This window comes from Corvus hawaiiensis, chromosome 4 (assembly GCF_020740725.1).
Source record: "Corvus hawaiiensis isolate bCorHaw1 chromosome 4, bCorHaw1.pri.cur, whole genome shotgun sequence".
NCBI classification, from domain to species: domain Eukaryota; kingdom Metazoa; phylum Chordata; class Aves; order Passeriformes; family Corvidae; genus Corvus; species Corvus hawaiiensis.
Genome location: NC_063216.1, coordinates 55,080,843 through 55,202,738, shown reverse-complemented (window position 1 = coordinate 55,202,738; position 121,896 = coordinate 55,080,843). Strand labels below are relative to the sequence as shown.

Sequence of the window (121,896 nt, the reverse complement as noted above, 5' to 3'; positions counted from 1 at the left end):
AGATCGTCCTAGTTCCAGCCCCTCTGCTGTGGGTACATTGACGAATGTTGAACATTCCAGGGATGGGGCATTCACAACTTCCCTGGACAACCAGTTCCAGTGCATCACCACCCTCACAGTAACGATTTTTTTTTCCAATATCTAATTTAAACCTACTCTCCTTCAATTTAAACTCATTGCCCCTTGTTCTGTCACTACATGCCTTTGTAAACAGTCTTGTTCCATCTTTCCTGTAAGTTTCCTTCAGGCCACAATTGGGTCACCCCAAAGCCTTCTCACTACCAGGCTAAACAATCCCAATTCTCCCAGCCTTTCCCCACTGAAGAGGTACTCCAACTCTCTGATCATCATGGTTGATGTCCTTCCTGTGATGGGGCCCCAGAGCTGGATGCAGCACTCCAGGTGGGGTCTCACCAGAGTGGAGCAGTGGGACAGAATCCCCTCCCTTGACCGGCTGGCCATGCTGCTTTTGATGCAGCCCAGGATACAATTGGCTTTCTGGGCTGGGAGGGCACTTTGCCTGCTCATATCCAGCCTCTCATGCACCCCAAGTCCTTCTTGGCAGGGCCGCTCTGGATCTGTTCATCCCCCAGCCTGTATTGTTACAGGGGGTTGCCCTGACCCAGCTGCAGCACCTTGCACTTGCTCCTGTTAGAACCCATGACATTCCCACCAGGCCACTTCTTGAGCTTGTCCAGGTCCCTCTGGATGGCATCCCATCCTTCAGGTGTGTCAACTGCACCACTCAGCTTGGTGTCACCTGCAAATCTGCTGAGGGTGCACTTGAACCCTTTGTCTATGCCATTAATGAAGATATTAAATAACATTGGTCCCAGTGCAGACCCCTGAGGGACACCACTTCTCACTGATGGCCATTGGGACTCCGAGCCATTGACCACTACCCTCTGGATGTGATTGGATGTGACTGTCCAAACAATTTCTTATCCATTTAACAGTCCACCCATCAAATCCATCTCTCTCCAGTTTAGAGAGAAGGATGTTGTGGGGGACAATGTCAAAGGCTTTACAGAAGCCCAGATAAATGATAGCTGGTAGCCCTTCCGTTGTCCACTGACGTAGCCACTCCATCCTAGAAGGCCACTAGGTTGGTCAGGCAGCACTTGCCCTTGGAGAAGCTGTGCTTCTTGAGTCCTGGTGAAGGACCGCCCTGTCATTCATGTACCTTCTAGGAGGACCTGTTCCATGACTTCCCAGGCACAGAGGTGAGGCTGACAGGTTGGTAGTTCCCAGGGTTGTTCTTTGTTTTCTTCTTAAAGATAGGTACACTGTTCCCCTTTTTCCAGTCACCTGGGACTTCCTCTGACTGCCATGACTTTTTGAATATCATGGAGAGTGGCTTGGCAACTGCATCAGCCAGTTCCTTCAGGACTCTGGGATACATTTCGTCCGGTCCCATAGACTTGTGCACATTCATGTTCCCTGGGCAGTCATGAACCTGATCTTTGCTTACAGTGGGAGGGGCTTTGCTCTCCCAGTCCTCATCCTGTCATACACCCACTCAAGAGGTGTGGGAAGAGAGGTTGCCATTGAAGACTGAGGAAAAAAAGTTAAGTACCTCAGTCTTCTTCTCGTCCACCAGCATTGCTTAACAGAGGGGGAACACCTTCTTTAACCTTACTTTTCCGATTAAAGTACCTGTAGAAGCCCTTTCTGTTATTCTTTGCATCCCTTGCCAGGTTCAGTTCCAGTTTTGCCTTGGCCTTCCTCACCCACTCCCTACACAATCGTACTTTTCTATACTTATTTTACTGCACATTTCTTGATTTTGATTTCTGTTAAGACACTGACCATGAGGCTGGCTATCTTGGCTGCCTAGGTTCTTAGAAACCTTGTTGATATAGTTGAAAAATCCAAAGTTTGTCCCATGTGGGATGAAAGTACATTTTAAACTCTTGTAACTCTCATTGCTTTTCTTGGCCTTTTGTGTGAAAACCATTTCTGCACTGCTCGTTATCCTAAAGTACATGCACAGTAACAGTCCTTCCAGCATATTGATTGATATTCTACTTTCATGGCATTAATGATGAATCTTTGTTCTTGGGTCTGAGCACACATTAATGACAGTTTGTGGGAACCAGCTCTGGATGGTAGCACACCACATTTCCATTTGGTAAATTGATGCAGTTCTCCAAATACTTGGAAATTACTGTGATAGTTTATGGAATCCCGTATCCTTAAACAATATGATATCGTGTCCTTGTACTAGTGCAAGTTGGGCAACAACATAAACATGTGCAACAGTGTTCTCACAAAGACTGGGCAGTAAAAACTAGTGGACAAAATGTTTTGCTTTTTGTTCATACAACTAAGAATGGATTTTCCTCAATTTCAGACATACCCGTCATGTGTCAACATCCATGTCTGTGTTGTCTTGTGATGATAAAAGAGAAGGATAGGGAGCAATGCACTTCACATTGACATAAGTAGCATTGACATGAACATAGTGTTCCCCAATAAAAGTGGAGAAGATTGTTGATATTTTTGAAACAAGTTCAGAAAATGCTGGACGCATCTCAGGTTTCGGATGCCAGCACTTCAGCATGACTTCATACCTGCCATTCAAATAAAAGAAGTGTTCAATTATGAAATCACATAAAAAGAAAAAAACCCCAACCCTCTCTTTCAGTCTCAATTACTATAGTACCAGAATCATCAGCATTTGCACAAGCCTTTGCAAACTGTTTACTTACAGTGGATCAGGGCAGTATTCAGGTTGCAGCAGCCTTCTTCCTTGTAGTAAGTAAACAGTTATATCAAAAGAATTTACATCAGGATAAGGTGGTGCCCCTCGTGTCATAAGTTCCCATAACAATACACCAAAGGACCACTAAGAAAACAAAGAAAAAACCCAAAAAGTTAAAGGGTTGGAGGCATTTACATTCCTGTTTTAGAAGATGGTTTGACAGATTTAAGCATTCAACTGCATGGATTTTCCTTTGAAAAGTTGTTTTACTGCATTCAGCTTTCTTTTAAGTGGGCTAATAAATGCTGTAGGGACTTGAGGAGTCACTTAAATAAGAGCCAGAGAATCTCAACTAAGTAAATTAAAGAAAATAAAAGCCCATAGGCCTGCTACTTTGCTGGTATAAATTGGCAGACCTCTTTTGAGGTTAATGGAGCTCTGCCAGTTTACATGAGCTGATGATCTGACTAACTCAGTGCAAATATGTGCTGAAGACAGTATACATGGTGAAAATTCTATGCATCACAGGTTAATCTGAATCTGGATTGAAAGGAGAGCTAAAATACAAAGCAATCCAGCCAACTGACTTCATCTTAACAATATTTTCTTCATAAATGGCCAGGTAATACTTGAAATTGCTGTAGGCACCCAGTAAGTATTTATAAAGCAAATAAAGTATTTTGGAGAACTATTAACTTTTACAAGTCTCCATGTTAACCTGTTCTGTCAAGCTTTCCAGAGCCCCTCCTATAGCAGGGTTCAGCTCCAACCTAGCTTCTTGGAATGTCCTTACTTTCCCTTGGAACAGGGTTAAACCCCTAATTTTTCCCTGAGCAGTAAGATATAATCAGAACAACTTCTTGCTTTGTGATTGGGACAAATGCACTTTCTGCATGTAGAAAGAGTCTTTTATTCTTATGTGAACTAAAGTTAGATTCAAATATAAGTTTTGATTTGGAGTTGTTTCATTAATTAAATATTAGAAAGATGCCTCAGGCAATATAAAAGAAATAAATAGGTGATACAAATATGGTTGTACATTACCACATCTGACTTTGTTGTGAACTTCTGAGTTTGTAAACTTTCTAAAGCCATCCATTTCACTGGCAGTTTAGCTCCTGTTTTATTGTGCACACTGTAGTATTCTTTATCATAGACATCTCTAGCAAGACCAAAATCAGCAACCTTGACAGTAAATTTTTCATCCAACCTATGGAAATGACAAAAGGTATTATTTGCAACTGAGCAGGCCAAGATTTACTGTGATGGTGGATTATAATGACTGACTTACATTTTTGAGACTGTGACTTTGGATGGCAGTACTTTATTTTGGATCTATGAACTAATGTTACACTGAAACAAAAAGTGCAGCAAAGTATATTTGACACCCATTTAACACAGTGAATGAACTCAGGAAATTACCAATACTGTATTAATAATACAATTTGAATTATAGTTATTTTAGAACAATTGCTGTGTATAAAAAGATTTTTGCTAATAGCCTATACATCCTGATTGAATGCTACATCATTTCTTCCATAGCTGCTTTTTCTTCTGTATCCTTAAAACCTGCTCATCCAAGTCAGTGCATCACCTTTCCTACTTACTCTCAGTTTTCATAAAGAGGGATCCATCATTATCTCAGTGACTGCCTTTATGCAATAATGTAGTCCTGTAATTAAGGATGAGTTTGGTGTCTGTTCTGGGGGAAAATGATGGCATAACAAAAGTTCTGTTGGGATGACATCTCAGCCATACCAGAAGACCTCCCTAGCTTTGCTTCTTAGGCCTAAGCTTGGTATTTGTCCTGGTAAGTGGCACCGTTGTCACAAACAGATAGAGTGTGGGTATTGGCATGTTCAAGCCTATCTTTCATTGTATGTGCAGACCTCGTCACAGCAAGCACTTCCTTTTGGGCTTCTTTACAGGATCACACAGTCACAGAATGGGTGTGGTTGGAAGGGACCCCTGAAGATCATTTGGTTCACCACTACCTCCCCTGCTCAAAGAAGGGTCAGCTACTGCAGGTTGCTCAGAACCATGACCAGGTGGGTTTTGAATATCTGTGAGGATAAGGACTCCATTACCTCTCTGGCAACCTGGGCCAGTGTTCAGTCATCCTTACAATAAAATTTCTCCCCATGCTTAAATGCAATATTCTCTATTTCAATTTGTGCCCACTGCCTCTTGGCCTGTCCTTGAGCACCACTTAGAAGAATCTGGCTTCATCTTCTTTAATCCACCATATCAGGTGTTTATACATATGGATAAGATCCCCCTGAACCTTCTCTGGGCTAAATGATCCTGTCTCTCTCAGTGTCTACACATGGCATTTTGCTGTCTTGAATTGATGAAGTTTCTGTCTGGACAACTCTGGTCCGTTGAAGTCCCACTGCATGGGACACAATCACCTGCTGTATTTACTGATGTTATAACTTAATCTGATGAAGGAAGTAGGAGGGAACTTTGTTGGGTCTTATGCCATAGCAGGTTTCTGCACCTCTTCCAGGATAGTGGAATAGAGTTAAGAGTCCCTGAGGACTATATTTGCATGCTGGCTTCCTTTCTGATAGACATCACCACTGTGGCAGGGCCTGTGCTTTCTGAGTGTTGCATTGCACAATGGCCACTGGGGAAAGCGGGTCTTGTGGCAGAAGCTCTCCAGGCTCTGAAGTGCTGAACCCTATAGAAGTCAAAAGCAGTCATTCAGTGGTCATGTGAGACACCCTGAGAGTTCTTTCCTCACCCAAGGAAGAGACAGTAGGCCAAGGGGAATGTCCTGTTGCCACTATTAGGACTTTGATTAGATTAACTAGGTCTTTTGTTAAGTAACCCAATGGATTTCTTCTTAGGAAATCTGAAAATCATGTTGCTTGTGGCTTTTTTCATCCCTTACAAAACCAACACCTGTAAGAAAATGTTCTTTTTCAGAGGCTCTTCAGCTGCACAGGTGTGCACCTTTGAAAAAAGAGTAAGATATCTGATGTCACAGATGATGACCTTTTTGCAGCCAGAGCTCCAGTTTACGATGTGCTAAAGATAAACTCCAATGTTTAAGGCTGTGCCTCATTAATTCACAACATTGGTGATAAATCAGCATAATCATATTGGCAACTCCTGTATCAGTTTGTCTTTGTGGGAACTGAACTGTCTGGCTTCCCAGACACTAGTAAGATTCTTTGAATGTTAATTTGTGTGCATAGTTGAGCCAAAGTAAGCTCATACTTATGTAATGAAAGACTACTGTCAAGAGGTCTCACTGGTGTTTCTTTGTGCTCCCGTTTTTCTCACAAAGTTCCCCTGTGTTCCTCTCCCTCCTGGTTAGGTGTGGCAGCAGAGACATTCTGCTTCTGAAGAGGCTGGGTGGAAGCACAGCAAGTTGAGGCAACAGCAGTTTAACTTCCCTTAGGAGATGCCTTTTAAACTCTAACCAAAGATTTTGAGAGGCTACACGTTCACCTCAGCTTTCTTATTTCTCACACTCAAAAAAAGCTTATGTGTAAGAAATGAGCCCTTAGCAAGATGAGTAGCTCATCAGTATGCAAGACAAACATCAGTATAATTGCAGAGCAATGAAAAAACTACCATCTTTTGACTAAAAAAAAGCAGAATCCTGGAAGCTTTAATTTATTTCATCTCAGTGTTTTACACAGCAGAGCGTGTGATAATGTGGCTGAAAGTAGATGTTTGTACTTACATACAGTTTCTTGCTGCCAAATCTCTATGGACAAACTTTTTACTTGCAAGGTATTTCATTCCTTTTGCGACCTGAAGGCCAAATCCAATTAAATCTTTTACTGTTGGATTCTGTAAAATACAAACATTTATGATAAAATGAATGCAGAAGCTCGAGGATCAGACTGCTTTATGCTGTGACTCTTTAGGTTTTACACACCTCTCCTGACACCAGAATGATCAAGACAGGTTGGTGCTTGTAGTGAAACTGGTTTAAGTTTAGGTCAACTTCTTACCTCCAGTGAGAAAACACACTATAAGAAAACAAAAGAGCTGACAGTTTCCAGAAGAGTAGAGTTTGCAGCATAAGTAGCATAACCTGGCCTGGGAAGTGGAACAGTATGCTGAAACCTCAGCATCACAGATGATACACAAAATTCACATATGTGAACTTCAGAGTGATAGCATGTAACTCAGTAGAAGGTACTAACTATGAACTTGGAGCTCATCAGCTGGGGATGACCAAGAAAAGAGAAAGTGCTATTTGGGACAAATAAGTGCATCGGTATGATGTAATAAAAAAGGCAAATGAGACCTTAGCAGTTACCAGAGGAAGATTTTTGGCAATGATTGTTAACCCCTTCTGCTGGTCAACATGGTGAGATGATACTGAAAATGTTAAATATCAAAATAAGTATAAACATAAGCCTGTAAATCTTTTATCCAATCATATGACTTGTAATGTAGTAGTAAGGATACCACAGATTTTTTCTTGTTGACATTGCTCTTTATAATTTTATTCTGTGGAACAGTCTGAATCAACTGTGGTCATTATTCTGTTTATTTCAGGAAGGACCATGGCACTATTTACAGACAAGTGGCCTGGTGCTTGTAGAATGAAAAAAGCTCAAATGGGAAGAGGTCTCTACCTCAGAAAGCTTAACTCCTCCAAAAATTTGTCGAAATGCATTTAGTTTTGAATGTACTGGCTATTGTTTCTTGCCATAAAAGCAAGGACAAAATCCTATCGGCTCAGGAGTCACTTTATATTGTGCTAGCACTGTGAAATAGGTGAAATACTACAGTGTAAAGTGGGCTTACACTGCCTGAGGTAAGACCTGTGATCTCATACTTGAAAGAGAGCAAGTGAGGCACATCTGAGGAATCTACAGTCTTTCAATGGAAATGGGGAAGACTGCTGCTAAGAGAGTACTCATAGTTTGTGTAACAGTTCCTGGTTTTCTTTCTTAAGATAAGAAGAAAAAATATTGATAACAAAGGGACTGCGACACTAGCTGGACATGGATGTCCCTTACCTAGCAGTTGGAAGAGCAGATGTTGACAACTGGCACAGCTGTGCTAAAGTCAACAGAGATGTGCCCCTTGACTTAGATCTCCTAAACACATTTGTTTATAAAGAGGCTTATGGATGGGAAATGAGAAATACTTATTGCTGATAATTTCTGGGAAACATTCTAGAGAGGAATTTGAGGGGGAGGGGAGGGAGTGGCAGTGCTGTGGCTGGGCTTGATGCCAGACTAAGCAAGTGCTAAAGGTTAAGGTGCAGTAACAGCAGCAAGTTGCAGACATAATGTAATTATGAGAGCTTATAACGTGTGGTGTTGGAGCAGGGTGTGGCCAGACTTGCATTGCCATTTGTACCTCACCATGTACTTACGTGAGTCTCATTCCTAATGAAGTTTCGAAGATCTCCATGTTTCATGTATGGAAGAACAACTAATGGGGATCCTTCATTGGGCAAACAGATTCCCAGGAGTGATAGAACATTGGGATGAGTGAAATCTTTCATGATTATTCCTTCTTTCAGAAACTGAGCTACTTCTTCCAGGTCTGTAATCCCTGAGAAATCCAGTAATAAAAGGAATTAATTAAAAGAAACAGAAACAAACTAGGTTTCATTTCTCTACAGCATATCATTGCACAAAAAAGTGATAATGAGAGACTACAGACATGCTCCCCACCTCCCACATTACAACCAGGTCATGTGCATTGGTTTTCCTACAATGACCAAATACAGGCTGTTGGTGATTTTAATTCTGTTTCTCCATTTCTTATTTTGAACGATTTAAAATTGAATAACAACACTTGAGTGAAGTCCTTAATAAATGTTACAGCATCTTCCTGTTTTTCCAGCAGCTTTGCCCACTCTTCAGCAATTTAACTTCCAAACCCAAATCTTCAGTACCCAGTAGAATAAAAAAATGACACTACCTTTCCCTTATTTTCCAGTTTTCTTTTCTTTGTAGAGGAAATATATGGACATTTCATTTGATGTAAAAGTATATGCCAATGTGTTGTGGTAGTCTGAAGTAACTGGAATTGCTCCAAAGATAAATCTGATTCAGCTGCAGCTAAGAATCTTTGTTTGTGAATGTATACTTCGCTGTAGTGTATTGGTTCACCCCAGTTATCTTTAGAATTAGTAGTAATGTCTCACTATTAAACATGTAACTCACTATTCAGTGACTTCACAGCACAATGAATTTTCCTGCTATCGTTATCCAGCAATGTCCCATGGTACACACAGCCAAAATGTCCTGTGTAAAAAAATGAGCAATATTAGCTTTAAGAAGTAAAATTAGCTTTCTGGTATTTTCCACTGGGTAGCAATTACAGTGTAAGAAAGTGATCACACTCCATTTCTGTCCAATTCCCAACACTTGTAATGTATATTTCCTAAGTAACACATAAAACCATTACATAAAACCACCATTGCATAAAATCACCATTACATAAAACCACCATTACATAAAATGAAAACTCTATTTGCAGCATAATTGGTATTTCTTGACCTAAATGGAGAGTATAAATAATGACAAGGCTGGCGCCACAAATATTTCATGTTCTTGTAATCACTATGCACACAAAACCCATGTCAGCCCATTCCCACCATCTTCTCCTGTGACGTAGATGTCAAAGGAGAGCACCTGGAAGGCACAGGCAGCAGTTAGGAGCCGACATGACCACTGGATTGGTGGTTCCCAGTGATCTGCAAGACCATGCTAAGTGGTACACTGGACTGTACGGACTCGATGCATCTGATGTGTCTGATGGAAAGGACAGCCACTCCGGGCTAACAGTCTCTTAAGGTCTTGCTATTCCATGGAAAATGTTGAATGTTAAAAATGATGTGTTGGCCGTGGATGGTTTGGGAGTTGCTCTACAGGTCACAGACTGATGACACCACTTGGCAGTTTTCTCTACGGCCTAGTTCCAAGTGTAAAATATCACTAAAAGATCATGAGCAAAATTTGCCTTCTTTCTCATGGTCTAAGCAGTGAAATGAACTGCCAGGGACACAGAAATCCTGTGCTTTCCTGCCGAGCAAATGATGTAGGCTACCAAAACCTACTATGAGAAGTCAGGTTAACCAGTTTGGGAAACTGTGAAGTGTGAGCTCCAGGCTCATGCATTAATTTCTCCAAATCAAATTATGTACATGTAGTTGTGGCTTTCTTTCACAGATAAACTGTTTGCCAGACACTTTTAAAATACTAATATTTGCAGTTAGAAAGTAAAATATTTTTTTTCTTAAGTGTGAGTTCTACAGAGAACAAGACTATCTGATATATTCTACTATGTTCCAGTCCTAAGCTCTGGTCAGAGCTCAGTTGGCTTTGCTTTTGGCTTGAGGTAAAATTAATCCAAAGTTTGTTTTATAAAAGCAACTAAAATCCCATCAGACCACAGATTGCTTGGAGCCTGGGCACAAATCCTAAAGCTTGGATTGGGTGTGTCTAAAATATTTTGGGGTTTGGCCCATTTCTAGTTAGAAAGGAGAAAATTTAAAACGGTTAATTATCTTGGTGTCATTCCAGATATTTTTCAACATTTAAAAAATGGGAAATTACTTGGAGTTTTCCAAAACAAAAAAGAAAAGAAAAAGGCCCACCCTTGCTTTGGGGATGATGAAGTATAATACATAGAATTGAAACACACTGACTGTTTGTTTGATTTGTGACTTTTCCTGCAGAAGAGGCATTAAGAATATAATTTATAGCAAATTTTTTATCAGTATCTTGATACTCAACAAGAGACCTCTCATGCGTGATCTGTAGAAATACTAAAAATCCAGTTTGTACTTTGGTTACTAATATGTACTCAATCATACAGAGTTTGATAAATGTCTGTAACAGAAATACTGCCTTGGACTATGAAAGGTGAAGGGAACTTGCTTACAAAGATGTAGAGGAATAGGAGCGATGAGAGAAATTTAGAAAAATAGGAGACCTGCTAAATCAGGGACAAAACTAAGGGAAAGTGAATCAGGAGCTACATATTTCTGCAACTGGCATGAGGGAGGAATGAGGAGGAATGAAGAGCATTTGCTGTGAGGAAACAAGCAGAAAATTCCTCAGAGCTGGTGGAAACTTGTGGAGGGAAAAGGGGTGTGGGCATTTCACGTGGGCCACGGGGACTTTCACTGTATACACTAATGACTGCAGGAGTCTCCTGTGTCATGTAGCAATCCCGACAGATAATGGGCTCCAAGTTTAAGGTCACTTGTGTTCCTGCCTCAGCATCCCCTGCCATTTAGGTATGTGCCTTAGGTTTCACGTAATATCCTGCGGCAGATTCACTCCCATACCACAACCTCATGGATCAGAAGCCTGGCTGAGCTTTCTGTAGCCTGGAAAAGGATGAGATTGAGGCAGCTGGTGGGGGACCATCAAGTCCATGAGTTCAAAAGAGCTTCATTAGTTGGTAGACTCCTTTCTCCTGATGGTGTCTTCTCCAACTGATCAAATGCACTGACTTCAAAGGAAAGCCCCTTCATTACCGCTTGATTCAGTGCATGAGATGCAATGCTATAAGAGGTAAAAATCTTGAAAAATCTTTGTAGACAGCTTATTCAGAATGGTTTATAATAAATGGGTGTGCAAAAAGAAGAGCAGTTTGCAAGGTAAGAGTTGCAGTACCCACCTCTTCCTATTACTTCGCTGAAGTGCACAATCAGACTGTCGGCACCAATAACCACATGCTGCACTTCTTTGACCAGGTCAGGATTTAAGGCACTGATGTCAATGTGGACATTAGTTTGGAGAAGTGGACTGGCTAAATCTGAGTCTCCGCTAGACAGAATCGGAGAGAGGTCAGAGTGAGGATACTGGGCAGGTCTGCATGATCCATTCTGAGACATGCTTGGAAACTGATCTGCAAGATGAACAGAAACTATTACAATCCTTTCAAACTTCTCCTTGAAAAATGAAGAGTTTTATTGCATTGGTAAGCAAGGCTTGATTTTATCAGTTTGGAAGTGGCTTGGCTTTACGGAAGTTTTGGTCACAAAGGGAAAATGAAAATACGCATTGGTAATCTGCCAACCTCCAGGAAAACCATGTCACTAGAAACTTATGCTTGTCTCAGCTCTACTTTTAAGAAAGTAAATGGCAAAATTTCCACTTTTCTGAGGGGATAGAATGAAGCCTTGTCACTTCTTGCCAAATAGAGGTTATAGCATTTCTAGTAAATGGAAGTAACAAGAGTAAAACAGAAAAATGACAGCAATATGGGAGGAGGAGGTAGTGAACAATTAAAAACATGAAACCTTCTATTATTGTCATGTTCTGATTTGGTAGGGAACTTAACACTTCATGAAGGTTTCCAAAGTGCTGGTGACTAGCTATATTTATCCAATGGTAAATATTCAACCAGGGAAATGCCTAGAGGTGATTCATTTCCTGTAACTGCTGAAGATAATACAGTTGGTGCTACTCATGAAAATAACATGAGCCATCTGATATAGCAGAAACTAAAATATTTCAGTAAGTCCAGGAGTATCTATTTGAGATTTTTTTTTTAATCAACAGCATGTTGTTCAGGTATTTCAAATTGGTTTTGTTTAAAATCTTTTCCCTAGTATTTTGTGTGATTTCAGTCTGGAATTATTTCAGTGGCGTCAATGAGCTGAACTTAGTCCAGAGCCAAAAACAAAAAAAAGGAAAGTAAATTTACCAACAAAAATGATCATGTATTTTATTACAATAAGTAAAAGATATTGTATAGACATTCTTTATTTATTTCTGCATAAAACCTGTGGAATTTTTATAAAGTGCTTTTATCACTCTGGGTCCTGAGAAATATTCTGTTATTTTATCTAGGAGTAAAAATACCAACTCCTACACTAACAAATGAATTTATTTGTAACTAAGGGCAGATACCTATTTAATAAACACAGTAAAATAATCTAGCCATGGCTGCAAAATAATTTTTGAAGCTGCTAAATGTAAACCTGCACGTTTTCTAATGTTTCTTTTATTTTATTCTTTGATAATATTGACATAAACATTTCTATGGGAACATTAGATGAACATCCCCTTCTTGAATGCACTCTCAACTGTGCTTTGCCAGTACACAGTGACCTCAGGACCACTGTGGATTTGCCTTCCACCAAGGATCTTGGCATAGTTTTGTCTCATATACTGCTTTCGCTTCTAACCAGTGTCACAGGCTTTCCTTTCCCTTTGGAAATATTTCAATCAAGAAACTTCCTGTATGGGCTGGTGGCAGCAATTAAAGAACGATATGGGAAGCTGGGAACAGGCCTGTCTCTCAAATATCTCTGTGACTGGGGCTTGCAAAAGTGGAATAAATATTTGGAGTTATTTCTATTGCATAGTATACAGCAGCACTAGAAATAGTGCAAGACTATGTCTATACCAAGACTAACAAATATCTGTGACACCTCACACACCATAATGTGGTAACTCCTAATAGATAAAGGCTCTTTAATGGTAATCACAGAACATGGTCTCCACATGTGTTAAAGGAGGTGTTCAGCCTAGCATGGTATTATAAGTGTAGCAGACTGCTCTTCTAAAGAATTCCCACTTTAAAATCATATTATACGGCACAAAAATATATTCAGCAGAGGATTATTCTTCCTCGAGACTGGCATAATGGTGCACATGGACCTCCATTCAATTTGTCACAGTCTTCATATCCTTTTAGCTTAATTTTTTAAATTAACATTTCTGCATTATACAGTGTCCCATTTTACAGGAGGGGCATTAACAGACAAAAGAATATCAGTTTACAAAACTACATGGCCGTTGTTGGGCCAACAGAACTGCTTTATTATAACTGTAGGAAGTCACTGAGACACACTAAACCTACAGCCACTTGATGTTATCCTTAAAATCAGTCTTTTCAGAGTAGATTTGTGCATGGTGTGATGGATCTTATGACAACACAGAAACACTATATACACTAGCTCCTAATAACTTGTGGAGCATATTTATAGAGAGTATTGTATTGTATTTTATTTATTCCTTCAACGTGAATAAAAGTAAAAATCCTTTGCACCTTAATCTTGGGAAGCACTTGAGAAGCTCAGGTAAAATAGCAAGCCTGCGAACACATGAGACTCCCAAAAATGCAGACACAAACAAATCAGATGAGAAACTGAAATTAGAATACTGATCAAAATAGCTATCATCTGAAGACACATGAAAATCAAGATGTATAAAATATCCTACATACAGATTCCTAATAGAGGCGTACCTTCTAGAAAAGTTGATCTGTAGTCTACAGATTCGCTTGAAACCATTTCTGTTGTTGGACTTACACTCCTTGCACTCACCAGCCTGTCCAGGTGAGGAGTGTGCACTCTGCCATCATAACGAACTAGGTCGCTTCCCAGATCTGAAAGGGGAGGAGAAAGAAATATTAGAAAACCCTCATGTTTTCGGTATGCCAATATTGATTTATCTATCTATTTAAATTTAGATGTTCTGCTCTGCTGGGAAGAGGATCAGGTTGTTACTGTGGCAGATGTGTAGGACTTGAGCTGTTTTTACAGTGCAAGATTTTTTGCAAAAAAATCTTGTGTTGAAGACCCACTCTTAGCCATACCGGAAGATCAAAGACAGATTTGAAGACCCCAAGGCCAGCTTCATGGGCTGTGATACTGCATCAGGACAAGAGTTGGTTATACACCAGCTCCCCTTCTCCTCCCACCTTACATAGTGTGGCAGCTCCCACTGGAAGGAAACCCAGACACAGGGGCCAGAGAAGAACCAGAGTCTGAGCAAGTTCCTGATTTGGGGTGAAGAGAGACCAGGAGACTGCAGTGCTCTGTGTCTTGCACAACTCAGGCACAGCCTGGAGGAATGAAAGGCAACTGGATGAAGCTGAAGTACTTGTGATTCCATGCATGTCATTGACTCTTCCATGTCATCCCCTCTTCCAAAGCTGATTAGGGAAGAGAAGTTACTAAGTTTTCCTAATAGCTCAGAGTTCCTCCGAAATCCTTCTGCTTAAGGCATAATATGGCCCTTCACCCAGCTCAGGCTCTTGCCAAGCACTGAAATGCAAATAAACATTGGGACTGGATTGTGAAACCTCTGCTGACAGGTTACAACAGGGTAGTGCATGACAGTTAAGCAAAGCATAGAATTATACCAATTTTTAAAATCTAAGATATAATAATGGAATTATTTTATGGGATTGACTATGATGGACCTTTAATTTGTTTCTTCTTCCTTCTCCAGAAGAAAACCACCAAAAAGATAAAGATTAAGACTAATGTTGAAAGAATTCCAGCAATTAGTCCCGTGAAATTCTGATCTTGCTGGATCAGCACTTTTCCGATAACTGTTGACAAAACTTCTTGCTTCCACTGAAATAACAAAGAAAAAAAATAGTGTAATGATTTCCAAAGACAAGCAAGAACTAGATTATTAGTACTAAAGTATGAGCTGATATGTCCCGTATGTATTAAATCTTGATTTTGTGATGCTGTACTGTGATAAGACACTGGGAGTGGAGAAATTGTCATATTGGTGAACATGAAAACAAATCTACATGTTTAATATTCATTTCTCACCTTCAAGAGCTCTGGTAGTGACACAGCTCTATATTTGATACACGACACACACAGCATGTAGTCACATGCACTCTGGATAACAGGGTTCCACTGTTACCAGATGCTAATTCAAAATGTTAAATTCATACTTTTACCCATATGGTGCACAGAATGGGCCTATGGATACACAGGCTGAGATGTACATTGAAAAAAATAGCCCAGCTAGTCTTTAATGTGTGTCCTTCTGGCATATATGTGCTGTAGCATCAAACTCACTCTCTTGTTGACAGCATGCTTGCATTTTAGTTCCCAAGGTCACGTGAGCCTGTCCCTTGCCAGCTTCTAGCTTGCTGACAGTTTAAAGAAACAAAACAAAACAAAAAAAAAAAAACCGCAAAAATCAACAACCGAACAAACACCAAGCAGCTAACAGGGAAAAACTGTTTTAGGTCACACAGCACTAGCTCAGTCAGTTGGAATGCATTTGGCCATCTTTTCTCTTCCTCCTGTGGAATTTATCCCTCTGGGTACTGTAATGATGGATTTGCCCGTCAAAAGAGCAAATTTTCTTCTTCGCTGGGCAGACTACAATTTCTGAGTCTCCTTGCCAGTAAACAAGCAGAAACCTTATTTAACCCCTTTATGTTTTGTTCTTTTCTATGCATGAAACATATCACACATATCTGTTTCTTAGTGGTTAAGAAAATATCACATCGAATGCAGTGTTAGTCCTGGTTGCATATGCAAAAATACAACATATTAACTGAATGCAACCTGTGCACAAGTATTATATGAAACTAGGCACTTAGAAGTCTGGGAGACATACACCAAAAGGAGAGCTGCATCTCATTTTATAGTTTGCCTGATGTATCCAAGAAAATTCATACTTACTTAAAAAAAGAAATTAATATTAAAATAAATTACTAGTTACCATATTAATAAATTAAATTAGTTATTACTATTTATTTAGATTGCAGTAGCACATAGGAATATCATTCACAGTCCAGGGTCCTGTTGAGATGAATGCCATAAAGACAAAGAAAAATAGATGTCCCTGCTTCAAAGAGTTTACATAGACTTTGATCCTAACCACAATTACATGACTAGCAAAGTCTCCACTGTTTTCAGTGAATCAGTGTGCAGTTTCATAGTTTAAAGGTAATCTCATTCCAATTTCCTTTTTTTATATATTTAAAAAAATACAAGTGTATTAAAAGATTTATGTCTTATTCTATAAATCAGTATGTCTACAATTTAAATTTGCAGTAGCACACTGAGTGACTCTAATGAGACCACCTTTAAAGCAATGACTGAAACATTTCCTAAGTGTCTTCTTGTTACAAAAAGAATTGAAATGAAATTATAAAATGCAGACAAAAAAGAAAATCTTTCAGGAAAGATTTGATCCTCTTGACTGCAGCAGAATTTTTTGTTGAAAAAAGGGCTTGTGAGTTCCAAACAAAAACTACTCCATTATAGCTTCTCATTCTTCCCCACATTTCCTCCTGTGTTTGGATTAATAACTATAATTTTATTTCTGTGCTTAGTTCAGGTCCTACTTTGTGCCTAAGGCTCCAGAAAGTTTCTCTACAAACAGGTAATAACAACAATGATGATCACATTTATTTTAAAATAGCTGATATTATTTGAATTTCCATCCCAAACAAACAGGGATAGAGATATCCCTGTAAGCACAGGCTTAGGCTTAAATTTTATTTAGGCTTAAAGTTTATTGGTTCAATAGTTACACTGTGAATGATAATAAAAATGGCATTAATGTCTCGTGTGTGGTGTAGTTGCCTCACCTCTATATTTAGCTCACTGTTGGATTTCAGGAGATCGCTGGGAACTGTACAAAGAATTGATTCTGACTGCAGGAGAAGGTTTTCGCAGCTTTTATTTCCAACTTTTAGCACCTCGCCTTTAACAGCTTCTGAATCAATATAATTTCCCTTGGAAAAAAAAAATCGATTTCATATTACATAACCATCTCATGAAAGTTAAGTAGTTACAAGCTTGGAAAATGTTTTTAATAGAAAATAAATTTTGAAATAAAAGACTAATGAGAATTTACACTGTCCTGTCAATATGCATGTATAGGGTTATTTCATGTAAATGGGACTTTGACAGACAGGCCAGTGTAGCATGGTAAAGTTTATAGATAAAATCTGCTGTCACTACCACTCACACAGCTCATACACACTTCTAAAAATGTAAATGTCTGAGGGATTAATCCTGTTGGTCCTGTTTAGATTTTTGCATAATTTGTGCAAGAAAGGACACATTATGTAATGCTGTTGTTTACACAAAACTGGCATTATATTATCCACAAGCTAAAGGCATCTCAAACATTTGGTTTTGCAAGTGGTTATGGTAGCAGAAGTGAAGCTTTCAAAATGAAGTAATTAATTATAATCATACATAAGTCTGTTAAAATCATGTTCCACAGACCAAAAAGGAAAAATCTTGGTAAAGATGAGAGCATGAAAAGTACACTTCTTACTTAGAAAACCTGCTCTCACATCCCAGACTTGGATGAAAAATTATTCCTTCTGATATTGTGACAGTAGACTCCAAAGGCCAAGTTTAGGATCTTTTGTGCTCAGGAGTGCATCTCTATTTAAGAAGCTGCCCCAGCCCATGTACAGCCCAGCTAAAGATGAAAGAAGAGGCATATTAAGTGGGATTAGAAGGGGAGAAGGGAGTATGGGACTAATACAGGCTATTTATATGGGCTGGATCTGGGAGTTTTCCATGAGAAGGGAGGAAGGCACCACAGCTGACACCACTGTGAAGCCTTGTATATAAGAAAAAAACCAAGAATCCCATTCTGAGGGGCAAAAAATAATCTTACTTTGGCATATGTTTTAGATCTGCTGCAGAATGAGACTGAATCCTGGGAAAATTGTAATAAATATATAGGAGGGCCAGTTTAATGTCCTATTTTGATGGCAAAGCCACACCCCAGGTAAATGCTTTTTAATTGCTGGCCATAAAAATCCATTTGCACTCTATCTTCTGTCTAGTTGAAGCCATTCTGTTTTGTATTAAGTAAGAAAATATTCCTGGGCCAGGGACCATGTGAATGCTTATTGCTTATTGGTATGGAGACTTGTGGCAGATTGTGAGCCATTCATGTTCAAATCTTTCCTCTGAATTATCCACCTCAAAAGATTTGAATTTAATTCTTCCATCTTCAGGATAAATATATCATCCTAGAGAGTGTGGTTGAGTGGTCTGGTTGAGTGGTCTTTTCTTCTACACCAAAGCTGATGTTTTCTCCACCAAAACTGATGGAAAAATGGAAAAAAAAAAAATCATACTTATGTTTCCTAAGGTGGTCCTTAGGCAGTTATAAAGATGGTAGCTTTTACTTACTACTATGACTATTAGGTTACCATTAATACATTATAGTTTCAAATATATTCACTATGATAATCTAAATATATTAAGAGTTTCAAAACTCTTTCAACAGTGGTTTTGCTTTTCTCAGGATAACAGAATTTGACTACAATTTTAAGAAAAGGAGAAAACTGGCTCCTGTGAGAACTGGAAAAAAAGATTTCCTCTTTTCAAATGTGTATTACCCCCTTCTTGGTGAGCAATGCCCTTGAACGCAAGCAGGAGAAGTTAATTACTGTACTGGGTAGCTGTTGCAACCCAATCTGATAGCACAACCACCTCACAACTTTAGAGAGATGGGAATAACTTGGGTAGAAGTCTAAAAGCAGCAGAAGAACTTCAAACTAAGGTGTGGAAATTTTGAGATTGGTGTCAGAAGCATTTTTGAGGCTTCTAAGCAGAGTGAGAAGGTTGACTTGGGAAAAATGAGGAATTACTGCAGAGGTTCCTCTTCAGCTTGCTCGAAAATACCAGTTTCCATATTGGTCTCTTTTGGACCAGGTATTGAGAGTAACAATTTCCTATGTGATGTGAAAGAAGATTGACAATAGAGTGGCCTATAAATAGACAAGAAGATTTCCTTAAGATTGTCTCATAAAGAACATGTTGTGCTGGCTTAAGAATAGAGTAGACAATTCAGTAAGTCTTGTCCTACTCTGAGTTTTAAGACAGAAGTGCCAGAGCACAGCCAGGATCTCATGTGCTGTGTAGCATGTCAGTTGTTACACATTGAATCACAACTGTGCTATGTATTTCTCTGGTGGAAGATTAATATTTATAAATACACTTTAGTTACTGCTGGCCCATGCCTAGGTCTCCTCTGGAATAATGCACAGAGTCCCTGCACCAGCTCAGAAAACAGTCACAACTCCAGAACAGGCCAAGCCTCTGTGCTAACTGAAAAAAGATGCTTTTCTTATTTATTTGTTGCTTAGTTTGTTGGGTTTTTTTTTTGTTTCACAGCTAGGATGCTCTGGGCTGTCAGCGGCCCAGCTTGCAGGTCTGGATCAGTGGCTTCTGGGGGAGGCAGCAAGTGGACTCTGTCCTTTTCAGCAGACTCAGCAGTGAAACACCAGAATTTCTCCTGCCCTGATGTCTTTCCATGTTGGCAGGAGATGGGAGCACTTCTGAAGTGGTGTCTTCATGGTGTTGAAGCAGAGAGTTTTCTCAAGCCACTCTATCATGACTCCTCTGACTGGGGCATGGTGGGCACTAAGAGACTTGAAAGAGCCACGTACTTGGCAGAGGAAGACAGTGATAATGTGGGACGTTGAGAGGCTGGCACTGAAGACAAGGACGACTGGCATTTGTGGCACACAGTGCCCTGACTGTGTTTTAAATAGAAAACCTAACGTTTTCTTGTGTATAACATTTTCTTACAAAAACATCTTGTGGTCATCAGGGGAAACCAAACAGAACATTTCAGTCAGTACCCACTGTCATTTGATGAAAGCCAAATATGTCACACTAGATTAGTTAGATTGAAAAACTTGTGATAAAAGCTCCCTCCGCCCCTCTGAAACTAATTAAGAGAGAGATAAAAGAACTTTGGTTTGGTAGAACAGACTGTTCACTGAAGCATGCTGCCATTTAATTTCATGCTGAGCTTGCTTAATTACTGCACAAAATATGATCATGAGGCATGTAAACTTGTGTGTGTGTATTTTTGAATGTGGGTATGGGGCGAGGGAAAAGTGTTGCCAATATGGCTTGTAATGCTCTTTTGGCTTCTGACTATAATTTATGAAAGTTGTCTCACTGTTTTGATAGAAGCACCCCACTATAACTAATTCTATTTGGAGGAAGATGTTAAATTGGTGCCTGTTCCTGCTTCATTCTAGGAGACCAGCTTTCACTAATACTATTCTCCAGCTGGTTGTCAGGAAATAACCAGGACATTAGGCTTAGGAGACATCTGCCTTGGGTGCTATCACTATGGGTCAATACTATAAAATTGTGACTTTGGTCAGTTGTCACTATGACAGCCCTCAGCCAGCCTTTCTTATTTAAATGTTTTTTTCCCAGCAATAAACAGCACCAGAGATTTCTTCAGGGAGAATAAAAGACTTAACAAAGTAGAGAGTTAAAAAAACCAACTAATTTTTGACACTCAGTGTCTCTGAAGATTATGGAGCAAGTCCTCCATTTGAAGCATTTCCAGGCAGAGGAAGGACAAGAACACAATTGGGAACAGCCAGCACAGGTTTCCCAAGAGTGTATTTTGCCTGACCTTCTATGCAGACAGGACTGGCTCTCTGGACGAAAGGAGAGCATTGGACAAGGAGACCTTGGTTTTAGCAAGTTTTGCAACACAATCTCTCTTAGCAATGAAAAAAACTTCGGATGTTATGGACTGGATGGGTGGCCTATAACATGAGTAAAAAACTGATTGGAAAGAGATCAAATCTTCATTTGTCAATGGCTGACACTTGCACCAATACTACTTAAAATCTTTATTGACAACTTGGACAAAAGGATAGGATGCACTGTCTCTGAGCTTTCAGATGGTATCAAACTTTGGAAAATAACTGATATACAGGACCATAATGTGAAATTAGACTGCAGTATGCCACTTCAGTAATGAAGGCTCAGCACACATTTTAGCAGCAGCAGCAAAGCCAGTGGATTGAAGGTGATTGTTCTGCTCTGGTCAGGACTTGTGAAGCCATACCTTGAGAATCATGTCAAGTTTTGAACCCCATAGAAAAAGAGAGATACTGACAAACTGGAAGAAGTACAGAAGAGGGTCACGGAAGAGGGGGGGAGCTCAAGCATAAGACACAAAATGCAAGACTAGTGGAGCTGAGTGTCTTAAAGCTGTAGAATCTCCATTCTTGGAGATTTTCAAACTCATTTACACAAAGCCATAGGCATGCTGACCTAATTTTTAATTTTGCCCTGTTTTGAGCAATGGGGTTAGGCCATGAAGACCTCCAGAGGTTCCTTCCAATCTACATTATTCTGAGATTTTTCTCAAATTAGTCCTCTTTCCAACTGGTTGATATGCATGACCTGGAAAATACTGGAAAACACTGCTGTCATTGCACAGAGGCGCTGAGCCATGCAGCAGCTGTATATTCCCAGATCTCTGTTGACCCGCACACCAGAAGTCTTTCTAGCGTTTCTCCATAACTGAACAAGAGAATTGCTCTGCATTGAGGAAGGAGTGATTGTATGGTCAAGAGCTCCAAGTAGAAAAAGCAATGTAAAAAGTAAAAATCAGACCAATTATTCTTTGGTATTTGCCAAAAACACTTTGCAGAGATGGATTAATATTCAGAGCTTGACTGGAACTCAGCATGGCTGACAGGAACTCTGAAGTAATCCTGATGTCTTGCAGCCCAGAAGTTGGCCCACTGGATCATCTTGGAGTCAAAGACCTTAAAGCCCCTTAAAGCCCCTTAAGGGGCTTCAAGATTTCTCCATTGTGATGGGGGAGAAGTTTTGGCTTACAGAGCTATGCAGGAGTGACACAAAGAGATGACCCAAGCATTAAGACTGATTGTCTTCCATAAAACATTTTTATCAATTATATTTTATATAAATTATAGATATGTATGTAAATAACATATAAATACCAATAAATTTTCAGAAGCATTCATTTTAAACTAGAAATACCCATATTTATAGCTTTTCTATTTAATACTCTAACTCAAAAAAAACTAGATTTCAAGAAATTGGACTCTCACAGAAGGGATTTAACTTTCTCAGCAGCACTGTAGTAGAGAGCAACCTGTGCTTTGAGGGCCCCGAATTCCTAAGAGATGCTTCTCAGTGCTGTGTAGGCTATTCTCATTGCTCTTTGAAGAGGCATTCAGCATCAACTTTGCATTTTTCATGGATCCATAAATATTTAGGCTACAGCAGTGACTGATCCTCATGAGCGACTTTGTGCACAGGCCAGAGTTTCCCTCAGCTCAAGAGAACCAAAGAAGCCAGACCACATCTTTTGTGAGGAAGGATACAAAACCATGTGCCAGTAAGAGCCAGGGCTCACGCGCAGACCACATACTCCAGGTTCTGGGCTGCTGGCCATGTTTAATCCTGAACTGGTGGTGCAGCTTATTGCAATCAGAAGCTGATGCAGCGTGGTCGTCCCATGAGGAAAAGGAAAGCCCCTCTCCCACTTGACCTGATGACACCAACCACCCTGGTACATGTGTCTTTGTTTTCAGCTCTGCATCTGTTAAATTGTGACAACTGGGCTCGGGTGAATGCAGTACTGAACACAGTGCTCTCTCTGCCCTCGCTTCCTTGGGGCTTCCTTTATTTCATCAAAACGTCTGTTCCACGCTGTGTTGCTGATGTGCACTTAAGAATAATTGAAAAACTTATTTCAGCATTTCTTACCTTAATTTCCAGAACATTTTGGTTGCCTCTTGAGATGAGCACTGTCTTTTCAAAATGCTTAAATACAGGATTATTTACGTAATCAAAATCAAAGTACAGGGAGCTGACACCATCAAAAATAAAGAACACTTTGGTTACAAAGGGTGGTTGGAGATTGAAAGCTTTCAGTGAAGGTGTTGTACAGCAGATTATCTCTGAGCTAGAGCGATGGCTACATGCCTATAAGAAAAAAAAGAGGTAATTGCAGTATGTACATGCACAGGAAGTCACTGATTAATGCAACTTTCTTTAACAATACACATATATTGAAAAAACAAACACCAAGGGTCTTGTTCTTCTTTAACCAAAGCAAAATCCTGATCAGTGCTACACAGCATTTATGCAGAGCTGGGAGAAAAGTATGAAAACTTCATGTCAATGGTGTTTGCACTCTTGTTGAGGAAATGTTCAAGTAAACAAGCTTCCTGGCCTGATTGTTCACAGCACTTTTAAAGTAAATATTTTGCAGATAATTAATGGAAAATGATTTCCAAAGCCAAGGACCATCAAGAGGCTAGCCTGGTGTACTGAGCAGCCATAGTTCAGCTTACCTAACCTGTCACAATGACTGCAACATGGATTTCTCCTTCTTCACTACCAAAGCAATAGTGAGGGAGCAGAGGACAAGGTAAAAGCCAACAACACTAACTGGAACAGTGGAAAACAGAAGTAAAGCACTGTTTACCCACAGTGCAGCTAAGTTGCTATGTTTCCAGAAAGGTACTGTGGACTCTGAGAAAGGGCTTTAGAGCCAAAGCTTCTGTGGATTCTGGGCCGAAGAAGCTCAGCAAAGTGTAGCTTCTTTCTAAAAATGTATATGTAAGGCCTCAGATGTGTGGCACTTGCTGCCTTGGTACAGAGTCATGCAAGTTCCTGCTGAGAGTGTTGACTGTGGGACATGCCTTGCACTGTATCTTGAACCAGCGGGGGTGAGATGTTTGCCCCTCACTGCAGTGCAGGAGCTGCCTGACAACAGGCATGATGCCACACTTGCCCTTCACTCTGCCACTATTCCTCATGACAGCCTACACGGAGTGTACCCCACAATCAGAACACCTTCCAGAGGATACTTTGTGCTATGGGGACATGATCCAGTACAAAATCCAGGACTCATCTAAACTGTCTTTGCACTTGACAGAGGGACAACAGCTCATCTAGAGTGGGTTTCATCCGATCCACTTTAGACAACAGCTTTAATTAGATTAACGGTGCTCTAGAAGAGTCAACTTTGTCTGGACTGTGAAGGTTTCTACAGGACTACTTTGCTTATGTCAACAGGACATCTACAAACACCTGTGGGAGGCACAGTGAGTGTTGGGCTGCACCATGCAAACTGCAGAGGGGCTTCTTTGTGATTGTATCACATACTTCTTTCTCTGTGCCTGCCTTTTATGCTGCCTACCAAGGATGTGGTTGAAGGACTTCCGGCACAAACAGAGTTGCTTCAGCTCTACAGAAGTACTGTACAAATCTGCTGTAAGTAGTCCCCTGTGCACTGTGCCCTGAGAGCAGATTAAACTTTTTCTTTCTTTAAAAACGATAAAATAGCGTGTCTGACGTGTCCCAGTAAGAATGGGGCTAAGCTCCTCGTAATCATAAATCTTACGTTTGTTCTACAAGAGATTTCCTTGGAAGGTCAACAATGCTGTTTATTATCTTTGTGCATCCAGAGAAGGCCAAAATATATATATTTCTGTTTTGTTCTTCAAATTAAATTTGTTCTCATTATAAATGCTGCCTGAAGGAGTTGTGAAATTAGTTTAAATTAATGCAATGTAATTTTGCTGTTTCAAATCAGTGACATAACCACTCAGGCTGTATCAGCTATATACCCACATTAGCTTGAAAAGTGGGATTAAATTAGTTATCTACAAATCAGGGCTCTTTGTTATCACCACAGCAATTCATGTTTCTGTGAATAATATTGTGAAAACTTGAATCTGCCAAGGGAAATATTTTCAACATTCTGAGCATTACAGTTTTAGGGCTCTTACATGTCTGTGAGCTATGAGTTTGGCACTCAGTTAAATAACTTGGTGGAGCTCTCTGTGATGCTAATGGGACTTGCATCTGTGTGTCTAACAGCCCATTGAGATTCCTAGCAGAAATTCAGAAATATTTTTGTAACCCCCATGTCAACAAGGTAAGCTGTGGGGCACAAGACAAGGCAGATTTTTGCTCCATTTGCTTACAGTATCAGACTGTTCTTTTGAATACCTTGTTATACACCACTGACCATATCTCAGGCATTGTTCTATCACACAGAGCTAGAAATTAATTTGAATTAGTATGGAAATAATAAGATGCATCATTAGTATAATGGATGATCAAGCCATTCTTTTCCATGATATATGAATATTCATTAAGATATCTATCATATTGTGTCAATTCTTAAAAAGGATTACTAAAATATATATAATTATAAAGTCAAATATGTCCCAAGTAATCATTATATTTATTTGATTAATGTAAATTCATTAGACTCTTTATCTACTGTAGAGTAGTGATGTCGCTTAAATGAATAGCAGTGGTATTCATAACTTTGTTTGTGGCTATTTATTAGAATCAGATACTTTACTTTATCAGGCTGGTCTCTGAAGCAGAAGCTTTCAGAAAATGATAAAAATCTAATAATACTCTTTGGAGGGGATGCAATGTGACTGATTGGTAAGGTCAAGAAAAATCTTATTTGCAATGCCCTTATTGGTACATGATTTGACATGACATTTTTACCTTGAAATTGGTTTTAGCAATTGAAGAATATGATGGTTTAGTTTTCAAGAAATATTGGATTGCGGATCTCTAAGAAAACCCCCCTAATTCAATCTATTGCCTTCTCAATTAAGATACTGCCTATCACCCAGCACCTTTAACTTTTATTTAATTAGGCTTTAAAGTATATTCACCTTAAAAGCTAAGCCTACATATTTCTTGTGACTATAATCTACATCTGAAGACAATGAGGAAGAAAAAATATAAAAATTATGGAGCATTTCACAAGCATAAGTAAATGCTATACCCCAAAGGGAATAATAATCCACTGCACAATGCATATGACTCATCACTTAAGGTATGTATTCTTGTTTCAGTTGTAAAATATGACCCCTGAGGCAATTAATTCAAACCTGACCTACAGAACCTGAACTTCAGTGCACAATTCAATTTTTTTTCATCTGATAGAACAACAGGAAAAGTATGAGGGAGGATCTCTGAGTTCCAGAGGTCTCCCAGCAGCTGACCCAGATTAGAGAGGGGCAGTTGGATGTGTATTACAGGATCTGCAGCTGTCAGAAAGAAGAAAATGGCCAATTTTTTCTTTCATAAAGAGTAAACTTTTGGAGTTCCAGTGAAGAATGAAAGATGAATGAAGTTAAAGGCAGACCTGGAGACTCTCCAACCATCTTTGCCAAAGGATGATTTCTCAATAGAAAGACAAGAAAATACAGGTCCAACATGAGGAGAAGCCCATTCAGAAGACTTTTCTGTGTAAAGCAGTGACACTCAAGCAGTGTATCCTGAGGGTTTTTCAGAGAATTCATGGCTTTTGCTGCCATTTCAGGTAGTACAATGAATGATCCAGATGTATTGGTAGCATTTTTATTTTAGTTGTCTTCTTGGATGAAGGCATGGGAGATGATACTTCTAGTCTATCAAATTATTGGACCAGAAGGTAGAGTAAAACCTCTCTTGCTCTTGAGTCTGAGAGCCAGCCCTTGCACAACATAACCAATACTGACTGGGAGTCCAAATTCCTCCCTGGTCTTGGGATGGTCAATGTACCTTGTAGCACTACATCCCTGGCACCCTGGTGATTTCACACAGTAGTTTTTCCCTGACATCCCCTGCTGTACTCTTTCCTTGGCAGGAGATGTGCATGAGATACAGATTTGGCACAGAAAGAAAGACAAATAGTTCCCCTTTGTGGGGGAAACTCTTCGATGGGCTTCTGTGGCAGCTTTGTGCCATGGAATCAAGACAGATAGAGGATCCAAGCCTAGGTGTCTCCAGATAGGGAGTCGTGAATATCTTTAATAATCACATACTCGCTACCCACACTTTACAGGGAATTTGTTTTATCATTATTTAATACAGCTAAGGTAGACACTCACTGCTGAATTCTAGGCATCTTCATGAATATAAGTATTGATTGCTTACAGACTTGTAAACATTGAATGAACTTTAGAGTGTTTTAAAATTCTCCTGTAAAACAGCAGGAAATGGCACCTAGCAGGGAGAAATTACAAAATGCTGAAGATCATTCAAAAGGCTACTTACTGAAGAGATAATTAAAAGTCTGTGGAAAGAGAAGATCTTGCATAGCTACAGGGTCAGTTATTGAAGGTCATGTATTAAAAAATACTTCTCCTTAGTTTTGCAGCCTTGCATATCTTGGGACATTCATTGTTAGAAAAGATTAGGCAGTGGGAATATATATCCAAATTAGTTAATAGATAGGATATAAAAAATGCTACGACAAGGCATCCCCAAATGACCACTTGTTCATTATGGGGGAATCAGTGCAAAGTACAGGCTTTCAAAGAGAAAATGTTATTCCCAAGTGCTTCAGACGCAGCAGAATCATCTAGCATGACTTAGCATATGTTCCTGATCAAACACTATTCCAAACTGTGCATTGTGGTTTTTTTACAGGCACAATGAAAGGGGGGAACGAGCTGCTTCCCTGCTTGTGTACCTCACAGAGGAACTGGATATGTGAGCAGAAGTGAGAAGGTTTCTGTATTCTTATGCATTCTCTAGAGCTCTGAGGAATTTATGTAGCACTGCCTGAATTCCTACTTTTTTCTCCCTAATCAGAACAAATGACAAAAAGAACTCATGAAATAGAAATTAAAAGGAAACACATTGCAATTATTGAAACATATGGTTCAGTACATTTTTATCACTCATTGAAATGAATTCAAAGAAGGCAAAATGTATTGACAGTGTTAACATAGAATGTAATATAAACACAATTAGTGTGAACACAGTACTGAACAATTTTAAGGAAATTTAAATAAATATAAAGAAATACTGTAAAATGGAAACAAGACATTTTTGCGCTATAGAAGAAAAATTTTCAGAAATACTAAACTACAAACAATGAAACCTGAAAAGATCAACTTAAACGTTTCTTCTATAGGGTGCTGGCATACTGCCCCCAAAACTTTTCAGTCTCAGTGAAACTGCACTTCTTATAGGAAGCTCTTCCAGAAAACCTTTTGTATCAGCTGTACCACTCACCTCTTCCACCGGGATGGAAAGAGGCAGAGAAAAGCAAATGCCCCAGCCGGTGTCTACTGGCCCTGCTCCCTGAGACTGTGGGATGCAGAGCATCCCCAACAGCTCCTGCTGTTTACAGAAATGACCCTCCACTTACACTGTGACTCCATCAGGACTCTAGGCTACAATAAAACCTGAGGATAGAGAGCTGACAGGAAAAGATGAGACCTGTTTTAAATTGGGCACCACCAGTCTTAGGCAAATGGAAAAGGGTCTGGGAGGTAGGGGAAAGAATGAGAAGAGCTCTAGGAAACAACATTTATCAGGAGAATTTGGAGTGGTTTAGTTGTTTTAACTGGAAAAGAGAAAGGTTGAATCATAATGTAGTGCAAATATATAAAATTATCAGGAGTGACTGATAATCTCTTGCTTGTATCCACAGAGGGTTAAACAAGAAGATAGGTAATTAGCCATAGGATTTGGGTTAATTATTAGAAAGAAGTCTTTCCAAACCACTAGGTAAGCAGGTAGAGCAGCTCTCTCTAAAGCTTGTTTAAGCAAGATTGTGAAAGTTCTTTCACAAGGAGCTTTAATAACAGCCTAAACAAGTTAGGCAGTGGTCTGTGTACGTTTGCTCCTGACGCAGGGAAGTGGGCCATGCTAGGCCTTTGTGGTCCCTCCCAGCTGTACTTTCCTTTGATGCTTTGGGATGTGTTTCAGTGCTGGCTTTGGTTTTCCCAAGAGCCAGAGTTTCTGAATGCTGACAAAAGCAGCTTCTTGGAGGAGGCTAGTGAGAGAAAACCGAAAAGAAAAAGGGCTTAAATAATAATTAAAAAAAAAAAAAAGACTCGTTCAGCTATCCTTTCCCAAAGTAAGGAAGCAAAAAGACATACAACCTCAGCTATAGCACTTCTTGAGCATTTTGGGTTTGGTCTGTTCAGGATAACAAACTGTTTTCTCCTTTATAAAAGGGATAGTTGTTCTGGATCCCTGCTGGAAATAGTTCCTCATTGTTGTTTATTTTTGTAATGACTGGGTGAAATGTTGGGGTTTTTTGGTATATCCCTCATGCAGAGAGCCCAGAATTTCCAGTGCAGGATGGGTAAGACTACAACCATAGGCATACTCCACCAGGAATTTCCTCAGTTACACAGTGCAGTCTTGTTTTGCCACTTACAAATCTTCCCTTTCTATCTGAGAATTAATGTTCTTCCTTGAGAAATATGCTTAAGGTAGAGAATAGTGGCAGAACAAATGGCTGCCACAAAGGCAGGGAAGGCGACTGAGGGCCAGAAGCCTTTAATTTCAATAGAGCAAAAATATATTGCTTGGGCAGTGTCAAAGTATAAAACACTCTGGATTATAATCCATTTGAGGTTATATTCCACCTTTTGTGCAGGGAGAATGAACTTGTGTACACCTGCTCATACACTGGGGCAATTTCTTAGAGGTGAGCAGTGGCAGGAGATTTGTTTGTTGGCCAATGTCAAACGCACTGCAAGGTTTGAAAAGAAAAGCAATAAAGGAGATAATTCTGACTAAGTCCATGTCTTTTTGCAACAGCAGGTTAAAAGGCAGGATGAAAGCAACACACTGTTCAAAGGTAAGGTTGCTCCCCAATATTCGGGGGGGAGAGATTAAATTCTATGGTGTTTATTGCCTGGAGTTGCCAGTCACTTTGGCCAGTGGATTTGATTCTTTAAAAATTCAGATCTTTCAAATCTGTTCAGATTCTCAGAAGTCTCAAATATTTGACAAGGTATGCAGTATTGGGTCCTGAAGAGAAGCAGTATCTCATATTCCCACAGGGGAACAGAGAAAGCAAATGAATGATCTTTAAAAAAAAAAAAAAAGAGACTGCTCAAACCCACACAAAGCAAATCTCAAGACCTGATTTACCTGATTTCAGCAATGATCTTTTTCTTCAAAATCCTTTGTGCTTAGAAATAATTATGCTCTCATCACTCAAAATCTAATAAATTTTGAGTTTGGTAGATTTCATTGAAAGGTTTTCTTTTCTGACTGATGGGTAAAGTGACTTTTTGATAACAATTAACACTGTGTTTCATTGCAAAGGAAGTGATTTTTAGATTAAAATCTGAACCCATTAAATTACAAGCCACGACTACATGCTGTGGAAATTCAGGTCCTGACACTCATCATATTATACAAATTAGGATCATGAAGAATATGATGACCTTGAAGCTATAAAAGACTGCAAATTTGCAGACATACCATTTAAAATGCATTGAACAAACCTAGGTCTAATACTTAGAATTCAATTCAGGAAACAGTGTATGATGATCATTAGAAATAAGATGAGAATATGAACAGTAAGTAGCATGTCATAAAGAGTGTAGGTCAATTTAGCTTCAGTTAGACTAAACAAACCTTACAGGATAAGAAAATGATGGAGGTACAACACAAATGTGTAGACAAAATCTTACAGAAAGCAGTTTCAGTAACACTAGGCAACAAATGCCATCTTTGCCTTATAAGAATTAAAGCAGATCACATGGTCATATCTGTATTTAGATTTAGACACTGTGTAGTGTCAACTCAGGAACAAAAAAGTAAAGGCTTAGATCTCTGACTGACCCACTGTTTAAGCAGAGGTACCCAACTGCAGGAGCCCAAACCCATCTTAAAACTTAGTTGCTGAACTTATCAAAGTTAGGACAGATTTCCCCAACAGGGATTTTGGCAATCAGAAATTCTTAAAAATAATACTTACTTTTGATTTTACATATTTACTCTTCCTCTTTCCTTGATATATATCCACAGTCACCACTTGAATATCACAGTAGTGCTGAACTTGTCATGTAATCTGATGTATCTATATTGCATTGTTCTGTGTTTAGTCACTGAATTTGTATTGTTAAATTGAAATATAAAAATCTTATTATCAGATACTGTACTAGCCTTCTTTCTTTGGAAAAGGTTCCTTGGAAACTGTTGTTTTATCCTCAGCTTAATTTCAAATTAGTTTTGAATTTTGCTTATAGAGTCTGTGCAGAAAACCCCAAAATATCAGTGGAAGCCCCAAAGTTTCAAGGAAAAAGTCAAAGTGTTTTGACTGAAAATTTGCAACCATTCACCACATCAAGATGAAAAGATAACAGATTGTCTTCTCTAAGACTGACTCACCACAGAGAAGTTCATTCCCAGTTTAGGTACAGTAATCACCATCTGAGGAAAGCACACTGAGTTCAAGTTGATTCCCTGAGCTGTGATTGTACTTCCACCACTAGGAAAAGAAAAAGAGAAGATGAGTAGGATAAATAACTGCTGTGATAATGTAATGTTAATTACAAATTATATTTTAGAGTAAATTATAACATAAAACCAGAATTAGGTATATATTGGGTAAATGCAAATACCTAACTTTGAGCAGTGAGATCATGTTTCTGGGAAACAAATTTTACATTTACTATAACAACTAATCAAAAAAGAAAACAAAAGAAAACCTGAGGTAAGCCAGGGTATAAAACAAATGTGTACATTTTAAAAGAGGTTGCATATTTGTACTTAGCATTTGCTAACTAACTTGTTTCACCTATCACTTTCATTGGTGCGGAAATTCGTGTCTGCTTTACTGCTGACGTTTTTTTGGCAAAGGCAGGTGGCTCAGATTAGAGCTACTGAGACCATAAATATGTCACTTGAAAACACACACACACTAACATACATATATATTCATAATATTTACATAGCACTGGATTTAGACTATTTTAAAATCCATTTGCTCTGCTGACTCTGCTGACTTGTCACATTAAATACTTTTCCTCAGCAATCAGTGTAATGTCCAGACACAGTATAGGAAACACACTTAGCTGTGCAGTGGGTATCTCAGCAGGACATCACAGGTAGGCTCAGCAGCAGCTAGGAGTGAAATCACAAAGAGAAAAGAGACACCCTTCCCCCTTCTCCTTCACCTCTGAAAGGAAATGATCTGCCCTCTGCAACTGCACCATAATAGAAACAATTGGCATGGCAGATAGAGATAAAAATGCAATTTCTTTTGATAGATTGCTGAGCAGCATAGCCATTCTTTGTTCATTTGTTGCTTTTCTTACAAGAAAATTTCACTCACCTAAGAAAAGATTTGGCTGGATGAATTTTTAAAACAACAGGATCTTCTCTGTATGTGAAATGGCTGCTTGTGCCTCGAATAGCCTCATCGATTTCCATTCTCACACGATATTCCTGGGGAATTTGCTGTGCTGGAGTGTAGCACTCCACAGTGCTTGCCGATATGCTGGGAGGACTGAAAACGGATTGCTTGTCACGATCATAAAACACATACTTGGTTTAAAACACTGTCCTTTACTGAGCCCCAACATTGCCTAAGCATCTGTTTGTAAAAAAAAAAGTCATTGATTTTTCTGCTGGATAATCAAATTGCAACAAGTAAGCATGACAGGAGGTAGAAATTGCAACAGCATGGCTTAGGCTCAAGATTCATCTTAATTCATTTGACTTGCACCTTGCCTGATGGAAGGTGTTGCCCTGGTACTGGTGACAACCCCATGAGCCCCTGAGCCCCGCAAAGGCAGGTTCCAGCCTGGAAAACAAGAGCACACTCCAGGATTAAGGAGAATGACTTCACCTGCTATAACCAAAGGATAATGCCTCTTTCAAATCCATACTCTCTGTTAAAAGCCTCAAGTAAAGGTTCTGGTGTGGGATGTACCAGATGCTGAGTGGAAGGCAGACGGCAAGGAGAAAGAAGGTGAAAATTCAGGAAGAGCTGGCTAAATTCAGCACATCAGCAGAGTCTCTGGGATATTCACCTTTCCCTTGCTATCATGCTGGCTGTGGAAGTCCTCCTCCTCCTACACTGAGATCAGTGGGTGAGTGGGCAGCAGGAGGATCCTGAAGTTTGAAGCACATGAAATGTGGCCACAGGGAGCAGGGCACATCAGAGACAAGGGTGGCAACTGACTGGAGAAGCAAATGTAACTCTACCACCTGGTTTCAGTGATTTGGGCTCAAGCACATCCATGGGCCATCCAAATGAGGTCGTTCTCTTAGAGTGTAAGAGATGGTCTCCAAATTAGACAAAAGGGACATTTTCCACAAATTTTGAAGCTTTCCAGGAAGGTGGGATTCGCTGTAAGGGATAGTGATTCATTCACTTGTATCTGGAAGCTTTTTAACATCTCTTAAAGGAAAAAAAGTAAACCTTGCTCTAGCTGCCCTCAGAACTGGGGAAAGCTAAACTGCTGTTTACCTAGAGAAACACCTGCCCTGAGAAATTGGTTAAGACCTGCATAGAAGTTTCCAGGCAACTTGACTAGTGAGAAAGAGGGGTGCTGGAGATGCTTACTGGGTAAGTCTCAGCTATTGTTCAATACCTACACGTCTGCCTGATGAACATCTGTATCTGAGCTGGCTGCCATCCCACCCCCGTAGTAGATGTCTCAAACAAATCATTCCCAAAAGGTTTATGTATTTGTCCATTAGTTGACCAGCTGAGATGAAGACACCAATAAATTCAACCCTAAACTATTATGGAACAGAAGTGATGAAGATCTTTTTAGTGATCAGACTTGAATATCTAAATGCTTTCCTTGATTTATTCAGACTTGGCTGATTTGATCAAGAGCACACAATAAATCATTTAGCAGTAAAGAATAAATTCCATCTTTCCTGACTCTGAGTCTGACATTAACTAATAGGCTACTGCTTCCCCATGTTCTCCACAAGTGTGAAGTTCTACCACTATGACTTTCCATAAGATGATGCTCAAATTTCAGAGGATTTGCTGGATATCCTGTTTCTGGAACATTGGGCCAGATTCTGCCCTCGTCCACAGAGGTGACATTCTGGAATCACTCTGCTGTACCTGAGCACAGAACCAAGTAGGATTTGTGCCATGGTAGAATGGCTACCAAATTCAGAACTCTTGTCTGCCCTTAGCGGAGAATCTATGCTTGGTATTTAACATTTATATACAGACGTGGTTGAAGGCATTTCCACACAGAACCCATCAAAGATTCATGGCTGAGCTCCTACTGGATCCAGCAGAGAGCCACAAGAAATTCTGGCTTAAACCTCAAAACAATTTTCTAAATACCAGGAAAAGTCTCGAACTGATGCTGCCTCTGTTTTGCAGGCTGTTCACTGATAGCTGTGCAGAAGTAGTGCTCCTCTGCATGGGATAGACATTATCACACTGGTCAGGTTTCCACCAACAACGCAGTAGGAAATGGTGACTTGTACCCACTGGCTGCTCACTGGCAGCTGCTGCATGAACAGCAGCTCTTGCTGAGAGAGGGATGCATGTGTGGGAATCAGGGTGACAAAAATGATGGGAAATAAGCAGTTTCTTGTCCATTAGAAGTGGATTTGATACTTCTCTATGCAACCTTTTAATGAGGTTAATGAAGACATTATAGAATAAATAAGACTTCCAGGGAACTATAGTCCCTTCTAGAAATCTTTCAGCTATCCTAAACTCAGGATATAATCTAGAACTGAATGCTTATTGCAGTATAAATTCCCCAACAAGTGACACAAGGAGAGGAAAGCAAATGTTCGAATTTGGTTTTTTAACTCCAAGGCTTTTAATCTAGACATTTCAGTATTAAAGGCATTGTGCTTTAGTTAGTAGATTACCTTTTCAAAGTGCATGGTTGCTCACCAACAAAAATCCTCATGGATTTCCCACTGTTTAGGTATTTTCCAGCTACAGTCAGCAATGTTCCTCCAGATTTGGGGCCATAGGTGGGAGATATACTTGTTATTACAGGATTCTGAGGGGAGGTAAAAATAAAACCAGTGGATTATAAAATTATTTTCAAAATGTAAAGAGGAGGAATTAAAATATTTATTAACATTTCCGTGAAGTAACAATAAAGCCAACAGAAATACAGAATTTACCATGCTGTATTGGACTCATGATGAATCCCTTCCAGTTAATATTGAAGCTAATTTTGACTATAAAGGTTTAATCATAGTGCTTACCACGTATGAAAATGTACCGAACAGTGTTTTGCCACGTCCAACAGAAACACTACTGGATATATTAAAACCTGGACGTTTTGCAGCAGGAACTGTGCATTCCAGCCTTTAAAAAACAAGGGAAAAAATGGGATTACATTTTTTTCTGATTTTCTGATTTTTCTATTTAAAATAGAACCACTTCAACGTCATAATAATGGAGGATCCATACTAAACAGATCATCAATCTATGTGTATCATGGATATTTCAGAAATAACAGCTAAAAGAACTGTGTCCCTCTTCTTCAACACTAAATACAAACACTGTGGTCTTTATAATACTTGGCCACAGAATATAATTTTAGTATATCAAATACATTTCAGAAAAAAGAAGCATGATGGAAAAAACAAATATCTTCTATTCAAATGCTGATGGTTTTTTTGAATTTTCCTTTAGTATCAAATTTTGGCAGACAATAGGATTAGAAAAAAATGCATCATATACACAAATTTATTGTAAAAAATTAAATATTACCAAAAATTAAACTTGAACTTCTGCAGTAGCATGTGTCAATGTATTGTATTACATTCACATAGTCTCGTATATAATCTAGTCTCCTTAAATCATCTTGTTTCCCTTAAAACTGTTCAGAACAGCAGTTAGGAGAGTGCTCAACATTTCTGGAGCACTTGCTGGAGTATGCACTGCTATGTATGTGAATAGGAAAGCTGTGCTGTGATTTGCACATTGCTTTGGTGGTAGAGAGAGGATATTCACTAACTTATATTTCTTCAAGATAACAACCAGAGTAACCTCTGTCTTAAACTTAAGCCAGTGTCTCAAATGCTTATTTCTGAGGAGGAGGAGGAGAGGTGCAGTCGAGGGGCATAAGCCTCTGGATGATGAAATACCTGCATCTTCTCACACTTCTCTCCAGCAGCTTCACAGATCAGGAAGACAGAGGTGACATAACCTAGCCCAGCAGGATCCTGGCCAAAGGAACCTGCCCCCTTTTCAAACCTTTGAATAGATTCATTCTTGCCAGCTTCCACAGATGTTGAACAGCATTTCACAGACAAATCAGAAAAACTGCTGCAGGAGCTCTTGGCATAAACTAGATCTATCTGATCTCCATTTTGAGCATTGTTTTTCTTGGGGAGTTTATTAAACCATGGGGTTTTTTTCAATTTGAAATTTCAGAACCAGAGATGATATTTATAGGCTGAATGTTTGTATTTGCAAAAAAATCCATACCACATAAAGAACATCTGTATAAAAGGAAATTAATATTTTAGGTTTCTTACCTATTTTTGTTGCTAGACTTTACTTCCAGAGGACAAATTTGTCCTCCAATATGGACTACTGTATTTTTTAATTCAAATCTATTATTTTTGCTGAATCCGAAGTCCCATCCACACAGTGTCAATTTTGTCCCACCTTCTATGGGAGCGCTGCTTGGGAGAATCTGTTAAAAAATATTGTGTTAGTTGAATCAGGTTTTCTTGAACTTCATGTGGAGCTAAAGAATGGGTGAAGGAATAATTTTAGGAAAGCATTTCTTTTGGTAGATTATGTCCTAGCATTCATCTTAATTGTTCTTCACCTTTCATTTGTCACATTATGAGCTTTCTATGACAGTGGCAATAAATAACAAAACCTATACTAGAAAGCTTTGAAAGACAGTGTTTAGGGGCACTGAGCAAGCTGTGCATTGTAATAGTCTTTTAAATCCTGCCGTTCTTGTCTTTCACATCTTATTTCTGGAGTGTTAAACATACAATGTACTTATTTTGTTAGAAGCTGAATGCTGAACACAAAAGGACCCCCAAATGACCATTTTTTGTCAGCTTGATGAAAGTTGGATTCAGAGTGAAGTAGCTTCAAAGACACCATAATCCAATATCACATTGACTGTGATAAAGTTAACACGACTTCAGCTATTCTTTCCTTAAATGTTTTACATTTGGTCACCTCTAATTCCAAGCTAAAAATAAACTGCCCCTCAGAAACATAGAGACAATCTACAAAGGAAATACTTTTTTTTGTGTGTGTGTGTGTGTATTGTAAATTGTCCTGTAAAATATAACAATAGTGGGAAAAACATAGAACACTATAGAAGTCTTACAAAACTCCGTAAAATACTGGTCAGTACTGTCAGTAAAAAAACCCTCCAAACCCACCAAAAAACCAACCAAAAAAAAGACATTAGTCCAGGAATTATGAGGACTTTCAACAATACTGCATAATTTTGCAAACATACCAGTACCCCTAGACAAACAAAAAAGAATGAAAGGAATGACAGACTGAATTTATACTTGTGATCATAATGCCTTAAGTATCTTAAACTTAATGCTTTAGTGATAATAATTTTGCCCCTAAAATGCAATACAGCTGTGTCCTTCAAAGGACCCGGCTTAATTTTCAAGCTGAAAGGAAAGTGTTTGAGTGATACTTGGCTATTATTTCATCTGGAAATCCAGTAAGACAGCACATTTCTTTTCAACTCTCTTGTAGCCATACTTCAAGACTCTCACAAATGAACTATTGTAGATAGGCAGCTGAAGAATACTTCAAAAGAATTATACCATATACTATATATGGGGAAATTTACTGCCCTCATTAGAAACCAGACAAAGAGTCTGATCTAACATGCACTGAAGCCAGGAGGAATCTTTCCTGTTTTTAAAAGAGCTTTGAAGCGGCTCTCAATGAGCAAAGAAGAGGGAACCTATGCAGGAGCAGCACTTTTGCACAAATCCGTAAAAAAGGAGTGATACTCACACAGCCCCCAGACACACAACTGCAGCTAAGAGCATGGAGCTGTACTGTGCCCATGGAATCTGTGCTATTCCCAGTTTTAACTTTTCCTTATTTCTTTGGGGTTTTTCTTCAAAATCTGGATTTGACTTCAGATCCTAGTTTTCCACTCTGTTCAATATCTCAGCACATTACCTATTTCTGAAATAACGAAACCCTAGCAGAGACTGAAATTGCTCTGTGGGGGTACAGGGTGTCCTGATGTTTTGTACAATAATACATTGACATGTGGCATTTGAAGAGTTTGAAATGTAATCCACAAGTTAGCAAAATAAGGGCTTCACAAAGCCATACAGAATAAAAATGGAAGGTACCCAACTGGTTTTTAGCGATCTTACACGCCAAAAGAGACTTGTGATAACAAACCTGTGTGCCTTAATTGAGGGATAGTAGGTATTTACTATATTCTGTCAACAAATTTAGGAGGCAAGACCTCTAAGTAGATAGCAAAAACTAAACAAACAAAATCTTAAAGTTTTGTTTTCAAGTTCTGCAGATATTCCCCCTGAGTGTTGTTATTCAAGATTTATTTTTGTTCCATTTGTTCTGTATGATGAAATGTCTGAAAGTCAAACATGGTTTTCCAGACTTTTTGTTGGGAGAGTTGACAGGAATGGATAGTGAACCTCCTGATCTTTGAACTGAGGTATATGTAGGCCTCTTCTGTGTACTTACATTGCACTGGTAGTAACAGAAAACAATCAAAATGCAAACCAGTTATAAATGCTATGAAATGCAGGATTCAAAAAAAATATTGTGTTATCTCTACTGATAACATGGAGCAAGTCCTGCTGCAAGGCCTGTCATTCTGCTGCTCTCTGGACTTTTGTTTACAGCAGAAAGTTAAGTTTTTGTTTTTGGAAAAATTTAAAGCATTGTGTTTTCCTTTTATTTATGTTGACAGCTAATATCCACTATATACTTAATAAATTTTTTTAAAAAATACCTAATTATTAAAGTTTCTTTAGCCCATTCATTTTAATTCAGAGACAAGAACATGTACAACCACATATGAAATTTCCAGCAAAGCCTCCAACCTAAACAGGCAGCAGAAGGCCTGATGTTCTTGATACGTCTGATACAAAAGGCAGCTAAAATGACTCACTTTAAAAACAACAACAAACCATGTCAGATTTTTAACCACAACAAAGAATCAGAAGGGAGACCAATTTGTTTCTTCTTTTACACCCTTCACCTTTTAGCGTGACCTGAACGCCACGCGCAGATGCCTGCAATTTGTTCCAGCACCAAGTGATCTCCAAGGAGACTCCCTTGAGTCCCCTGGCTTCCCTCTAGAACTGCTTGTCCAGGCTGATGAAACTCCTCATTGTTGGCAGAGGCAGTGGATGGGAACAGACTGGGAGTCAGGCTGTGGAGGGGATGTGTCCCAGTGCCTGCCCTACTATACTGTCTGTGTCTGGGCAGAGCTGACTGCTCCTCTCCAACCCACAGCTCCAAGGGAAAGTGCTTAAAGCAGGGAAAAGAGACAAGGATCTGCAGGACTCCATGGGAAAACACTGGGCTTCTTCTCTGCCATCCCTCCTAAGAGGAAAATGTGTATTTTTTTTTTCTTTTCCCATTGTACACCACTCTGTGTAATAACCTGGGAAAAGAAGACTTAGTTAGCTAACAGCCACTGGACCAGACCCTCAGAGAGCAATCTGTTCCCCTCAGGTTAAAGCGATCATATGACATATCTCAAGCAATCTGTCCCTCTGAAAGCTGCAAAATATTAGGGAGAGGTTCGGACTGAATTTCAGATACAATGCAAAGCAGGTCATCCTCTGTTTGTTAGGAACAAAACTAGCTTGTTTCTTACATTTTATGCATATGAATTTAAAGACAGATCAGAAGATGATGAATAATCTGTTTTATATTTTTTTCAGTAATCATGTTAAATGTCATGGTCCAGTAGAGCATGAAATTTATCTTAACAGCTAGCAATCCAAAGAGATTTAAGTACCTAGCTGCATTTTTCTCCTTACAAACCTTCTAGAAGCAACATCTACCAACATCGGCATGCAGTAATTCGAGATTCATTTTAATATCCATCAGTGTCACAGATCCATATTCATTACAGCAGTAGACTGGGCTTGTGCTGAGCAGGCAGGGCTGAGCCACATGGGGAAAGGGAGCACCTAGCCAGCCTCACACCTGTTCCCACTGCCTCACGTCCAAGGGGGCTCCCCTCCCAGCAACTTCACAGGGACTGCAGAGGTGGCTGTGGGAGGTACGCCTCTTGGTCTAAGTGCCTGTGCATGGGCTCCAGGCTCTTGGTTCTTAAAACTGCTGAGTGCACGCATTCAAAATTAAAATAAAAGGGGGCTACATGAGCTCAGCCCCTCTGAAAATCAGAAACTAAGCAGTTCAGAGCCCGAGAAATTTTTTTTGAGCCATGGAAATACACAACCACTGTTGTAAAGTTTGCAAATTTAAAAACATTAAGGGATGCTACTTGTGCTTGAGGTCTAGAAAAAATGAAACAAACTGTGCAGGGTAGGTGAGCCCCTTGGGCCTGCAGAGGTACAGAAAAATGTATAAGAGCTAATTCTCAGTGTATACCTTTGAATTGGTGATTCAGTCTCATCCAAACTAAGGTGGAAAGGATTATTTCATTATCTAATACAACCTTTCTGAAATAAATGTACTGCTGCATAAAGGAAACTATTCACATTCTGCATAAGCAATTTTTGTGCATCTCCTTTGAAAAGTAAATGGCAGTAGAAGGTGAGGCAAATTGCCCCTTCCCCTTCCATTTTCCATCCATTTTAGCTTTGATTCCTACAACTCTTCATTTTTTTTTTACTGAATTTTGCCTGTGTTAATCCTAAATTTTGTGTCTGAAAGGTCAACATGGAAAAAACCAACCCCATAAACACGTTTCTATATTTATTTCTAGATTAATAGCAGTTTTGCCTAAAACTTTAAAACTTAAAAAAATTGTTGTACATGAGATCATATGCCTGGCTGAAAGAAATACATTATTTATTTAAAACCCCTTTTTTTTTTCTCTCAAAGAGTTTGGCATATCAAATTTTCATCTCTGTTTATAAGTTGCATTCCAATGAAGGAAAATGAATTTTTAACTACATGATGTAATTTAAATGTACTAACACAAGTGAATGGGTATAAATGCTACCAGAAAGTTTTACACTTGTCCTTCCCTTAGATCTCTAGTCCATCAACTGCCCTACAAACCTCTGCCTTCACAGTTATGTGACACTCCACATGAGAAGATTTGGTCCCAGGTACCGTACAAATCCTGCATTAACCATAGCTAAATTAAGACTGGACTGTACCAGCACAGCTCTCTGCTCATCTGTGCCTTTTTGTTCTCGCACACCCTTGATGAGCTTTGGCTGGCTGGCAGCAGCCTCTGGCTGCCCCTGTCCCAGGAGTGCAGCTACACGCTTGCTCCTCACTGGTGCCAACTGGACCCATGGGAACAAGGAGCCAGGGAGGGACATTATGTAAAAAGAACTTCTCCAGGTGCTTGATAGCAGAAAGAGGGAATTTTTCTCACAGAGAAACACCAGATTTTCCTCCAACACTGGACCCAGCACAGGGATGGATGAACAGCGGGAGCCAGAGACCTTCTGTGTTGGGTCAGGCTGTGGCAGCTGTGGGCAGGAAATGCTTTCCTCCACTTTTGCCTCTGAGAGGGGTCTGAGAGGAGGAGTGCTCCTATCTTTGACTGGCCTTTCCTGTCAGACCCCTGCCAGGCTGGCTCAGACCCATCTTGTTTCCCTACCAGAAGTGCTTTGTAGGGCCAGGGATCTCCCAAGGCTGGTCAGGATGATCAGACAAACCTGTCCACCCATGAGCATCTTAGCCCACAATACTCAGGGAGACAACGTGCATCCAGTCAGAGGATTTATGGACATCAAGGCTGAGGGGAAGTTGGGGACAGCTGAAAATTTATCATGATTACATAAACAGAAGATGTCTACAGAGTGCAGACTCTTCTTCCCTCAAGAAATAAATGTGAGAAATCCACCATTTTACCTCATAAACTGTAGGCAAGCAGGTGTCCTGGGTCCAGGTGTTGCTGGGGCACTCAGAAGACCTGAGGCACTGCTGGCTGCACCAGCCACACTGCATGAAGGCCGGTGCCAGCAGGCACTGGCTGCAGGACCTGAAGTGACGGCAGCCTGGCCCCTTCAGCGGGATCTTTGTTATCTGTCGATGGAGAGACATGATGCACACATCCTTTTAATACGTACACTAAGTGGCAAGGAGAATCTCTATTTATGCATAGTGTGCTGGTGCTACTCAGATTTCAGATGTGCAAGCCACAGTTCGACTTCTCTTTAGCTCGGTAATTATAGGATCTTATAAGTAATTTAACTGACATGATTTTAAATTCACTTGGGAGAAACCCTAAAGGCATCTTAATGTTATATACAGTTACTACCAGCATCTGGTGTTTACAGCAAGATAGCATTTTTTGCTGATGGAGAAAGAAAACAGCAGTGAGCTCCTCCCAATTCTGCACCACTTCTTGGAAGGAAAACAGTGTAGCTCAGTATGCTTTAGTTTATACGTCTGTAAAAATAGGCATGATGGCTATTTCAGCTTTGGTGAGCTGTATTAATATCTGTGGCACACTTACAGCATGTGACTACCCATGTACTTGTTAACACCTATCATCAAAAAACCTATACTGTACCTAAAGTATAAGTTAAAATTTATATTGCTTAAAATATCAGGGTAGTTATGAAATAGTCACTAAACATGTAAGAATTATTTTTGGTCAAAATACTGAAATGAATATATAATTACATTACTATATAAGTGCCTTATATTTCTTTATACTTCAGTACCTTCCTTAAATTAATTTTGGACATTTTCTGAAGATCACTCTTATAAATATCTCATACATTTCTAGTAAATGATTAATAACAGCCTTTACTAATGGCTGATGTATTTCTGCAAGTTCTTATAGAACTCAAGGAGTCAAGTTATTGCTTACGATTATGGTTTAGGATTATCTGTAATATTATCTGCTGATGTTTAAAACCTATTCTTCAATGCATATCTACTTATGACAATAGCATATTTATGATAGCTCTTCATTTTTATTAACTCTTTGTAGGCTACATGCTAAAGTAATTTCCAAGCTTTACTGCCTTCCAGTTTTAAAAACACCCATGAAACACTTGCACACACAACCCTCCTTAAAAAGTTACAGTGTTGTGACACAAACCAACAAAAGCCAGGAAACTGAGCACCATTCTTTTCTTAAGCCATTGTGTGTTTTGTCTTTGCAAGCACTCGAATTAGGGACAGGGTTTCAGCCTTAAAATTTGCATTTCCTGGCTTTTGTTGGTTTATATCACAAGCTCTTACATTATTTAAACATTTCTCAATATTAGGCTGTCAGTTTGTTTAGTAGGGGAAAAATATATCTTGGAGGAAACTTGCAGCCCCAGTGTTCCCTAGGGAATGGCAAGGCTATGAGGACGCAGTGCATAAAGCAGCAGTGTGAACAGCTGCTCTTACCGAAAGTTGCTGCTCTGAAGGCAGGTTTACACAGGGCACAGAAGGATTAGATTATGAACCACTCACCTTTTTTCCAGTCACTACCAGGGTATAGCCATCATCTGTCAATGAATTCTTGACAACAACTTGGGGAGAGATGGGGTGGGAATCTAGCTGAAAGCTGACATGTGGAGCTGTGGGTTCTGAACGGGAAACCACTATCTAAGAAAGAAAGAAATTTTTAAAATCAGCAGGCAGTATGTAACAAAAATGCATGCTGCTCAGCTGTCTCATGTTCTCTGCTTGCATTAATTACTTTGCATTACATTGCATAATATTTTGCATAATGTTCCATCATAATCTGATTAAAGTGCTATAAAATCTACTTTATTTAACACAGCCAAATCATGGCTGTTGGAGGATCCTCAAAATACACCATATTTATTAAAATATGCAGGAGTCACTGCATGTTTCCTAGTCCTTTAATTTCAGGTATTTATAAATCACCATAAAAAATGAAGATAGGTCATTTAGTCAGTCCTATACATTTAAGAATGAAGAATTTTATCTACAATGTCTATTTAAAAGAATCTTAAAACTCCAGGTCTTCAGAAGTCAAAAACATTTCCTTTTATTTTCCCTTTGGTCCTTCAGTTTGAAAAGTAAACTTCACCCTGTGTCAACAGTCTCTGGTCTTGCTGCACGTGGGGCAATTAGATTACAAAGCTATGTCAGGCACTGCAGGTTGCCACTGTGGGCAGCCCCTCAGAGCCACAAGTATGCAGACCTCAATACCCAGAGCTGCCGAGATGGCTGCTGCACTGACAAGCTCCTTGCAAGATTTGGCTGGGCACCTTGAGCTCTGGCTCCTGCTGATTTCTGTGTGAGCCGGGTGTCCGGGACTGAGTATTCAAAGCACTTCTTAAATTACAGAGAATGGTGGAGGATCCTTTAGGAGATGCTCCAAAACGGAAGCCTAATTTAGTTGTCCTGAAGCCCCTTTGCAAAAAGCCTTCCCTCTCTTCCTCTGTCTTTAGATTTTAGGAGATCTTGGGGAGATTAGTCACACCAGTATGAAATTCCCCCACTACTCATCTCTCTGCATCTTGAGTTACCTAAATACTTCTGAGAATCTGGGCCTATTCCTGCAAACACACGCCTAACTTTACTACTGTAACTTTGTTGACTTTAACGGGATGAGTCATGGCTGTTAAGCAGAGGCATAAAGCATCTGCAGATCAGGGTGGATATTTGATAGCAAGATTTTATAGGCTTGGGCCTGCAATCCAGAAGGATGTGCACCCAAATGTGATAGCATCAGGCAACAAAGGCAGAGGATTGTTTACATGAGGGAATATCATGTTCATGTTTCAAAAGCTGTATCACGTGTAGTTTACTTAAGGAATTTAGATAATCAACATTTGCTGAGAAGTTAGGATTCAATGGGGTTCATTATTTAAAAAGATTGAAGCCACTCTGGAAATAACTCATATGTCAAATGTTTCATTTTTTACTATAATGAAGCTTTTCTTCTGTCTCCGAAGGCAGAATCAGAACAGCCAGGACATTGACTTACACAATTTCACTGGCTTTTTGCACTGCCAAGGTCTTTCAACAAGATGGCTGACTCCAAAACTAGACTTAGAGATGCTGTAATTATAGCTGATGTTTTGATGTAATTCAAGACTTAAATAAAATATATGAGCAGTTAATTCATGCCGATAACTGCTTCACATCCCAGAGGTATTTATAGTTAGGGATTGCAAGAGGCTTTTTTCTTTAAAATGAAACTGGCTTTGTTATAGACTTTGCTATGGATTTATTTCACCACACAGAAAGTGCAGCTTTTAGAAATCAATAAGGTATGATCATTTTTGGTGACACAGAAGTATGGTCTCTGACTCAGTGTAATAGGGCATGAGCTCTGTTTTTCTATTCAGGACAATGAAAAATAGAATGTACTGGAAAGCTGCATGAAAAAGCTTGATTAATGTTGGCATTATGGGGAGAGGTAGCACCACAGCTACAAATACCTTTTTAGTTGATCATTAGCCGTGTCTCATCTCGAATACCCACTGCTATAAAATGCTAAGAATTCTTTTCCATCATTAATCCAGGCTTCCTCTTATTGCCAAGCATTCTTTCTGATTGAGCCACAGTTTTAACCCTTTAAACACATCTGCATTCCAACCTCACAGCAATACATGAAAATTTGGATTCCATCTCTACAATCTTGGAAAAATTACTCGGTGCTTTAAACACTGACTGACCTTTATTTTACTGAGGTTGATAGTCAAATCACCTGCTCAAAGCCCAAGTGACTAGACCTTGACCTCATGACATACACGGAGCTCAGATTACACTTACTAACTCATGGAATAAAAGTTTGGATTTCGCTTAGAACTAATCTACCAGCCTACAGTGCTGCTATAACAGATATTAGATGCAAAAATGTTCTTTTTGGTCTATACAACTGTGTGATTTTCTCACACATCAGCCCAGTCCTTGAAATTCTATCTTACCCTTATCCAACATAATCCTGAAAAAAAAAGCAATTTGAAGACAGCTTCTACAGCAGGAAGAAGAGGCTACTTAGGACTCCAGTGTCGTTCTTATAAAGCTCTGGTTTTTATGGCTTGGGACTGAGCTGGTATGTGTGCAGCATAAATTTAATCTGCCATGGACACACCAACATACAGGGACTACTACCATGAAAATGGTTCAGTACTACAGAAGGATTTCCCTCTGCAAAAACTATAAAATCCTGAGGGGGTTGGGGGATGTCTTTTTTTGGAGGGAGGGGGAAGAGTGGATGTTGGATTTTTTAATTTACATTTTAATAATTAATTTATTAACCAAGCATTTCTCCAGAGCATAAGAGAAATGAAAGCTTATTTACATGCCTGCACTCAAGCAATTAGGAGTGAGGGAAGGTCTTGCACAGATAATTAACCAAAGGAGAACAAACAGGCATTAGAAGTAAATGGTCAGTGACTGCAATAGTAAGAAGTCACCAGAGGTGTTCTACAAGGTGTGTGTGCTGGGGTCCATTCTGTTCAATATACCCATAAATGAGTTAGAGAAGTGGTTGAGCAGTCCAGTGATAAAGTTTTCTGATGATATGAAGGTATTCAAGGTGGTTAGGATGAGGAAAGACTATGAAGGAAGGCAGAAGGTCTTTACAAGACAGCATGCCAAGGCAATAAAATGGCAGGTGAAATACAACAAAGAAAATTAATTTAAAGCGGCATATGATAGTTATTAGCAGCAGCCAAAACCAACCTAATAAATACTTAGAAATTATTAGAAAATGATTAGGGAACAAATCAGAAAACACCACAATAACATATAAATTCATGGCTTGCCTGAAACTTAAAAACTCTGTGCAGTTCTAGTTGCCTCTTGGCAAAAAAATGTGTTAAAAAGGGAAAAAGCTCAGAGAAGGGAAACAAAGATGATCAAAAGTCTGTAATGAACAATGACTGAGTATGGTATATGTGGAATCTCTATGAAAAATGAATAGAGAATCATGAGTGGGTAGAGACTAACCATATACTCTCTTCTCCATCTACCTGAAAGGGGGTTGTAGCCAGCTGGAGTTGGTCTCTTCTCCCAAGTAACAAGCAATAGGACAAGAAGAAATGGCTTCAAATTGCACCAGGGGAGGTTTAGATTATGTGTTAGGGAACATTTCTTCACCAAAAAGGCTGTCAAGCATAGGAGCAAGCTGCCCAAGGAAGTGGTGGAGTCACCAACCCTTGACGTATCTAAAAGACATGTAGAAGCAGCACTTAAGGACATTGTTTAGTCGTGGACTTGGCAGTGTTAGGTTAATGGTTGGACTCAATACTAGAGGTCTTTTCAATCCTAAATGACTCTATTATTTCATGATTTTATTCTAATAAAAATTCTAAACACCACCAAAAGACAAAACAAAGACTTGGGTTCAAGGCAAACAAAAGAATATGACATCCTAGCAATATGTGATGACCTACAAGACTCCCTGCCAAAGGATGTGAATGCAAGAGAAATGCACATTCAAAGGCAAACTCCACAGGTACATGGAAAGAGCTAAACAGACAAAAATCAATAGCTCAGGAAATCCCCAGAAAGGAAAAGTTGGAGACTTGAAGCAGAGGTAGTAGCCATGTATGTCTGGGTCCCTAGGCATCCACTTTTCAATACTGCTGGAGACAGGGCACTGAACTACATGGACCCTTCATTTAAATACATGTGGCTCTTCTGATGTCTTTGAGAATCACATTCAATATCAGTAACTATGACACCAGACATCCTTCTCAAAGTAAACACAGTATTTGTTTCTCTATTTAGAGAAAAACAAACAATTTTCTTCCAGCATAGCTCAGACTACTTCCACTAAGATAACAGCCAACAGTTAATTAATTAATGAATATATTAACATATTCTATATACTGGAAGTCAGTGATCACTTAGTTCCATGAACACTAAAACTATTAATTTAAATACTCTTTCATTGCCATCAGCTAGTACTAATGTTAAAGATGAAGACTTGGGTCTAGGTTTGTCTGTGCATAATATGGCAAATTAAGACTGTAATAACTTGAGTTGAAAACCAGCATGCAACAGCTTCTTTTAAAAATCATTCTGATGCTCAGTGCTGCTAGTCAGCAGGATTGAATTACAAATGTTACTGTCTACATGTTGAAATATCTTCTGCAAAAATGAGAGGCCTTCTAAAAGGAATCCAATCTAAGTATCATATTGTTATTTTTTCCCTGGATGTCTGGCAGGTGTATGCCATTACCAAGCAGAGATAGGCTCAGGGTTAACTTTATTGTGCAATGCCTCAAATGCCCTGGGATATGCAGCATAGCCTTGCAAAGGGCACATATGTAGCCATCTAAATGCTGTATATCATTCTAATCCTTGCAGAATATAATGGATATCTTCTGAAGAGTGTAAGCTTTTCTACTCAAACTGAATATTAAAACATATGTGCTCTTGAAACAGTTTTTCAGCACCAGGTGTTAATTTTTATTTGGCTATATGGATTTTGCATTTTGCAGTGTTTGATACCTTTTCTCCCTGCAAGAATCAAGATACATTCTTTACCACAGAAAAAACTGCTGTCATAAATGTTAAAAGTTGAGCTATAGATATGGAAATGCTACTTATCAAGAGTTTGCCACAGTTTTCTGTTGGCTTAAAAATGAAAGATGGAAGGACTGCAGCTATTCACATTCCTACAAATGCTCATGTGCACAGTTTGCATTTAGCCTTAAATAGGTCAGACTGCCAGTATTGAGAAGCCAGATGAATTGCTGGGGCATTGAAACAGGACAGCAGTGGGCACTGAGGACAACATTTGCAATGACTCCATGGGCATCCCATCACTCTTTCCTCCTCCAGGCTCCGTAGGGTTTAAAGTCCATGCTCATATGTTTCTTGACCTTCTTGCACTTGCTTCAAATATGGCTTGCCACTTGCACGGGTGGGTTTTATTACAACTAAATTTGTCTAGAGGGACAGGAACTGGATCAAAAGGAGTTTGATAAATTCAAATGTGCATATGGCTTCTAGTACACTACGGTATAAACTGGATTTGACTGAGCACAGTGAAAGATGCAAAGCTCTGTATTTCTTTGCTCTGTGTCGACTCATTTTGCTGACAGGCACCATGGCTCTGAGTCTTGGTTCCTGGAGTGGTGAGGTCTTGGTGCTTTGCTGCTTGCAAGAGAGCAATGTTGAAGACTTGGCTCTCTTGCTGAATTCTGGGACAAGTTTTCCCAATCCTTGAATGCAGTTACAAATAAAAAGCAGATGTGACTTTTTTTCACTGATTTCTGTAGCATGCATTATGTTCCCTGGCATGTAGTCTATGAAAGCAGCTACAACACATGCTAAGTTCTCTCTTTTTGGGGAAATGAGATGTGTGTTAAAGTTTGGTCGTGGTGTTTGTTTTTAATCATAAGTATTCCTGGGAAATGAGTGTGATTATCAAGTGTCTGTCTACTTGGATGTGAAAGACAACAGATTCGTGCTCAGTGTGTGAGAATTTCCCAAACCATTGATTTGTGAGTGCCCCATTCCCATACCTCATCAGGCAGAATCAAAGGCAACAAAATAAATGATAAGGCAGCAGGTTAAGGAAACCCCAAAAAGCTCTTTATCATTCAAAGCAGAATGAAATTATGAAATTCAATGTCACAGCATACCACTGGGACAAAACAAAAATAAATTTAAAAAACAATACGCAAAACTGAGGATAAATAACTATTAAGGATAAGGATAAATAACTATTAAGGGCCAAATATGGGTGCAATTTCCAGCTCAGGGTATCTCTGGGTCACCAAGTACCTGAAGCTGGAGGGTACTGAGAAAGGTATGACTGTGTGCTTTTACTTGCCTCATTCCCCTCCCTTATCTATCTTAGCCCCTGCCAGAACTCTGCTCCTTGAACCTTTATTATAACTCCATACAACCTTTCTTAGCAAAATGTCTGGTTAAAAATACCAGGATATAATGGTTATTTAGAATAAGGCTTACTATTAATCTGTACTGTTTCATGTCTAACTAGTGCAGGGAGCCCCCAGGGAGGGCGAGTGGCCTGTTGTGTGATGTGCAGTACTCCAGCAAGGCCTATCTGTGCCATCATGCTTTGGTTTTTGTGCCCGAAGCCATTTTCTGTCCAGAATCTGTTCAGATATGGCAATGCATTACTATGTTTTGCTAATGCTTGGTTTTCAGCTAGCACTGGCTCATGTCCAGCCAGATGGGACAGGACTGCAGCCAGCATGTGGCTGATGGCACCTCAGAGTCTATGTATGCCCATGGGAAGACCCTTTCCTCACCTCCAGAAGCAACACGATGGATGTCCTACTGAACCATGAAGATGAGAGGGCCCATGGTGGGGTCTCTCATTCCACACTACAGCTGCCCCACTGTGCACTGAGTTTCACTGGCATAGTCAGAAGGATGAGGTGGCCCTGCTGCCAAAATTGCATCTGTAGAGAGTGGTTGCCCATTGCAGCTGTAAAATGTGTAGTGAAAATTTCTCTAGCCCCCTCTTCCTCAAGAAGGTCACCAGCAAGCAGTGCATCTGCTGGGGTGCTATGTTGCTGAGGCCAGCTTCAAGTGTAGGGGGCACATGCACTATCCTGCTTCCAAACATAATCTCAGGCTGAGATCCAGCCTCTGCTCCGTCAAGGGCATTGATCTCTTGTTCATTGTTATGGCCAGACCAAATGTGAGCTTTTAAGAATAAATCTTGTTAGACATTCCCATATCCCACACTTCCCAGGGCTACCACAAAGATTTCCTCTTCCTGAAGAACTCATTTCATCATCACTCATAAAACACTCTCTGAAGTAATAAAAACTTCAGGCAGAAAAGACCCAAAACACCTTGAAACCAAGAAAAATAAAAGATATTTTATCTCAATGTATCATGGGGTGGAATTTTTTTTGACAAACTATAATTTCCCAAAATACTGGCTGGTAATGTAAGTGTCTTTTCCAGTTGTGAGTTGTATTCTCAGCGTAGTTTGGTTTGAACAGAATAAGGCTGTTTTACACCAGCTGAAAATCTGATTCCTCAGCTATAGCAGTGTGACTGGGTGCTGTTTTCTAATCAAATAACCACTGTGAAATACCTGATTCACTATGCACCCAACAGCTGTAGTTACAGTCTGTGTTCCCAGTCACAGTCTGAAAACAAGCACAATAAGAAAGGCCGAAACAGCTGCAACTTCTCAGCAGAAAAAAAAAAAAAGAGAAGGGGAAAAAAAAAAGTTTGTAGTCAGGCTCCAGCTTAGGAAGGAAGTAAAGCCATTTTTCTTTTCTGTCTCATGCATGTCAGCTGTCTTAGAAAAATTATTACTGGTCTGTTTTGTAACAGAAACTCCACAATATTTAGTAAACTACACACTCCAATCTATTCATGGCCAAATACAGATTTGACATTTCTGAAGCAGCCAAAACATGCTCAGTATGTTAATGGGCTGCAGTACTTTTCAGGAGAGATCTGGAATTCACCTCATGGCCCTAATTATCCTCCTTAGAAGAACACATGCATCTTCTCTATTTGGACCATCCAGATTGATTTTATTTTAGTCCCAGATTTTGACTGAAAAAAAAATAAGCATTTAGTGAAGGAGCCTATATTTACTTTCCAGTATCAGTGCTTTCTAAAGCTGTTCTGGTGAATAATTCTATTTTATTGAACTAAAAGCAGAAAACAACAGGTAAGGATTCCTTGGTTGGATGAAACATACCTGCTTCTGCATTCTGAATATTACTGGTTCTTTAGAAGACTTTTTTTAAATAAGTAAAATGTGGGCTATGTTCTGAGTTGGGTCATTAACAATTTTGATGCATAATTCTATAAGCTTTGGGGGAATCACTTGTAAAGTTAGGAACTACTCATTGTGATACATCTCTAAATACATCAAACCCCCAGAATCTGGTAGCCATCACCTACAGAAAGAAAAACGTACATGTTAAATCTGTTGAAGTTTACAGCTATGCTATGCTATAGTCATGTGGTAAAGAGATAAAAATAGATGGAGACAGAAATAGAGTTGGAGACAAGGGGAATATAGGAAGGTAGAAAACGATGAGCAGAAGAAAAGCAGAAGGAGATGGAAAGATGACAGGAAAGAGGAAAGAAAAGAAAGACAACATCAAGTGGTTGGCTGCTGATCAAGTGTAAGCAAGTATAATGGGGGTATATGAGAAACATTCTCAAATAAATTTCTCTCAGGTTCAGTAGCTTGCTGCTGCACCTACTGGCTTCCACAGCACAGGCTTTGAGCTCCAATTCAATTTAGATGACAAGATCACTAAGTTTTCAAGAGATCCTCCCCTACCCCCCTTAAATGTTTCATAACAACTATAAGAAACCCTAAATCAATGCAGCAAAAATGTAATTCAAATGTTCATTACTTTCACCAAGCTGTTGCTTATCTGGACACTTCAGGGTGCTGTTTTCAAAGACAGAGGTACTGTACTATTACTTCTTTTAATCTCATGGATGGCTGCTAGTACTGAAATTTATGTCAGAAACTAAATTGTCTAAATATGGTAAGGTTTGGTATTTCAGAGAAGATACAAAATGAAAGGGTTGAGCCGATTTTCTAAATTTAGAAATCTATATATGAATATTTTTTTCTTTTGCTTTTAAATAGTTGGCATGATAACATGTTCTCAAGATACTAACACAATACAACCAGTTTTAAAACAGGTTCCCTGATAGGTAGAATTTTTTAACTAATTTTCTCTGAAAGCATACCTGTGTCTGAAGTCAGCTTTAAATACCTACAAGTTACAAGGAGATTGCACGGGAAAATTCAATATTTGCTTGTACAAAGACCTAAAAATATGAGTGCAAATGACTGTGCAAAAGTGAGATGCATAATAAGTGAAGAGCTGAGGATCCTTTGCAATATGTTCCAACAGATTTCTGAATGAAACTACATTACATTTCATCGCTAAAAATGTGTGGAAGTCTTTGGGGAAATCTTTTTGATAAATTAGGCCATTGTTAGATTATCCTGATTTTTTTAACCCATTTTACTTCAGTAATGGTCATATAATAGCTTAATTTTTAATGATCGAATTCTCATTGCAGTTAATAGCTATATTTCCATAGAAACACTACAAATCTGTTTTAGTTGGGCATTTCCTAATGAACATGTTTGAAAGCACTTCTTAGATTACTATTAGAGAAAAAAAAAAAGTAAGAGAACATTAAATTCTGCAAAAATCTGTGTCTGATCTATCCTATAGATCTGGTATCCCTTCCAAAATAATTTAAAGACAAAACAAATACTAACCTTTTATTTGAAGGTAGTATCATTAAAGGTAGTCAGTATGCTTATTCTCCTGCTAGTTGCACCCAACCCTCAAAGAAAGAGATCCTATTTAGTACAATATGAGCCCAATGCTGACTTCCCCCTGTAGCTGAAGCCAGTCTGATTCAATGATGAGAATATTTCTGCTAATGGCCATGTGCAGTTTACACAATAGCCTTTTCTTTTGATCTGTAACTGAACCTGGAATGGGAAATGTATTCTGGAAATATTTAATTGTTCCGTGAGTTGGGCAAACATCTGAATGAAGTGTGTGCTGCAGGATTTGAATGAATAATTTAAAGAACATTATAAATAAAAATAATGCTCCCTTATGCTTTCTACCAAACCTTCCTAAAAGCTTTGTGACAGCCCAGAAGAAATGCTGGGAATAAGAGAGTAGTTGTTATTAATTGTATTTTGTAGATAAGGAAATTACTTCAGAAAGGTTAAACAAATTGCTCATGTTCACTGTGTGAATCAGTATCTGCTTTCAAGAACAGAGCGCAGTTTGGGCCCATGCTCGTGTAGCTCTTAGCATTTGCCTTTCCTGCACAGAAGACAGACTGCATCTTAAAGTTATCAAGATCATCATAGGATGTTAAGGTAAAACAGGCAGCGTTGGCATTGAAAGTTTTGTTACAATTTTTTTGGGGGGGGAAAAGAGAAACATGGTTTTCCCCATGTTTTCATCTGTCCTTTGTGGCAAATCACTTTGATCTCCTTGCCTGTAGAAGCATTACAGAATTTGCATTATGCAGCTGGTTCCATGTCCAGTCTGTGCAGAAGAGTGGAAGTATGGATTCCCTTTATCCAGACAGGGTGCGTATACTGAGGACAATATATAACCCTACACACTGCTTGCGGCAAAAAAATGAGGGGAAGGGAGAGAAGAAAGGAAAGGCTTGTTTCCATTAAAGGCTACATGTGCCCACATATTTTCTAATGGAAGGTATGGGAAATGGGAAAAACTGGAATGGCACAGCAACTGATGGTCTTCTCACAAGGTTTCAGCTAACGATGGCTGTGGGACAATAATACTAACTTTGGTGACTCTCTATAGCATACAGAGCAAAAAGTCCAGAAGACTGCCAATACTTCAGGAAGCTTTCTAGGAGACAAATAGTATTGGCAAATTGAAATAACACAAGTCCTTGAGTGCAAGAAGGATCCAGGCTGAGATGCATGTCCAGGCTGGACTCTGTGGCAGCTGGAGAAGCCAAGCTCTCCAAGGAAGTTACTGCAGGATGACAGTGGTTGAAATAAGATGGGTGAATTCAAAGTATTTTGTCTTTGTTCTTCTGGTGTTTGATTTTGACTGGCAAGATTTTAAAGACTGTTGCCTCTATGCATTATATTTATTTCATTAGTCACCTACAAAGAAGACAAGTAGTATAATCTACCTGTCTAGATTAGTTATGTACTCAGTGGAGGGAGACAGACTACTCAGGAGGGTGATTTATCACTTTTTTATGGAAAACCTCTTTTAGGACAGGAAGAACTGTAATCCAAAAGAACAGAGTGAGATAGGGGTGAGCAAGAGCCTGAAAATCTAATACACATTCAGAGAAACTTGAAAGTAGGTGGAGAAGGAGCTAATCTCAGTTCTACAGCTGTGAGTCATAGGCTATGGGTACACGAGCAAGGAATGGTGCCAGAGGAGTGGATCAGTATATAGAAACAACTAATGCTGAGGCTCCTGCTTCTACATTATAAACTGTCTTGGCATTTTACATTGAATAGATTTAATCTTATCCTCTAGCATAAATGACCATACAAAGTGTACTTTTGAAGCTGTTTGAATAATCAGTCACTGTTTTAGACCTTTCTGCCCCAGAAGGGATTGGAGCCTATTTGATGTCTATGCAAGACAGTGCTTTCAGTTTAGTTTTCTTTGAAAGAGCTCTTGTTTGTATGGACCAAAACGGTTCTGTAAACAAAGCCAGCTGGAGATCATGGTAGAATTTGCTCCTCAACCACTATTCCAAACCACAAACTCCAGGTAAACACTTAAAATGCTGAATGCTCTATTAGACATTTCATTTATATTCCGGAAGCTGTATTCTACTTGGTAATTTCAATTTTCTAATCCCCTTTTAAACTGGGGTAATAATGCTTCTCCCTTTTCACCATCCTGCTAAACTCCGGTGGTTTTTTTTATTGTGAAGTTATTGTAGTAATATGGTAATATTTACCTGCATGAAGCGGCCCTCTGAAGTTCCCAGATTAGCAATGGTAAGGTTCCCTTTGGTGAAGACAGATATCGAAGTTAACAGGACACTGTTGAACTGGCCCATGAACAAGTCAACCCGCTGCAGCGGAGTCGTAACTTCTAAGCGATATTCATCATCTTGTGCTCTGCAGTATGAAGCATTTCTTGAAAAAGCCTGTTTGAAAATGAAGTACAGATGAGTAGTCTTTATGAGTAGCAATAGATCTTTGTCAGAATGAAGTCATTTAGCACAAATGCATTCGACCAAAAGTATTTTAAAATGTTTCAAACTTAATTGCTTCATCAGTTATGATGTTCCATGAGGAAGGCAACAAGTTCTTAATGTTAAGGGAATGTTTCTTTTAACTTTTTAAATCGTGTCTGCAGGAATAAGACATAGGGTCTTTATTTAATTAGATGATATGGGTATAAGCACATATATCAAGGTATCCTTTCTCATAGTGACTTCCTTAATGCTGCTTCTCCAAGAGTCTGAGAATTCTTGTACTGCAGAGCCTGCCCAGTGACACACCTACTTCTAAAACAGCTTCCCAGAAAAAGATTTTCTAACAGCAATGTGATTTTTTATATTAAAATAACAATTTCCAATATTCTTCTTCGATTTTCACCACCTTTTTCAGAGATAAAGTGGAGAAAAAGAGAAAAAAAAGGGAGATAAGTTAGGAAAAATATGTTTCTGATTGTGGAGAAAAAGAGAAAGAAAAGGGAGATACATTAGGAAAAATATGTTTCTGATTGTATGTTTAAATGAAACTATGGGGAATCCAGATTTTGATAATTACTCAGATTATTGTATTGATCATATATGGTTCATGCACTATTTCATCTGATCTCTATGTGTCTTGAATGTACTAAAATAATAGCTGCATTTGCAGGATTTTCTCTTTCATTTTGGGAATAGAGATTACATGTTTTTAATTTTCATTGGAAAAAGTCTTGAACAATACACTTTAAACTATCTCTGAAGAAGAATATAACCTCCTAACAATTAAATAGTCATCTATTAACTGATAATTTCATTATTATTGATACTACATCATCTGTTTTGGGGACATTGTATAAAGATAATAACCAGGACTCACTTAAAGGATCTTTAACCAGTTTAAATTTGGAAGTCATGTAGCATATTCCCACTTTGACATACTTTATGAATAAACATTTAGGAAGATTATAAAGAATCTTATGGTGGTTCCTTCTGTTGAAATCAATAGTGAGCTTAATTTCTCCTATTTTTTTATTGATTTGTTTTTTTGTCTCAAACAGGTTTAAAAAAATCTTTTAAGACAGTCAAGAGTCTTTTTACTAAGTCAAATAGATCTGCATCATACCCTTAAAGAGCATGTAGGAGTAAAATTTTATTGTCTTCTTTTCTAGATTTAGATGTCTTTCCTCAAAGTATGAAAAAGAAAGCAATGACTGAAGAATTTCTTGTTGGCCTAACTCTGGTGAATTCCAGACTGAAACCCAAGGCATTGAAAATACTATCAACAAAATGTTCAGCCTAGTAGCTCAGTCCTTTGCAGTTGAATTGTGATGTTTCTGAGCTGAGCCCAGCAACAGCGCTTGCAGGTGAGGTTTACTGTGGTCCCTAGGAGTTGCAGTCAGCACTGATGCCAGCTTTTCTGAAGGTGCCCTGTCAATTTACTGTGCCATTTAGGTGAAAGACTGCATCAGACCAAATAAGCAGTTGAAATCTCTGTGCAGTGCCTTAATGATAGAGAAAAATGGCTTCCAAATTAGATCTGGTACAGCAGTGACTTAATAGTTTGGTTATCCACATACTAAAGGGTTTACTGTATTAGTTTTCTTATTAACTGTTAATATACAATGCATTTTGTTTAGCAGGAACTGAACTAATACTTTGAACTAGGAACACTGAACATACTTTAAGTATTTTTTAACCCAGTGTTTGAATGGGTTAAATCATCAATGGGCAAATTTAGCTTTTCTTTGTTTTGGCCATCAAACAAGTTAAAAGCTGTATTCTTTTGCACTCATATCCTACCAAGTCTAAAAGTATTTCTGAAACATCTGTGCAGATTACTCATACAATGAGTATGAATAGTTCAAGTGCAGAAAGATGTACAGTTTTCATGCTTTTTGAAATAAGGCAGATTTCTGATTTTACCCTCCCCCAACCTGGGATCTTTGCTCTTTCCTGTAGCTGCTTTTTTCCATAAGCAAAGACTTTGGAAAGAGATGTTTCAGTGCTAAGATTAAAGTACTTCCTCCTACATAGTCATTTCAGCACAATTCAAACATCTTAACATGCTGCCTCATGAAACCCTGTTCAAGCTCTTTGGAAAAAGTGGCTAGATTTTCCTGCTTGCCCTGACACCTTTCTTAGCTTCTCCAAAGTCAGCTCAGCCACAAAGTCAGCTCAGCCTTCCTCAGAGATGCCATAATTTTGTCTGTCTGCTGAAGAACCTGGAGATTGTTACACGTACGGTTCTTAAAAAACCTGGTGCTTCATGGATTAACCATAATGTAGGGTCGGCTGTTCGAGAAATAGGAAGGCTTTGATCTTTGAGTAGAAATGCAGAGATTAAAAGGCTACTTAGAAAACTAAAGGAAGATTGATAACAGGGAAAACTTTGGCAAAGAAGCTGCTTTAAATTAACACTTTTAAGCCAGATTCACTCTCTCTCTCTCTCCTTCCCCTCCTCCCTCCCAGAATACACATAACTATCTATTTGGCTGTCAATGCGGAAAAATAACTGATGTCAGATGATGCACTCGGGATATTATGCCAAGTTCCACTGAGAAATCACACAACTATTGAAATGGATGATTAGAGCACGGGTAAGTGCTTGGGTTCAGCTACATTGCTTCTCTTGTAGGACAAGAGGTGCCAATTGTGCCTGTGATTCATAGAGAGGCCTTTGTTAATGTTAAGCTGGCACAGGTGTGCCGCTGGAATGCCGTGAGGTGTGAGCAAGCCCTGCCTTACAGATGTGTCCAGAAGGCTAGAAGATAATTAATGTTATCTTATTTGTTCATACGGGAAGTTGTGGTGTTTTGGAATTTACCCTTGATTTGGTCCACAGAAGACAAACATGCCAAAAAAGTCTCTAGACATCACTGACCTGAGCTATCAGGAGCTGTCACTGTCTGAAATATTTTTTTCGTGGTCACTGAATATGACATATAAACCATCAGTTAGCTGCAAAACAGAGTTGCACATTTGAAGCCAAAAGTGAAAAGCGGGGAGGAATTCTTACAGAAATGAATGAAAATCTCAGAAAAATACCTGATTAGGTCAGTGTCAGAAAAATGATCCAAAAGCCTAGTCTCTAGTCTAAATACTATACTCAGGGAAAAAAAATCCAAATATATTTTTGTCAACTTTTCTCTAATTTTCAGTGACTGCAAATTGGAGAAACGCTCCTCCAGGCTCTTCTAGAGCTGGTCAAAACCTGCTCTTCTTAGTTAAGTGAGGTGCTCATATAGAAAGTGATATTATGTATAATGTCTGGAATAAACTGGTAATCAATGACTTAATCACTGCAGAACATTTAATACTGTCTTATGAGCCACTTGGAAGACATCATTAAAATTAAATTTTAATTTGACAAATTGGAGAAATGGTCTGAAAGTAACTAGGTGATATTTCCTAGGGTCAATCACAAAATACTGCCGTTACAAAGTAAAGTTCAAATGAAAGTAGGAATATGCATGAGTTTTTGTGGTGGCTGGTTAGCCTGTGGCACAAGGGACACAGAAAGCTCTTGGTAAGATGGTCTCTGATGCCAGAGACTCAGTGGTCATGGTGAGGGAAAGAAGCCTCTCCTAAAATGCCATGTTCTGTTATGGTAATCTACCCCAGTTCTGTGTTCATGGTTGGATGTTGGCTCTTGCCCTTCACCACTCCCCCAGAGCTTCCCCATTGGTCCCCGTTCCCTAGTCCCGCCTCTTCCCCGCCCCCGGATAAAACCCTGAGTTCGCCATTGTTCTCGTCTTTTGTCTCTGAGCCTTCGACAGTGTAGAGGTGCTGTTCTTGATACACTTGAATTTTCTGGGTAGTTTGCATTATTACTCTTCAGGTGAGAAGTGCATTTGATCATGGCTTCTCTCCATTGAAAGCCAAGAATGTAATTCTGTCCCAAATAATTCAGTGAAGCCAGGTTGTTGTCTGAGGATGTGAGTGACTTCATCATCATCATGGTAATGATGATTCTTGTAATCCTATGGAAGGGAAAGATGAATCATATTGTAGGGCTCACTTTTACCAGTGGAAGCCAATTCATGTGCTAAACAGTTCCCATAGAAGCAGAGCCACTGTGCCTCTGGTTTCTTCTTGACCAGTGAACAACACCTTGAGGGTGTGTAGGTGCTGTGAACTCAGTCCAGTGTTCATGCAGGATGGAACATGTCTGGGACAGGGGACTGGGTTCTCTGTTTCTAAGAACTTCTGCTGAGGCAACGAAGCTTTACTCTAAAAGGTAGAAGAGTTGTTTTCCTCTTTTTGTTTTAAACAAAGAATTGTTTCCCTCTTCTTCATTCCTCCTCTTCCCAATACTCCTCATGTATTTGAAAGCAATTCAAAGATTTTTATATGAAATACAGAGAAGGCATGTCCCTTTCTTAGAATAAAATGTTTAAAATAACTCCATCAGTGTAAAATTTTACACAGTATCATTTCACTAACTCTTAATACTTGTTGCTTTGATCTACTTCACCACTAAAATGAGATGGGGGAAGGAAGTCACTGAACTGATGCTCCACTTAAAGTAATAGGTAAAAAAACATCAACATGTTAAATGTAATTAGTTAATACAAATTAAGATGATTTCATGTTCTTTTGTCAAGATCATTCAAAGAGTTATTTGCTTTTGTCATTGAACAGTACTGCATTAGTTCTCATAATCTGGTTAGTGCATTAGCACTAAGTAAATCCTATTGATTCAGCAGACAAAATGGACCTAAGTAATCTTTGCATTTTGCTGATTTCCCTTATATTAATTTAGCATTTAACTCAGTATACAGATTATCAAAGAAGAGGTGTTGACTAATTACACATTTTTAAGAAATAAAGTAATGCATTGGAGATATTGTGCTGATGAAAGCAGTTTTGCTGTACATTTGTAGTGTCTATCAGGTGCATTTTTCATAGAAGTCCTTATTAACATGGAAGCTGTGGTGAAATAGAAAAGCTGGGAATTCCACCTAGACCAGTTATCCAAAGATAACGCTGAGTGTGGGGACTCTTATTCCAACAAAACATTGCACAACAACTGCATGCCTAGCCAAAACAGTGGTGCAAGACATGTGGGACAGAAAGAAGTCCAGAAACTAGAAGAAAATCATGCAATTTGCCCTAATTTCCACAGGCTGTGTACAAAAGCGGGTGACATCCACTTCAAGAAAATTAAGCTCTCATTATCACTTCCTGCAATATCACTTCTCTAGCATTTCTTTGTTTTCTCACACCCTGTAGACAGTGCAAGTAATAATTTCTTGTGACTTACACTTGCTTTCTGAACCATTTATGCCATGGATCTTCCTCCTCAGCATTATTATTATTTTTTAATTTACTGTGGGATTTGATTCTGGTTTTACTTGTATGTTTGGAAATGAGGAGTAATTCCACTCTGATGCAAAAGCTGTGTGAGATCAGAAACCCACATGCCACCTAGAAAGTTTGAGTAACACAGCTCTCTCCTGGATAATAATTACCTACTCTTGCTTTAGTGAGCAATAATGATGGCCAGATGTGGTCCTGAGTCAGAATAAATAGAATAAGTAGAAAACTGCTGAGGTAAGGTGGGTGCTGAGTGAGCTGAAAGGCAGATGTCTGCTTTGTCAAGACTTATGTGTGTCTCCGTTTTTTGGCAGCAGAACATAAGGAAAATTCATTGCTTGCTTAGATGTGTCAACCACCTACCAAAGCCAGGTGGACTCAGATCTGCATACAGTGCACTGCATAATCAGCTTCTCTTTCTCTGGAACTTGGAATTGTGCTTAAAGAAATCCAAGCAGATCTTTCAGAAAGGGCTGATATGGTCCCATTGCAGAATAGTCATCATCAGAGTTGATGTGAACTTAATCTGGGATTAAGGAGTCTTAGAATTTGGTCTGAACCCAGGAAAAGAGGCTCAGATTTGAATATTATATATCTTTAGGGAGTGTCCTTAGCACTACATAACTACTAGCATATATTTTGGACATCTCTTTTTTTGGGACTGTAAAATTTTTCTAGTTTGCAGGGCTACGTAGGATAAGAAAATTTTTCTTTGTCCAGTTCTAGTCTTTGGATTTATTTAAGGGGCTTCAGAAACTGAGACATAAAAGCCACATGACCAGATATCCATTTTAACAAAATAAAAATTACTTTCTGCCTGAAATTATTTCTGTGCAATTACAGAGAAAAGCAGCAGAGTCACTTTTCCACACTAATAACCAATAGGGAGCCCAGCCTTCAGTGGAAGAATTTGATTAAAAAGTCTGGAAATGGAACATTATTAGTGACTCTGGCTGATAAATCTGTGTCTGTTGCAGAAAATGGTAGTTTAATGGATACCACTTTTTCACAGAGAAATCCACCTTTCATCAAGAAGATGATAAAATGCCAAGCAGCAGCACTGGGAAGAAAGCAAAGACAGGTCTCTAACAGGACATCAGAAGGAAAACTGTAGTTTTGGCAGCAGTTGGTGACTAAGAGGTTAGTCCCCAAACTCCATAGCTCCTGGAGCTCGGAAGAGTCTGCAAAGATATCTACTGCTAGGGGTGGTGTGGTACTCTCCAAAAAAACTCCCTGACCTGCCTTTTTCCTTGCCTTGTCTTTTTCTCAGGAACTCCCTCATGAGGGTGTCCATGTGGCCAGTCCCAGAGATGAAACAGCCCTTACTGCTGTAGCCAGGTATTTGCTAAATCCAGCCCAGCCTGAGATAACCTTACCCAGACCCACACCTATGCTCATACCACACCCCTACACACTCATACCTGTGTCTCTACCCATGCAGTTTAACTGGAGTGCAGACTCTCCCTGCAATCCCTTCTGCCAGGCTGTTTGCCCCAGTCAGGTTTTCCCTGGCCAGGTGGGTAGGTGGCCATGTAGCTAATGGTGGAGAGGAGCTGGCTGGTGAGCACACCCTGCCTTGCACTCCACTGGTACAGGCACAGCGGAGACCCTCGGTACTGCCAGGACTTACGGCAGACAGGCAGCGAGGGCAGGACAGGAACGTGGATGCAGCCTATCCCCTTATTACTAGGGTTTAAGCGTATCTTAAAGGATGCCAGTGCACTCTGCCCATCATTCTGCCCTCATTTATTGTCCTGAGATGTCAGAACCCCATAGAGGAGCTTGCATACGGATGGGAACAGATTTTGTGCCCAGGCAGATTACTGTATGCCATCTGATATAGCATTTCCAGAGGAATAAATGACTGAACTAATCTAACGGATTCTGGTGCCTGACTTTTAGGGAAAATATTCAGTCACGTTCTACTCACAATATAAAAACACCTTCATGCTGTGAGATGATCTAAATAATTTACAACAACCCATTTTAATCAGAGATATGTGGTGTTATTTTTAAACCTGCCAAAATTTTAAGCCAAATGGTGTGGGATATTACAGTTACAGGGCCTCAAAAGAGTTATTTATCTCTGTTTATTTTATTAAATATTCTTAGACACAACCTTAAGATGACAGATCAATAAGTGCTTTTGTGGTTTCCTGATAGAAGGCAGCAATTATTTTCTTCCATTACAATATAAGCATAACCTAATTTTACTCATCTATCATGTGTGTAATGGTAATAAAGAAGCATCACCATGTGTTTATTTTACTCTCACTTTATCTTTTGTTTTGGTGATCTTCTGTTTTCCTTTCAGGTTTTCCAATAGTTTGTGCCTTTCATTTAAGAGGAGTTGTGACCAGTTTATCTTGCTTTGTGACACTTGCTGGGAACATGGTGGCAAAAGCCTGTCTGTGGTTTCTCTTTTCCTGTAAGGCCTAAGTATTTTAAGCTTTCACCTGAATTTACTTGTAAAAAAAAGAAGACATAAGATCTTTACAGAGCTGAATTTGGATTTCATTTTTAGAGGTGCTTTATCACGTAAGTCCATAATGATTGAAGTCAGGTAATTTGGCTTACACTTTTTTAGCACATAAGAGATGCAGAAAGGCCAAACAAAGCCTGTAAGATCATGATCTATCTAACGACAACTGAAATGTATAGTTGAGATTGTCAAGGCTAAAATCAGCTCATTTTTCTCACTTGAAAAATAATATTTAATCCATGGTAAAGATGCACACTAATGGACTGTGTCTGCAAATGAAGTAAGCAGCATTTGTCTCCTCATCTAAACACACTTCTGCTTTGAGGATACCACACTGGGGCTGATAATGACTAACTGACCAAATAAACTCTGCTTAAAGGCTACATCCAGTTTTCTCTTTGTTGTGGGAGATTCCTGAACAGTGATTCAAAACCCCCTACAGCAGCTACCTCTCAGATATCTTTGTCCTGACTCGACCAATAAAACCTCCTTACTATTACTCCCATTTTTTCTTTTAATTCAAAGCCAGTTCTGTTTCCATCTTGCTGTCATTTAAGTGTCAGCCAGCTTTTCACTGAAGGGAATTATTACGCAGCACTAACTACTCACAGCTCTGCTGCAGGACATCTGACATCAGTCAGATGCTACATCGGATTCACTTCTCCTAACCCTGACTTCAGTGAGCCCAGGTTTTGGCTTAATATGTATTACACTTAAACACAACTGGAAATGTTTTATTTCAATTTGATGAAGTTTTCCATGAGCACTGGAGTAAGTGAAGCACAGTTGTGTCTGGATTTATATCTCGTGGTTGGTTGACTTTGCTCTTCAACTAAGCTCTGATGGAGACTTTTTTTCCATGGAGCAATACCTTCTTCAGTCCTTGTGAGTCCTTCTGATGTTTATAAAGGGACTCCTAAAATTTCATCAGTTTCCATAGCCTGAGCCTATGTGGGATCTGTCTCTGGATTCACACTTGAATTCACATCTTTTAAGATTTCTTACTGCTGAGGCTGTAAGGATAACTAACAGAAAGACAGACCTAAAATAGCACGACCACATAAACTTCTTTTCTTTAGAAAACAAGGCCAAAACTGAACAAATTTTGTCAATCACATCAAGATGAGTGGAAGTTTTTCTTATTTTTTCTTTAAATATGAGAAGAACAAGTTGAAGAAGTGTTTTAGATGTATCATTCAGGTTTATTTTCATCTAATTCTACCTTTAGAAGCCTCAGATTAAACAGTCCTGAGGGACAGCCACTTAAAAAGATAGACTACCGGAAGTCCAACAAAATTACGTACAATTGTCTTATGGGACTTTTTTTGATAACATGAAATGGCCTTCATCAATCAGACTCTAACTGTAAATTATCAGAGAGCACTTCCTTGCAAAGCATGCTAGAGGCTCATTTTTCTTTTTAATGTTGAAGTTAGTGGTATACCATATTCACTGCTGGACTGTTTTCACCATCCTATGACTTAATTTTGCAGTGGTCAGTGCCTTTCACTTGCATCAGTGGTCTGTGGTTTTATTCTTTCAACATCAAAGAGAAAGATCATCTTGGCTACATTACAAAAACAAGTTTTGAACTTCACGAAAATAAACTGTGACAAACTCTCAGATTTTATAAAAGCTTTCTTTTAAGTTGAAGGTGACTTACAAAAAAGGGAAAAATGTTTTATGCCCTCATGTACACTTTTACAATGTACAAAGAAGGGGCTAAGAAGAGTTTAGGGGTTTGAGACTTTTTTTCTTAATTAGCATTTAAACTCCAGCAAAATCAGAAAAGACCAAATTTGACATTTTTGGGACAAGCATAAGAAATAATGTGCTTTCGTTCTTCTGCCTGCTCCTTCCCTTCCTTCACATTCCAACCCTTCAGGTCTATTTTACACACCAGAGAAAAACAGGTGTATAAAGGATGGTTGGCAAATTCTTGCCAATCGTTTTGGCTAGTTGAAACCTGAAAAACCTCAGAGGACCCTTTTTACTGAAGCTTAATGAGTCCTCTGGAATAAAGCAAAGGAAATGGAAGGGTAAAGCTTGACAGTCTTGATATTTCAGTGTTAAGCAAACAATCAGGACAAACATTTCTGACTGCCTTTATGCCATTTAAAAGAACCACAAGAAATCACAGAAACATTTTTCCCTTTATTAATTTAATGTAGCAGAAATCAGAGCTTTGATGACATTTCTTGAAAATAGGCAACTATCATAAACATGTCCACAGTTTGAGACATTCATTCTGATATGCAAAGCAGCAGAGCCTGGAAAAGCTTTTGAAACATGAAAGTACTTCCCAGCATGTGAAAAGTGGCAAATTATTCTGTCAATATTTTAATGGTACGCTTTGCTTTGAAGAGATCACCTTATGAAATGGGTGTATAGGCAAGTGCAGAATGAGATAAGTTAAAGGCCACGAGCTTTAAAGACAGTCATTCACAAATCATATACCCCAGGAATATAGAATAAAGTACTTTCAGAGAAGGACAATATTTCTTGTTAAAAGTGAACTGAAAAATGAAAAAAAAAAAAAAAAAGAAGAGGATATTACTACCCGAAATGAAAAATTAGGACAGCAATAACACAGTAAAGAGAGATAAGCTACTGTGCTGAATGTTTGCTAACTTGTTTTTAGTCCCTGAAAATTGCCTGTCCCCCTCCTACAAAAAAGGGAATAAAATGCTATGTCTGTTGGGGCTGCTGTATCAGCATCCACTGGCAATGCCTACATCTGTGTTGAACACCTGGAGCCTGCTATAAGCAGTCATTCCCAAGATGCCAAGGCTGCTGTGGTTATGCTCAGACTGTGTCAGATGGCCTCTGAGCACGTTCCTGCTACTGGGGAGAAGCCACAGGGTCTCTGCAATGGGTTCCTCTTCCCAGACTGCCCTGTCTCACCTCTGGCAGTGGGGAGCAGCTGTTCTCTTTGACGAAATGGACTCCCACCTCTAACCAGGACGTGTGTCAACATCCTAAATTGATGCCCTGTGCTGAGCAGCTGTGCTGAAGAGGATACTGGTCATACTTGGGGTGAAGAAGGCCCGTGGCTCCCACTTTTACTTCGAGCTGTCCCAACAGTGGGAAATGACAGATACCATCCACCTCTAAATGCAGGTTGAGCTGTTGATCTGTCCTGACACAGGCCTCATACTGGCTTAGCAGAGCCCTGCCACAGAGGCTCTGGCCCTCTGGTAGAAGACAGCGTGCCACCTCTGAGCTCCAAATTTCTTGTTTTTGAGAAAAGAAAGATCCCCAGATAGGATATTTAAGTGCCTGCTTCATAAGCAGGTGATACAAAGTTCTAACGTTTCATGTTCCAAAGTAACTGTTAAAACTACTCAATTCCCAGACTCTGTATTTCTTTTACAAGACCTGAAACCAGCACAGACATTGGCCAGAAGGGAAAGGGAAAATTTCTGTGCTTCCTCTGCTCACAGAATTTCATATGGCTGGAGAGCAGCAGTCTCCCAACGTCATGGTGTACAGAAAGGCAGCCCTCCTACCCAAGACTACCTGAGCCCTCATTCAGATACAGATTTCACTGACACTTATTTCATGCAGAAAACTGATGTCAGTTGGACTGTTTCTGTACTGAGCATGAGTAACTACATTACAATCTGGCTCCTCATGACATATTCCAAACCAGCTCTTTCATTTATTTCTGAGAAGGGCAGTGATTCAGCATTAACGTACTTTTAAGTATGTGATGTTTTTCAGGGACTCTTCAGTGCACATGAATATGAATGTTTATGAATACTTTTTTTTAATAATAAAAGAAATAACCGCCTAAATGTTCAATTTATCTGCATCATAGTTTCTCAAGCAAAAACCTACATTTTTAGCCCCATAAAAACCTCAGTGATTTTCAGAATCATTTTACAGGAACTAATCCTTTTAGAGATGAATCAACAGCAATGCTAAGCAACCTGCAATGATCAGGGACTTACATTTTGTAACTGAAACTGAAGGAACAGCTATGTGGCAATAGAGTAGGCAAAGAGAGAACAAAAGTCCCAAAATGTAACAAATCAATTATCACTTACCCTATTCAAGCAGTATTTGCTCTCTTTCCCATAAAAGTGTTGGAGACATTTCATGTTCTGCTTGTCAACAATCTTGTTGAAGAACTCATTGATGGTTCGCACAGAGACGGCACAGACAGCAGATCTGTTGGTTGGTTCAGAAGAGTCTGGTTTGCTTTGTGCAAAAACACCATAAAGGATATCATCGTTGAGCCCAAGGCCCATTTCGTGTGCTAGAGATGCGCCAGGCTTGCTTACGTAGGCAGCTTGCAAAATGTTGAATACCTCCTTTCGGATGGACCTCTTTCTTCTCTTTTCAGTAAAAATGCACTCAAGAGGCATTTCCATGTAGGAACGCATCTCTGAGTCTAAAGTGCAGAAGCGGATAATTCTAGTGTGAAAAGATTGTGAGTCAAGAGTTTCTCTCTGTACAGTCAAAAAATAGACAAAGTGATCATTTTCAAAGGCATGGACATACTTAATGGGATACGAGTCACGGAACTGAGGGAGGATATCTATATAAGATTGATCTGTGAGAAACTCAAAACCATCCTGTGTTTCTTTTAATCTTCTAACCGATATTGAATGCAGCACATGGGGAGGCTGAAATGTAGATGTCACAGTATTTCCAACAAAGAAGTTGACAAACCTGTCCTTTTCAGTCACCAAAACTTTGGTTCCTAAAGTGCTAACAACACAGTCAGGACAGTTATCTGCTTCTGCATCCACCTGGGGTGAGTACATGCAGTGCACCTCGCTTTCAATGTCAGCAGGGTTGTCAGGGTGAATGATGTGACGGTGGCAGATGCCTCCGGACACACTCCCACAGCTGATGAGCTGATCATCATAATAAGTTTCTAAAAGCAGTGCCATGTTGACATTATCCTTCCATACGCTGTTAGATAAGTTGGCTTTATCTCTGCAATCTTCACATGGTGCACAGTCAGGGTTCTCCAAAACAGGCCCAGTCTTGTACACAGAAATGTTCTGAAGAGTTTCATTTAGTACATAAATCTTGTTGACTGCTCCAATATAAACATGATGCTTATATAAAACTACATTCTGAATTGGTGTTTCTGCGATGAAGTTAGGAAGATCATATTTTACACTAAGATTCATCTCTGATTTTTTAGCTGCTTCTTTGCATTGTCCATGGCTCCTCTGCAGCAAGGCAAGCAGGAATACAATAAACCCAGAAGGATATGCAGTAAAAGGCTTCATTGTCAGAGATCTAATCTGTCAAAATATATTTAATGGAAAAACTGGTTATATTTCATATAGAAAATCGTCAGTTTATCAGACAACAGAAATCTGTTTTTAGGCTGCATGTAGTAGCTGAACTATTTCAGTTTAAGAAGTGTTGCAATCTTACTTAGTGTCATAATAGTTGTGCTAGAAACGACTATAATCCCTGTTCTTTGTGGGTGCCCATTTCACTGCCTTTAGAACAATTCACAGAAGGATTTTCTTATGATGAATTTCTCAAGACCCCTCGGCATGTTGCAGAGCAGCAAAAGAGAGAGGACTACTTCCACACTGGCATTAAACCAGATGACTGATACGGTTTAGAACAGGATGGTGTACACATAGTTGAAAGCAAAACTGCCCAGGACGCTTAGGACACAACTGCACACAAAGCAGTTGGAGCACTTCAATGTGTGGATATAAGGTATTTGTCAAGTCCTCAAGGGGCTGAATGGGTTCCTAGCACAGCTGATCAAAAGTAAGAAATAGAAAAGACATGAACTAATGTGAAAATTTAGCTGGAGTGGACTTCTATTCTGTTGATATTTTTGATTAACCAAGAAAGAGCCACTTCTCCACCAGACCAAAGCAAGAAACCCTTCTCTCTCTCTCTCTCTCTCTCTCTCTCTCTCCTGCCAGCTCCCCAAATCACTGTCTTTCATAAAGGCCCAGTTTGAAAAAAAAATGTCTTTTTTCAGCCAGCCCTATTTCTTGGAATAGTCATTCTCCCTAGTGTTGACAAGGCTTTGTAATGTATTATTAGAATATTTTATGCATCATGTGGTGCCTGGCATGTGCAAGCTTTATTTTAGGCCCTGTACCACAGCAGTAAGTCACTCTGGTGAGCCTTACAAGATACAGGCATATTGCTGTATTGTAAACAAAGGGCTATCGAGTGACCTACAGCCATTAACTGATGAAATCAAACCACCTAGCACTTCTGTCTTTTTTTTACATCTCTGCACAGTTGTTTGATGTGGCTTGAAAAACCAAAGGCAGATGACTTGTGTGATATTTCACCCCCTTGAAAGATCAATGAAATGAGCTGTGGTTATGAGCGTTTCAGTGCAGTATCCACACTATGCCCTGTCACACCAGACATTTTCTGTTAACATCATGACACAGTTGTTAAGCCAAATTTAGCTTCTTCGTGGAGAAAACAATTATGCATTCTAACAGCAATATGATCACATACTTTGGGAAAATCCTTCTAGTTTGACTATAGTTAGGCAATTGTTGCTAATCAAGAAATGCTTGTGACCACTGAAAGAATTTAAAATAGATGACCTAGAAAATTACAGACTGAATAATAGGAGTCTGTACCAACTTTTTATTTCATTAGGACTTTAAGCAAAATGAAAATATGACTATAGATCAGAGCTGTTTCAGCTGTGTATAAATCCAGTGTTTTCACTAGATTGGTTAAAACAATCGATAATTCTTGTGATGCTTTATTTCAGCATCCACTGAATTCTTTCTGTGGTTTACCTCTTTAATTACACAAAATAATAGGTTTTGGAAACTAATTGTTCTTTCTCCCTATTGTCTGATAAGAATCATGATCAAGACTTGGGGATAAAAATCAGAAACACGGGCTATTTGCAAGCATTAGCTGGTAAAAACAAGTCACACTTCTAGTATTGAGACATAAAGATCTTCCTTCAAATCAGTAACATTTTTCTGATATTAATTAATGATAACAGAATCCTGGAAACAAATCTAGCCTGGATTTACATTTAAAAAAGAAAGAAAAAAGAGCAAGGATATCGATATAATTAGAAAATAGTCACAGTACACAAAGTGTTGACCTCCATATTGTATAGGGCAAGAAACTGTTTTCTCATCCTCTGTAACATCTTGCTATCGTGGAATTTTTCCTGTTCTGTGCTGGGATGGAACCAAGAGCTTTCAAAGTTTGTGTAAAACACCCAGAAGTCACACATGATCCAAGAACAATCGTGTTCACGTCCTGCCTGGCCAGTGCCAAGTGAAGGTCCCAGCACTGGGAGCAGTGGGAGCCTGGTCTGACTGTCTGCCTCTTTTCAACCAGCACTTCCACCCAAGAAACTGCTGAAACTGATACATTCCTGCAGATTCACTTCTGATGAGTCAGCATGTTCTGAGAAATACTGGATTAAACAGAAAATTCCAAAAGTGCTATATTTCTGACACAATGCAGAGGTAGGTATATCGTTTACTAGAATAAATTTAATCCCACATAACAGAGGTGGTCCTGCAGTGGAGAGAGAAAGCAATGGGTGGGACAAGAGCTGGGTGAGGATGAGGCTGATTGACCACCAACACAGGAAAAAAAGATGGAAGGAAGGTTATGTGACAGGCACCTTTATATGTTGCAGTATATTCTGTACTATGTTCTTGTTTTAATGTTCCACAATAGATTTCCCACCCATTATGTCTCTCAGTCTTCAGTTTACAATCCTCTCCATTCTTCCAGCATCTGAAAAAGAGGATCCCAGTTGTCCAACAACCAGTACCAGTGTGCACTGCAGGGGTATTTAGAGCCATAAATACTATCTGACTTATGCTTTAACTCCAGCCATATTTTGGGATGTGAGGCCAGTATCCTCAGATAGGCTGCTCTGCCTACACTCAGTAAAACACCACCGATTTCAATCTATGCTCTGGAGACCAAAAATTTCATGTTAGACTCCTTTAGCAAGTGATGTTGGAATGGAAAATTTAACAGTAAGAACAAAGGTGGGATTCAGTGTGATGTAAAGGATGCCAGGAATAATAGGTACTTTATTTTACCACTACAGGAAGGAAAATATGAGCAATAAATGAAAACCAAGTCATCTTTTCTCTTTAATTTGAGTCTCATCATGGTGCTTTCCTTTGTAATACTTTTGAGAAATTTCAAGCATCCTCCCAGACAGAAATCTGCTGATTCTCACCTATGGGAAGCTCCAGCTCAGATTTATGGGCAACTCTCTAGGGAAGATGGTTCCCCACAGTCCACGTCTCCAGCATACTGTGAATCTTCCCTCAAAGTGCCTGGTATCAGAAGGGACATGTCTATGGTGAGACATTTATAGCTTAGGGAGAACATAGGAATCATTTGAAGAGTACAGTTTACTTCACAGTCCTCACACCGTATAAACCCTGCTGCTTCTTACTCAGAGTCTCAGGACATTTGGTGACTCTTTCCATCTGTGTCTGACCCAGGTTCTTTCTCTATTCTGACTCTGCAACCTCCAGCACAGAGCTGCTCTTTTGTAACCTCCAGACCAGGTCACTGCAAATACACTTCAGCTGAATTCATCCTGAAGAAACACAGAAATTTTGGTGAATTAAAAATTCAGTCCTGCCTTTCTTCAGAGGTCCAACAGTTCTCCTTAGCATAGACTCAAATGTAATTCATTGAACTGAAAGAGTTTTGATGAATTAGAACCAAAATACTTGTGCTATAGATACAGGTCAAAGAACTAGCCACTATCAGTTGCAGAAGGAAAACAAGGAATACCTTTGTTTCTCTACTTGGTTTGAATGATTGATGCTGTTCAATCTTTTGTGACCTTCCTGCGACATGTGTGTGTCCCTCATGTGTCTACAGATGACTTGTAAGCTTTGGCTTGCAATAGCTATCAGTGAGCAATAGCTGTGCACGGATTATTCCTTTTGTAAGAGATATTTTCAAAGCCAGTGTCATGATGTGCTCATTTTTCCATCCCTCATCAGATGGTAGCCAGTAAAACTGATGAGAAAATAGATTTTGGTTAACCATTGCAAATGGTTGGTAATGATGTGTCATATTAGTGTGATTGGCAATCTCAAGTGCTATGGCTGGTGCTTTCCATCAGGCTTGGTCTCAAGTGTTTTTGTACCATTAAAAGTTTCCCAATGGCAATCTTCTTCCTACAAGCTTCGTTCCCTCTAATTATGGCCTGGGTGATAATTTGTAAATATTGAACATCATGTCTCTCCTTCTCACTGTTTGCCACTGTACTGATAAACCAGGCCTGGCCTTATCATGGAATAATGTTCAATCTGGCATGTTCAATGAAGCCAAAAAACACAGCCATGCTTGTTTTCCTTTCCCTCATTTCAGAAGCCTGGGTGCCATTTATTTCTGATCACAAGCACTCCATGGATCTCCACAAGTTCAGACAACACACGGACATGAAAGCATTTTTTAGGTTGTTTAGTGCATCTCATTTTTCCTTGCTTTATTACAGAAAAGGAAATTACAGGATCCTCTTTATCCCACAGAGAGCATGTTTGCACAAGAACATATCTAGTCCTCAGTAGGTCATTTCAGTTTAGGCAACAGCAGAGCCATGTTAATTCATGTTTCAAAAACTCTATTGTCAGCAAACAGTAGCCTTTTCCCCTCTTTAAGGAAACATTTGATAGTATGGTTTTATAATTCTTCCAGTGGGATAGTACACCTTGTTCCTTTGGTCTCTGACAGAGTTGTGGTGGCAAATTTATATAGAATAACCCTAGTGACTGGTCCTCCTGAGAGCTCAGTTTGCTTTGCTATTTTGGACTAAAATCTGTGTCAGTGCAGGACCTGATTCCCTGTGGTTCAGAGGCTGTGCCATGGAGAGAGCATCATCATTTAAGAGGACAGGGAAAATGAGAGGGGGTGATGATAACAGCTCCATCCATCCAGCTTTAATTGGTTGTTGCAAATCTGTCACAGCACTGGCATGAGCTTCAACAGATTAAGCTCATAATGGATGTGTCTTCATCAGACTTTCCAATTAATCAATTGCATCTGTACACAAGGTTGATTACATGTAAAATACTTAGTGAAGGTAACCTGTTTTCTATGTTCACAGGTAAAAAAAAAAAAGTTTTTAAATCTGAACTGAGTTAGTTACCTTAAGATAACAGAAAAAACAAAGAAATTGAGTAAGTCAGCAACAAACATAGAAATTATCCCTGAGCTGCATTCAAATGGCTAATCTGAGTTAAAATTCATGATCCCTTGTCTTCAGCACTATTTCAGCTCTGGGTTAGGTCACTCATCCTGACTAGGGTGGCAACATAATTTTCCTACAGCATGGTATCCACTCTAACACAATGCAGTGTTCCAGTGCATAGAGTCAAAGAACTTATTAGCAGTGATTTAGGTCATAAATTCATTGACAGCAGAGCTGGGAGGTTTCTATGCTATTCCAAGAGGTGTGTGTGCATGCAGATGGCTGATGGGGAAGGACTGTTGGACAGGGCACAGTCTAGGCAATTGCTGAAGGATCTACCATTAACTACATTCTCTACATACACAGTGCAGTCATGCGTGTCAGAAGAAATTGCTTTCATTAACAGGTTCACCTGATCTGTAAGCCTTTTCTTACACTATTCAAACACATAAAAAAAGAATTTAAATTATCCCCACATAAAACACACTCTTTTATATACATGGTCCATTACTGGGTCCAATATACCATCATAATTCACAGCAGCTATCAGAAGAAGCATTTTTGTTGTCTAGCGCATTTATTTTTAACAGGCTTTAAACCACAAGAACACTAATCTAGCCTTTGCAGTGGAGAAAATTCTATTCTTACACTCATTTGGTATTTTTTGGAGGTGTCCTGCAGTGCAGCAGAGTATTTCATTCGAAACTTGCTTCAGAACTTAACACCCTAAAGCCAACTCATGTCATGGGTCTCTAGCACAACTGGATTTATTTAATCATTTTTTTGTTGTGATGGTCTACAATGGCACTACTGGTTCTTTTGTAATGAACCTCAGCAAACACTCACTGATATGTTACAAATGAGTGGAACAGATCAAGAGCTATATATTGCTCAAAAAGATTAATTTAATAGGTGGAATACAGCTTTCCTTGCAATTGAGAGAAATTTCTCATGTGAGGAAGTAGTACTCATTTTAAGGGCTGAGGAATCATTTCCACAAAGAACATGGACTAGTAGTTCAAAATATACAAAGAATAAATGAAAACCAGGGAGGAAATACCCCAAATAAGGTAGAACCTTCACTATTTTTTCATGCTTATATTTCCAGATGGATTTGGATCTTTAAATACAAGAGGACAGCTTTCCACATCTGGATGATAAGGATGGAAGGATTTTTAAAAAACTATTGTATTGTTTAGCAATAACAGGAAAATAGAAAGCAAACAACACAATTGTTCCATTCTGTTCATCTGAAATGCAAGTCAGCAATTGTGGAACTTGAGTAAGAAAATACCTGCGATGTTATTGTGGCTCTTTACCACTACAGCTGAAGTAGAACAAACCCAGTTCTAGCGCAGACTTAAGCTTGGTATCTGCAGCAAATAATTCAGCCTGACAACTGATATGTGAACATCTTACTCAGTCCAAAGGTTCAGTACCAGTAGAAAAAGAGCTGTGTGTGTGTGAGTAGAGTAACACGCTGTGCTTGATATAGTCACATGTCATGACTAATAATACAGGGCAATGTTGGTCTTCTGGTTCAGGTTAGTGCATAATGGAGATATTTGGGGGTCACTTCAAATTTTTCATGTTTGAACAGACTAATTCATCTCTTATGTATTTTTACCGCATATGCAAAGCAAAGGCCTTTACCAACTTCTAGTGAGTTGGGACAAATGCAGACATGTCCTGGTGGACTGAAGAAATCACACAAGCTCAGGTAAAGATGCAAGTCTTTGTTTCTAGTGTGAAAAACACCTTATAGTAGGAGAAAGCAACTTTCTTGCATTTCTGAGTTGGTTCCGTTCAACTTTTTTGCATGAGTCTGAGCATTCTGTGGTTGTCTGTACTGAACAGGGACAGTGTAATTTCCTTGGAATGCAGTTCCTCCTTTTGTAAAGAGCCAAGTTGGCAAACCTGGCTGCAAGTGCAGTTTTAGCTCAATTCCCTCAACTACTCCCAGCACTTAGATTTTCTACTTTTTTTTATGGTTATAACATCTATCTACCTGAATTCTTGTATTGAAATGCAGAGCATATTTTGGAAGCCTTTCCTGTCTTGTAAAGCTAACAGCCTTCCATACTGTGATAATTAAAGGAATGGCATGGGTCATAAAAATGAAAAAGATTAAAAGGCAGATAGTCATGAGTAACCAAGACAGCATACAGATTTGATCTAAATGTTCTAACAGCAATTATGAATGATCTTGATGCAGGACATTTCCAGCAGTTTAATTGTCATTTGCTGCTAATGGTTCTTAGGAGTCCCTGAGATAATAACTCTTCACAGCCAAACATTAATCTCTTAAAAAACCTCTCTTAAAAAAAAAAAAGAAAGAAAAAAGAAAAAAAAAAGTTCTATATGTCAATAGCTACAGATGGTAAGGTATATGACAACTGTACCAAAATAGTGATGATAAGGTATATTTTATTAGAATGGTACCAATGGATCTACAAGCCCACCAAATTATCAAATTTCCTTTTCATGTCATAGTAAATATAATAATATCAGCAAATAAAACCCAAAAAGTCCCTGAATTCTTCCAAGGTATGGTACAAATACCTAGGATACTAAGCAAAAGAAATTGTGCTGGCTCTGTTCTTTCCTCTGAAAGAGCTGGCAGGACAGTGTCAGGCAGTGGCTTTCTGCTTGGCGGGCACACATAAAGCATGCCACTGTGTGCCATGACTTCACCCTTCTTAGTCAATGTGTCTCCAAGAGCCACAAGGCAAATTAGTGACAAAACTTAGGGTCAAGGATTTCCAAAAGGTTGCTGATGCCTTGCTTGATACGCAGCTCGTCAAGCTGAGATGTCATGGTCAAACTGTGCAGGATCCCAGCAAGATCAGCACATCTGTGTGAGTGAGCTGGGCCCACAGATTTGGAGAGCTGGCCCAAAGGCTGGAATGAGACCCTCAGCTCTCTTTCACTCAGCCTGCTGGGGGTGGCTTACCCGGGGAAAAGAAAAACCAAGAAAAAGCTCTGCTTGTGGATCACTGTCAGCACTGTACAGAGGACTTTAAGTTGCCTCCAAGTCATCTCCTTGCATCTAGGAACTTTTGTGGGGCTGCTGAACTGGTCTGGCCTGGCACAGTCCATTGGGCTGATACTGTATTGGGCTGATACTGTATTGGGCTGATACTGTGATTTGTCTTCATGTTTACTTAGTGCTGGAAAGCAGACTGCACTCCTTCCATGCCCAAGCTGGCTCCACAAGGTATAACCACGATTGTGTAATGCTGTGTTTGAGATAATCAGCCCCGCCAAACACAAACCACCTCTATGCAAAGCTTTGGTGGTCTTTGCCCCAAGTGAAAATGTGGTGCAAACACTCAGAACAGCTACAAACAAAACTGAATTGGCTGTGTCTGTAAATTTGCTAGTGAAAGCAATGGGGTCTTTATTTATGCCTCAGCTTTAATACTTTATCTGATACAAAGTTAATAACCTGATGGTCTACTTAGCTTCATAGCAGCTTTTTGATAATCAAACAGGAACGTCAAGGATAGTGCTTGTTTCCCATCTGTGTTTGGTTAGGCGGTTATGACCTTTTCTTTTTAATGCTGACCTCGCTTTTGTCACTGTAAGTTTATGTTATTGCAGTGCACTTTAACTGATGCCCTACTTTCACTCCGTTTAGAAACAGAGTTAATGACGACTCATTGGCATGACTGCTGCCTTGCTGCGAACCTGTGATTCATGATTGCCTTCCAAGGACTTTACGGTATTGGCATTCATAAATCCCGAAATGGCCTGGGACCAGCCTATCTGACATCCTGGCTCTCACCAGAGGCAACTGTGTCACAGCTGCAATCAGGAGAGTGGCTGATCTGTGGCAGCCTCAGCTGCCTTTTTTTTGGCAGATGTCCCTCAGCAAGGGTCCGTCAGGCACAGCTTTTATTTTAAAGTATTATGTTGACCTTCTGAAGATGCTGAAAAGTTCAATAGTTTGAAGAAGGAGTTCAGGGATGGCTGAGCAGTCTGAGTTTTTTCATGTTAATGGGATCTTTTTTTGTGTGTTTGTTTCTGAAAGGATTTTTCATCTGCTTCATTTACTTTCTTTCAGACTGTCCTCTCCCCTCATCTTGAGGAGACCTGGGGAGCTTAAATGTGCAACTGTAGCTCTTCAGGGGTTCTCATTTATACCAGAATGAAGTTTTGGACTTCTTCAGACCCCGGAATGCCTCCTCTGGAAATCTGGAGCCAGATTCAAGGAGTCTGTGAGATAAGCAAAGAGGCTGTTTCCAAACTTCAGAGGGTATTTACCTTTCTCATAAGGGTGAAATGAGGATAGATTAATCCACTTACAAAACATCTCCAAAACACAAAAGGCTTAGTGCTGGTGGTCAAACTGTGCAGGGTGCAGCACAGAAAAGCTGAGCTGTAAGATGGTGCCTGCCATAAAGGGACTGATTTAAAACCATGGTCCTCATCCCTGCATGAACAGCCTGGCCAAAGGTCTTCATCTGGAACTAGGGCTTGTCTCTGCTGCTTTTGGCTCCTGCCCTCTCTCTGCAGCTCCTGCCTGCATTCTCCTGCCCTTTTGCCATGAGATCCAGCAATCCACCACCCCAGGGCCATTCCTCTCTCCTCCTCCTCCTCCTCTTCCTGTCTCGGTGGGAAGATGCAGACAGTGGAATGTGAGTCCTCCTAGGCAAAGCTGTCCTGGTGCTTTGGAGCCAAGCCAGCTGGGAGGAAGAGAGGGGATGGAGCGTGGTGCTGGAGGCTGCCTGTCAGCAGCAGGACCTGTGCCTGGCTCCATCCTGTCTGGGCACTGCAAAAAAGCTTTGCTGGGAGCTGTAACCCAGCCAGGACTCAGCCTCTTGCTGCTTGGTCTTCTCTTCCAGAGCTCCAGCTCAGGTGAGATCCAGGGAATATTTAGCACAAAGTGCAGACATTGGTCAATCTAAGCACCTGAGAGCTTTGTGGCCAGTGAGTGTTAGCTTTTTAGATCTGTTTGTTGGACTTGTGCCCTAAACTCACTCTAAACACAATTTTAGATGCCAAAGCAGCCTCTCTGGATCTTTCCCATAACATTAAGCTCGGTCTGTTTATCTAAAAGGAAAATCAAATGGCAGTGGTAGAATTGGAAATTGGTCAGTTAATGTATGTTTTTAATTTAGGACTTTATAGTGAAACAATTGCTCCTGAGCATGATGTTTTACTAAACAGTTGGTATTTAATTCAATATATTGGGCACTGAACAAAGGTCACTGTCATTTAGCAGGAACATTTTCTTTTGTATCCCTGCTACTACTAAAAATATTCAAATTATATTGTATTGCTTATTAGCATCAGACAAAAAATATGGACTACTTGTGATAATAATTACTCACAAGTAATTATAACAAGATACAGATGTTTGGGGTGATGATGGACAGATCTGAACTCTTACACACCTGGCTTTCACACAAGAGCCTGGTTTCAGACCTAAGCTAGGGCAGGATAATCTACATTCCTTCACTGTGAAGCCATCATCTTTTCCAAGACTTGACTCCACAGTCTATATGCAAACACTATTCTCATTGATTGCTGTGATAGTTGAGCTGACTAAGGACTAGAGAACAGGATGCTTAAAACAGGCTGAAAGACAGAAGATCTGTGGCAATGACAGAATCTCAATACTACCTCATTTAAAATGAGCAATAGATGATACAGGGTAAATACTGAGATGTAGAAGATGTAACAGGAATGATAGGTGCAGAAGAGTAAATCTTTAAAAATCTTATATATTGTTAATGAAGATAATCATTACTCTTTAAAGAAATGCTGAATTAACCAACACTGCATTTCCAAGTAACTAGCTAATGGACACAGACATTATCTTTCCATAAGTCTTTGAAATCCCTATAAACCACGAGTAGTCAAATATTTGACTGATGGGCTTTTACCCCTATTAATAGCATGTGATGGTGGTCTCAGTAAATAACATACCTTCAGATTGCCCTTTTGCAGCTGGGGAAGGGGTACTTTCTTATTTTTAAGCCTCCTCTTATTGCTCCTTGCTCCTTCCTGAAAGGCTTTTTGTACTGTGAAAACAATTCACTGGTTGTTACCTTATTTTTGTACCCTGCAGGGACTTTGGGTGCACATACTCTGCTCAGATAAGCAGGGAGCTCTCCCAGTGCAGTCAAGGGAACTTTGAAAGCCATTCCTGCTTATCTGCAGACAGAGGCTGGCCCAGCTTGTGTTTCACATACAAGAGAATTGTGGCATCATTTGCATAAAAGAAGCTCTTTCAAAGCATGTTATATGAAAATTTCTCAATCTGAAAACAAACAAACAAAAATGCAACTCAGCCATCTTCAGGAAGCAGCAAAGTTGTCTCTGAGCTCTACCCCAGCTGATGTTATCATGGTAGCTTACATCTGAAGAACAAATGCATACTTATTTTTGTGTTTTCAGAAGGAAAGGAAACTCCACAGAACTGGAAAAGAGCCCTTCTAACTGAAAATGACCACACAAGGTGTTTTCCCTTTTTTTTAGCCCTGCATGATAACCATGGCGTTCAGTTCTGCAATCAGAAGGTCATTAATGATTTTTGTGATTTCATGTGCTCTTGTGCTGACTTTACTTACCTTCTGCCTGGCTCTCATCTCTCTCAACTTCTATTAGCATGTTCTACTTTCAGAACATCTCCTCTCATGTAGCCTCCCATAGTCAACAAGGAAAAAAAAAAAGGTATTGTTGGTTAGGTCTTTTTGAATGTCACCAGGAGAAGTAGAGAATCACCCTTTTCTCACAAATGGACATGCCTTGCAACCCATCTCTTTTGTATAGATAAGGTCAGGATAAAAAGGACAAGAATCAAATGGAATCTGATAGAAATAATAACTGAATTCTATGGGATTTAATGGAAGATAAAATGTAATGAGATTTTAACATCTTGCAGTTCTGAAGCACAAACAGATTGAATATTAAATTTCATAGGATAATTAAAAAACTTATAGTAAGGTTTCCATGCTAGCTTCAATGGGATTTTGCCATTGTGGAAATTTACAGTGGAGGGTTGACAAGATCTTGAAAATGTCACAGGAGAGCACATCCCCAGAAAAGGAGCTATTTAATCCTCTGAGAGGGGAAAAGGACACAGTGCAATGTTGCCACCATGCCATGTTCTCTGGTAATTTGCTTGTAAGGCCAGCGTTTGCAATACCAGGAAAAAGAGACATTTGGGAATTTCAGATTCTGACCGCAATAGGCTTAATAAACCCTAAATACTAGGAAATGAAGAAATCAAAGTAAAGCATAAAGACACAGTGCACATCTGAGTCCTCTGCTTTCAACTCTTGCATAGTTTCCACTGAAGGTGATAGAGTTTAACAAAAGGCACCTACATCCTGGCTGGGAGAACCCCCCCATTTACTATTTGGAAGTGCTGCAAACACACACAGTGATAAAACTCATTACCATGCAGCACTCTGTCCTTGAACATATATAGGAAGGCGACAGCAAAGTGTTCAAAGTTTTCCTTCATCAAAGTTTTCTTTCATCAGAGGAGTTAAACAACAGTTAAGACAGTTTTCAATCATCTACTGCAAGCTAAATTGCATCTTCAAACACGAACAACATTTTCCACTCATCTGAATGGGTGGTAAATACATTTTTAGGGTGAAATTTGGATTATTTTCTCTAATGCAGAAGTGCTTTATCACACGGGGAACTCCACATTGGCTCACTGCTTACTGGAGCCCATTACTGTTTGCATTCTACCTACTCTTTAAAAGATTATTAATATTGCAATTGTATTTTTTTTTACTGCAGCTTTGGGCATTTGTAAGAATGATATTGAATACTGAGTATTAACAAGAAACATTTTCCCTCAGGAAAAATATTGGCCTCTAATCCAAAGAGCAAAAGCAATAAACCTAAAGAGTTTTAGGAAAGGTTTTACAGGACAGTAATATATAACATGTAGAATTAGTACCCCTGCTCTAGAAATAGACAAGAAAACTGAATATAACTGAAGTAATTCATTTAACATTTTCAATGACATTAGGAGAGAGCAATTAATCAACTTTTGACGTTAATCCAACTACCAACACCTCTCATTGTCTTCAGCAAAGCTGCCTCACTCTGCTTTATCCTGCTTTCTCAGACCTAACAGAATCTGATACATTTGGATGGGAAGACACATGAAAAAATACATAATAATACCCATAACAGATATCAGGATATATAATAGCAACAGATAAAAGAATATAGGATTCCCATAAGAGAAATCCTCATACCATTTGGACTGTATAACGGTCTCGAAGATAGAGAGCAATCCAAGCCCGAGTTATGCCAGCATATATCTAAGACAAATTAAGCTTGTGGAATTATTTCACTTTTTTCTTTTCTAGTCATGCTTTGGGACAATCCACAGATTTGGGACTTTTCTCTGGGCCTACTTGGAATGCTGGGCTTACTTGGAAAGTTGCTACTTTTATCCTCACAGGATCATCCATGATACAGGTGTGTAGGGGTGGGAGCGGCAAACCCCAATGTCTTAATAAATTTCTCTGATGGTCCTGAAATTCTGGTGAATTATTTTGGGTCAACCAATCAAAAAAGAACTCTTATTTATGATAAAGCTAAAGACAGAACAATTATGTTTCTAGGCATTCACATGGCACAATGGACCTCTATCAAGCTTGAAATCTCACTAGCTAGAACAGTTTCAAAACAAAGTAAGAGAAAGGTGAGTTTCAGCATCCAGCTCAAACAAACTAAAAAATAAACAAAGAAACAAAAGAAACATTAAGTTAAGAAACCTTAAATAACTAAGTTTGGAATTCTAACTGTAGATGATAATTGTTTTCACGTAACTCATTAAACATGCTCAGAAAGTACTTGTTTCCACAAAATTTAGATGAAAATAAATAGTTCCTGAAGGAATTAACAATTTGTACAACTATTAATGAGAAAAATTTTATGTCAAAAAAGGTACATCAACCTTCTATTAAAGTCAAAGAAGAGAAAATCTATTTTTCAAATACCGTGCAGACACACGCAAAAGCAGAGCTAAATCCAGTGTCCATGAAGAGTCAGTGGCAAAACTTCCAAGGACAACCATGAGACCACAGTCTTGCTCAGGGTTCTCACCAGAAAAGTAGCACAACCACAAAAAGAGGTAAAAAAAGCCAGTTTTCTTAGACCGACACGTGTTGTTTTCAGCCCGAGCGTTTGTGGTGGGTGATAAAGGGACTGGAATTCACCTGAAGGCATGTTCTGCCAGATGTGGGCAGGGGTAGCAGGTGGCAAAGCTGGGGCTGGGTGTGGACATCCCACACCAGGGCCATGTGGCTCTCAGCCCTAACAAATGCTCGGTGTAATCAGTCCATTAGTCCAGGTTTCTCCCAGTCCCAGACAGTTGTTTAAAATGAGCATTATTTGAAGCAAACCAGAAACCTTAACACTGTATTTCATAAATGACTGTAACTTTACTGCCTAAATTCGTGGTAGTCCAGTCTTATTACTCTTGTAGGCAGAATGCCTTTCTGAGTCTCATGACATCACCTCTCTCCTCTGAAGGAGGTTCAGCTATGGCATGCAGGGTGCAAGGGCACGCTGCAAGGTCACAAATCTACACACCCCAGATACCAAGAGGCAAGAGTATTATATATGCTTTATTTTTTGGTCACCTGTCCATATCCAAACAGCTGAAAGCCCTTCAGGTATTACATGCCATCCTTCTGCAGTTGGGCTACCACCTGGAGGCCACCTGCTGGGCTGCTCTTTTTAAAGAGAAGCAGAAAAATTTACATGACTCTCTTCAGTCACAACCAAAGCTATGATTCTAGCCATTTTATAAAATAAATTATACATATGGCAAATTTCATATCCTTATGCTGAAAGAAAATCTGCCTGAAGCCAAAAACTTCCTGTGTGGGAAGGGAACAACTTACATTGTATAAAATTGTCAATAAAAATTAATTACTTCTTGCCTAAATCTAGCTGTCTTTTTAAGTGTGCCTCCTCAATTAACTGAGTCTGCTTGCAGGAGTGTAACTGAGAGGCCCCTGTGCTTCATCATCAACTCCAGAGCCATGCTATTTTGAAAATAAAAGACCTGTATCCTGTCCAAAAAATAAACTGTGGAGGTGACTTGCCATGTTGCCATTTTGGATTACAAAAAAATACTCAGCCAACACACAGGGGAAGGCTTAATTCCAGCAAACACATACATAAACAGGAAACCTCTCTCCAGTCAGAAGGTATTTTTCCTTCGTACAATGGGGTTCAAAGATGTGTCATCATTTAGTTTAAAACAATTACTAAGGAACCTTACCATTTCCAATAGTTTAGGAATAGAGTTGGCTTCCACAGTTGAAAGCCTGTCTGAACTTGCATGGGAAGCACACAAACACTAACAAATATATGCTAGCTTAGGCCAGCGGAGAATTTTTAATCAATAAGCATGTCAAGCTGGGGGACAGGGAGGGGAGGGAATCAATTTTCAGAAGGCAAATGGTAACAACTGTAGATTTAATCAAATTGCAGATGCAATCCCTTACTATTCTCAATATTTTTGAAAGAAAGTAGCTCCATTGAAAAGAATGAATTTCAATAAATGTCACATATTTAGGTTTATTGCTGAACTTTTAAATTTATCAAGCTAGGTCACTGATCCTTCACAGAAATGATAACCATACATGTCAAAAAAATTCTGATACTCTTTAGCTGGATAAACATCAAAATGAAGGAACTATAGTAGAGGAAAGCAACTTACATAAAAAATTGTTATTTCTGTATGACTACAGGAAAAAAAGATATGCCAGTGTGACCCTTCAGTGAGAGGCTAAAGCTGCAACGTACACAACAAAGTGGATAGCTATCAAATACCATGGTGATGGCCATGGTGTGAACACTTGAGCAAAATGAAAATCTTCTGAAAGCATTAGGCAATTTTCCTTCCACATGCATTTGAAACCAAATTTATCATGAATTCAAACAAGAACCTTTTGCTGCCTTCCATACAAAAGGACAATGGCACGTTCATTTTCTTGGGACAAGCAGAAGAAAGTATCAGAGCTGTAGGATGCACCAAAAAAAAAAAAAAAAAAAAAAAAAAAAGGAAGCATTTTGTTTAAGAATTTTGAGCTTATTAAACTCCTCAGCAGCATTGCAGAAACTCTTCTGTTATTGACAACTGCTTGAAAAATTAAATGTTCCGGAGCACTTGCTTCCCTGGAGACTGGTGTGTTGGGAGGAGAGGCAAAGGAGAGGTTTCAGGCCATTCACTGCTTCTGTTGCACCACATGCACCTTTGTGCCTGGCTTATGTACACATGTACTCTCCTTAAAATATGAGCATTATAAAATTCTTAAAATTTGAGGGTTATAAGCACCTTAAATTATTTATCTCCACTTCTATTTTCCACTCTTATATTTGGTATACTCAATTGCAACTAATTCAATGAAAGTCTGTCTGAGCCAAGAGGACTCAGTCACCATCCAGCCACATCAAGTGACTGAAAAAGATCACAGCATGACTAAAAAGTCCCAGAACAGATCAAAAACCATGGCAATCTGTTTGGGAACACTGTTTGCTTCAAAGGAGTTATATCCTGGACTAATGTGGTCTGATAACTTCACCTCTTTTCTTTTTCTAATGTTTAAAATTGGAGGAAAAAAATACTTTATCTTCTTGTACAACATCATAGTTTTCCTCAAGGCGAATAGCTTGGCAATTTGCTAGATTTGTTAATGCTAGAGGAAACAAGTTAGCACACATACCATGTGTTTGAATGCCTTTGGAAATTAGATTGAAACACTGATTTGATTTCCTAAAAGGTATCTTAAACAAGGCAAGGTTAGAGATTTGGAGAGTAATGAGAATTTGTGTGACTTCAAACAGCTCTACATAAAACAGACCTGATATTCTGGGGGGAAAAAGGTCACCTAATTATTCGTTTCCTGAAGGCCCTGTCTATACTACATTTCCCCTGGGTAAGGAAACTGATTTAAAAATGGCTTCTGCTAACATGTTTGCATCAGTTGCTATGTATGAGAGATTTTTAAAGCCACTGCTAAGAAAAACACCAGATTTTTATAAGAGAACAACAGAAACCTCCTCATCTTGGCCACAGCAAAGAGATGCCATCCTCAGAGTCCTTCATGGAGCTGTGGCCCTGCCTCCTTGGTGATGGCATGCTGCTTGGGGCCATGTGGCATGACCACCAGTGGTGCATTGTACAGGTTTAATTACCAAATACAACCTTCTATAGGAAGCAAAATCACCAGCTGTGGCCACAGCAGACAAGATGCAGAGGTTGATGCCTCATCTGAGGGTAACAGCCTAATGAAACATGAAGTTGTGCCACTGGCTCAAAGGACAGACAGCAAGGTAGCAACAGGGAGGTAGAAAGCCTGGACATAAGGGTTTCACAGGAACCCACCACAAAGTTTAGGGTTATGCCACCCAAAATGTTAGGAAGGTATATTTGAAGTTTCACACACAACATGCATTCCTTCTGCTTTGCACCAAACAGATCCTTGTAACTCCCTATTGAGTTTTGTGTTTCTGTAGTTTCAGAGAATGCTATTCAGCTACCCTATCCCTTTCTTGTTCAAGAAATGATGTGCAGTGCTGAGAGCCCAAGCAGGATTTCCCTTACACTAGATATTTCACAAACACAGATGGAGATGCAGGACCTCTCCTTGCTTTCTGCCTGAAGCAAATAAAGTCTAGACGCATGCCCAACACAAAGCAATCGTGGCACAAAGCAGATCCCCCAGTGCCCTGTGACTCCCACTGCTGTAGCTTTGGCTCTCCGGCTACCCCAGCACAGCATGCTGCCGGCATCAGGTTCCCTTTGTGGCTGCGAAGGCAAGACTGCTGCTCTTGCACTGCAGCCAGCTGTGCCAGTTAGTCTCTGGAGTTCTGGAAGCCAGATTTAGGAGGCAGCCGGCTTTGAATTTCTCATCTGAGTTGAAAAATACAGAGCAGGCACTTGCAGATCATAGAAGAATAAGAGTAGGTGGGTTGGCCCCTTCGATTGCATTGGACAAGCGGGAAGAGGTTGCAGGTCATCAGCTAAGGTACCAGAAAACCATCAATGCAGGAAAATCAGGATGGGAAAGGCAGTCCTGGGAAGACAACACTTGCTGCTTTAGTTTTGCATTCATGAGCCTTTCATTGAATGTCTGCTGAATTTTGGCTTTCTGGCTGCCTTGCCCTGACTCAGTGAGCTCCCATGCATCTATGGCTGCACTGTCATCTACACCTGAGCAAACAACATGTCTGTGAATCACTCTCCAGCCACAACATGTGCACTCTTCCTTACCAATAAAGAACTGCTATGCAGTGGTTAACCTCTGAAGAGAAGGAAAAAAAAGAAAAAACGAAAAAAAAGGAAAAAATGCAAAAAAAAAAAAGGAAAAAATGGGAAAAAAGGAAGAAAAGAAAAAAAGGAAAAAAGAAAAAAGGAAAAAAGAAAAAAAAGGAAAAAAAAGAGAAAAAAAGCCTTATAGGATAATTCATTCCCTCCCCACCAAAAAGGCACAGAAGTTGATTCTCCCTTCTGTAAACAGCGACATGAATGTTTTACAAAATATCCCAGTTTCCAAATGATTCAGTTTGTATTAGAAGACAGAAAAAGAATCATACAGTGCTGAAGAAGGATTAGGGCACAAAGAACAAGTGATACAGTCATTCTCCAAGTTACTTTGTTTTCAACATGCAGCTCCTGCCAAAGGCTAGCTTTTTGCTCTCACAGTGTATGATCTGTAAACATTTAACCAGCTCTCTAGAGAGAAACATGTGAGACACTTTATCTTGCCTGATTATGAATCCAAACCTCTCAGATCTAAAATAAAAAGACGACAAAAAAGAGACACCATCCTCTTTTTGCTGCTGGACAATGCAAAAAGCACCTGTGGGATGAAAGCAAATGAACTACCACACAGGGCATAGGTTCTTCGGGAAAAGCATGCACTGCAGCTTGAATAACCTCCTACAGGTTACAAACGCACAGTTTGTTAAACAACGCTGGTACTTGATTATTAATCCCTACTGATGTATGTGCAAAACTTCCAATTTCTAAGGAGTGCATTCCGTATTTATAAAGCCAAAGACCACCTAATTTAATGCTGACATGGAAACAGTGGTGGAATGCCATTATATGAGCCCTTTGCGTTTTGTTTACCATTCAAAGCAAATTCTGCTTTTAAAAATGGAAAAAAAAACCCAACCCAACAACAACAAAAAAGCCATACCGCAAGGAAGACTGTGAACGCCGCACAACCATAAAGTACACATCCCCAACTTGGGGAATCCCGCAGGCTCACCCTGCGCCTCACGGAAGGCGGCCGGACCGGCCGCCACAAACGCGGAGCCACCGTCTCCGAGTTGGAACTTCCAGGCTGCACTGCCGGACACTGCCCCGCGGCGCGCTCCTGCAGCGCCCGCAGAGCGGGAAGGGGCGGGAGGGGCAGCGGCTCAGGCTGCGGCCAAGGGGCCGCTGCCGACAGCATCCCGGGAAGCGCTGCCCGCCCTGCCCTACCCTGCCCGGGCAGCGGCGTCGCGGGCGCAGGCGGGTCCCAGCGCCCTGCGGAGCCCGGCCGGCCGGGGGCAGCCGGCAGCCCCTCACCGCTATCACCTGCCCCCGCGGCGCCCGGCCCGCCCCGGGAGAGCGGCGGCGGCGGCGCGGACGCTGCCGCGCTCCCGCGAAGTTCCCGGGCGGGGCACAGCGCAGCACCGTGCCGCTGCCCGTCCTCCCCCGCTCCCGGCTCATCTCGCTCCCCGCGTCCCCCCACGGGTGCCGGTCCTTACCGGAGCGGAGCGGGCTGCGCGCCGGCACCACCGCCGGAGGGGCGAGCGCTGCACCCCGGCGGGCTGGGCTGGCTCCGCGGTCCTCGCCCGGCAGCCGGCCCAGCCCGGGCGGGCGGGGCGGAGCGGGGCGCAGCCCGACGCACCTCCGCGGCCCCGCGCCGCTCTGCCGCTCCCCTCCGCCCCGCAGGCTCAGGCTCCCCCCGGCCCCATCCCGAGCTGCTGTCCCTACCTGGGGGCGGCAGGGGCTGCGCGCCCCAGCGGGCAGGGGTGTCCCTCCCTCCCTCCCGCACGGCACCTGGGCTGCGGAGCGGCTCTCCGCGCCCTTCCCTCGGGCGCCTCCGCCGCGCTGGTGGCGGCTCCCAGCGGTAAATCAGCCGGTCCCCGCGCTCCCTCCGCCCCTCCGGCGCGGTCCTGACCTGCCTGTGACTCACCACATCGCAGGAGCCCGGGTGCGCGGTGAGGGGAAGGAGGGGGGGGGCTTCTTCTCTCGCTCCCCCTCCCCTCCTTTCTTCCCCTCGTCCCTTCTGGCCAGGCGCCCCCAGCCCGGGGGCAGAAGGGACGGCTGTCACTTCCCAGATGGGGAAAGCCAGGAGGGGACCCTTGGAGGACCTTATTCTGCACCTGGGCGTTTTCAGGACAAGTGGGTACCAGTGGTGTGCAGGCACAGCCTCCCTCGGCACTCCCAACCGCTGGGCACCCAACATCAGGTGTCAGTGCCTGACTGATGCTAAAGCCTAACCCTGAGAGGTCAAGATATGGTCACCCTTAGGCTTGTCCTGAGCCCCACCCCCCCCAGGTTGTGTAGTAGTGAACAAATTTAGCCCATATTGCACTATCATGGTCAGTGCTGACTGTGCTTTAAATGCCTGTCCACATGTAATTCAATGACCTCAGTTTATATAGCTGTCAAATAGTTGTCTCCCCCCATATGTGCTTCCTACAGGGTATTGAACTGCACAGGTTGGGGTTTCTCCTTCACAAGATTTGCAAAGCAGATGATGACTTCATCTTTCAGAGGTGCTGAGAAACTGAGTCACTCAGCAATACTGCCTGTGCAATGTACACTTGCAGAGCTGCCGAGAGACTGCAAGTCTCAACACTGGGGCATGCAGCAAAGGATCCATCTATGTTCTGGTAACGAGTTTCAGCAGCTACTGATTTAAACCAGATTTTAAGTGAAAGGCTCCATATTCCAATAGAAGTTACTGAAGACATCTATTTTCCCTTTGCTTGCTTCCTTTTTTGGCCCCAACTCTGCTCCCCCTAATCATACCATTTAAACCAATGAATGTTTTTCATGAGTGAAGTACAAGGAACAGTAAGAAACACTGCCCAGTTTCATGATTAACCATGGGAAAAATGTCAGACCTTACATCAAAATATTTTGCAAGGAAAATTAAATGTTGTATGTATTTGTTTTAGGCCTTGGATGTCACCATGATGTGTATGAAGACAAAGCTGTACATCAGAACAAAATGTTTTAAAAAAGCAGTTTGCCAGCCTCCTGCTAGTCTTCAGCAGCAGCACTTTCACAATTTATCTGTGTCCTCTTTCCTATGGACTTGCTGGCACTAGTGATAAAAACATCTAACCTAGCTATAAGCTGATTTTGTACAAAAACAGATGCGTGATTGAGGGCAGCTTGTCCCCCCCAGCTTCCCCTTGAGTAGAAGTTGTAACTGCAGTGAGGTCTCCCCTCAGTCTCCTCTTCTCCAGGCTGAACAGACCAAGTGACCTTAGCCACTCCTCATACGGCTTCCCCTCAAGGCCCTTCATCTTCTTTGTATCCCTCCTTTGGATGCTCTCAAATAGATTTATATTTTCCTTATGTTGTGGCACCCAAAACTGCCCCCAGGACTCGAGGTGGGGCTGCCCCAGGCAGAGCAGAGCAGGACAATCCCCTCCCTTGCCCAGCTGGGGATGCTGTGCCTGATACCCCCAGGACAGGGGCGGCCCTCCTGGCTGCCAGGGCACTGCTGACTCAAATTAAATTTGCCATTGACCAAGACCCCCATGTCCCTTTCCACAGCGCTGGTCTCCTACCTCTTGTTCCCCAGTCTGTCCGTACATCCAGTGTTGTCCCTTCCCAGGTAAAGACTTCAGCACTTGTCTCTGTTAAACTTCATGACTGATCTGATCTCATTTCTTTGAAGTCCCTGGAAATCTGTCCATCTACTTCAATAACCTTTTTTTCAATTAATACTCAGCAATATTTAGAAAAGGAAGACACAGTGCCAGCCCTGCCAGGGAAAAGCATGGCTACAACTAGACTGTACTGCTCACTGGGCTTCAGTTGATGATCAGTCACTGTGCACCCTACAGCCACACCAGATTTGGAAGAATCTCCCTTATTAGTTTTGAAAGGAAGCAATAAAGAAAAAGATTTAAATCCAGAGCTCATCCTAAGGAGAGCCCCTCATGTTATCTGTTCTTAGTCTGCTCCTGATTTTGCCATGCACCTGCCTGGGCTGAACAGCCAGCACCCAGGCTGTTATCAGTGGGACAGCTTGTGCTATTCTAAAGCCAACAAATGGATTGTCACTAACATAAAAAGGAGAAACAGATGTTTCCTTTCCATTTTGACCATGCTGATGCCATGTTATTTTAGGTTAGTTTTATGAGCCAGTGACACTGCACTGGGGCTTTGATAATTGTCTGATACTCCTTTCATCATTCTTGCAATGATATGTGTGCACCATGAACAGCTTCTCGGAGGCTTGAAGCACCTTTAAGGTGCAGTTATGGGTGAAAAAGGAACTATGACCTTCTTATTAATCATCCTGGTTTTTTTGTAGGTTTTCCTCAATTTTCTCTCCTGTCCAAAAGGAGCTGGTCCTCTGCAGTCTGGCATAAGATGGTGTGACACATTTTAGAAAGCTGACGGCACTGGAAAAAACAATTCAGAAGTGTGAAGGAGAGTCTATGAGGGTGATCTATTCAGTAAGAGAACTGGAATGCACCAGGGAGTGTATTGGAACATGCTTTCCAGCCCTGACGTGTTTCGAGATAGGGAGCTGATGAGCAAACACTATCGCATTTCCAAGAATACAAACATAGAGTTAGAAAAATGAATTGCAAGGCTATGTTGAAGTTAAACTTTCAAATATAAACATGAGGAATGAAAACACAGGATGATTTATATTCCTGTGCACTGGTAATAGTGCATCTCAACACACTAAAATATCCCCTTTAGTTTCATTGTGACTTCTGTTCAGAACCTAAGTAGTTATTTATCATAACTACAGGTAGCAAAATGAAGTCCATAGACTTATGTATCCAATTTATACTTAGTTTCAATAAGGAAAATATATTTAAATACCTCTGTAAATCTGGATCTAACTACATTTTCTAAAAGTACAGAATCAAACACGAATCTACTGTGCATTTCTGCAGAACCACACTCTACTATATGGCACCACAGCTATATGGTACCATCAGAGGATTTACTCTTTGTCCTCTGCTGCAGTCATTCACACCTTTGGGAGCAGATATAAAATGCACATGTCATCGTGAGACTCCAGAGACTTCTGACTTAGCGGAGCTTACTCATGAGCAAATGATTTCAGAAGGAGCAAGACAGTGGAAAGGAATTAATTTAATACTTAAGAACACACAAGACAGAGATCTCTAGAGCTGAGCTGAGTAGTGGTGGGTATCAGGTACCCTCCTGTCACAGAACCCTGCAATGGGGACTCAGAATAACTGAGTCTGAGTCTCCCTGGAATTTGATAAACAAAATAAGAGCCTTAGGTGAACCCGCCCAACTCAATGGCCTCACAGACCAGTGATCCAAGGGGAAAATCATAGTGCAACAGCCTGCTGGGGTAATGTGTAGCTGTATTTCCTGTAGACCCTTATTCAGTGAAAGGCAGCCTGGCTGCAAATGCCAGGGGCAGCTCAGGGAAGGGGTTGTGCCTGAGGCACATTTTCCTGTGACTACTTTGTCCCTTCAAGTCACTCTATGGCAATCTGACTTTCACTGTTGTTCTTGGGCTCAAAAAGCATGCAGTGGGCTGGGAGACAGTGTTGACTGGGGGATTGGGCTTTGGAGAAAAAATGCCCGTGGTGTTGTCTGCCTCTCTGGAAACCAGTCTAAGTATCACAATTGCTACTTAGATCTCTAGAATCCAAAGACTTGATCATCACTGCATTTTATGGCATTTATTATCTAAGCATTTATTAACTAAGCCCATAGATTCTGGAAACTAAATAAGTACTTTCTGTTTGTTTGTAAGAGGGTCAACAGTGTCACTGGAATAAATTTCAGCCTGCAACTGGTGGTTGCAAAAGTCCCTTGCAAAGCTAGGAATAGAAGTCTGCAGTTAGAAGTCCTAATCTCTAGCCACTAAGCTACCCTGGGCAGTTCTCCATTTGTATGGAAACACAGATCATAACCAAAGGTGTGTCCACCCATTGCACTGTGGATGATAGGCAATTTCTGAGCAAAGGGAAGTAATTTGTTTAGCCTGATGTTGTTCTCCTCCTTGCTTCTCTTTCTGCTTATAAATGAACGCCACAACAGAGCCATTCTAAAATCCAAATGGTGAATGCATCAAGTGTAATTCTTGAAAATGGAGGAAAATGTTTATGGGGTTAGTGCATCTGAAGTATGGATTGCCATACTGTGTCTTTTTTGTGCCAGTCCCAGAGCCTTGGTGATCACGTGGGAAGCTGGTACATGAAGTTCAGGAATCCAGCAGAAATTAATCACTCAAAAGAACAAAGATTAGTTTACAGATAGATTAGCTCTTCAAATCCATCTGCTATGCAGTAATGTGAGTGCTAGTGCTGCAAAACGACAAGGTCAGAAACCAAGGAGGAGGGTGGGCTCATAGCAGCCGAGATTTATATCAGCTTAACTGGAGGGGGCACCTCACCCTCCAGAAGGCAGGGGATGAGATGGTATGGATCTCACTGTTCCCCACCTGAACCTTGCCTCCTTTCCTAGTGGTGTTGAAATATGCTAAATCCCTGAATGGGTGCCTCTGAACATACAAACCCAAGAAATCATTTCAGGGATGGAAAGCTGAATAGTCCTTGTGTTCACATCTCTGAAAATGACATAAGTGCAGTAGCCCTCGGTGCATTCACTGAGCTCACACTGCAGCAGCAAAGGCTTTCCAGCATATTCTGTAGAGAACTTTTCTAGCACAGCTCAGCATGAACTGCTTCAGGCAAAGCACAGTGAAAAAATCCAAATCCAGTATGATATATGTGCCACTTTGGAACATCAGATTTATTTGCATAACTGAAAACAAACCTGATGATTTAAAAATTAAAATATTTACAAAGTGAGGAAGTTGCTATGTATTATATCCATACGTTCACTGCTACTGCACTCTTAGTTAAAATGTGTAACTGTTTCTTGACATTGTTTTTAGTACATTTTAGATGAATTCCAACACCACCACCCCTTTATTTTAACTGCAAACATGTTTCTTTTGTTTAGTACTGGAACCACTCAGATTTTTATATTTCCAGGATTATATTTGGACTAGCTGCTAAAAAGTTTCCTAAAGTCTCTTTTAAGTCTGATTCCTTTAATGCAGGCGCAGCCTTTTTTCCCCCTTCAGTTTGCTGTTTGTATTTACAAAGGGCATAGCATCCAGATCACTGAAAATAGAAAATCTGCCTATTTAAAAGCACAGGAACAAATCCTGCCTCCAGCTACGTGTGCACCTGGTGAGCAGGGGAAGGGTGTGACTATGCTGACACGCGTGTGAGCATGCATGAGCAAACACTGTTCTGATTCAGCCTACTTTTGGAGGACATAAGCTTCACTGGAGATAATCGGATGCCTAAAATTAAGCATTTGCCTAAGTTAGGTGATGCCAAGTGCCACGGGCGTTTGCAGCCTGGCTTTTGCAGTTGTGCTCATCCTTGCAGGTCATGACACAGCTCTGCAGTTGCCATTTGCACAAGTAATACTGTTGGTGAACTCCTGTTCATAGAAAGAGAGCATTCACCTTCAGATTTCTCCTTTGTCTGAAAGCATCTCAGAATGCTACTGCTTAATGTAATGCTGCTCTAAGGACTATCTACAAGGAGTGGAACAGAGATTTTGAGGAGAAAAAGCCCCTTTATTTTCTGCTTACTTACTTTCTTGCATTTATAGCACTTTGCCTATTTTCAGATCAACTCAAAGAATTTTTCCTCAATAAATTTTTTTTCAACATGTGTGAGAGAGGAAAGCACTTTAAAACCAGAAACTATCTTTGTAATACTTCCATAAAGTGCCAGAGAACACAGAAAAAAATGAGATCTTGTATCGGTCTATATTTTCTTGGCGTAACATTGACCAGGTGTCAAGTGGAAAGATGGGAGAAGCATGTCAGAACAGTTTGGTAATGAAATCAATTGCAAACACAAGTGTTTGCAGACTTGGGAACTTGTGTCCTAGCTCTCTGTAACTACCAAAGTGGAGGTCTTTGGCAAAACATCAGACTGATGTCGTTATAGTGGCAATTTGCCTGACGTGCTTAGTTTTAAAGAACTGTGCCTAGATTTCATCATGATCTTTTTCCCACCTCTAGGGGCTTATACTCAGAAATATTTGTCAATTTGGAAAACCTGGTCACTTTACCTTGAGTGTGTAAAATTTGTCTTCTACATCTCCTTGAAGAAGTAGAACACAGTTATAAAATCTCATAGTGGCTTTTTACTTAATGACATTAAATATGTTTCTCAGATGTGGTTTAGTGTTGCATTTTATGTACAGTACCTATTCTGATATATTTTTAAAGATTAAAAAAATGTATTCTGTTACCAAGCCAAATTATTGTAAGTCAGGCTTGGATTTGGTTCATTATCATTAAAGAATCTGCATTTTTAAGTTAACTTTAGAATAACATAGTTGATTCTGTAATGATGTAAGCATATGGTATTTGCCAAAAGCTCTATTTCATAAGGCTGGTTTAGGATACAGCCCAGCTCATGAGGATCTTGATAGGAGATTATTCCTTTCAATAACTTTCATTATTTAATTAGACCCATGTGCTGATTATGAATTTAATACTATGGAGAATGAAGTCAACGTTAAAATCCCATCATTTTAAATTAGGCAGGAGCACACCCACAATGTGTAGCCAGGAAATATTTGTGTCCTTAACAACATCTATACTGATAGCAGTATGTTTCTTCACATTTAAAACAAAAAAGAAAAAAAAAACGGAAAAATTCAGAGTGTCCTTATGCTATTATTACAATTTTATTGTTTGTACTCCTTTGGGAGCTAATAGCACTGTTGTGTAACATACAGGGAGAAGGCATGTTTAAACATACCAGCAAGTACTCAGGTGAGCTTAAAGTTTAACTTTGAGTTTGGGAACATTTTCAAATCAAATGAAACAAGGAATTTAGAGGAAACACTGAGCCAAACCAAAAGGGATTACTTCAGCATGGTAACTTTATGTTTCACTCCCCTCTATCTGCTGAGAGATTTTTAACAAAGGCAAAATTCAAAGTTAAAATGTGGGTTTTGTAAGAACACCTTACTGATTTTGGTCACTTTCATAGATTTAATTTTACCTCTAAGAAGGAACAAAAGCACCCCACCAAGAAGTGGGCAGCAGGAAAGAGGGGACCAGTAGGACAAAACCTATCCAGTTCAGGAGATTTAGCTGTATAATGAGTACATCAGAAGTGAGAGACTGGAAGTTGATGCTTTTTTTCAAATTAAATCATGGCACTCACTCTGAATACCTGTCCAGCCTGCTGTGGAGGGCTGCGGAAGGCTCAGGCGTTGTGCTCTGGTGTTCACCGGGCCCAGTGGTAGCTGTGAATCTGTGCCAGTTCCTCATAGATATGGTGACTGTGTCTGCCCTCGGTTTGGCAGGGGTGTTTTTAATAGCATGCTCATTATACAGAAATATTTTCATTTGACAGACAATTTAAATGATCGTATAAAAGCTGCAATTACCATCAGGACAAATCCAGCTCTGATTGACTCCCACGTTTGCTCCCAAAGTTTGACTCTGAACTAAGAGACAAGAAAGATTTTTAGCCTTCTTTTCTTCTTTTTTACATAGGCTCTTCCCTCTTATTGCTGTCTCCCATGCTAACATACTCAAGAACATCTCGAACTCCTGCTGTCTTAGTCTTTTCCAAAAGTCCCTGTTGGGAAGTACTATTAGCTTTATTTTACTGATGGGGACTGAGGAGCAGAGAAAACCACCGTCTTGTCTAAGTTAAGACAGGAAGGAAACCTCTAGAGAAACTGAGGGAGGAAAGTAGGTCTAATGTAGAATTATCTTTCTGAATGTCCAAAAATCCTAAAGGAAACAGGTTTTTTTTGATGCCTAAATAGGTCAGAGAGGTAAGCCTCATGTGAAAATAAAATCGCAGCTTTGAAATTGGGACCCTGAGTAATACCGTCCCTGCCCGGCTCCGTGGGGTCCCGCGTGCCCCCACAGCCGCACGGGTGGGCTCAGTGTTACAGTCGGTAGCACAGAGCCGAGAAGGGCATTTGTGTGCGTTCTGCCAGGAGCATTTATTGCTGCTACACTGCCGAAGGGTGCAGAGGCAAATAGCAACATGATCCCACAACTCACAGTTTTATCTGGGGGTGGGGAAAAGGTGGGACCAGGGAACGGGGACCAATGGGGAAGCTCTGGGGAGTGACGAGGGGTAGAGGCTGACAGCCAACCGGGGAATCCAAACTGGGATAGATTAACAGAACAGAACACGCATCCTGGGAGAAACCTTTTTGGTCACCCTAACATAAAGTGGTTCTTGTGGCACTAGGGACTTGTCTTACTGAAAACTCTCTGTCCCTTGTAATGTATGTTCACAAGCCACCACACCTGAGCTATTATGATAATTCTGAAAATATTCCTTTTGGCAATGTTGTGTTGTTAATTTATATGTGAGTAACTTGCTTATCTGGCGGCTCACATAGCTGCTTGTTTGTGAAATCCAGTGATTTTTGTCTGCAACTGTTTCTTGAGAAACAGGGAAGAAATCAGAATTGTTTGGATCATCTGCCTTGAGCATCCTGGTCACCCTATGAAGGAGGTCACCTTGGTCACCTTGGTCAAGCCAGCTTGTGAGGTCAGCTGGCTGCTTCAAAGCATCCAGGTCACTTCAGCCTGTCCTCTCAGTCCCCAGAGAAACAGAGGAACAGGGCTGAGAAACTCTCAGCAGTTGCACTGAGGGCAATGTGGGAAGGGCCATTTGTTGGGGGTTTTCAATTTCCTTTCAGTGTGCAAGCTAGACAGGCCTTTTACATCTTTAAGTATATTTTAATGCTTTTCTGGGAGCTAAAATGTATTGCAAACATTTTGCTGGTATGTGTTATTGCTCTTTAATGACAATTATGATGTAATAACTGTTAACATTATCTTAGAAAGCTGCAATGTGTCTCATTGCACACATCCTATTGGCATTAATCAGGAGACAAGCTTAATCTCAACCCAAACATGTCAGGAGAGTGGCTGGGGTGGAGGTGTGACTGGAGATAAAAAGGAAAGGCTGCTACTTTCTAGGAAGGAAAGGAAGATCTCCAGCCCCATCACGCCACAGTGGGGTGGCCTCTGTGTCAGAGGTGGGCGCTCAGCCATCCTCTCACGCAGGCAAGACCCAGATCACTTCATGTGCCTTGTGAGATGCCCAAGGATCTCAGTCTGGTCTCCTTTTGTAGTAAACAGAGAGAAAAACCTCTGAGAATTTAAATCAATGCATCTAAAATATGAATCACTTTATTTTTCTTCATACACTTCAGTCAAAATATCGGACATCTAATCCTGCCTATCTGGGCCTCAGTTATAGACAGGTAGTCAGACATGAAGAACCCAGCTTTTTTTTGCCTGAGGTGCTATGAGGGAAGTACCCAGGAAAATACAAAGATGGAATTTTCAAAACCAATTAATTTAGATCAACTGACAATGGAAATATTCCTGCTGAGTTATCTCCAGCATTGTCCAAGAGATTCTGGAGCAGGCCACTTTGCTTTCGAGGAAGAAAGCAGACAAAATTCACAGATAAAATCATAAAACCCCAACACTTACATAGCTCCTAAATTTATCCTAAATTTCTTTACTCTAGATTTCTGGATTTTTTTCTCATTATAAAAGGTAACATTAGACCACACAGTAGAATTCTGTCTTTTTGCTAAGATTAAAAGCGCAGAAAAATATACAGGGAAAATTTCACTAGTTGTGATAATTAGCAGTTTTATTAAAATTTCATTTAATGTATGGCTAGGGAGATACCTGATCCACCTGACCTCCTGATCTACTTCTGTCACGGTAGTTTTGAAGATGGTTCTTAAATGCAGACAAAGAGATTGCAGACATTTTATGTCATTGAACACTTTGAAGACTTTGTTGAACACAAATTGAACATTTTGTTTGTCTTCTACTGTTCATATCCTGACACTTCCAATAGTCTATAAACATTTACTTTGTGTGGAGAAGGGTGCTATTTAAATTTGAAAGTTTCCAGTATGGGACTTCCTAATCCAACCTTGATGTATTTTTCACCAGCTTGAGTGGAAACCTTGCATGCCCCTGTCCTGGAGGGGAAGCTGCCTCCCTGCCTTTTGAAAGGATTCAGAACTGGTTCTGCCTGATCCCCCTGCCCAGTATTAAAGCCGAGTGCCACTGCTCTGAATGGCCACAGATGGGTTTGAAAGGCTGCAGAGATCTCGTTCAGACAGAACCTGTGATTTAGAGACCAGCCAGGTGTGGGCATCTGCAGGCAGGTCTGAGGTGGCAGCATGACTTGGGCTTGCAGCAGGACACAGGTGACAAAGCTTTGAGGAAGGCTGAAAGCTCTATCTTAACCAGGTTTGACCTGAGCTGCTGGAGATGGAAGATGTTCAGAGAAACTGAAAGACTGACTCAGATAGAGGGGTAAAGTGTGTCTTGTGTATGCTGGGACTCACTTTAGATATCTGCCTATTTTCTGACCTGGATGCTGGTGAATTACACCTCCACACAGTTGGACCTGAGTTGCCAGCTCACATGTGGACACCTGCAAGTGGGCACCTCCAGATGTCTTCATCATGCAGCTTAGTCTGGAATGGCAAAAGAGCTGGGACCACAGCTGAGATGTTATGTGTGGGCAAGATTATCCCTGGAGAGAGAACAGTGAAGGGAGTAAGAGTCAGGGCCATGTGGAGAGTTGGAGGAGAGGTGAAGATCACACTGAGGAGTGGTCAGGAGAGAAGGGAGAGGCACAATCACAGACATGAACTTTTAAGAAGAACACTGTAGCTGCTACACAGCCTAACCAGTGGTTTTGGAAGGTGGTGAGGGGTTGAGTTAGCCAACTGCACAGTTCTTGCTCTGAGAGGCAGCTAGAAAACCCAGCAGTGAGGAAATCCCAGCAGCTAGGAAATCCCAGCACCAGCTCTACTGATAACAGCTCCATTTGTGTATTCATGGCCCCACATGGCCTGGTGTTTATTGAAGGGCTCACTAGAATAAGGGAGGAAAGCTCACACTGGATGCAGAAAAGATTGAAATTGACATACTGAGTTTAAATAAGATTACACTAATTAATCATCCTCCTGGGAATCTGACGGATCCTGACGGATGCGATCTATCCAATCACATTAATCTTCTCAATGCGATGGCAACCCCGCGCGGGCCACCCAGCTCCACTCGGCACAGAGCCAGCAGCTGGGAGATGGCCACAGCCCTGACCCTTGGGACAGAGCAAACCAGCCTGCAAACAGCCTCGCAGCGGGTGCAGAGGCAATGGCAGCCAGGGAATTCAAAGGAAACCACTTGCTAAATTCTGCATGACCTTTTCCTTCATTTACAATGGGGATGTGGTGTTTCCGGGGGAAGAGTAGAATAGGACAAGGATATTTCTCCCTTTAGATATTCTTAGCAGTTCTGCATTCTTATTATTTAAAAAAACATAATGCAGATATATTTACATGTACATAGGGACATATTTTGTGTTTTCCAGATAAGGAGCTTTTTATTAAAGAGATCTGATATGAGCAAAAATAGGCCTAATATTTAATATTTTTTTCTAAATAAAAAATTTAATATTTTCTAAATAAAAATGAAATAGGGAGAAATTGCTATTTGTTTTTTACTTTACTTTTACCACTGTAAATGAAAGGCAGTTTGGAAGACCAGCTGATTTTTGGATGTGATGTTCTGGTTGCAGAATATGATCACATCTGAGTTCAGAATCCTTCACAAGCTTCTGTAGATACCCCAGCACTGAACACCCAAGACCAGGACAGATGCCTCACAGGAAGCTAGCTCCATATCTTTATACAACAGTTTCTGCCTTTTCTTAGGAAAACAATTTTTCCTTGCCAGGTTTTAGAAATGAAGGAGATGTGTCAAATAATTCTCCAGATTTTACAACATGAGGTGATAAATATTATAATTATATGTGATATCATAAAATATAATGATATTTTAAAAGAGTATTAATGTTTTAGGGTGCAATACTAAGAAAACTATGACACTGCCACCTCGTGGATTCTGAGATAATATCTAGATCATATTTTATCATCATTATTTACATAGTGGCATAAGTGAGTGTTGCACTTCATGGCCAAATTATAGCTCATTTCTTACCACAGAATTTTGAAATGTAGAATCTCTATATTTGTTAACATTTAAACTTCTACTAATGCAAACATGCTCTTACTATGATTTATGTAAGCAACTCTGTAAGTTCCTAAGACATCCTTTCTGTTTGAAAGTTAGGAGACACTCTCACATAAAGAGTGTAATAGTCTAAACTTGACAAATCTTCCCTCTATAGCATCCACGAAAGATAATGCTGAATTGAGATGTAGTGATACTTGCAAATGATGCCTGGAATTTAGTTCTTCTTAAATTGTTGAAGGCTGCTATTATAAGGAATGAAAAACCTCTCCATATGTAATTGTTCAATGTAATATAAACTGGATTTCATAATTCACCTCTGAGAAAGTCTGGATATGTGCATCAGGGAAATCTTTTAACTTATGTTCTTCTGGATGTGGGCTCTGAAATGGTCTATTATATTGGACCCAATGAATCAAGGAAAAGTGAAAAATGCCAAAGAATTTCTTTTTTCCTGACAGATCTGAATCATTCTTTCAGCATATCATCAGTGATTGCCTAATGAGCCAAGGCATGAGAAAAATACCCAACTATATTATGGCAACTTCAGAGCTGTCTTTGCTTTTTGAGTTTACCAAGAACAGCACCAGGATCCCAAATCCCATACATGTGGGAACCGATATTTGAAGCAGAGCTCCAGTAAAACATTGCTGCAGCTTGATGTGCAGCAGGGATCCATTCTGAGACTAAACTGTTGGCAGCTGTAATAACCTGTGATACCAATATTTGTATCAAGGCAGCTCTTCCCCTTAGGGGAATGAAAAATAGCACTTCTGCCTATTTAAATTCAGGTATGAAGACATTGTGAAAGAAGAGTTGTTGTGCTGTACAAAGCGGAAGCTAGGGAAAGGGCCTTAAACCCCCAAAGTAAACAATGCCTGAGGACTGCTGTAGTAGAAAAATGAGAAAACAGACACCATCACTGAAATAAATTCCATTATGGTTCATATTTAAGGCTAGACAGTGATTCATACTGTTTCACTAAACTCAGCATGCTGCAAAAGGCACTTGAAATAATTAACACTTAGAATTAAACTTAGATTTCACATCATCAAACATTTAACTTTCTGTAATTCCCTCTGCAGCTGTGATTTATTTGCATTTATTATTTTCTGTATTTACCAGTTCTCAGTTTCCTTTTAAGTTGCTCATACTTCCTTCATCTGTAAGTCTGAACACTGACTTACTATTTTGACTTTAGCTCTTGCATCTTTCTCATACTCAGACTTCTGGCTAGTTAAATAAATGCATTGCATCAAATATGGTTTTAAAATTGCTAAAAGGAATTTTCTGTTTAATCATTGCTTTCATCGTACTTGTTATTCACAAAATGCATGCTCATTACTGCAGTTTGATTGTTTGATATTGGAAGAATGTCACTAGATATATTTTTCCTATTTGTTAAAAAAAGATTTTGTTTTTATAATGTTTAAGAAAAAAGACATGTGAAGGGGAAGTCTCCTTATATCCAAAGCTTGCATTAAGAAATAGAGACCAGAATTCTCAATATGACAAAGTTGGAGAATTTGTGGAGACAAAGGCCTAATAGGTAACTTGAGAAGAATGGACCTGGGACATGTTAGAAAATTCACCAGCTTTGACAAAATGCGTTTGGAAGTTATAGTTTCACTGGGAAATTTTAGAGGGTGTTTGTAGTCATAGGGATGAAGGAGATCCAGGGAGAGACACTGACTATGTAAGTGTATAAAAATTACTACACTGGACCAGGAGAGAAGTCCAAGAAGCCCATCAAACTTCTGAGAGTCACCCACAACATATGTTTGGGGAAAAAGCACAAGAACAAGGTAAACATACAAAGACATTTTCCCCTGTTTTCCTAATCAGTTTCCAACAGTCTGCACCCAGAAGTCTTCCTGAGCCAGTTCCTGATTCCTCAGAGATTTGTTTCATTGCTCTTGATGGACATTTCTTCCATCTGTTTTTCCTGTCTTTTGTACTTGCATATACATATGGCCTTCAGTGTCCTCTGCCAATGAGTTCCACTATTTAACTAAAATCCATGTGGAAAAAACCTTTCAACACTTCCTCCCATATATTTTAACCTCTCTGCTTTGTCATTTTGTTTGTTTTCTTCTCCCGTATATAATGCTGCTATTATTACTATAATAATGAATATTCTTTTCCCTACATTTTTTTCTCTGTGGTACTTTAATTTCTTTGTAAGCCTTACATTTTCCCGGTTGTCACTTTTTCAAGCTGGCAAATCCTAATCAATTTAGTCTCTTTTTTGAACATCATCCTTGTTAGTGTATTCAAAATATTTCTGTAGTTCCACCATCTCTTAATGTCAATCTCAGAAGCCCATAAAAACAAATATTTTCAAAATCAATAATTTTTTCTTAAAACTAATATAATATTTCAGAATTTGAGGACGTACAAATTTCTTTTGGAGTATGTTTTCGTTCAAAGCTAGCCTGAGAGTTGGTCACTCAGGTCTCAGAAGCCAAATTAATGCAAGCTGGTTGTGAACTGCACACCCACATGTGCACAGTGGTTTCTTCATTGTTTTTAAAATTTATTGCATGTATTTGACCGTGAAGTTCCTAAGTCTTGTGTTTTCCCAGTCAATTTGGGAAAAATTTGTTTATCCCTCAAGGGAAATTATGGGAAAATACTAGCAGACTATCAGATTTTGATGGAGTTAGTCAGCATCCTCACTGCAAAATATCAGGTTAAGAAAAACAAAACAGGTCTAACTGCAGTCTTCAGATGGATAATTTACTTGCTCTCAAGGTACTTCCAAAGGAGGGTAATTTTTTTTGTTTGTTTGTGTGTGTAGGTGGATTCAGGGTTAAAATTTTAATAAGAGCGTTGGTTTATACTGCTGTGGTTTCACAGGATATTCTGGTGAACATTTTTACTAACCTTCTGAAAGTGCTGCTATTATTACTTTTCTGTGCTTAGTATTTGCTGAAATAGTTATTAGAAAGAAGATTGCCCAGTACATGCTTAGATTAAAACCTGGAATAATGACAGAAGCTGCTGGTCAACACCTCTGAACAGAGCAGGGGATTCAGAGGAAACTAAGGACTTGGATCTGACAAGATCTGGTGGGTTGATACCCACCAGAGTTTTTAGGCTGACATAAGCCCCCAAATTTCATTGATAACAGGCTTTTCATAGAGCTCATTACCTCAGAATTCAAAACATATAGCTTAAGCTCCTGTAATTGCTGAAAATGAAATTTAGCTCACTTAATGCTGAGAGTGCAAAAGCCTGGTGTGTAATATAAACTAGCCAAATCCTCTCTGTAGTCAGTGAAGAGAGATGGGGCCTTTTGGGGAGCATTCTGCATTCTTCAGACTCCACTTTTAACGTGTTCTCAGCAGAAATTTAACATTCTTGCTTGGTGAATCCCATCCTGAGAGCCACATGGACTGAGACTCAGATGGAAAACAAACTTGCATGTAAAAGGAACAGCAAATAAGGAACCCAAGGGGAAACCTGCCAGATAACCTGACCGGTCCCATTATTCTCCTCAAGGCAGCTGGAATCAGCTTGTGGCTGCACTTCTTGCTCAAAGTGCCGAGTCTAGGAGTGGAAGGATGGCCATTACTCAAAGTCCTAAAAATGGTACCTCCCAAAAAGGTGTTAATTGAAAAGATTAAGTCAGCAGTAATCCTCTGAGAGCAGATATCAAACATTGTTCATAGCGCTGTTGTCTTGCAGCTTCAGCTTTCTCTTGGCATTTTTCTGGCATGTATTTACTTCCCAGCAGCTCTGTGGCAGATGCATGGAGCTGTGCTCTGGTGTGGCTGACTTCACAGGCAGGATGAATTGAGGTGCCAAAACAGCACCCTCAGAAGGTTCCAGCATTTTGTCTTCATTACCTTCCCCCGGGAGCACATCTTACCTGTCAAGGAGCAGGTTTGGTCCAAGGCACTTAGAGGCTGTGTGGCAGTGCTGCAAGGCAAGGTGTCACAACATGGGAAATAGTCTGTGTGGGGCCGACTTCTCTAATCTACCCCTGCCTTTATTATTTCTTGGCTTTTTGTACAGCTAAAATTCTGATTAAGTTTCAGCTGCAACAATGCATTTAAGTTCATGGATAAGACTTTTTCTGATTCACTATTCTGTCTTGCTTTTTACAGAAACATTTTTATTTTTACTTCAAGAAAGATGGGATGTGAACATGAATTATTTCAGACAGTCATAGCATAAGAAGTTTAGAAATTTTACTTATTTATAATCTTCATTCAGGGAGGGGTTGTTTTAATTTTTTCTCCCTGAAGCAATGTCACTCTAAGTATGAACTTATCTTTCTTAATGAAGAATTACATTCTCCCTAACACTGTTGCACCAATAAACTGAGGTGCTCTGACAGAGAAATATCTCATAGCAGAAGGATGACCCTTCTGGAACTGGTCAAGGGAGATATGAGAAGGTACAAGGTGTGACAGTGTTTCTGTGGTCTGAATATGTTCAGTGGAAACTGGGCTAAGACTCTTGAAATGGTTTCAGAAGACAGCAGTTGATGAATTGTTCCAGTACTGAATATCTTCTTCATGTTTTCCACCAAACAAGTTAATTATCAGTGTTCTTGGCAATAAGGAACTGCCCTTCTTGTAATAAGATTCATTATGAATTTAAGATTGCCAGGAACATTAAGTATTTTCACCCGTTATAGTCCATGCTTCCTTAGCTCTGTTGTTGTCAGTGCTCAGCATAACTAAGCTAAATCAGCTTGGAAACACCTCTCAGGACTGGAAACACAGTGAATATAGTGGAGGCAAATCCTAGCATTATAGCATTCCCAAGACATTCAGAATTCAAATCTTCTTCTTTCTCAGAATGTTTTTTTCGCTTGATCAAATGCATATACAAAGAGTTTTAGGAGGACAATGAAGCTCAGGTTTGTATTGTGACAATAAAAACATTCATTTCTGTGCCATGGAATCATAGAATCATTTATGTTGGAAAAGACCTTTAAGATCATTGAGTCAAATCATTAACCCAGCACTACCAAGTACACCACTAAACCACATGCCTAAGTACCACTGCTGCACTTTTAAATAGACCCAGGAATGGTGACTCCATCACTTCCTGGGGATCATATCCATCATAACATGATCCTTTGTTTTTTCTGGTTATATCTCTCCTTTATATAATTCTCAAGCAAAAGGGTAAGACAATTATCAATTGTATCATCAAAAGGAGACACTGTGGCACAGTATTTGCCAAAGACCTAGCCAGTACTCTGAGGACATTTTACAGATTGTCCCATCCCTGCCTGCTAGGCTTCTTGCTTTCTCCTCTGAACGTCTGCAATGCAGCAAAGACTGAGTTAAAAACCATGCACATTCACTGCTTCCCTGCTTTCTGTGAGTAGGGAATGGAGTGTGGACATGGCAGGACTATGACACTCCCTTTTCAGAAGTGGCCAGAACACTTTGCTAGGGGTGTTACACACTGCTGGTGCATTCCTGTGTAAAGGGGAGGCAACAGTCAGTTGATTACATTCATTGAGATGGTTTGGCTTATTCTACTATAATTTCTACCTACAATATATACATATATAAATGGCAATTTTTTTTAACAGCATGTTCATCATATCCAAGAGGTAGTTGCTTGATTTCAAACCGAATATAACTGCAAATTGTACTGCTATAGATCTTACTATTTATGTGATTATAACAATGCCACATGTGCTGAAATGAAGGAAGAGTACAGATGTTCAACAGTAAAAAGAAAAAATATAGAGTTCTTGGAGTTTACATTCTGAGGCTGGGAGTCTGTTGTACCGGGGAGGGCGTAAAGAATGACGCAAGTCCGAGTGCAGGAATAAAATGGGATTATTTAATTAATTACAAACTCGTTTATATAACTTGGTTCGCAAGAGTGGCTAAGGCTATTGGTCGCTTGACCATCCAGCTCTCAGAGTGACTGGCGGAGGCTCTATAACACCCATCCAAAATATTTTCTTCAATGTACCATGATAATGCTGGAAAACAAGTTTGCAGGTTCAAGATAAAGCCTTGGTTTACAAAAAACACAAACTGTTTCTCAGCTAGCTTGCATGAGAAAGGAAAACTTCACAGGATGCTGCAGAAGCTGGAAAATTCCTCTGCTTCTAACTTTTTAGTATCCACAGGAGTCAGCCTGAAGATGGATAGAACAATACCAGGGCATATTCCTGTTGTTTCCAGTCAAGATGATTTCCTCTGCCTATCCATAGCCTACTTTAAAATGTACCTTTATTTTTTTTTCTACTGCTAGCTTTATTCAAATGTAAATCTATTGACTTTAGCAGAGCTCTGATATTTATCTTATTTCCTCAGTGTATTTCCAGCCTTAGCATGACTTTTCTCTTCTAAAAAGCCCAAGGAAAAAGACCTGCCGAGGTTTATTTATTATATGCAAACCGAAGCTCAGCATGTGCAAAATGTTGGAGGCTGAAGGGGTATTACTGGGTGCTGACTCTGTTCCAACATCCTTTCACAGGCCTCTGAAGTTAACTTGTTATCAGATATATATATACTGGTCTAAGTGGATCTATCCATCTGACATGCTATAGCCTTTACTATATTCTTGTGATTGCAACCCTGTTGTTAAATTATTTGAATCCTCTCTTAGGAAGCCTAATCCAATTAAGCTAACTTTTAGAGTTTGAAATACCAGCATGAATAACAAAACCCAGCATAATTAACAATTATGGTTTTTTTCACAGTAAAAGATCAGTGACCAGAATAAAAAAAACCTCACCACTCCCTTCCTCCTTACTCTGAAATGATGTATAGCGAAACACAAGAAAGAGAAATGGTCAGTCTTTTTACACATGACAAGCATGTTCCTACTGGATTTATCACATCAATACTTATGTGATGAGCCAGAAATCATGGAGGCATCCTAGGGAAGCATTTTTTTTTTCTAGAGAGAATAGTTAAGGTCACTGGGCAAGCAAAGAAGAAGGCTTGTATTCACTGTACTTCAACTAGAGCCTCAGATTAACATTTGGGGCTTTAATTTGAACAGTGTCAAATACCATAGTGCTTAGAAGCAGAAGTACAAATATTTGCTCCTAGAATTAAAGCTTGTATTCTTTTACCAAAGCTTATGTGCTGCTACATTTTAAAATATAGAATCACATATGAGATCAACGTGGCAGCATAGGATGCTAGGAGATAGGAAGGTACCGTGTCCAGGATACTTCCAGCCCTGTGGGCTGGAAGCCTGGAACCCTTGGCTATGCTAAGAGCTGGGGTCCCAACATCTCATTCCTTGTAACCAATCTGGAGATCTTTCCTTTTTGTTTGGCAGCTTGGCAGTCCAGGGGCTCTACCTGGGGGTGTGGATCAACACTTTGATCCTTCCACTCTCCTGGTGGGATGGGATTCAGATCTCCCATTTCCAAGGTGTTTCTGCCCATTTTCTCATTGTGCTTTTGCTTCTGTTTGGTATCAAATAGATATTTATCGCTGTAGGAGCAGCATTTTGAGCTTTCATGTAGGCCGTAGGAGAGGCAGTCTCTGTCTTCTCTGAATGATTTATGCACGTGATCAGAAGCATGCTCAGAGGGGAAGAACTGAGAGCGCCTTTTACGTAGATGACCCAGCAGTGCAGTTGATAGAGTTGGAAGGTCAGAGGCTGCTGCTGCTGGGGAGAATACTGATGGAACTGGACCACTGATCTGGCCGCATATGGCTTTCTTGCAGTTTGACTCCCATTGACAGGAAAGCACCCCTGCCATCCCAAATAGGTACAAAATAGGTACTTAATTAGAACACTAATTAGAATAGCAACATCTTCATCACAGCATGGTTTTTAGGATTAAATGCATTTTGATTTTACCAGGTTAGCACTCAAAGGATGGGCCAAGACCATGCTATTGTGGTGCTAGGTATGGAGCAGTGCTGCTATGATTTAAATGAAGGATGTGTGCTCAAATAGTTCAGTGCTGCCAAGATGCAGATGGTTCCAGGATACTCATCCACAGAAATGTAGAAAGCAGGAAGGTTTTTTTTGTGCATCTCTAGTGTTAAATGGAGGCTTTAAGGATGGTAATTTGGGACTTCAGAAGTCAGCTGGAAAACTTAGTTCCTGTTGTGAAGGTGGTAATTGGAGGCAAAGAGGTTTTTCACAGAGTCAGATTGAGTACTCAGTTACTTGGATTGTGTGCATGTGTATTTCACATAATGCAAAGTGCCTCACAATTGTACTCGTGCAGTTGTGGGCATCAAATTGCAAAGAATAGCTGTCTGACAGCCTGCTTGGCCCTTAGCTATTTTTCTAAGCCTACAAGACAAATTTGGCCAGCATGGTGGGAGAGTAGCTACACCCAAGTAAACAGTGTGATTCAGTTTCTTTCCTTTGCCTAAATGAAACATGCACAGAGGGAACAGCAACCCCCAGTGTGCAGAACACAGCATTCACAAACAGCAGCTTAGTGTAGAAATACACTGTGTTTTCAAGGAAGGCTATTTTTTTTTCATCCAAGATATAATGATCTTTCCCAAAGCATGATGCTTGTTCACCCTTTCCAGGCTGGCAATGCTGTAACCCCTAGTTTCCAAAGCTGTTCTGAGGAATAACCCTCTCATTGCCCTGATAGCTGTGACTTGTCCCAAACCCCGTGGATTATCCAGGGAATGAAGCCCTGCAAGGTCTCCCAGGGAACACCGGGCAATGTCTTGCAAACTTTCCCGGGCTGAGGGTGCTTCTGCAGAACAATAGGCTGAGCCGTATTTCACTGTCAGCGCGGTGACAAATGGTGGCTCACTGAGCCCCTGAGCTGTATGTAACTTGGCTGGCAATCAATGGCAAAGGTCATGAATTGTCGTCTTACATCTTAAAGCTCAGCGAGACGGTTTTGTGCCGTATTAGTCTCTGCGTATTAAGTTTCAGCAAAGAGGGGGCAGGGGAGGAGGAAAGAGATTTTTATCTGGAGTTAGGTGGTGTTAAATGTTCTCAATAATTAGGTAAGATTGTGTGTGTCAAACTCTGTAAAGAACAGGTCGTGTCAATAAAATAACTGATTCACTCTGTCTCCTTGCCCCCCCAATACATACATGTATACACACACACAGACACAGACACACAAACAAACACTTTTTAAATGGTTTCAGGGCTTTTTAAAGAAGCCAGGCCCATAGCTCAAAACCCCTTTATTCTTTCTCAATGAGGCAATGAATCCATAATCTGCACATTTTTTGAAGTTTCAAAAAGTAGTCAAAATAGGTAAAAATTCACTTCCCATCACCAATCATTTTATGCTCAGCATGGATCTTTTAAAGCCTGACTGAGCCTCCATTGCCAGGGCAGTGTCGCAGAGCTTACGCCACAGTGACTGCCGACGCTTCAGCTCCTAGTGCATTTCAAAAAGGTATACAAACCTTACCAGCAGCAGGTGTATAAGGATACCCACAATGTAATCCTGACTCTATTTAAAAGAAATCTCGACCAAATTGAGCTGTGCAAAAAACTGATGTGTGGGTGGGATTATGCAGATGTGTCCCCATGAGCTGCAGCTCCTTCTGACAAATGAGGAGAAGCCAAGAGGAGGACCAGCCTTATGCCTTCTGTCCAAAACCAAGCCCACCTTCACCTCAAGACTTCTGCCAGTGGGAAGAAGTAATTTTCCTGAGAAAAGTGGTATTTTGAACATTTCTGTTATTCATATCCTCTTACTTCCCTAGCTGCTGTCACATCAGTGTTATTGAATTGGGATCTCTGATAGCTTATCAGAATCCATGAAGGATTTAGGCAGAATCTATGAAGGCTCTGGTAAGCAAAGGTACTACAGAAACACCAGGGAAATCACAAGAAAATCATTAAGATGAAAAATGATTTAAAGACATTGCCACCACTCCAGAGGTCTGCCGGCTGGGAGGACCATCACTTAGCATTTTTAGTTCATTACAATCCAGTAAATCTGGTGTCAATGATAACAGGGATGGAATTGCAGTCACTCTTTACAGACAGATGTCTTCTACATCTGAATAAATTGGTCTTCTGCACCCCACTTCCCACAGAAGTGCACCCAGAGGAGCTGTCATGTGGAGTGATAACCTGAGCATCCTTCTTCCACTGCATGGGTGGTAGGACCAAGCAGGGAGGCTGTGTGTTCCTTTCCTGCAGAGGTGTTGGCTGACGGCTCCCACGTGCATTGGTTTACAGTCCCTCAAGTGGTTTCATTGCATTTTGTTTTTCACATATCTGCTTAGCAATAGTTTTCCGTGCTCTGGGACCTGGTTACTATGCTCAAAGGTGAAGTGTGGAACTTTGTCTCAGCTGTGTGCTGCAGTTGACTGCAGTTGACTGTGACTGCAATCCCAGGACACAAGTGAATGAGTACTCCCACAGTTGGTGCTCTCTCATTACTAATTCAGGGCACCCACATGGCAGCTTCCCTACAGTCGTGGTACATGAGAACTGACACCACCATACTCTACCTAAAACTGATGAATAAGGTAGTAAGTGGAAGCAGCCATCGCTATTCCCTTCCACATTTGTTTGTCCAGTGCAAATACTTTATGAGTAACAAATACAGGAATGTTAGGCATGATGTTGTTATTGATTCCTTCAAGCTCACACTTGTTTCTGAATTACCAAACTATTAGATGAAGAGAGATATATGCTGAACAAATCCAGCACCTGATTGATATGAATGGGCGTGCAAGGCCCCAGGTCAGGGCAGGACTCTGCAGGGTGTGTGGAATAGTGAGATGGCACTCACATGCAAGCAGTCCTTGTAGGAGAAGCTGACCAAAAATAACATCAAACCCTGCTGTTTCTGATGGTAATTTTACACTTTGAATTGATGTATCCTTGAGGAATTAAATAGCATTTGAAAATATCCATACAAACACACTTAGTGCTGCTCAGGGAGCAGAGGTAGAGGACACAGAGATGAGTGGGCACTCTCTCTTCCCCTGGCTGCTGTGCCATGTAATGATGCAAGTGAACAAAGCCAGTGATCACAGCCGTACCCAAGGATACTTTAAAACAAAGAGAAAGATAATACTTTTGAAACCAGGGCCATAATTACTATTTATTTCAACAGCAATTTGCCTTATTATAGTGCACAGCATTTGTTACCTAGGCAACAGATTTCTGTAGAGGTCCAGCTCAAATGAAAGTAAATCAGGCAGCATCTAACATCAATATCAATAATATATTTTAAAACCAAAAGGCTAGAGAGTCAGCAATTTCACCTAAGAATTGCATTTTTTATTGTTGTCATCGGCAGATACAAGCAACAGTTTGCATCTAAGTAATACCTTTCTCTACTGTGCCTGACTGATCTTCGTCATCTACATTTACAAATAAAGAGGATTTTCTGCTCCTGTAATTGTAGACATAGATGAGTGACATGCAATACACTGCTGCAGCCATGTGTAGAAGAAGCCATGTGCTGATTTGTCTAACCTGATATTTTAATTTCAGGCCCTTATTCAAGCCCAGCCTCCAAATTGTTTCTGAGCTGGTATGTGCTTTGCTGTGGGCTCAGACAGGTATTTGGTGTAGATCTGAGGAGGAAAGTTTGGGTCTGGTCACTGTCATGGCACTTGCTCTCTCTTGGGTGACTTGAACAGATGAGCATAGGGGAGGTGATGATCCAGCTGGAGCTTATTTATGGGTTTCCCTAAGTTCAGGTGCTTTGAGTGAAACTGTTAGCACCTATCCATGGAGGGAGAGCATGTCATGTTTAATATTCTTGTGCTTGTCCACAAGCCGGTCTTAATCTCACAGCATAAGCAGAGGCCAAACACCATTTTATGAATTCATAAAGAGTGTGTGGTTTGATGATTTTCCTATCCTTTGGCAAATAACTAAATTAAAGGACTGAAAACTTACAAAATGGATTTAGGCAACAGTGTGCAGATATACTTTCAAATGTAGCTTTTGGGAGATAAAGGATTGTATTTCAGGACTTGCTTTTATTTGAAGAAACACTGGAAATGTAAGTCAGTGAATATTAAAATTTTTAGGAAAAGAGTCTGACTCCAACAGGTATTTTAGAGTCCAAGGTAGAACGAATATAGAAAGTCAGGGCTAAGCACTATGAACTATAAATACATTAATCTCTTTCTAAATTCTGCTTTAAAAATGCTAGTCAGGAAACACTAGACATCTTATAAAGAACCATTGATCATTCTAATGGTTTTTTTGCACCTTTTCTCATTTGACTTTTTCCTTTTTCTTTTTTGTAAGTATAGAACAAAAACAAAAAAACTGAACAAAAAATTCTGTCTTGAAAGTTAGTCTGGGCCTAGTAAAAGAAATATGAAGTTTTTAGTGAAGAACAGTTAAGGAAGGGTCAAATATTCCCCTTTTTTAGGCAGCTCTTCCACTACAATCTTAATGGAGGATTTTCCCTGCAGATTTTGGACCTATTTTATAGATTTAACTAGCTATTGTAGGCTTTCTTTTTCAGATTGGGCTCTTCTACTCCTGGCAAGCCACTGTCTTTATTACCTAACCTTTCCTTAATCTACCTCAGTCAGTCTTTCTCCATCCCAGGGCTGATGAAGCACTAGGACAGTTGTAGCAATCATGGATAAACTCTGCAGCTGCTTTCTGTCCATCCTGGTTGCCTATCCTTTGCCCACCTCTGCAAAGGCAGCACTGGGGTAGGGTTTCAGCCCACAGGGCTGGAGCCTGCTGCTGAGACTCAGACACCTTCTGGTGATGCTCTTCACAGCTGTGCCATTGCTTTTATAGTAGTGGTTTGGTCCAAAATACTCATTACCGTTTACCTTCTGTGAGATAAGAATTAGGAGAAATGCAAAGCACTCACCAAACTTGAAAGAATATAAAGAAGTTTATTAACAGACCTAAAACAGGGAAAAAGAAAAAATAAAATCATACCACACCTTCAGAACACTCCTCCTCCCCCCACCTTTCTCCCTTCTCCTACTGACAATGTAAAAAGACAACCCTTGAGATGTTCAGTCTGTTTACTACTTCCATAATAACCTTGTTCAGTCCATTTAGGAAGAGGAGTCTCTTCTTGCCCATGCTATGAAAACATTATCACAACGAGACAGCCGCCCGGGTTGGCTCTCTGCTCGCATCATGTGAGTCCCTTCCGACGACTTGGAGCTTTTCCCACAACTGCTTTCGAGGGTCCACTCTTGAATTACTGGGGTACAATTTTAAGGTTGAGCTGTTCAGAAACAAAAGTTCTCTTCACCCATCTCTGGGAGCATTTCATCTCTAAGAGCAGAGGCCCTTCTCCTTCCCTGGGGGCAAAGGGTCCTCCTCATCTTCATCTCTATGACTATCTCTGGGAACATCTCTAGGAACTGAGGTTTTCTCCTTTCCCATTTGGAGCAAAAGTCCTCATCACTTCCATCTCTCCCTGTTCAAACTTCCCATGAAATTACAGCTGTTTCAGCATCTGCCTGTCTCAGCGGAGGTGCTTTTGTTCACAAGTACAAGTTGAACGCTCCACCCCCCATGCCTTCATGAAAATTGCAACGGGTACTCTGATATATCATAGCTTTACAACAGAATATCAGCTTTAAGCATCTCCTCTTTCTCCTCCCTCAGGTTTTCAGCTCTTCACAGCACTAAAAGGGTTAATCTCACCCAGGCCTTGCAGCTGGAATGTCGCTTATCGCTGTTGCTCACATGATCTCTGCTGGACAGCAGGGCAGCTTCAGCTGAATCTTGGCTGCACTGGAGAGGGGGAGCCAGGCTGCTCTGGCTGCCCACAGCAGGACTGAGGGGGGGGGGGGGGGGGGCGGGCAGGCCCACCGGCCCCTGCATGGGGCCCGCAGCCACCTGTGCCAGCACCAGAAACGAGAGAGAGCTCTGCCCGGGGTTTGTCTATTCTTAAATGTGGACCATAGAGGTGGTCACAATTTTAAGTGGCTTAAAGAATTGTCCATATTCAAACTGGCCAGCTGATAGGTTCTGTCAGGTCATAGAGGAGCTGTAAGAACCCCTTTGCAAGAACATCACTTCCGAGACTATGCTTTGCTAACCTATGACACTGCCTTTCACATAGTCTCTGAGAGTGCTGAAAAATCAGAGAGAAAAGAAAGGTCCTGACTGTTAGAGGCATTGGGAAGAAAATATTTTGCTGGGAAAACTTCTTAGGACATTGCAATATGACCCTAAGGTAGTGCCCACTTTCTGAGAGCCTTTACAAGTTCACAGTTGCCAATAAATCCCACAAGCCCAGCAGCCTGATGTTGAGAGAACAAGAGCTATTTAGTAATCTGAAAGAACCTGGACTTGCCGTGCCACACTTGGGTTATCGGACTTGGGGGTTTGCATCAGTTTGTGCTGAGTCGGAGGCTTTTCTTGGTAATATGCATCCTGTCTGTAGATTTGGTATTTCTAATTACACCAGCAGTCAAATATAGGAAAGACCATTCCATTTTAATACAGATGGAGAAAGAGTTGAATCATTCACTTGTTGGCAAAAGAACAAAGTTTTACTCAACTTTGGCAAAAGTAGGTATTTATTAGTTGCTAAGTTTTCACAAATCCTTTGTGATTACTTCCTTGACAGTCTTAGGGAGGTGCAGGGCTTTGGAGGTAACAGGTTTTGAATGAGATGTTTTCACTGGCATCCGTGACTGTTAATTTGCAAAGGTCTCCTGGTTCTTTTTTGTTCCGAGAATATCCTGGCTGTGTCTCAATTTTATAACATGCAAATTCCCCATTTTGGTTTTAATAAGCCATTGAACTGTGTATGCCACTAGACTGTTGTTCTTGGAGCTGCTCAGAAATTATTTTTCTTAATGAAAATTATGCTTTATGAGGAAAAATGAAGCTCATGTTTTCAATTGAAAATGGTTTTGTTTTGATACCTCAAGCATCTCATGGGAGCAGTAGTCTGCATGCTTCATATTCCAAAGCCTTCAGCTGTGGGGGCTTCTTAAACAAACTGCTCCTCCCTTGACCTGCCGTGTGAGTTCCCGGCTGTAGGACTTGTCATATGATATCTAATCCAGCTAGAAAGCCTGGGCAACAGAGGGAAATGGAGACAGCTACAGCTTTCATGAACTACCACAGGGACAATCCTGAAATGTTTTGAGTTTTTAAAGAAAGCAAGCCAACACAATTACAACAACAACAACAACAAAAACCCCAAACAAAAAAACCACACAAAAAAATTATTTAGATTTCTGGGAATCTGTTGTGAGGGTTTGGTCTTGGCTGGATGTCAGGTTTTCACTAATCCTCTTTATCACTCCCCTCCTCAGCTGGACAGGGGAGAGAAAATACAATGAAAAGCTCATGGGTTGAGGCAAGGACAGGGAGAGATCACTCACCAATTACTGTCATGGGCAAAACAGACTTGACTTTGGGAAATTAATTGAATTTTTCACCAAGCAAGTCAGAGCAGGGTAATGACAAATAAATCCAAATCTTATAAAAAACCTTTCCCCTACCCCTCTCTTCCTGGACTCAAATTCACTCCTGCTTTTCTCTCCTTCCCCACCCCAGTGGTGTGGGGGGGATGGGGAAGGGAGTGTGGTCAGTTCATCACACATCTCTGTTGCTCCTTCCTCCTCAGGAAGAGGACTCCTCATGCACTTCCCCTGCTCGCATTTGTGTCCCTCCCATGGGAAACAATGCTCCATAAGTTTTGCCAATGTGAACCTTTCCCACAGGCTTTACTGCTGCAGTGTGGGTCTCTTCCATGGAGTGCAGTCCTTCAGGAAGAGGCTGCTCCAGCGTGGGTCCCCCACAGGGTCACAAGTCCTGCCAGGAGCCTGCTCTAGCATGGTCTCCTCTCTACACATGGCCATAGGTCCTGCCAGGAACCTGCTCCTATGTGAGCTTCCCACAGGATCACAGCTTCCTACAGGCATCCACCTGCCTTGGCGTGAGGTCCTCCATGGGCTGCAGGTGGATCTCTGTCCCAGGGCCTAGAGCACCTTGTCCACCTCTCCTTCTCCTCCTTCTGCGTCTGCAGAGCTGTTGCTCTCATATATTTTAACTCCTCTCTCAGACTGCTCAATTTCTTTTTCCCCTTCTTAAATACATGATCCTGGAGGTGCTACCACCGTCACTGATGAACTTAGCCTTGACCAGTGGAGGGCCCATCTGGCTGATGTTGGCTTCATCAGATGTAGGGGAAGCTTCTTTGCAACTTCTCAAAGAAGCCACCCCTGTAGCCCCCTCACTACCAAAACCTGGTCATGCAAACCTAATGCACCTGCTTTTTGAAAAAGATGAAACTGTCTGGTAAATGGCTAGTTCTCACCAAAAATTTCATTTAGCTGAAAATTTATCAGAAAACAGTGTGATAAAAAGAGTTAGCATATCGTTAGCTGTTTTCCCTTTTTAAAGAATAATGCTGTTTCTGCCAGAGAGCAGATCTGGGCTGCACCAGAGGAAGGTTTATAAGACATATGCTTGATGAAATTGCAAATGGCTGCACTTGAGCTATACTATCAGAAAGCACTGAACACAAGAGAAACTAGGAAACATAACTGAACAACTGTGCTCGAGGGATTAAACTCTCCTGCTGCAGAACAAACCTGTAGCACCTAAAAATACTGAGCATTCTACATCACCTACAACTGCTTTCAAATGATTTCAGGCTGATTTTCAAGGTATTTGGACCAGAAGGTCTTGCAAGGGAGGTTTTTAAAATTTCTTGGGTACTGGTTATTAAGGTTTGGCATGACTACCTCTTGAATGTCATCTGTTTTCCTGTCTGTGTTCTCATTTTTCCTATACGGTCTTAGATAATTTGTAAAGTAAATATATTGTCTTTTAAAGTCAGAACCTGGCTTGTTTTGGCTGTCCTATGGCAGCAGCAGGTCTTGTTATGTTCTCAGACACCCTCCTCTCCCTGTTTCAGCCATCTCTTCAGTTCCCTGATGTTGCTATTTGCACAACTGGGCCTTTCTCATGCTTTTGTGTACTTTGTTGTAGGTCTCTGGGTTGCCTGAGTACATCTCTGAAGATTTGCTTTCTCTTTTTATTGCAATGGGGTGCCTCAGACAGGTTTTGCAGCACTGAAATAGGAAGCTGGGGAGAAGTTTCCTTCTATCCAAACCATGGATATAAATCCAGTGGTTTATGGTATCCTCAGTGTCAAGTTTGCTTTCTTTGTGAGAATTGACAATTTTCCACCTACAATAAAATGATTTTCTGGGCGTTATGGCTTTGTTTCAAATGCTTTCTGTGTTTATGATCTGTGTTAAACTCGTGTTTTTCATGTCAGTGAACTGTTTGGTGAGGTGTCTCATTTTCTATCTTCCCTATGTTCAATTCTTTCTATGTCCATTCTCCTCACACCTTTTTAACCACACAGCAGCTAAACAAGTGTTCTTTGGGTACTGGGAGTCGAGCAAAATTTTTTCACTCTCTCAGGCCAATTAAAGACTTCTTGTGTTCCTTCAAAAGTAGCAAGCACTGAAGAACAGTGGATTCACAGAAAATGGCTGTTATTTAGGCACATTAGTTGATTATTATCCTAAAAACAATTGTGTCTTCCAAGATACCTTCTGTCTTTTGTCTCTCCCTCTCCTGCTCCTGTGAGACTGATGGAGCAGACACGATTCATTGACTGACTCCTTTGATGTCAATGGAATGAAAGGCACAGCCAAATAGGGCTATGAGCTTTCAAGATTACTTGGTGTATCATTTTCTGATTGCTTTAATTAAGCTACTGTAGCAAATCTACAGCTACCAAGATAATTTTAATACAACAACAGTCTTTCTCATGGTGGTATTCTGTCATTATATTGTGCCTAGGGAAAAAAATGTCTTCAGGATATTTCTGGAGGCTGGTCTTCTACTTCTATTTGATTGATAATCTGATAGGCAAACCTGTTTACCTATCATGCAGTCAGTAGGCTTCCTTTGTTAAACATGACTATATCATGCAAGAGCTACCTTTCATTCAAAGAGCTTGAATTGGCTGAGAGGAAGTAACCAAACTGGCAGTTTTACTCCAAAATGTCAGCTCCTGAACTGCAGCTTTAGCTGCCATGTTGGCTGACTCTTTGGAATGTGGCCAAATCTCAGATTCAGAGATGCTATTTTTTAAAGGCCTAGAGGTCTTTCATCTGCATGGGCAAGTCAAGTTTGCTTCTGCCTGACTCATATAAGCAGTGTGGATTCTGCCTGTGTAACCTGCCTGACAGTGCTGCAGCAGCTGGGCATCCCTGTAAGTGCCTGAACTTTACTGCAGAACCACATGCAGTAAAGAGCAGTAAATACATACTGTTACTAGAAAATAAGCGGGTATCCATCTACTAAAGGACCACAGCACCTCCTGCATAAAAAGATTTGGTTGCTGTGCAGACACAGTTTGAAGAGCAAATGAACCCTTCAGATGGTTTTCATTTATTAGTCTGTTCTGTCCAACATAGATAGGAATGTTGATTTTTGCTTCCCAGAAAAGAGGACTGCAGTGATTGCAAGTCTCTAGGTATTTTACATGTTTATTTAATCTTTTCCAAACAACTACCTAAAGCTTCTTGAACATTAAAATTAATCAATTTATGTTCAATTGAACTGTGTTTCAAAATCGTAACATATATCTTTTCTCCTAAAGTAGATTTAAAAATAACCAGAAAACATAACTGCTGAGACTATAATTGAACAGTATTTATCTCTTTAATCGCTTGTTGGTTATGTTCCAGGCTTAGCATCTACAACTGAAAATTCAATAAAATATCAGCAAGATTTTCTTTCTAGACTACTACTTCAGTCCTCAAGGCATACATTAATTCTTACTTTCATGTGTTAGTAATCTAGCCAATACTCGGTGTTTAGTATGCTGCATCTGTGACAGAAACTTTCCCCCACACAGGCAAGTGTCTTTGACTTCAGTACAGTATTAAATAACTAATGTTGTGACAATCTTTCAGAAATGTCATCACTCCTGCTTGTCAAATGGCTCTTCAGCACATTTACAAACCATCGCTTGTTAGCTCAGTTTAAATAGTGGCTTCAAAGATATGACTTCATCTACAGATCAGAAGAGATTTTAAACTTCTGTCAGGGTGATTTTACAAACCATTAAACAAGCTGCGAGACACAGGGATGCTCTCAGGAAAACGAGGAGGAGCAGTGGATTCTATGTGATTCCCCCACTGCAGCCCCTCCATGCCTCTGCCATGAGTGACTGTACTCTACTGAGCTCCTCCTGAGAGGAGGCTCCTTCCAGTTAGAAAAATGCATAGGCATCCACACACTCTGCCTCTTCCTATTTATTAAAAAACTAGTAATCTGAAAAGCCTTTCCTTTCTGTATTGTATAACAGCAAAATGGTATAACTGCCCTGTGGCTCTGATGTAAAGTCAGATTCCAGATGCAATAGATTGGGCAGTAGATTATCACTAACTGACTCCCATTTAAGCTCAGGTGACAGACTATTCTTTTCCATTAATATGTTGATCTTTCTTTTGTACAAACAACAGAAGATGGAATATGGGATGAAATAAGGAGGTGGATGTGGAACTGAATTTTCTTTTTATCACTGGCTAATTCACCTTTTAAAACCTATGTACAATCTACGGTGGGTCTGAATATGGACTTACAGCATTGTGATGCCTGCCTCATATTTTGTCTCTTTGAGTGTATTTATATTTAATCAGGATATTGTGTATTTTTCCAGATACTACCTTTCCTGTAGCTATGGCAGCAGCCTTTTAGAAGAGTCTTTTAAATTGTAATTAAATAAAATAAATAGAAACAGAAAAAGTGTGGAAACTGTTCATGGAGGATAAGAACATTCAGAATGCAAGAGGTGCTATTTTTCTGTGTTGACCTCTAATAATTTGCATAAACCACCTGCCTTAGTTTATCCAACTGTTAAATTGTTATAAGAGCACATTTTCCCCCCCAAGGGTTGTGGACAGAACTCATTAATGTTTCATAAACACTTCCAAATGCTTATCTAAGATCATCCTATTCATACTGGGTCACACTAATGAGATCTAGTAATGAAAGGTAAAAATTAAGTATTATAATATTATTTATTCACTTACAAACACAAATATTTTGACAGAGTATAACAATCATGGCATCTTTGCAGTAAGAAATTTATTGTAATTTTTAATTGAAGCATTATTTCTAATTAAAACAGCATTAATTCTACAGCAATAACATTATTTTTTTCCATTGACAAGCCAATCAAAATTCTGACACTGAGATTCTGTAATTAAATTCTTTATAACACACCACAGCTCTGCCTCTGATTTTTATCCATCTCCATGCACAGTGCTGCCAGTAGCTTCCCCCAATGACTTGATTTCTGAGTGAGCAGCCATTTCCTTCTCTCCTCAGCCTCAGTTACAAAGATTATCACCTATTTCCAGTAACTCCTGAAAGGGGCCAGGTGCATCTGCATGAGACAGGTGTTGGCCTGGAGTGTTTAACATCAGGCCTTGTTCTCACACCCCGTGGCACCTCCAGGCAGCTGGGCCAGGCCAGGGAGCGTGGGAGGCCAGGCACTGTGTGCCTCCAGTGAAGGTGGGAGGGCAGGAGCAGCACGGAAGGTGTGCTGAGCTACACAGTACCTCCTCCCTCACCAGGCAAGGAAAAGCCGCTAGAGTTACTAATGCACTGACACACACAGGACCTACAGTTTGTCCACTTCCGAATCATGGAGATTTGAAATATTTGCTACATTACTTAAGTTTTCCAAAGACATGTTCAAAGGTGAGGTCTCTTCCAGACAGTTTCAAATATTTTTACTAGGATACTCTCAACTTGTCTTGAAAATGATCCCTGAAGGTAGTGCTTAGTGCCTTGTGGAGGATGCTCAGTCCTCCAAATGTGGGCATGAGTGCAGACTGAATGTGCTCAGATAAAGTTTAAGGCTGCTCTGGTCAAAGTTTTATGGCAACCGGGCAAAGAATTATGGCAACCGGGTCTTAATAAATACAAGAAAAAATATCATTATTTACTGTTTTCCAGGTTTTTTTCCT

General features: G+C 40.2%; 1 protein-coding gene across 6 annotated transcripts; it reads right to left on the bottom strand.

The window, feature by feature from the left end:
- Positions 1 to 1,005: 1,005 nt before the first annotated feature.
- MET (MET proto-oncogene, receptor tyrosine kinase) lies at positions 1,006 to 88,771 on the bottom strand. Of its 6 annotated transcripts, XM_048301879.1 has the most exons (22): positions 88,446 to 88,505; positions 80,267 to 80,339; positions 67,576 to 68,790; positions 55,486 to 55,677; positions 43,549 to 43,683; positions 41,986 to 42,159; positions 36,468 to 36,628; positions 35,187 to 35,289; positions 34,839 to 34,975; positions 32,311 to 32,484; positions 31,365 to 31,464; positions 22,959 to 23,177; positions 17,012 to 17,158; positions 14,864 to 15,020; positions 13,904 to 14,044; positions 11,324 to 11,554; positions 8,857 to 8,937; positions 8,058 to 8,239; positions 6,402 to 6,511; positions 3,749 to 3,914; positions 2,712 to 2,848; positions 1,006 to 2,573 (listed from the first exon to the last, which is right to left on the bottom strand). In XM_048301879.1, exons 2-22 carry the CDS (start codon positions 80,282 to 80,284, stop codon positions 2,363 to 2,365), a joined length of 4,191 nt encoding a protein of 1,396 aa, XP_048157836.1. In that variant the 5' UTR covers positions 80,285 to 80,339; positions 88,446 to 88,505; the 3' UTR covers positions 1,006 to 2,362. The 6 variants fall into 6 exon arrangements, with proteins under 6 accessions (XP_048157836.1, XP_048157839.1, XP_048157837.1 ...); XM_048301882.1 differs by lacking the exons at positions 80,267 to 80,339; positions 88,446 to 88,505 and adding an exon at positions 88,675 to 88,771; XM_048301880.1 differs by lacking the exon at positions 80,267 to 80,339 and having other exon boundaries at positions 88,446 to 88,523.
- Between the last annotated feature and the right edge of the window lie 33,125 nt (positions 88,772 to 121,896).

Coding starts and splice junctions, on each gene's coding strand:
- MET (XM_048301877.1), bottom strand. CDS start 87,921: ATGGTTGTGCGGCGTTCACAGTCTTCCTTGCG. Junction 8,240..8,856: donor TGCTGTGAAGTCACTGAATA/GTGAGTTACATG, acceptor TGGATTTCTCAG/GGATTACAGACCTGGAAGAA. Junction 2,574..2,711: donor GAATACTGCCCTGATCCACT/GTAAGTAAACAG, acceptor TTTGAATGGCAG/GTATGAAGTCATGCTGAAGT.